The 143,090-nt window shown below is 46.5% G+C and overlaps 2 protein-coding genes and 1 non-coding gene across 5 annotated transcripts; 2 read left to right on the forward strand and 1 right to left on the reverse strand.

Moving 5' to 3' along the window:
* The first annotated feature begins 601 nt into the window (after positions 1-601).
* On the forward strand, positions 602-91,467 carry KANK4 (KN motif and ankyrin repeat domains 4). The gene is made up of 10 exons (XM_007978519.3): positions 602-930; positions 43,227-43,313; positions 50,107-51,984; positions 53,611-53,722; positions 56,646-56,864; positions 58,816-58,903; positions 63,586-63,805; positions 74,569-74,711; positions 80,569-80,769; positions 89,220-91,467. The coding sequence occupies exons 2-10, from the start codon at positions 43,298-43,300 to the stop codon at positions 89,322-89,324; spliced, it is 2,982 nt and encodes a 993-aa protein (XP_007976710.3). The 5' UTR covers positions 602-930; positions 43,227-43,297; the 3' UTR covers positions 89,325-91,467.
* LOC119626278 (U6 spliceosomal RNA) lies at positions 22,884-22,988 on the forward strand. The gene has a single exon (XR_005242468.2). It is a non-coding gene; the product is annotated as a U6 spliceosomal RNA (small nuclear RNA).
* Positions 91,468-121,207: 29,740 nt separating the features above from the next.
* L1TD1 (LINE1 type transposase domain containing 1) lies at positions 121,208-138,991 on the reverse strand. 3 transcript variants are annotated; one of them, XM_073007243.1, is made up of 4 exons: positions 137,689-138,991; positions 136,149-136,244; positions 125,254-126,375; positions 121,208-123,114 (listed from the first exon to the last, which is right to left on the reverse strand). In XM_073007243.1, the coding sequence occupies exons 3-4, from the start codon at positions 126,265-126,267 to the stop codon at positions 121,474-121,476; spliced, it is 2,655 nt and encodes an 884-aa protein (XP_072863344.1). In that variant the 5' UTR covers positions 126,268-126,375; positions 136,149-136,244; positions 137,689-138,991; the 3' UTR covers positions 121,208-121,473. The 3 variants fall into 3 exon arrangements, with proteins under 3 accessions (XP_072863344.1, XP_072863346.1, XP_072863345.1); XM_073007245.1 differs by lacking the exon at positions 136,149-136,244; XM_073007244.1 differs by lacking the exon at positions 137,689-138,991 and having other exon boundaries at positions 136,149-136,355.
* Positions 138,992-143,090: the final 4,099 nt, after the last annotated feature.

Genomic DNA, 143,090 nt, shown 5'->3' on the forward strand with positions numbered 1-143,090 from the left:
TGAAACCCCGTCTCTACTGGAAATACAAAAAAATTAGCCGGGCGTGGTGGCGGGCCCCTGCAGTCCCAGCTTCTAGGGAGGCTGAGGCAGGAGAAAGGCGTGAACCCGGGAGGCGGCGGAGCTTGCAGTGAGCGGAGATCGCGCCACTGCACTCCAGCCTGGGCGACAGAGCGAGACTCTATGTCAGGGAAAAAAAAAAAAAAAAAAAAAAAGATCTGTTACTAGGACCCTAGCCCTCACTGGCCCACGTCCGCTGGCGAGCACCTCACTTACTGCACCCAGCTTCCCAGTGGCCAGACCTGAGTTCCAGTCCTGGCTGGAGCAAGTCATTACCTTGTCTGGTGCTGTTTCTGCACCTATCAAAAGAGGATGGAAATGTCTAAATGACCCGAGATAAACGCATATGAAAGCACTTTGGGAATCTGAAAAGCGCTATGAACAGGTTAGGAGTTTTTGTCTCTTTTCAAAAAGTTTTTCTTGTAAGCTCATGTTTATCAAGGGCTTTTGAGTTTATCGAGGCTAAGACCCTCCCCTCGGTTTCACAATTCTGTCCCTTCCTACACACCAAAGCCCGCGCCGCGTCAGGAGTCTTTTTTTTTCTCCCCTAGCGAAGGCGGGGACTCGGGCGCTGTTGGCAGCTGGCGACGCGGGGCGAAGCCGCGGCTGGCGGCGCCTGGCCAGTCCCGCATCCGCCGCGGTGGGTGTGCCCACAGAGGTGCGCCGGGGCCAGAGCCGAGCCAGCCGGCCAGAGGGCGCCTGGAGGGTGTGCGCGCCGCGGACGACCAGGGTGCGCCAGCCCCGGGGTGCGCGCCTGGGACGCGGACTGTGCACCCGGAGGCTGCGTGCGCCCCTAAGCCGGGGTGTGCGCCTAGCTGCCCCGGCCGGGTGCACCGCGGGCCGCCTCGCGCACGACTTCCGCAGCTCGCCAAGGTAAGGGACTCTGCGACCCCAGTCCCCGGCAGTGCGCCGGGGTGTCCAACACTCGCCCTGCGCGACCCGGGTGTTGGCCCCCGCGCTCGACCACTCTCCTCTCACCTCCGCCACCCACCTCGCCCCCTCCCCAGCGCCGCGTCCTCCGCTGCCTTTAAGGCAGTGGCTGCAGCAGCTTGGGCCGACCTGGCGCCCCCGCCTCCCAGCCTGGGGTCTGCGACAGAAAAGGAGGGGGGCTGCTTGGGCTGCCCAAGGGTGGACGCCGCTCCCTTTCCAGCCCGGATTGGCTCTCCGCGCCCGGATTCTAGGGATGGAGAACACTGATGAGTAGGGGGAGGCCGTGCTGTCCTTGTGGCTCAGGTGGTGCAGCCCCCGCCCAGCTTTTCCGAGCTGGGCGCTGCGGTCGGGGATGCAGCCTGCAGGACTGGGCGCTTGCCTCGGGTTCTCACTACTACCTGGAATCGAGTTCTTAGTCCCTCTCCTGTCGCAAAACTCTCCCCGTAGTGCAAACCCTGGCACTCCTCGGCCTCTGGCTGAACTTTAGAGGGCTCCCTTTGGGCCGCGACCTTGGGTGGAGGCAGTGGGGCAGCTCCGAGTGCTCTAGACGCCGCCGAGGGCGCTTTGCCCAGCCGGCATGCCTCCTGTGAGCTCCTCCTTTCCCTTCTGCCTCTCCGGTAAGGTGACTCTGGGTACTCTGTCCCCGCAGACTGACCAGAACTGGGAGTTGAAAAGTCCAACCCATAGCCGCCAAGCTGGGTCTGAACCTAACTCTTGCCCTGGGCATCCTTCGGGGCTGCCCCACGCAAGTCTTAGTTCCTAAGCGCCCTGGGGTGCAAGCCTTTAGGGCAAAGAGGGAGTATTTTCCAGGAGAGGGAGGAGGAGATTCCAGGAGAGGAAGGAGGACCCCCTGAGGCCTGGGCAAAGTCCTATCCACCAAATAGGGCCAGAGGAGGATCAGATGCAGCCAGTGACCCGGCTGAGGCCTGGGGAGAAAGCATCTTGAGTTAAACACGATTCCCAAGGACCTTCCGAGGTAAATCAAGCCCAGGTTGCTTAGAGCTTCTCAAACTGTGACACAGGAAAGCTACACTGGAAATAAAGGCACAGTCTGTTCTAATATTGCCTTTTCAAACCCAGCCTTCCCACCTCACTGGACCATAACGTGACCTGGGGAAAGTGAGTTTTGGGGAATGGCTGGGGAATCAGACCAGACTGATTCAATCAACAAATGCTCTGTGCCAGGCACTGGTCAACGTAGTGAGGTACAGAAGTGAACAAAACTGGCACTTTCTGACCTCATGGAGCTTGCATTCCAGTGGCCAACACCAACAGGAATCAAATCACTCACATAAATAGAGAATTCTCCAGCGCTGAGTTCTTTGAAAAGACTAGATACCCTGAGAACCTGATAAGTCCAGTAGTCAGTCAGTCTGCAGAATGACAGGAGAGAGTGGAATGAGCCTTCTAAGCATAAGGAGCCACATGTGAGACAGCCTCAGGTGAGTAGCAGAGTGGGTTAGAGGAACTGAAAGCTTTCCTTGGCTAAGTTACTACCAGGGGCCCAAATGGGCAGTCCCTTAGTTGTGCATCCCATTGAGCGCCTTCCTTTCTCAACTGTAGTAATGAGCAGTTGGAAGCCCCCTGGCTAGATCACAGTGTGGGGAGAAGGAGAGAGAGAGACCAACAGCAGCTTGCTAGACTCACTGCCTCACGTGTGCACCTTGGTCAGACAGCCCATGCCACTCGTGGTGCCAAGAGCAGCGGTTCATTCCCTAGTGTCCATTCAGCTCACAGTGAACCAAAGCCTCTGCCCAACATTTAGAGAGATTTGTCCTGGGAGTGGTGGCTCACCCTAGACTTTTAAAACTAGAAAGAAGTTGTCGACAGTGTAAAACTCCTTAGGGTGGCATACATGGCATTTCCTCGTCTGGGCCCTACCTACCTTCCCAGCCTCATTTCTGGCTCTAACACTTCCCCAGCCCCTTGCAATGAGCACCCTCAATATGTTCAGCACAACTATGCTTCAGGTGGTTCCTGGGCCACGCGTTGCCTTTGCACATACTACTACCCTTGGTCTAAAATATTCTTCTTGTCCACCCAGTGAATGCACTCTTAGCTTTTAACTTCAGCATTAAACGTATGGTTTTTTCCTCTGTAGAAGGCCCTTCCTGACAAGATAGAAGCAAATGCTGCCTTCTCTTTGTTCCTAAAGTTCCCTGGACATGCTTCTGTCACAGCAAACATCAGCTACACTGAGCATCTTAAAAGCAGGGCTCTCCAAGTAGCTAGCACAGAGCAGGGCACATAGAAGGTGTTCAAAAAATGCTTGTTGGATGGAAACCGTCCAGTATTTCTTAACTTTTTTAATGTGGGGAAGGGATGGTGGTTATTGCATACCTCTTTGAGATTCTGATGAAAATTATGGATACTCTCCTCCAACTGCATAAAACCTAAAATATCTTGCATACAATATTACATGATTCACAGCTCCCTGCTCCATTAACCCATTTCCAAAACTTTGGACTTCAATTTTACAGAAAATGGATGCTCAGTGAGGTGCGGTGACTGCCTAAGTACCCACAGCTGGCTATGAGTAGGGATTCCCAAGCTCCTGACTTGCAGTTTAAAGCTCCTTCCAGCTCTGTCTGCTTCTCTTAGCCAACAACCTCTTTTCGTCCCTGGTACTTTATGAAGGCCACGGATCATGGCTGGAAGATAGATATCTTGGTTTTGCTTCAGTTCAGTAGCAGCCTAAGGTGTGACAGGGAGAAAAATCTTATTATGGGCAGAGTTGACAATTAGGAAGACAGATGGGCCCTCTCCCTGGCCTGTTCGCCACCCCTTGCCTGCAATGTTATTACATCTGTTTTAGCTGGAGGAGGGTCACGTGTGCTTCACAGTTACCTCCTGGGTCCTGGATTGGGCCGTGTGGGCCAGACTGGGAGACACCCTTGATGGACCATTGAGATCAGAGGCCCAGCTATTGACCTTGTCAAAGGTTTCTTCCTGCAGAACATGCTAAGGAGAGAACGGGGTTCTTGCTTGCTGCTACCAGAGCTCTTGCCTGCCTGGCCCCTGCTTTCTGCAACAAGACACCTGCTTCAGGCTATTCCATTCTTAGCAGATTGGGATTTTCATTCATTCAGTAATTCACCCATTCTTTGAAACTGCATTGAGCCTCTGCTCTGTGCCAGGACCCGTGCTGATTCCAGGTTACAGGAAAGGGCCATGGAGTATGTGTTTGTGCACTTGTGGCTCTGCTCTGCAGGGGGAAGGGAAGAGGCAACTTTTACTCCTAGTTCAACCTGTACTTCTGTAGGTATGGTGGGGAGGATATGTAGGACTTCTTAGTGCTGAGAATATGCTTACTTTATTTTTGAGAAAGGATCTCATTCTGTTACCCAGGCTGGAGTGCAATGTCATGAACAGGGCTCACTGCAGCCTCTACCTATCTACTTACTTTTAAAACTCTGATGTTGTGCAAGTTATGTCAACTCTGGGGGGGACTCAATGTTCCTATCTGCACAATGGGTTTGAGAACAATCCTTTCTTGCCAATTTCTGGATGGTGGCGTGGATGCAGTTATCACAGATCCACTCGATTGTGTGTGAAACAGGAGCAGTACAATATCATAATGTACATGTGTGTCGATCCCTGGCATAGTCAAGCCTCACCCTAATCCTAGAGTTAGTTACTGCCGTAATCCCCAATGTATAGGTAAGGAAATCGAGGCTCAGAGAGGTTAAGTGACTTGCCCAGGGTCATGCTCCATATTAAATGACCATAAAACTGGAATTTCACAGAGCCCTCTGTCTTTGGAGATCAGATGGCTAACCACTTTGTGCTACCCTGTAGTAGAGTTTGTGGGGGAGGCATGGGTTTGGAGGTCAGTGTATTCTGGGATTGGAGCCTAGATTCACCACTAAGCAGCTGTGTGATTTACAGCTGGTCCCTAACCTCTCTGTGCCTCAGAACACCAATCTCCCAGACCAAGTTTGGACTAAGAGGCTTCTAATGGGCCTTTCTGTGAACAGCCTCCAGTCTACACAGAAAATATTTCAAAGTAGGATTAAAGGAGAGAAAAGGGGTCCTCCAGCTAAAAATAGGGCTGTCACAGTTTCCAGGATAAAATAAATGCTGCCCTAAGATTTAAAGTACGTAGATGGTGAATATGATACATGGGCAGTTATAGATTGGTGGCATCTGAAGAAGCTGGCCAAGCATTCCTTCTCCAAGAGAAAGAAACCCTGTTTTCAAAGGATCGCCTCACTGTCTTGCCCAGGCCCTGGGCTCTGCCCCCTCAAATAGCTTTCTGGAGACACAGGCATTGTGGGAGAAAACACAAATCCCAGCTCCATCACTCTCTTCATTTTTTCCCCAAAAGTAAATAAAACTTGTTGGTTGGATAGATTATTTTTTTTTATTGTGGTTGTGGCTTTTTCCCCTTTGTGTGGAAGGATCCTTTGTGTCTGCAGAGTTTCCTTTGGTATGTATTTCTAATTTGTGGCTCTGACGTCAAGTGACAAGGGGGGAGAGAAATGTAGCATCAGGAGAATTTGCTCCACACAAGGATAAAAGAGCAGCCTTTGGTGCCGAGTCCCCTCCACAGCCCGGTTTCTGCCCAGCAGGCGAGAGACCCCAGCCCTTGGTGCCATCGGTTTGGATATTCCTAGCAGGGCACCAGGCAGCAGGGCTGAGTGTTTTCAGGCACTGCGCTCAGTTCATCCGCGATTCCCACCCTGCTCTCCCTTCTGCCTTGGAAAATGTAGCCATCCTACTCCTGGGGAAAGGTTTAAAAGACAGAATGGAGGCTGGCCGCAGTGGCTCAAACCTGTAATCCCAGCACTTTGGGAGGCTGAGGCAGGCCGATGGTCTGAGGTCTGGAGTTCAAGACCAGCCTGGCCAACATGGTGAAACCCCATCTCTACTAAAAATGCAAAAATTAGCTGGGCATGGTGGTGGGCGCCTGTAATCCCAGCTACTCGGGAGGCTGAGGCAGGAGAATCGCTTGAACCCGGGACGCGGAGGTTGCAGTGAGCCCAGATCGTGCCACTGCACTCCAGCCTGGGTGGCAAGAGCAAGACTTTGTCTCAAAAACAAAACAAATCAAAACAAAATGAAACAAAAAGACAGACTGACAAGTTCGGTAGCGGCTGAATATAATAGTGTGGTCAGGGTCTACAGTTATTAGGTACAATGTTGAGTGTGAATGGGGAGGGCATTTTATCAATGTTTAAATTAGAAAAAAATTTTTATTTTACTTTTAGTCGGGGATACAGGTGTAGAATATGCAGGTTTGTTATGTAGATATACATGTGCCATGGTGGTTTGCTGCACCTACCAACCCGTCATCTAGGTTTGAAGCCCCACATGCATCAGGTATTTGTCCTAATGCTCTCCCTCCCCTTGCCCCTCACCCCCCAGCAGGCCTTGGTGTGTGACGTTCGCCTCCCTGCGTCCATGTGTTCTCATTGTTCAATTCCTACTTGTGAATGGGAACATGCAGTGTAATGTTTGAATTTTTAAGAGATTATTTTCATGGATCATTTGTGTGATTTGAAATAAAAAATAATAATAAAAGGCGTTACCCACCTGCCCCTCCATAATAGGGTGTTTGGGAATGAGAGGGAAAGAAAGGGAAAATGGCTTCACCGTTTATTATCCCCGTGAGCCTGAGAAAATTATTCAAGTTTACTAAACTTCAGCTTCTTCGTCTATATTAATAAAATGGTGCTGACCTGGGGCTCTTGTGACACAGAAAACAGAGACTCCCTTGAGTTGTGGTTATAGGAAGAGAGTGAGAAGCCATATAATGCAGTACAGTAGTACCCTTTTCCCCATGGGAGATACGTTCCAGGACCCTCCGTGGATGCCTAAAACCATGGATAGTACTGAATCCTACATATACTATGATTTTTCCTATGCGTACATACCTATGATAAAGTTTAATTTATAAATTAGCAAAGTAAGAGATTAACAACAATGACAAAAGACAATAATTATAGCAATAATACTGTAATAAAAACTATGTGAATAAGTCTCTTTCTCTCTCTCTCTCTCTCAAAATATCTTAATATTTTTGGACCTTGACTAACCATAGGTAACTGAAACTTCAGAAAGCGAAGCTGCAGATAACAGGGGTTTGCGGGGACCACTGTATTGATGTCTAAGCACAGGTCTGGAAGGAGGCCAAGCATTCTTGAGGCAGTTGATGCTGTGGAGAGAATTTTGAGTTCAAGGTCATTCCATCAGTACAGCTGGCCACTGGCCTACACTGTAAGTGCCGTGGATTAACACAGCACCTGCCAACCCACCCCTTGCCCTGCGATTGCATGAAGCTCTCTTTTTTGCTGGCTTCAAGTTCCAGAGAGCATCCTTATGTCTGAGCTGGTTCTCTGGAAGTGAGGCTTTCTCTCCAGGCTGTGTCTTGGCAGATGCCAGGCAACCAGGGCATGGGATGCCATTGAGGCGGGGGTCCTCCCTGGGCCAGTTGGACGAGAGGGATGGGCAGAAGAGAGTCCTATGTGAAGAACTTTTGAGGCAGAAAGGGTGTGGGTGGAGATTCTTCAAGAAGGAGATAAGGGTGAGCTGGAACTCAGAAATATGCCCAGTACAAATACTTACTGAGCCATAAAGGATATAACAGAGTTTCTTAACTTAGGGTCAAGAGCCCCAAGAGGTTCATGTATAGAATTCAGAGGATTCTGTAAACTTGGGTAGGGAAAAAAAAGAGCATCTTTATTTAGGATTTTCTTGTATTATGAATGTAGGCAACAATCCACAGTGTATTTGCAGTCCTTGTGACATTGTCACCAATAGAAATTACAGATATTTTCATGTTACATTTTAGCTGCTACAGATACCTTGAAATATTATTTATGTCCCTGATGGCTCTGTATTTATAGTAGTTACTAAACCCACTGCCAGAGCTAGTTATTTAATGCATTAATAAAGAAGAATATATTACATTACACAATTTAAAAAATTTTTATAATTATATTTCAATCTTATTGGTTTTCTTTGTAGTTAAGCTATGCATTTTATATTACGCATTTTTAGATGTTTAGATGTTCTGAGAAAGAGTCCATAGGCTTCACCAGTCTGCCAAAGGGATGAAGGCATAAAAAAGGTTAAGACCCCCTGACAGGAAGTCAGTAAGCTTTATCCCCAATTTCCTACCCTCCCTCACCCTGACTTTTTATATACTCATCTATCACTGTCTAATTAGTGAAGACATTGTTGAGCAGTAGTAAATTTTATTTAATTGTTGGCAAATTTGCAAAAGCACAGAATTTGTGGTTTGGGTAGAAGGCTTTGATGTTATCTAGAGGTCAATTTACAAATTGCAGGCACACACGGGTGACTCGTCAGGTAATTCTATCAGCCCACAAACCCATCAGCCCCTGAGCTGATTGCTTGGTTAATCCCATGCAAAGCAATCTACTGGAACAACCACCTAGCTCACAATGATGATCCTGAGAGGTTAAGGAGTTTGTTGAATCCCTTGATCCGGTGCAAACTAGAATCCTAGGAAGGAGATGAAGCCGGTGAAGAAGTAGCTTTGAAGTGGGTTCTGAAATGGAGGGTATGCAAAGGAGGAGAAGGGAGGATGTGGTGGACTGGCCCCATGTTGATTTTGAGGAGGAAGCCAGGAAACAGGAGAGTCTACTGGAGCAATATTTATTAGAGTAGTGGTTGTGTTTTTTTGCTACCTTTTATCGAACTTGTGCCAGACACTGTGCCAAGACCTTTGAATATAGCAGTTGTTTCATCTTTACCCACTACTCAATAAGCTATGACTGTTATCATTCCCGTTGTATTGGTGAGCAAAGTGAAGCTCTAAGAGGTTAAACATTTGCTCCAGGGTACCCAAGATATCAAGTGGTGGAACCAGGAGCTCAGCCTGGATCTGCCTGATTCTAGAAACTTGTTCTTGAAACCTACTACAGGCAACCGGGAAGAGTGTGTTTGGGAAAGCTCTGGCTGCCATATTGTTTTGGTAGGAAAGTGCCTGCTATCCATCCTCATCTTCCCTAATCCATCTCTCTGGCCTTTGCCTATTCTCATGCCACTTCCCTTCCCCTCCCACCCTTAACCCACTCATAGGCACACAGTCTGCAGGAGTGATGACAGAATAGAAATTACAAGCAAAAGCTGTGGAGTCAGGTAGAATGGGTTCTAATGCCAGCTCTGCTACCTGGCTGTGACTATGCTGAACCTCAGTTTTCATATTTGTGAAATGGAGATAATGATGCTTCCCTAAATTTACCTATTCTCCCACTAGTGCTTCAGCACCATTTTGGATAGTTCTTTCCATTTGGGTGGGAGGAACTAGACTTAGACTGGGTGAAATCGCCCCCATCTTCTCAGGTGAGCTCCTGTAGGAAGACTTCCCTGATTTCTCTCCAACGTGAGCAGCAGGCACTACTCATCATAGTACCTGGCTCTGGCCTTGTGAAAAGCTCACTGCTGTTGCTGTGTGTGGCTGTCCCTCTGGATAGAAGCTCCCTCTCTCCTTCCCAGTGCCCAGTGCCGCATCTGTCATGGAGTCCTTCTCAGTAGAACTTTGATAAAAGCAAATTAATTGTTTCCTTCATTCCCCGTTTCAGGGACCCTTTGCCCATTCCTGGCACCCCAATCCCCCAGACCCCTATTCTGGGCTCCATCACCTAGAGCTTGTCTCTCACCTTTCCTTGGCCCCTGCTGCTTTCTCCCTCTCTCTCCAGTCCTCCCTGATTCTCACCTTGGCCATTAATGCTGCTGCTCCAAGTGCCAGATGCACTAGGCTCCTATGCAGATTTGCATTAGTTGAAGGTGGAAGAAACCTTACCGCTTACCCAGATTGTCCCCCTTGTCTTACAACTGAGGAGCGAACCAGCGAGGGCAAGTGGCAGGCCCTGGATTGCAAGGGGATTGAGTGACTGAGCTGAACGAGGACTTTTGCTCCAGTTTGCTACCCTACCCTGGAACTCATGATTCCACATTGTTAAGTGGCTGATATTTGGGGCAAGAGGACAGGGGAGAAGCACATTCTTCTTCAGGTGCTTGCTTGCCTTGCTCTTGTGCCTGCCATGGGACTGGCCTTCCCTGGGGCTGACCCTCCCTGACCTAATCCTCTTCTCCTTCATTCTACCCCCATGTGCCTTGGCTTTGCTGACTGCTGAATGGAGCCCTGTGTCAGCCAGGCCCGTGGGTGGCCGCCTTCGGGTGATGCCTGGTGGTGCCAAAAGGCTCCTGCCTTGAGCACTCTGCCCACTGGCAGAGAAATTCCCGGCTTTTGAGCCATTGCTTTGGACTACTTTGTCTTCTCCAGGCAGCTCTTGTTAAAATGCAGGTGTGTTAACTGGAAGGAGAACCTGTTAGCCCATCGCGGTGCGGTCTGTGGAAGAGTGGAATTCCCTGGGCCTTGGCTAAGTCACATCGCTGCCCTATCCTCAGCTTCCTATCTGTAAAATGGGAACAAAAAAGATTGTATTATAGGGTTACCCAAGGATGAAATGAGATAGTGCACTTAAAGCCCTTGGCACATAATAACTAGTTAATAAAATTAGCTTTTTTTTCCCCCCTGAGATTCCCTAGCTGAAGTCCTGGTTCTTATTGGTTTTTATTATTATTATTATTATTATTAACTTTTTAAAAAAATTTAAGTAATGTAGTCTTCTTTCAGTTGAAGATTTCTTTTTCCTTTCTAATTATAAAGTGAATTTGAAGTTAACTTTCTTGCCTTTAAAATAGGTTAAAAGATCCTACCTCACTGGCGTGTCAAGGATTTACTGAGCTAAAGTGCCTATGGATGCTGCCAGGCCTGCCCTGGGCTCTCAATGAGAGCCTGGTGCTGTGGTCTGAAAGCTGGTGTCCTCCCAGAATTCATATGTTGATGTCCTAATCCCCAATGTGATGGTATTAGGACATGGAATCTTCGGGAGGTAATTTAGGTCATTAAGGTAGAGCCTTCACAAATGGGATAGTGCCCTTATAAGAGAGAGCTCTGTCAACCCTTCTGCACATAAAGACACTCTAGATGCCAGCAGTCTGCAAGCTGGAAGAGGGACCCCCCACAGAACCCAGCCATGCTGGCATACTGATGGTGTTCTCCCAGCCTCCAGAATGGTGAGACATATACATATCTGTTGTTGGGAAGCCACCCACCCTGTGGTAGTTTGTGATAGCAGCTCAGACAGGCTAAACACCTGGTATTCTTCGTGTTATCCTGGAGGTGAGGATTGAAAGCCCCTGGGAGCCCCAAGGGAGGTTCTGGGAGGGTCCCTAAGGGAGGAGATGGAGGAAAAAGATGCAGGAGAATTGGAAGTCAGAGGCCCCTGCTCCTCCACCCCAGCTGCTTAGATTCCAAGTCTGGGTGGGAGGGGACTTAGGAATCTGCTTTGCGCTGGGAGGGGTTGGGCCCTGTGACCTTTTTCCCAGGTCATTGCCTTCTAGATAAGTTACCTGAGGTGCTGAGTTCCCTGGGGAGAGGTGCCCTCGGTGTTCCCTCCCGGGCTTGACTTTGGTAGTGGTGGTTGTGGTGGTGGTAGGAGGAAATCAGAGTTTTCCTTAACCCTCCGTTCTTGGGGTGAGTGTTAGTGGGTGCTGGAAATTGCTCCTTTGAGAGGGCGGCTGGGCTTTTGAGAATGTCAGCCTGGCTAGATTCCCTGTGATTCCTCCTGAGACCAGGATAGTTCTCTCCAGGCTGGATCAGGAGAGAGACCAGGAGCAGGAGCTCCTGGCCCAGGCTCCTGGCTGGTGAGTGAGGAGGGGCGGGGGGTGCAGCTGCTCAGGAGTTTTCTAGCAACCAGAACAGCCTCACTTCAGGGCTCTCTAGAGGATCCTCCCACCCCTGCCTTTGTCCTGACTGCAGAAGGTGCATTTTCTGGCCAGGCAGTGTCCCTGGGCAATAGCAGTGTCATCAGGCCCTTCTCCAGGCAGGCGCCTGTGTGAGCCTCTCCAGCTGGCTTTCCTGTTAGCCCCTGGGGAGGGCGGGTCCTCACTGTCATCCATCATAACTGTAGTTATCCTTCCAAAGCAGAGCCTGAATCATGCAGAAAACACTTTTCCCTGGGGCGCTAGAGACCAGGAGCAAAGGGCAGGCAGAGGTGAATGCTGGTTGCTGGGGCGCAGAGGCCAAGCTGCAACCTGCCACCTGCCAGTCTGATAGAGAAGACAAAAAAGGGCATCCTACAGGGTAGGTACGTGGTGAGCAAAGGCACAGGGGTGTTAAGGCAGGCGGTGGGGTGTGAGTGGCATTTGTGAGGGGCAGAGGAATTGGAGATGAGGCTAGAGAGGTAGGCTGAGACGGCCTTCAGGGCCTAGCTGGCAGGCACATGGGTGGCATTTGGCTTGCATTTGGGTTTTGTTTGACTTGCATAGCATTTTTTAAAAAAGAAGAATTCAGTCAACATTTAAAAATCAGATTTTACATAAATCCACATGTCTAGCTTCTTTTGAAAAAAAAAAATCAGGTCTGGCAACACTAGCCTTGAGTCATTCCCACCATGGCCACACCTGGCTGGAAGGTGAGCAGTGGACCTTCAGGTGATGGCTGAGGTCCCACAGCCAATTGGCTTGTCCAAAATCTCTGCCATAAGCTTACTGTGGAGTTATTACAATGTTCTCAGAATGTTAATGCGTTACAGGGGAGGAGAAAGGAAATTCTAAACTATTCACATTATAGTCCCTTTATCAGATTAGGAAATGAATTTTAACTACTCGTCAGGAATTTTTTTTTTTTTTTGCAGAGTCTCTTTTTGTCACCCAGGCTGGAGTGCAGTGCTGTGATCTCAGCTCACTGCAACCCCTGCCTCTCGGATTCAAGCCATTCTCCTACCTCAGCCTCCCTCCCAAGTAGCTGGGACTGCGGGTGTGCACCACGACGTCTGGCTAATTTTTGTATTTTTAGTGGGACAGGGTTTCACCATGTTGGCCAGGCTGGTCTGGAACTCCTGACCTTGTGATCTACCTGTCTCAGCCTCCCAAAGTGCTGAGATTACAGGTGTGAGCCACCGTGCCCTGCTCCTCAGGAAAATTTTGATTGTGGGTTGAGAAGCAGTTAGGTGGGGCAAATGGGATGCTTCCTGCATGATGGCCTGGGAAGGAACCTGGAGGAAGTGAAGGTGAGGCCAGGACATCTGGAAGGATGGAATGACGGGTGGGCCCGTTTGCTCTCAGCTACGGTGTCTGGCATCTCTACTGGGGATGACGCCAGAACACCCATCCTTGGCAAATATTTATTGCACTGTGAGATGTTTACTACCTTACTCTATTAACCTTTTAAACTTAAAAAAAGGACAGGGTGAAATGTGTGTATGTGTTCGTGTGTTTAATTGCTACAGAAACTAATAGAAAGAGAATTTTTAGGAATAATTTGGAAAAGGAGGAGAGGAAAAGGAAGTATTATTATGTTATATTATATTATATTACTATTCCTCCAAATGATGTGTATATTGGAGGGGGTGGCCTTTACAATTTGAAAGGCTCTGTGAACACTATTGGGAAATTTTTTATTAAAAATCATTATAAATATCATACTAGTTAGCAGCAAACATTGAGAAATATGTAGAGGCAATGAGCTATGATCATGCCACTGCACCTCTGCCTGGGCAACAGGGATAGAGACCCTGTCTAAAAAATAATGATAATAAAAATAAAATAATATGGAAGCAGATAAAGGCAAAAACTATAAACTGTCAAGAACTGGTGGTTAGAGCATATGGACCAGTTTGGAGGAAATTGATCTAGTTTGGCACTCTCTCTCTCTATATATATATATATGATATATAACTACATATTCTTACGTAGAGCTAGATACATATCCAGATATATTTGGATAGAAAGTTTTTAAAACAAATATGGAGCTTACCAATTGTCCTGCTGTTTTTTCCCCTCATACTCCATCTTGAACATATTGCAAGTCATTATATTATGTCTGGGTCTGAGTAAAGAAAATCTGTGGTCTGGGTGCAGTGACTGACGCCTGTAATCCCAGTGCTTTCAGAGGCTGAGGCAGGAGGATCGCTTGAGGCCAGCAGTTTGAAACCAGCCTGGGCAACATAGTGAAACCCCTGTCTCTACAAAACATTAAAATAAAAATTAGCCAGGCATGGTGGCACATGCCTGTAGTCCCAGCTACTTAGGAGGCTGAGCCAGAAGGATTGCTTGAGGCCGGGAGTTTGAGGCCACAGTGAGCCATGATGGCACCATTGCACTCCAGCCTGGGCGGCAGAATGGGACCTTGTCTTAAAAAAAGAGGGAGAGAGAGTCTGTAATGGGAAACACTATCAGATAGAAAGAGCTAGTCCTGAATCCCCACTGGGCCCCTCCAAACCTCACCTGCCAATTCTATTAAGTGGAGATAATAATTCTTTCCTTCAAAGGTTCTGCTGAGGGTTGAACAAAATGTGAATGTGTCCAAAGCAGCTTTTCGGGTACTGGGTTATCAGAGCCCATTGCAGCGTCAAGAGAAATCAACCCCTGCTTAACACCTTCCATTCTTTGGATTGCGCATTTTCCTTCCTTCACCGCGTTGCAGGAGGGTTCAGAGGGCCTGTGAACCTTAGATGAGTTGTAACTTTCACAATGGAGTTTAAAATACTCCTTTCAATGCTGTGTAACATTAAAATCTCAAGCAGGGCCGGGCACGGTGGCTCACACCTGTACGCCCAGCACTTTGGGAGGCTGAGGCAGGTCACCACCTTAAGTCAGGAGTTCAAGACCGGCCTGGCCTACATGGCAAAACCCCGTCTCTACTAAAAATACAAAAAAAAATTAGCCGGGCGTGGTGGCAGGTGCCTGTAATCCCAGCTACTTGGGAGGCTGAAGCAGGAGAATTGCTTGAACCCAGGAGGCAGAGGTTGCAGTGAGCCGAGATCATGCCATTTCACTTCAGCCTGGATGACAAAGCGGGACTCTGTCTCAAAAAAGAAAAAAAAAAAATCTCAAGCAGTTCCTTAACAGCTGCATTCAGGTTTTGTTTAGGACATTTTCCCTGGAATCACTTTTATTTATTCAGCTGCAGAAAAATTCCTGAAGCCAGGTATGTGGTGTTGTCTGATAGGAAGGCTTTGGCCTGTGCTGGCTCTTGGGGAGGTGGGGGTGCCCTGCTGCCGTAGCAAAGGTCAGTCCCTCTTAGCACAGCAGAGGGGATTCACACCTTGTCTTTGCAAGTGACATCTCCTTCCTGCACCCTCCTTTTCCTTTTTCACATCTCTTCTCCTACTTCCCTCTCTAGATTACAATATTCCCTTTCATTTGGGTATCACTTCTTTAGCAAAGCTCTTGTACTCCCATTATCTCATTGAACCCTCTGGCAAGTCTGTAGACTTAGGACAGTATTAGTAGGTAGCAGATAAGCAGCTGAGGCCCAGAGAAGTTGTGATACGCCTTAAGCTCACACAGTATAAATTGGACAAAGCTGAGTGAGGATCTGGATTTCCTGGCTCACAAGCCACACTGGTCACGCTGTATCATATTGCCTCCTTTCTTAATTGTTGGCAGGGATCTCCTGAAAGAGGAAGCTGTTGGCAAAGGGGTGGGTAATCGGCCCCAGTGTTGGCTGGTTGGGAAAGGCTTTTTGGAATGCCTGAGGTTGTTGGGCTTAGTGTCTTAAAGAGACTGGTGGGAGGGAGCAAATGAAGAAGATGGGGTGGGGCGAGGTGGTTTGGAGGTCACCTGAGGTCAGTGGAGGGAGCAGACAGGAGCAGGGGAACGTAAGGCCCAGTGCAGAGCTAGAACACTGAAGGGGAGAATCCTGGCTTGGAAGCAGGTCCAGGGTCGTACTTGTTATCAGTGGAAGGCTTGTGGGCTTTGTTGACATTTGGTCTCATTTTGGATGTTTGGCCCTTTTCTTGCCCCAGTCAGTGGCACATCATAAAAATTTGCTTCTGGTACCCCAGTGAGGACCTCTTTCTTAATTCAGCTCACAACTCCCTGGCACTCCATTCCCATGTCCAACAAATCAAAACTTATCAGTTCTGTTGCTATTCAGATTAACTCCTTTGGTTAAATGGGCCTAAAACATTCATTTAGCCCAAATTTGGTATACGGACCAGCTCTTGACAATAGAAATAGAATCTGAAGGTTCGGGCGCAGTGGCTCCTGCCTGTAATCCCAGCACTTTGGGAGACCAAGGTGGGCAGATCACTTGAGGTCAGGAGATCAAGACCAGCCTGGCCAACATGCTGAAACCCTGTCTCTACCAAAAAATACAAAAATTAGCAAGACGTGGTGGTGTGTGCCTGTAGTCCCAGCTACTTGGGAGGCTGAGGCTGGAGAATCACTTGAACCTGGGAGGCAGAGGTTACAGTGAGCTGGGATCGCGCCATTGCCCTCCAGCCTGAGCGACAGAATGAAAGCCTGTCTCAAAAAAAAAGAAAAAAAGAAAAAGAATTTGAGATACATTTTAACTTTTCTAGGAGTACATTAAAGAAAATAAAAAGAAAACAGGTGAAATTAATTTTAATATATTTTATTTAACCCAATATATCCAAAATATTATCATTTTGCCATGTGATCCGTACCAAAAAAAGAGAAATTTTACATTCGTTTTTTCATATTCAGTCTTTGAAATTCAAGTGTACTTTACACTTATAGCGCATTTTAATTCAGACTAGCTACATTTCAAGTGCTCAGCAGTTAACTAACATGTAGTTAGTGGCTACGGTATTGGGCAGCAGAGTTATGAGCCAAGAAGACTTAGTTTGGGATGGGCAGTGGGTGCTTTTGGGCACCTTTGTAATTAGGTGTCTTTGGGTCGGGGGCTGGTCAGCAAACCTCAGCTATAACATATCATGGCCGCTCGCCCTGTCCTCACCTTTGCACTTGTTGGTATGGATGACATAATGTTGAAAATACCGTCCCTCCCTATTATGCCAACTATCATGCCCTTCTTTGTGCCCTACAATCTCCCTCTCTCAACTCCTTTGACCTTTGTCAGCCCCATTTCTCTGACCCTGCCTTGGGACTGCTGGATCCATTAAATCCGTGCCCTTTGACTTCAGCTGCTACTTGGCATCCTCTATGTGTGTCAGCTGCCTCTCATCCCAGTATCCTCACTGAATTGCAAACCTCATCTACACTTCTCAAGCTCCCAAGCTCATTCACACAGCCCTCAGTCTCAGCTCTCGGCCTCTTCCTACCTGAGAAGATGGAGATCATGTGGCTTAAACTTCCTCGTTCCCACCTTGCTGTTTTTCTCCATCTCTGCTCTCCTCTGCCTCGCCAAAGCCAAACCTTGAAAGCCTTCCCTTCCCACCTCCAGAAACTCTAGCAAACTGGCCATTTGGGTAAAAGCCTTGGACTCTTAAGCCAGAGCTCTTGGCTTCAAATCTCAGATTCTCCTACTGCTAACCTGGGTAAACTATTTCACCTCTGTCTTAGTCCATTTGGGCCGCTATTAGAAACTACCATAGACTGGGTGGCTCATAAATTTTAATACATTTTATTTCCCACAGTTCTGGAGCCTGGAAGTCCTGGGTCAAAGTGCTGGCAGATTCCACATCTGGGGGAGAACCCTTTCACTGGTTCATAGACTGTCATCTTCTTCGGGTTCCTCACTTGGTGGAAGAGGCCAGAGAGCACTCTGGGGACTTTTTAAATAAGGACATTAGCCCCATTCATTTGGTTTATCTGCCCAAAGCAATACCATCACATTGGGGGTTAGGATTTCAACATAAGAATTTAGAGGGGGCTCAGTCTATAGGCACCTTCTCTTTGCCTAGTCTTCTCGTTGTAAAGTATGACATAAAATAATAAAAGCACCTAGCTCCAAAGGAGTGGTAATGAGTAAATTCAACATGTGTTGCATCTTTTATTTAGCACAGTGCCTGGAGTAAATGTCGACTCCTATGCCACCTCCTCTTTTTTGCATCTAGAAGTCCATCCTTCTCCCTCCGATTCTTCCCTTAGGCCTGCAAACATGCTCGCCTTTCTCAGAGCTCACCTTGTCCCTCCCTGGAGCTACTGTCCCTTTCTCTCCTGAATTGCACTGGAAAACAGCCAAAGGGTAGCCCATCTGCTGCTTCAACCATCTTGTCAACCCTTGACGCCTGCCTCTTGCTCTGTTGAAACTAAGCCCGAGCCTCACACGGTCTTCAAGTTCCATAGCATCTGACACCATAGAACAATCTTCTCAAAACTGACCCCCTTTGGGTTTCTGAGCTGCACCCCACCCTGGCTCTTCCTTCTTATCTGCTCCCCATGCATGACTGTCTTCAGGGGTGCTCCTCAGACTCCTCTGCTGGCTCTTGCTTCTCACCAACCCCCATCCCCAACCATGTGGTGATCACACAGAAATGGATGGTTCTTGAATCTACATCTCTAAGCTTCAGCTTTCTCCCTTATCCCAGGTCTACCTTTCCAACTATCTGTTGGACCACTGTCTCTGAATGAACCCCTTTTTATGGGTGAACCCCTCCTTGAGCACACTCAATGTGCCACAAGGCTGAAAGCTCCGTCATCCTACTCTGAAATGTCTTGTCTCTCCTGGTTTTTTTTTAAACTTCATTGTTGTCCCTGTCACTCTCTAGTTACCCAGGCTTGAAACCCTGGAGTTATCGACACCTCCCTCTCCTTCCTTTTTTTTTTTGAGACGGAGTCTCGCTCTGTCGCCCAGGCTGGAGTGCAGTGGCACGATCTCAGCTCACTGCAAGCTCCGCCTCCCGGGTTCACGCCATTCTTCTGCCTCAGCCTCCTGAGTAGCTGGGACTACAGGTGCCCGCCACCACGCCCGGATAATTTTTCGTATTTTTAGTAGAGACGGGGTTTCATTGTGTTAGCCAGGATGGTCTCAGTCTCCTGACCTCGTGATCTGCCTGCCTCGGCCTCCCAAAGTGCTGGGATTACAGGCGTGAGCCACTGGGCCCAGCCCCCTCTCCTTCCTATCCAATGCCTGGTCTAAGGTAAGTGCTCAGGAGGTTGCAATGAGCCGAGATCACACCACTGGACTCCAGCCTGGGCAACAGAGTGAGACCTCTTTTCAAAAGATAAATAAACAGGCCGGGCGTGATGGCTCACACCTGTAATCCCAGCACTTTGGGAGGCCAAGGCAGGCAGATCACTTGAGGTCAGGAGTTCGAAACCAGCCTGACCAACGTGGAGAAACCCCATCTCTAATAAAAATACAAAATTAGCCAGGCACGGTGGTATATGCCTGTAATCCCAGCTACTTGGTAGGCTGAGGCAGGAGAATCACTTGAACCCGGGAGGCGGAGATTGCGGTGAGCTGAGATCATGCCATTGCTCTCTAGCCTGGGCAACAAGAACAAAACTCTGTCTGAAAAAAATAAAATAAAATAAATAAATTAAATAAATAAAGTAAGTGCTCAGTAACCGAAGGTTGGAGGATCAGTGAATCCTATCAGGTGCCAAGTGCTTTCTTCCTTGCTTTCTCTCTGGTTAGTCACCTTTCAATCCCCACTGCAGGCACTGTGATAAGCATTTTACATGCCCCATCCCAATTCATCTGTGTAATCCTATAGGGAGGAAACTTTTTTTTTCTTGTGTTATCTATTTGGACACTGGGCTGGCTGGCGGTAGAGGTGGTGGGCACAGTTAGGGAACCTAAACACACACTAGTAAGTGGCAGAGCTGGGATTCAGACCCAGATCCACACACTCCAAAGCCCACACTCTTAATCTTTGTGCTTTCCTGCCTCTGTCTGGTCTAGTCTCAGGCTATGCTTTTTTCATAATTTAATAAGCAGTGGGTGCTGAATACCACTCATGTATGTGAGACATTCTTCTGTGCCTGTGTTGTTGGTGTGTTGGTGTTCTATTTACCCTGCTGTTAGCCAGGTTCGTCACTGGTTAATTTCAGTCTGTGTCTGGATCTTTGGTGTTTGCACCTGAAAATCTTGACTGAGCCCAGGTCCCTGCTGTGAAATGCAAGAGCCCAGTAGTAGGAACGTGCACGCATTTCCACATAGTGCATATATTTCTCTTTCTCCCAGTCTCCCCATCAGGGAAATGAGAGAGTTGAACTCAGTAATTGCAGGAGCCTGTCCAGCTCTTGTGCTCCTTGAGTCTGTTTCATGTTCTGCTTACCTGGAGCCTACTGTGTTCCCAGCACATGATAGATGCTTTTGCTTTTGGGCAATACTGAGAGAGCACAAAAGGCATTGCCCCAGCTGTCAAGGAGCTGAAAGTCAGTCAGGAAGACAAAGCCAACACTCATGAAACTGCCAACCATATAAGACATTATGGAATTATGCCTGCAATTGCAGATTATATACATTTGTAATGGTTCAGTACAGGAGAAGAAAAGCTTCTGTTCTCTTATAAGAAAATAAATAAATAAAAGGGGCATTTAGGGAAAGGTATTAAGTCTGGCCAGACTGCTTACCAGACTTGCTATTTCCCTCTTGAAATCAGTTGTTCATTCTGTAAATATTTATTGAATGTCTACTAATAGGCCGGTATCTGGGGACAGACGCCCCTCATTGCAGTCAGAGTTGTATCCAAAACCCAGCTTTCATCTTGTTCCTCCCTGCTTAAGAACCTTTGATGGTTTCCTATTCTAGAAAATAAAATGAGCTGACTTCCAGCCCCTGTCTTCCCCCATCCACTTCCCTGACCCTGCACTCTAGACCAGGATTGCTGGTCATTCTTCAAGCCCACCATACATGTTTTCATCTCTCGCTAGAGAACTGCTTCTCCCATCTGCCTGCTGAACTTTCACTCATCCTTCAACGGCAGCTCAAAAATATCACATCTGTGTTGCTTTTCTGATCCTCTGAGATGCTCCAGCCATGCCTCTCTCACACTACATGGGTCTTTGTTTAGGTATCTGCCTCCCATTTTGGACTGTGAGTTCCTTAAAGAAAAGAACCCTGTCTTATTCGTCCATGAGTCCACAGAACCTAGCCCCGTGCCTGAACAAGAATTTCTGATAAATGGATGATTGCACACAATCTGTTGAGGCTGGTCTTTGAACAGAAGAGGGTCCCTTTTCTTCTTTCCTCAAGTTACTGGGCTATTGAACTTCACGCCTCGTGGCCAGTGAAGGGGACTCGATGGTTGAGAAAGCATTGCGGTCTCTTTCTCTGAGCAGTAGTGGAGGGACTGGAGCCACCGGAGCCTCACTTTCGCCCTGGAGGGGGACTCTCAGCAGCAGCAGCAGCTGAACCCACACACGCCAGAGGACTGTGGTGAAGGAGGCATTTGTGTTGGGCTTGGCAGGTGGGAGGCCTTTGTGCCCCAGAGCACAAGTGGGTAAGTATGTCAGACAGGCTGCAGGCTGCACACACATGCCGAGGGGCTGGGCCCAAAAATGCCTTCTGACCTGGGAAGAAAAGGAGGCATTGTGTGCACTGGCAGCACTCCAAGGGAAATATTCCAGTTGTTCTTCTATTTTGAACAGCTCACTCTTTTAAAAAAGAAAAGTCCAGAGGTGAACATCTCTCTCCCACTCCAAAACATCCTGCCTACCAATTTCAAATCAGTTACTACCCTCAAAATATGAATTAATCCATTATTTCAATAATTCATTAATTCAACTGCTACATCTTTATGAGGCAGCACTGTGGTCAGCATTGTACTAAGCACTGGGAAACAGAAGCAAAGAAGACGCTGTCCTCATCACTTTAGGCTCTATTCCTGATTGCTTGCTGGATGTCTAAATCCTTTTGGAACCTGGTCCTGTGCCTTCTCTTGGGCCTGATTTTTCTCTGCTCCTTGGCAATCCTTCCTGGAGGCTTCTGTCTGCCGCTGCTCGTTCTCTACCTCTGCGCCCCCTGGTCCTGTACTGTGCCATGTGGCGGGGTCATCAGGTACCAGCTCACCACCTTTCCTAGACTCAGGTGGACATGGACAGAAGCAGGCTTCAGTCTGGGCCATTAAGAGCTTGAGCAGTTGTCCAGGTATATCGCTCATGCCTGTAATCTCAACACTTTAGGAGGCTGTGGTGGGAGAATCACTTGAGCCAGGAGTTTGAGACCAGCCTGGGGAACATAATGAGAGCCTGTGTTTGTAAAAGATTTTTTAAAAATTAGCCAGGCGTCATGGCATGCACCTGTGGCCCCAGCTACTCTGGAGGCTGAGGCAGGAGGATCACTTGGACTTAGGAGGTGGAGGCTAGATTGAGCTGTAGTTTTAACCACTGTAATCCAGCACTCTGGCCTGGGCAACAGAGCAAGCCCCTGTCTTAAAAAAAAAAAAAAAAAAAAAAAAAATCTTGGGCAGGAACACCTAAATTCATCCCTAGCTCTGCCTTTTACTATCTTTGTGACTATGACCAAGTTACTAAACCTCTCTGAGCTTAGGCTTCCTAATCTGTTAAACAGAAGAAATAATACGTAGAGACATAGAGTCTTTGAGAAGAGTAAATAATAATAGTGTAAGATTTGGCACAGTGCCTAATATACCACACAGCAACTCTCTATAAATAATAACAAAACAACTGACCATTATTAAGCACTTACTAGTTTCTTCCTTCCCTCAAAAACAACAGCAACCACAGCTTATATTTCAGTGTCTTCTACATGCCAAGTACTGTATAAAGTATAGGCATGTAGCCATCAGAACAGCCTTATGAAGTGGAGAGTGTTACTTCGTACCCTTTTATAGCTGAGGAAGCTGGCTTCAAGGGCTAGAGTGACTTACCCAAGGTCACACAGTTTTAAGTTCTGGTGCTAGGAATCAGGATTAGGGCTGTTGAGCTCCTTCCCATTCCTCCCCAACCAGACAAATACACTGACCACACACTTTGCTACTTGGTGCTGGGACCAGCAGATCAGTATCTCTTGAGAGCTTGTTGGAAATGCCAACTATCAGGCCCCATTCCAGACCCACCGAATCAGCATCTGCATGTTAACAAGATCTTCAGGTTATAGGTGTACTACAGTTTAAGAAACACTGAATTACAGTTTACCAAAGATTTTAAAAAGTAGGCTAGAACAGTACTTCTCAAACTACTGTGTGCATAAAAATTACCTGGGCGGCTGGCTGGTTAGAACAGGGATTCCTGTGTTGACTTCAGCAGCAAATATACCAAAATTGGAAGGAAACAGAGACGATCAGCATGGCCTCTGCACAAGGAATGACACGAAAATTCAAGAAGCATGTCATATTTAAAAAAGAAAAAGGCCCACGGATTCCTACCGCAGTGGTTCTGATTTTGTATCCATTGCTTATTATTGACAAGGAGGACCATCGTGCTCCTGAGTTAACAAGGAAAGAGCTGTGGATGTCTGCATCAGCCATTCCACCCTCCCCTTGCCCTGCCTAGAGAACAACAGAGAAACGAAATTAATTTGTAACCTAAAACCCTTGTGTCTGCCCTGAAAATATGTCTTTCTAATGGAAAATTTGACAGAGTGTTCCATCTGCAAAGAGCATTTTATATGAAATAGATACCTGTGTAACTCAACTGCTGCTATCTGGTTAAATAGCAATTAAACACCTCAAGACTCCTTGGAACTTTCAAAGATTATTTGAAAAGTAATTGTGTTTTATTGATTAAATCATTTGCAGTGGATTAGAAAGTCACTGGATTTTTTAGCTATTCCTTCACAAGTAAATTGGTCTTATTTAGAGACCTAGCATGTTCCCCAACCATGTTTATATTTTAATAATCACCTGATGTCTAATAGCATGGCTGGTGGTGGAATTTAATGCTAGATTCGTTCCTTTGCTAAATCCTTCTATCTGGTTCCTTCTCTTTCTATTTAGACTTCCAAAAGCTACTTGCTTCATAGATGGCTGCAGAAATAGGACCCAAAGGCAAGGAACACTGTCATTAAGAGCTCGGTCTCTGGAGTCAGACAAACCTCAATTTGAATTCCAACCCTGCCACTTACTAGATTTGTGCCCCTGAACCTGTGATCTGTGAAAAGGATATAATAGCACCTACCTAGTATGGTCATCGTGAAATTAAATAAGTTAGCATTTGTACAATATAGGACAGTATCTAGCTGGTAATAATAATAATTATTATTATAACAGTATAAGTATTTACTAGTTTTTTTTTTTTTTTTTTTTTTGAGATGGAGTCTCACTCTGTCACCTAGGCTAGAGTGCAATGGTGCAATCTCGGCTCGGTGCAACTTCAGCTCACTGTAACCTCCATCTCCCGGGTTCAAGCTATTTTTCTGCCTCAACCCCCCGAGTAACTGGGACTATGTGTGTGCATCACTACACCCAGCTAACTTTTGTATTTTTAGTAGAGACAGGGTTTCACCATGTTGTCCAGGCTGTTCTCAAACTCCTGACCTCAGGTGATCCACCTGCCTCGGCCTTCCAAAGTGCTGGGATTACAGGCATGAGCCATTGAGCCTGGCCTGGTACTAGTATTATTAAACCCCAGTTTTCTAATCTATAAATTGAGTGTACAAGGAATAAAACCATCAACATATGAGTATTAAAAACCTCTTTGTAGCCAGACGTGGTGGCTCATGCCTATAATCCTAACACTTTGGGAGGCCAAGGCAGGCAGATCACTTGAGCCTAGGAGTTCAAGACCAGCCTGGACAACATGCCAAAACACCGTTTCAAAAATTAGCTGGGCGTGGTGGTGTGCACCTGTAGTCCCAGCTACTCGGAAAACCGAGGCAGAAGGCTCACCTGAGCCCGGGAGATTGAGGCTGCAGTGACCTGTGATCATGCCACTGCACTCCAGACTTGGTCAGAGCGAGACCCTGTCTCAAAAAAAAAAAAAAAAAAAAAAAACGAAAAGCAAAAACAAAAAAAAAATCTGTGCTTTTGGAGCCTTCTAAGTAATTTCCTCATAAGGACACTTCTGGCAGAGCCTGCTTGGCTGTTCTCCCTCCATTATTATGCAGATTGAGGTCATTCAGTGATGAAAAAGCTGTGGACAAATGGAGCCAATGTTGGAATTCCCAATGAAGAGGCCAGAGAGAGGCTGGCAGAGGAGGGATGGGTAGATGCCAGAGGCGAGGGAGGTGCGGGAGTGAAGAACCAGGTGGGAGGATTCGCATACGGATGTTGGGGAACGGCACACACTGCTGCTGGGGCAGTTGCTCTGCTGGAAATAGACACCTAGAACAGCAGAGATGGGAAAGAAAAAATTTAAGACTTTTGCTTTGTGCTAAGAATGCACTTCCCGTTTGGTATTTTCTCTAGAGACTGCAGTGAAGGTTTGGATTGCTTCCAATTAACTTTTTTCTACTTAACTGCTGATTCTTTGAACACAGCCCTGAACTCAGGCTGGGCCATGAGGCAGCATCTTTTTCTGGTTTACAGGGGAGACATGCCCATGCTGTCCCAGGCGCTGAGTAAGGATGGGTCAAGGACTTACCCAGGACAGAGTCAGTACTTAATTGATGTTGGCAACTATTTTTATTGTTATGCGTTATACTTTCCCTGTAGCCACAGGCAGCAAGCAAAGATCACCAACAGAAGTACGAGCAGTTCTCTGGCACCCTTTACCACAATAAAAACTCCATTATTCCACATTTAAACTAGGGACACCGGCCACATTGTTTTTAAAGAAACCATCAATTTCATGTCTTCCAGTATCACACTGAGGACCAGTACATGAAATTTGTAAAGGAAAGCACTGGGTTAGGAGTCTCAAAAGCAGACTCTGACCTTGGCCCTGCTGTATGGGGTGGTATGGATGCAAATGTTGTCTAAGACCCTGTTTTATATTTCTCTTCTCCCAACAGTAGATAATCAGTGGACTGGTTCCCAACAGTAGATAACAGTGGATTACCACCTGCAGGGCCCTGGACTGGTGCCATAAAGGATACCCAGGAGCACAAAAGGGGAACCTTGACTTGAAAGAGCCCATAATCTGGCTGGAAGAAAAGATGTGAGCAAGGCCAGGTGCAGTGGCTCACTCCTGTAATCCCAGCACTATGGGAGGCCAAGACAGGTGGGTTGCCTGAGTTCAGGAGACCAGCCAGGATTGCCTGAGACCAGCCTGGGCAACATGGCGAAACCCCATCTCTACTAAAAATACAAAACATTAGCTGGGTGTGGTGGCGAGCGCCTATAGTCCCTGTAGCTACTTGGGAGGCTGAGGCAGGAGAATAGCTTGAACCTGGGAGGTGAAGGTTGCAGTGAGCCAAGATGGTGTCACTGCACTGCAGCCTGGGCGACGGAGCAAAACTCCATCTCAAAAAAAAAAAGAAAAGATATGAGCAGAGTCACCAATAAAAGTCTGCCTATGCTATGCTCCAAATGCCCAACCATTCTGTGACACCTTTGAGCTGCTCCATGGGGTGATATAAACCTGGGATGTCAATTTTGGCAACACCTTTTCTTAGTAACTTTGCCCACATTAAAGCAAAACAAAATCCAGGCCACAACAATATATAACCTTTCTTTGTATTACCAGATGGTACACTGAAGGAATCCCATCTCTTTCAAGGGAAAGTTGAAGTTGAGAGAAGTTCCTGGTGCTCCTCTTCTCTCCTCGAGTCTTTCTGGTTCATCTCTGACGATACCTGCCCTTCCTCTGGCTGGCATGCTGCTGAGGCTGGGTGGTCACCATCTTTGTTGGACCCACATCACACATGTCCGCTTCTTGTCAGACTGAACTTGCCAGAGGGCTAGGTGGGACATTGTGAAATAATAACAGCTTTCCTGCCCGAAAAATCTGGAAACATCGCTTTCTCCACCCAGGTGTCTGGGGATCACTTAGCCTCAGTTTGGTTTAAACTGATTTTCCTGAATGTGCAGGCTGTGCATATTTGAGCCAACAAAAACCTTCCTCCCAACCCAGAAGGCATTTGCCACAGCCCACGCCAGCTCTAAACTGTCGGCACCTGCAACTCGAGCTGTGGTGCCCAGCTGATACCTGCAGAGGCATCTGCTGAATTCTGACTAGGGATGATGCTGCTGGAATGGGAGCTGCCCAAAGAGATTGGGTGTAGGGGTACCCCCCTGTGGAGTATCTGTGCCTCCCCTTGAGATGCTTTCACTGAAGTGACCCAGGAGGGAGGAAGTGGAGCTGAATTCCTAGGAAACATTTACTCTGAGTTGTGGTTTCCAAGCCCTTTGGACTGTGGCCCAATTCAGGGGAGCAAAAGACTTTGTGGCCCACTGAGTCCCTTCACTCCTACTTTGCAGTGGGAAAGAATTTGGTAGTAACAAAGGATTAAAGGAGAAGAGAAAACTAACCAAAGTGGTAATGCAGCAAATACTCAGCACAACAATCAACAGAAACTCCTAAAAGTAATTTTGTAAGTAATGTAAATTAACAGAATAGAAGCAGTTTAAAACCAAGAGAGTGCCGACGCTGCATTGCAGCCACCAAGGGTCATGGTTGCAAACACCAGAACCTGCTCTAGCAGGCTTGTCTACAATAGAAGAGGAATTTATTAAGGGATATGAAGTAGCTGAACATCACTCCACCATCTCCCCATAATCAATTGCTGTAAATTCCAGTTTCAATCTTGGGGAGGTGGGTCTTCTGAGAAGGAAATAACCAAGCATAGGAAGGGTGTTCACAAAGTCTGGGTAGCTGAAAAAAAGCACACAACAAATGTCTTCTGCACTAATAACAAAACGCCCTTCCTGAGAATTGGAATTCCAGCTCTTAGCCTGGGTGCATACACAGGAGTTTTGCTGTATTGTTTGGTGATGGATAATGGTCACCCTTCTTTACAGAATAGAAAATGAATATTCTCAGTAAACTCTTCTAATGCACTAATTTTATTAATGCCAAGGTTTATTAACCCTCAATAACTCACATATTATGTTCCTAGTTCCTTATAAAAATGAATTCCCATGTAATACACTTGCCTGTAAGAACTGAAGAGAATATACATATTTTTGATGCATTTTTCATTCTTTTAGAAACCCTTACTCTCTATCACTGGGCCAGGGACTCTGCTTTGAGAATTGTAGATTTAAAGAATTGAGGCCGGACATGGTGGCTCACACCTGTAATCCCAGCACTTTGGGAAGCCGAGGCAGGTAGATCATCTGAGGTCAGGAGTTCGAGACCAGCCTGGCCAACATGCCAAAACCCCATCTTTACTAAAAATACAAAACAAAATTAGCAGGGTGTGGTGGTGCATGCCTGTAATCCCAGCTACTTAGGAGGCTGAGGCAGGAGAATCACTTGAACCTGGGAGGCAGAGGTTACAGTGAGCTGAGATTGTGCCATTGCACTCCAGCCTGGGCAACAGAGCGACACTCTGTCTCTCACACACACAGAAAGAATTGAGACCCATAATAGCAGGGGCATTTCTAGGGCCCTATTAAAAGATCTCTGGGAACTGTGAAAGACCCAGAAGAAGGCGGCTTGATTCTTGCCATCAGGGAGCTTTCAGTCCAGCAAGAAGCATTAGGCAATTATCCAGCGACAAAGGTGGATGGCAGGACAAGATAGGGGCCATGAGACAAGTTAGTTAACTTGTCTGAGGTCTCAATATATAGGAAAAGCAGCATTTGAACCCCGGTCTGTTGGATTCCAAAGCTGACTTTTGCCACTACTCTGTCCAGCAGGCTGACAAATCAGTGATCAGCTGATTTCCTTGTGTAGAAGAGGTGATCCAAAACATGTCCAGATATATCAAACTGAGATTTCTGAAGTCTTTCAGTGTTCACCTCCCATTAAAGTAGAGATTTGTCATTCTCAACTGGAGGAAGGCTTTTATAGTTAGAAATTGGATTCCTAATCCCATGTGGCCTCACATGGATTAAAGAGTAATTATTTACTATAGGATTTCAGAAAATAGAGAAGTATACCCAAATAGGCTCTCCAGATGGCTTCCTGAGGGAGGTGGGGTCTGGTGAGAGGAAAGGGTAAGATTTGAACAATAGGTAACATGGGGAAATAGTGGTCTAGTCAAGTGGCACCATGTAAGGCCAGACATAAAACCTTGAAGGAGAGGCTTAGAGTGCAGTTCTCACTGAGAACTTGCCATACCTCCTGTGTGTTGACATGTTTCTAGGGTCATGGTTATTAAGGAAGAAAACACAGAATGGACCCTTGTATGGATTCTATTACCAAGGTACTGTGTGATATTGAAAACAGGGTTAGATTAGGTGACCTGAAAAAATCCTTTTTAGCTCTTGTGAACCTTGAAAACATCATGTTAAGTGAAAGAAGCTAGTCACAAAAGATCACAGTGTTATATGATTCCGTTTATAGGCAATGTCCATAATTGGCAAATCTATACAGACAGAAAGTAAATTCATGGTTTCCAGGGCGTGGGAGGGAATGGGAAGTGGAGTGAAGGGAATAGGGAATAACTGCTAATGAGTAGGGCATTTCTTTTTGGGGTGGTGAAATGTTCTGAAAATAGATGGTGATCTTTTCAACAAATGCTGGTGGGAAAACTGAATATTCACACACACAAAAAATAAAGTTGTCTGGGTATGGTAGCTCACGCCTATAATCCCAGCACTTTGAGAAGCCAAAGTGGGAGGATTGCTTGAGGTCTGGAGTTTGAAACCAGCCTGGGCAACATAGCAAGCCCCCATCTCTACAAAAATTTAAAAATTAGGTGGGGCTGGGCATGGTGGCTCATGCCTGTAATCCCAGCACTTTGGGAGGCCAGGGTGGGTGAATCACTTGAGGTCAGTAGTTCCAAACCAGCCTGACCGACATAGTGAAATCCCATCTCTACTAAAAATACAAGATTAGCCAGGCGTGGTGGTACACAGCTACTTGGGAGGCTGAGGCAGGAGATCACTTGATTCCGGGAGGTGGAGGTTGCAGTGAGCCGAGATCACACCATTGCACTGCAGCCTAGGTGACAGGGAGAGACTGTGTCTCAATAACCAAAAAAAATTAGGTGGACATGGTAGTACGCACCTGTAGTGCCAGCTACTCAGAAGACTGAGGTGAGAGAATTGCAGAGCCCAGGAGTTTGAGCCTGTGGTGAGCTATGATTGCACCACTGCACTCCAGCCTGGGCAACAGAGTGAGACCCTATCTAAAAAAATTAATTAATTAGTTAAATTATACAAAAGAATGAAGCTGGAAGCTTATCTTATACCATATACAAGATTTTTTTTTTTTTTTTTTTTTTTTTTTTTTTTTTTTGAGACGGAGTCTTGCTCTGTCGCCCAGGCTGGAGTGCAGTGGCCAGATCTCGGCTCACTGCAAGCTCCGCCTCCCGGGTTCACGCCATTCTCCTGCCTCAGCCTCCCGAGTAGCTGGGACTACAGGCACCCGCCACCTCGCCCGGCTAGTTTTTTGTAATATTTAGTAGAGACGGGGTTTCACCGTGTTAGCCAGGATGGTCTCGATCTCCTGACCTCGTGATCCACCCGTCTCCGCCTCCCAAAGTGCTGGGATTACAGGCTTGAGCCACCGCGCCCGGCCCATATACAAGATTATTGCAAAATATATCAAGAAGAAATTTTTTGCAAATCATATGTCTGATAAGAGGTTAATATCTTAAATATGTAAGAACTTGCACAACACAACAACAAACAAACAAGCCAATTCAAAAATGGGTAAAGAACTTGAATAGACATTTCTCCAAAGAAGATATACAAAAACCAATAAGCACATGAAAAAGATAGTCAACACAATTAGTCATTAGGGAAATGCAAATCAAAACCACAGTGAGATACCAATTCATACCTACTACACCTACTAGGATAGCTATAATTTAAAGCAAACAAACATAAACCAGGTGTTGGTGAGACCATGGAGAGATTGGAATGGCCAGGCATGGTGGCTCTTGCCCGTAATCCTAGCACTTTGGGAGGCCGATGTGGGCAGATCACTTGAGGTCAGGAGTTCGAGACCAGGCTGGCCAACATGATGAAACCCCATATTTACCAAAAAATAGAAAAATTAGCTGGGCATGGTAGCACGTGCCTGTAGTCTCAGCTACTGAGGAGGCTGAGGTGGGAGAATCACTCAAACCCAGGAGGCGGAGGTTGCAGTGAGCTGAGATCGAGCCACTGCACTCCAGCCTGGGCAACAGAGTGAGACTCCATCTCAAATAAATAAATAAATAAATAAATTGGAACCCTCATGCATCGCTGGTGGGAATGTAAAACAGTGCAACTGCTGTGGGAAACAGTTTGGTGGTTTCTCAAAAAGTTAAACATAGAATTATGGTATGACCCAGCAATTCCACTCCTTGGTATATATCCAAGAGAACTGAAAACAGGGACTAGAATAGATATTGGTACACCAAGACCCATGGTAGCATTATTCACAATAGCCAAAAGGTGGAAGTGACCCTGTGCCATCATGGATGAATGGATAAACAAAATGTGGCATCTACAGACAATGGAATATTAATCAGCCTTAAAAATGGAGGAAATTTTGATATATGCTACAACTTGAAAGAATCTTTAATATATAAGTGAAATAAGCCAGATCCAGAAGGACAAATATTAGATGACTCCACTTATATGAGCTACCTAGAATAGGCAGATTCATAGGGCTAGAAAGTAGAAAAGGAGTTAGCAGGGGCGGGGGGTGGGAGAGAATGGGGAGTCATTATTTAATGGGTACAGAGTTCAGGTTGGAGATAATGAAAAAATTTTGGGTATAGATCATGATGATTGGCCGGGTGCAGTGGCTCACACCTGTAATCCCAGCACTTTGGGAGGCTGAGGTGGGCAGATCACTTGAGGTCAGGAGTTCGAGACCAGCCTGGCCAACTTGGTGAAACCCCGTGTCTACGAAATATACAAAAAATTAGCCAGGCATGGTGGCACATGCCTGTAATCTCAGCTACTCAGGAGGCTGAGGCATGAGAATTGCTCAAACCCAGGAAGCAGAGGTTGCAATGAGCTGAGATCACACTGCTGTACTCCAGCCTGGGCAACAGAGTGAGACTCTGTCTCACATACCAAAAAAAATTTGATAGTGATGATGATGATGGTTACACAACACTGTGAATGCATTTAATGTCACTAAATTGTACATTCAGTGGTTAAAATAATAAATATTGTGTCATGCATATTTTACCACAATTTTAAAAAATTAGATTGTGGTGATGTTTGTTCAACCCTAAATATTCTACAACTATTGGATAGTACAATTTATATGGGTAAATTATGTGGTATGTAGATTATATTTCAATAAAGTTGTTTAAAAAATCCTTTCCAGCCAGGCGCGCTGCTAACGCCTGTGATCCCAGCACTCTGGGAAGCTGAGACAGGTGGATCACGAGGTCAGGAGATCGAGACCATCTTGGCTAACACAGTGAAACCCCGTCTCTACTAAAAATACAAAAAAAAAAAAAATTAGCCAGGCATGGTGGCAGGTGCCTGTAGTCCCAGCTACTCGGGAGACTGAGGCAGGAGAATGGTGTGAACCCAGGAGGCGGAGCTTGCAGTGAGCCGAGATCGCGCCACTGCACTCCAGCCTGGGCGACAGAGTGAGACTCCATCTCAAAAAACGAAGGAAAAAAAAATCCTTTCCAGCTTTGACAGTCTCTGATCCATCCACCCATCTATCCATCCATTTATGTATTTGATTCAATACATTTTTATTGAGTTCCCATCATTGTAAGTGTTAAAAATGGGGTGAGAAAGAAAACAAACATGATCCTTGCCCTTTCCTTGCTTTACATTGTGGTTTTAAAAAGTAATCGTAGCCAAATGTATTGAGTGTTTATTATATCCTGGGCACCCGCACAAGCACTTTGCATACCTCATCCCCTGCGGTCTTCACACGGTGTACTGAGCTGTGCTCTTTTTGAATAAGGACATTTGCTCAGGGTCACGCAGCCAGGATTTGAACCTGGCCTGTCTTACCTCAAAACCCGTGCAGCTGAGATCCAGCCACCTGGAAATGGGGTCTTCCCAGGAGACCTGAGTGAGGACCGTCTGTCAGGCTGGCTGCTGTGGCAGCATTGAAGGGAGAATTAAACAGGAGGTGGCATGACCCCCTCTAGGGAGGGGTTTGGAAAATAAGGTGTAAGTCAATGAAGGTTTGTATAGCCATTTATAGTAATCATTACAAAGCAGGTAAAACTATACTTTTAAAAATGGTTATATAATAGAATTTTGAATACAAAATTGGATTTGTAATTGAATTTATAATTGAATTTCTACTATTATATTAAAAATAACTAATGTATTTACTCATTGAACAGGACTGTGTACTGGACTCTGTTCCAAGTGCTTTGCATATATTGTCATCCTATTTAATCTTCCTGACAGCTCCATGACTTATAGGAAATACTACTAGTCCTGTTTCACAAGCAAGGCAACTGAGGCACAAGGAGGTTCAGTAATTTGAGCAAGGTTATACAGTCAGTCAGTGGCAGAGCTGGGATTTCAGGCTATAAGCCAGGCTATAAGTCTACTATAGAACTTGCCCTTCAATTATGTTAAATATGCAAAATAGGTGAACATGAAAATTGCGGTAGCCAGGTGGCAGAATTGTGTTGACTTCCCATCTCTTTCCCCCCAAATAATTTATTTTCTATTTCCCAAGGATACATCATAATAGTTATGATTCCTAGACCACCAAGGAAAGAAATCACATGTGACTATGACCTTTTTTGGTCTTCTTCTCTCTTTACCATTGTATTTTGCTGTATTTGATTTTGAATTCCCCTATGCACATGCACAAACTGGACAGTGCCATTGGACATGCAGGCAGTGTACTGGGAGATACTCGTGGTGTGCTTGGAGGCATTGCCACGACCTGAAGTTCCTCTCTTGACTGCAGCTGCCCCCACTCTGCTGCAATCTTCTGGGGAGGGCGTGTCCCGTCCTCATCAACACTGAGGCTCTTTCTTTGAAAAAACGTTTTTCTAACTCATAAAAGAGTCTGTTGTACCATGGTTAAGAGTAGCATATTAGCATCAGAAAAACATGGATGCGAATCTTGGCTCTGATGGTCTCGATACCTGGGCAACTGCTTTAGGCCTCTGCTTTGACTTTGGACAATAGAAGTAACAGCATGCAGGGGTGTCCAAGGGAGAGAATGCGTTCTTAGTTTCTGTTTCTGGTTGGGCCAGTAAAGACCTTTCCTCATCCCTCTTTTCCGCTTATCACTAGAGACAGAAACTAAAACCCATGGCTTCAGGTGCTAAAAGCCTAAAACAAAACAAAACAGAACAACAACAACAAAATAAGGTAGGTTGGACAAGCTTGGCAGAGCTTTTTTGGGAATAGGATGCTGTTTGGATTGGACCAGAGTACCTGGCTCATTGTAGGGTATGGCATGTCAAGATTTATCTGACATCTTTTTTATTATTAATTCGTGAGGTTATACATTTCTCAAATATTAACCATTTGTATTTCTTCTTTGATGAATTATCTGCCCATACAGCTTCCTCATTTGGCAGTTGGCAGTTTGATTTTACAGTATGTTTAAGTCAAGGGCCAAGAGCATTTTGGAAGCGTCTAAATGAAAAAAAGAGATGCAGAGTGGAGGTCTTTTTCCCTGCAAATCTAACGTCTTTTTTCCCTCCAAGGAGCATTTTTCATTGGTTAGTGCAGCCTCCTCTCTCCCTACAACTGACCTGGTTTCTTCCCTCAGAAAATTACATCTGCTTTGTAGAGTCAATCTTTAGAATAGCTGATTTCCCTCCTGGATGGCTGCACCCACAGGTCTCACATGCATAATTTCTTTCTCTGCCTATTTAAGTTGCATACTGTGGGAATGACTGTGGCTGTGACCAGTCTGCTCAGAGAGGCTCTATTTGAGTGCATGAATACCTAACAAGCGTGCCCTTCTCAGCCCTGTGCAATCACACAACCCACCAAAGCGCTGACCTTTCTGAGTAAAGCGCAAAAGCCTAAGGGATTGCTTAGATAAAAGGCACATTCTTCAGATAGCTGAACCTCTTTTCCCCTCTGGCCTAGCCCCCATCTTGCTGGACTTGGACAGTTCATCTTTTTTTCCATCATGGGGCAGAAAGGACCTGGGCCATAGAAGTTGAGCATTTCTAAATTGCAAAAGGAGCCAAACCTCCCTCCAGTCCTGTGATTCTTGTCAGGAAAGTTCTTGCAGATAAACGTGTTTGGTTCAGGAGATGGTCTGTGTGGCTTGGTGGGAGCATGAAGCTGGCTGCTGGTCTTAAGACATATGTCTGAGGCGGGGATGCTGGTATCCCAGACATGGCAAAACCATGGGGAGAATTCCCCCCGAAAAAGCACAGACTCCTCTAGAGAAAGTGGCTGTGGCTTCTCATGAAGACCTTCCCTCAAGGTGAGGCCACCGTGTGCCTGGACAGCACCAGCATTGAAGTTTGTGTCCTGCTATTTTTGTGTCCTCTGAATTCGCCTGCATGCCTGGTTCAGAATGTGTGGTTTAGCAGAAAGAGTATTGGCCTGGGAGACAGACTATATGGGTTTGAGGTGAGGCTTTGCCCTTTTTTTCTTTTTCTCTTTTTTTAGCTCTGTAACCTTGGTAACAGGTTGTTTCTTCATTTGGAGAATAGAGGATAACATTCCCTGTTCTGCTCACCTCCCTACTTGACCATGAATTCAAATGAGTGTCCTGGGTAAGTTATCAAGACAGAAGAATTTCTTCTCCCCTTAGAGACATAGACAGTGGGCACAGTGCCTGTCCCAGCACCTCATGCTAAGCCCAATAACTGAGCCTGTGTTAGTCCATTTTGCATCGTTACAAAGAAATACCTGAGACTTGGGTAATTTATAAAGAAAAGAGGTTTATTTTGGCTCACAGTTCTTCAGGCTGTGCAAGATGCATAGTGCTGGCACCTGCTTCTGGTGAAGCCTCAGGAAGCTTCCATCATGGTGGAAAGCAAACAGGGAAAAGACTGAGAGTGAGAACTCATTACCATGGGGAGGGCACCAAGCCATTCATGAAGGATCCACCTGCAGATCTCCCGAGGTCTAAAATAAAAAGGATCCAGCTCATAACCCAAACACCTCCCACTAGGCCCACTTCGAACACTGGAGGTCACATTTCAACATGAGATTTTGGAGGGAACAAACCATGCAAGCCTTTCCCCAGAAGGAGGAGGTCTGGATAAGTCAAGGGAATGTGATGAGGGAGTGTGGATGTGTGGATGGGTGCGTCTTTTGTGTGCATGTGTGTGTGTGTGTGTGTGGCATCAGATCCAAGCTGATTGGTGGCACTGTTGCAGGGACTACTATAGGTAAACTAACTTGAAAATCTGAAATCTAAAATGCCTCAAAATCTGAAATTTTTTGAGCACTGACATGACACCATGGGTAGGAAATTCCATACTAGACCTCTTGTGACAGGTCACAGTCAAAGTGCAGTCAAAAGTTCGTTGCATGCACAAAATTATTTCAAATATTATGTTTAAAATTACCTTGAGGCAGTGTGATATGGCATATATGAAACGGATAAATTTCCTTTTTAGATTTGGGTCCCATTCCCAAGATATCTTATTATGTATATGTAAATATTCCAAAATCCAGAACAATTCAAAATCCAAAAAACTTCTGGTCTTGAGCATTTCGGATAAAAGATACTCAACGCGTATTACCTTCCCTCATTCTGTAGTCTTTTCAAATCTGATAAGAGGCCTGGAGGCTGTGGGAATAGCAGAGTGCTCCCTTGACATGTAAGAAAGTGGCTGAAGAGGTCGCCTACGTTCAGAGCTGCAGGGATTGTAGATAAGTTCAGTTCACAAACTTTACAGAGCAGTCAGCCTGTGATGCTGGCCAGGAGACAGATGCAGAAGCAGCAATTAGAATATTATGCCACACGCTGCAATAGCAGGCAGACAGGGACAGTGGCAGCTGGAAAGATGGTCACTGCACTTGGGGCTGTCTGAGTGGAGGAACTGGACAGGCAGAGAAAGTGAACAGCATTCCAGGTAGAACGTGGGGTCTTGCAGGCAAGGCATTGCTCTGGAGGAAAACATCTCACCTCCCTGTCCTGGATAAGGAAGAATTTATCCCAGGAGAGGGAAAGAGAGTGCTTATCTTGCTCACATAGATAGACCAGAGGGGAAGGGTGGGTGGCTGGAAAGGCATCGGACCTGGTAACATGGAGGGCTTTTCTTCCGCCTGCATCTTAGAGAAATGCTGTGTGTCTCCAGCTGTTCTCTGGCCAGTTTAGAAGGACGGTCAATGATCATGTGAAGTGTATCAGAGAAGCAGCTTGCTCCGCAGTATATTTTTCAATACCCTTAGAGTTCAAGGTATACTTTGGATTCTTTTTTATTCTGATGATGGGTCTGCGTACTCAGTTAACTGGAAAAATACTTTTACCAGCTGAGAAAAGCAATGTTGGTATTCCATAGACTTGCCTACCACCAAGTCATCCTGTGTACTTTGCAAAGTCTCCTAACCTCCATTTTGAGCAAGAGTCTCTAGAATCTTCCAAGAAAAGTAAGGAACTTGATCCAGGGCAATGGGAAGAACACAGAACTTTACCCCAGGACTCTTTGCTCCTGGATGACCCAAGGGAAACCACTTAGACTGTCTCTCATTTTCTTCACCTTTACAATGGGGAGATTCGTCCCTGGTCTGGCTGCTTCAAGCATTGATGCAAGGATAAATGGGACACAGGACGGAAAGTGCTTTGCAAGTGCACCAGGCTCGATGCAGGCAGTGTTTCAGGGTGACACTCCTTGCCAGCATCTATTTCAGCATGGGTTAGACAGGAACCTGCTCTGTCTTGGAAGGCACATCCAGACAGTCAGTGTCAGTGAAGGTCAGGGCTGCATCTGATGTGTCTCACTGTGAGGCTTCATTTCCCAGCACAGCCTCACTTGGTTAGAGCACCAGGAGGTGAAGGAACAAGGTCCCTCTAATCCTTTTACTGAGTCTGCATAAAGGAACCCAGGTCTGTCCTGAAGGAACCCTGGTCTGTCCTGGACCACCCCCGTTCCTTCAGGTCCGGGAGCAGCACAGGGTTTGGAGAGCGTGGAGTCTGGTGCCTGCACCTCACACCTGTCTCTGCTCCTAAGAACTGCAGCAGCTTTGGGCTGTAGGAAGATCCTCCACTGTGCTTGCCCGGGACACTCTGAAACCTTGCTCCTCTGGCAGCTGCCTGCTCCCTGGCTCCTGCACCCTGCCTCTCGGAGTCTCTGGTCTGCGCTGCAGTTAGAAACCCTGCCTGGAGCTGGATCCACTGAACAGTAATTTGGTCGTCACAGCAGGTACTTCCTTGCTTTTTCCTTCCTGCCAGAATTGGGTGTGTTTTGGTGCTCTAGGGCAGCAGATTGGTAGAGCAGCAGGAATAAGGAGCTACCAGTCCAGCCCCAGGAATTTACCGGTCATTGTTTCTGTCTCGGCTCTGCCCCGACAGACTTCCGTTTGTTTAATGATCAGAGGCTTCATGTGGTCCGGGGACCCCAGGAGGGGGTAGGGAAGGATGTTTCTAAAGCAGAGCCAGGAAGAAAGTGATGCACTACTGAAGGGTTTCAACTCTAAGAAGGCTACGTCCTCATTAGGAACAAATTCATTAATGACCCACATCAGCTGCAGGGAGGAAGAAGGAGCTCATAATTAATTATAGCTGCTCAGATGAGCTGCCAGATTCGGAGGAGTCAAGAAGCAAGATTGTATGTTGTTTGGATGTCTTTAGATGCCAAGAAGGAAGATTGTGTGTTGTTTGGATGTCTTTAGATGTGTTCCTCCGAAGCGATGGCAGCTCTGGGAACTAACTTTCCAGTTGAAGGATGTGAGAGTTCTTCCTCTTTCTGCAAGATCCAATCTCAGCTTATTGAGCAGTGAATTCCTTTCTGATCTCACTTACCTATTCCCGAGAGCAAAAAGGAAGTCAGTATTTGCTTTTCCAGCAAGGTCACGGATCACCTGACGAAGTCCTTTAACAGCTGCAAAACATTCGCGGCTGTGCTGAAGGCACGAGCTATCAGCTCCGGCCCTGCAGCCCAAACCTGGCTTTCTGGGAAGGAGATGAGTCCTCCCTGCTGTGGGCTATGCAGCGGGAGGATGCAAGGGAAGGTAATGTGGGCACAGTGTTCCTCCCGACTGTTTTCTCTTCTTCGTGAAGCTCCAGATTCAGCTGCTGCAATGCAGGCGAAAATGACAGACACTTGCAAAAAACGTGGGAATGGAGTTAATGAGATTGTGTTAATGTGTCATTTGTTGAGCAGGAGTTATCTCTTTGTTTCCCGGGTCGGCAGGAAGTGAGCCCGCTGGAGAACTCGGTTGGCAGAATCTTTCTCAGTGCTTCTCACCTCCCCTGGTGTCCAGGCTTCGGCCCTCTCAATGTTTAGAAGCAGTGGTCAGATGCCTCCTGCTTCTTGGCACAGGGAATATTTACACTTGAAAGGCTGGGGTCCTGGGATGGGGAAACAGGAAGCTCTCATCATCTTGGCATGATCAGTCTGAGGTACGGGTGATTTTTTTTTTTTTTTTCTTTTGGAAGCAGTGCTTTGTCTTTGCAAGGGGTCATGCAGGGATTGGCAGGGTTGCTGTTTGGTGAACTACCTTGCTAAATACTTGACTTTGTAAGGTTGAATTCTCCAAGAATTCTCATGGCAGTGAGGCTGAGACTTGAGCCAAGCTGTCTTTTCAAGGAAATCCAAGGTGCTATTTATTTTGGCATGCAGCCTGCTCTGGGATGAAATACCACATTTTTATTGTTGCAGAATAAAAAGAGGTTTGAAGAGAACAAAAGTACAGAACCAAGTTTGTTTCAAGACTAAGTAAGGGAAGGTCTCTTTATATTTGGATTTGAGGTTAGAAATGAGCTTGAAAATGGCATCGTAAAAGGAGTAAGCATGGAGAGGAGAGGGTGCGGATAAATGCTACAGGAGTTGGGCTGACCTGGGGAAACCCGTGCTCCTGGGCACTGAGGGTGGATCCGGCTGGAACGGTTTCCAGTCTGGCCTGGTAGCTGCACGTGGACTATCATCGCTGTCTGCCAAGTGACTTGCTTCTTTGCTGGATTTTGAATGGTCAGCCTTGGTCCTCACTTCCTTACTACCCCCCTGCCCCATAGGCTTGGAAAGGAACTGTGGAATGATAGAGTCACACAAGCTATCCTGCTCCTAATTAACTGGGTAACTTTGAATTGGCCACATGGACTCTTTGTGCCTTAGTTTCCTCGTTTGTAACTTGGACATGTTCCTGTTTCCTAGGATTGCTTGTATAAGGGTGAAATGAGAAATTATACTCAGTAGCTGATTCCCAGTGTAAGTGCTTAGCTCCTCTTAGTTTCTGTCCATGGGTTCCCTTTGAAGACAGATAATTTTGCTCCTTTCATTTTGTTCATTTGGGAACCATGGACTGAGTGTCTGCCATGAGTTAGACATAAGGAGTTGGGGGTGACACGGGAACAAGACGTGCAAGAATTCTGATCTTCACAAGCTTACAGATTAGTAGGGGAGAAGAGCTAGAGAGAAAGCAAGCTGTGTATGCCCAAAACATCTAGAATATAATGAGCTATGGAGAGAGGTTGGGCCCTAACTCTGGATCCTCGACCCTGGCATTGGACAAAAACAAATGGAAAATAACATAATAACACCAGGTATTTAAAGGTTCTGAACACTGGGGATACAACTTAACAGAATGGGTAAGAAATGGCTTTATGGTAGGGTGCAGTGGCTCACTCCTGTAATTCCAGCACTTTGGGAGGCCAAGGTGGGTGAATCACCTGAGGTCAGGAGTTCAAGACCAGCCTGGCCAACATAGCGAAACCCCATCTCTACTAAAAACACAAAACTCAGCCGGGCATGGTAGCTTGTGACTGTAATCCCAGTTATTCAGGAGGCTGAGGCAGGAGAATGGCTTGAACCCAGGAGGCGGAGATTGCAGTGAGCTGAGATCAAAAGAAATGGCTTTATGTCAAAGCTTTAAATGCTCCAGAGAGTTGCAAAATTCCGTTTTAAAGGGGAACTGTGTCCCATAAAGCTATTTTCATATTCTGTTTTATTGCGAACGAGGTAGTATGCATGTGTTGATGTGGCAGTTATTTTTACCTAACCTAACTACATTGAGCATCTGCCCATGGGAAGGAAACTCCCTTAGCTAAACTCTACGATGTCTGTTGTGAGGACCACAGAGGAAAGTGGAGAAGGTTGGGGGTGGGAGTCGGGGCTGGAAGTGGTGACTTGTGCACATGACAGATCTCTCCTTCCTTCCTGTATTATGAGCCCTTTAGAGTAAAAGTTGCCGAGCCCCCTCCTTTGAGAGTTGAGTGTTAGCTCCACTTCATTTCTGTAGCCTTGAAATGATTAATTTTAGTGAAATCCAAGTCTAAGAGAAATCTTAGAGGTCTCTACAGAGTTATTTTTAATGAAATTTGACCTAATGTGTGCTGAATAATTCTTTAAAGTCATATGATCTGATACACGACCGGCTGAATTCCTAATTCTAACCAAAGGCTAAGTGTGTGATTGAAAAGTCCCTGGGCTGATGGTGAGAGTTTGTGTAGCCAAAAGTTCAGCTGTACCCAGGTGGCCCCCTTCTCTGCAGTAGGAGCTCTCCAGCCTTGGAGAAGCAGAGCTCTCCTTTGGCCCAGGAGGCTTTACAAGAGAGCAGTTCTCCTCTAAGTCCAGAGGCTTTTTGTGTGTACTGTGGGAGAGGCAGAGAAGCACCAGTCAGAAGCATTTCCCCTCACAAGGGGAACTAGAGATCAGTCACAGTGTCAGGGAACTGGGCTGACTTACGGGGTGGACAAAGGTTTACAAATCACTTTTGTTCCCAACCCAGGTTTGGAGTTGGCTAGACTTGAGGGCAGATCCTGCTGCAACACTTGCTTGTTAAGTGACGTGGATCAGCCCTATCAACTCTTTCAGCCTCAGTCTCCCTCCCTGGAAAATGGGAATAATAATAATCCTCTTTGGGTGATGGTGTAAAGATTGCATGAGATAATTCATGAATGTCAAGTACTCCCAGCTCTACCTGTTGCTTAGTAATGTTACAGGGGTGGGAGGGAGAGGGGAGCAGGAGCAGGAGAGGCTGCAATGGTGGAGATGAAGGGCCAAGCTTAGGGTTTGCCACTTCAGTCTCTTCTTCTGCAGGCTTCACCTGCCACTGCCTCCTGCATGCCAGCATCACCTGCTGGAGGCTGCAGAGCTGGGGTGGTGAGAGAGGCAGTGGTATTCTCTGCCTGGGAGCTTTCTCTTTATAACAAGGGCAAGCCTGCCTCACCCCAGGTTAGAACCTTCCACACCTCTCCACCGTCTGCCTCCTTGGTGGCCACTCTCAGCCTCTGCAAGACCACCTACACTCTCAGCTCCGTTGTCCCTAACTTCTCTAGCTCTTAGTTTTCAACAAACCAGGATGTGCTGCTGCACTGCTTGCTGCCTCAGAGGTAAGCAAAGTACTCAGTGTGTCAATCCTTCTGCAATGAGTGTCTCTGCTTCTAGAACACATGCCTGCCCTTTGGGGCCCCATCCACCTGGATAGAGCAAGGCCTCTCTGGCAGCTGCTTGGCAAATGGGCTGGAGGAGATGAGGCAGAAGCAGCACTCGCAGGAAGAAGTGGTGCTAAACTTTCTGGTGGCAAACTTCGGCATTTCTCTCTGATTTGACAGGCCTCATATTTTCCAGCCCTCTTCTCTAGTTACTTGTTTGTCCCCCTTTTTCCATCCTTGGTTTCTGGGGGCCACCCATCATCCTTTTCTTTCACTCTCAGTTTCTCCCAATCCTTCCCTCATCACTGGTTCACTTTCCTGGTCTGGAGTTCATTGTCAAGTACATTGGAATTCCTAAAACAACCCTGCTTCCACTGCTGTGGTGTCACAGATAATTCATTATTCTGATGGATGTGGAGTTACAATCATAAAAAGCCAATTTCCTGGGTGATTTATTGTAATGGGGGCAGGAGCTAGGATGTTTACCATTTGAAGAAAGAGTCCTGGAAATGGATTAAAACTTTGGGGAGAATTTATGGTCAAACCTCAAGGCACCCTAATTCAGGGCCAGGGCAATATTCTGCTTGAATAGTTACCCATGTCTTCGGGCCACCCAGGTTGAACTTCCCCTTGTTCTGCCCATGGCTAGAAATCACCTCTAAGTATCAGCTCCCTGTCAGTACTTGCAATTATCTCATCTCTATCTTCTGTTTGATTGACATGTCACACATCATTTATAGGTACTCTGATTCCAGCTTTTTCACAAAGTGGATTATAAGTCTCTTCCAAGGATGGGGACAGGTAGATTTCAACTCTTGAGATTACGGAAAGCGCCCTGTGCTGGTATCAGAAGCCTAGGTCTGATACTAGCACCTTCACAAATATTCTGAGACACCTTAGAGCAATTAACTCCTCAGCCTCAGTTTCCTCATCTGCCAAGCAAGATGGCTGGACCAAATACTTCCACTTCTTTTCATTTCAACTATTGCTAATATTCCATGAAGAAACATTCAGAATTGGACTGTAGAAATGTGTACAGGTTTTTAATCTTCCTCCTTGGAGGACTGTGAGGTCATGGGCACCCTGGGAGAAAGGCAGGGGTGGGTGTTACTTTCTTTAGTGCTATGTTTCCCCAGTACTTATTCAAACTCTAATGAGACTCACCAATTCTGTATCCTCCTTTCTTTCAGAACTCTCCAACAAGTTTTACAGACTCATCTGATGAAGAGTGCCTGAGACACTGAGGGTCAGCGCTCCAAAGATGGAGAAGACAGATGGTAGGCAGGCTGCTTTGTAGGGCCTGTTTTAAGATAAGCACTTGGGCTGGGACAGAATTGTTGCCACAAATCCTGGAAATAGCCTAGGAAAGGCTTACAGGAGATACCCCCAAACAGGCAGTGCTGGTAGGCTTAAGCATGTATTTCAGATTTTGTGTATCTCCAGCCCTAGCCAAGGAAAGAGGCACAATATGGTGAAAGAGCCTCCATTCATACCTAAGTGATTCTACAAGTCATTTAATGTCTTTGATCCTTAATCCTCACATGTATCAGTTAGCTTTGCTGTGTAACAAACAGCCCAACAATTTAGTGACTTAAAGACATTAATTATTTCTCAAAAGATTCTGTGGGTTAGCAGGGCCATTATTCTGGTCTGGGCTGGCATGGTTGATCTTTTCTGGGTTCATTCACATGTCCATGGGCTTCTGGGTGACTTGGCTGGGGCTGGATGACTTAGAATGGCCACACTCACATATCTGGGATATCAGTAGTGACTTGGCCATGTGTCTCTCATCATCCAGGAGGTTGGCTAGGGCTTGTTCACATGGTGGCAGAAGAGTTGAAGCACAACACAAGAACAGACTGACTCCAATGTGCAGATAATGTTCCAATCTCTGCATATGTCATATTGCTGTTGACCCACTGCCCAACACAGTCATAAGGCCACATCTAGTGTCAGTGTGGTAGGGGAGTACCCCAAGGGTTGGATATTATTGTGACTATCTTTGCAAACAGTTGACCACACCTTGTCTATAAACAGGTATTAATACTATTTCATAGGGTTAGTAAAGAACTAAATTACACAATGCATGGAAAGTTGTCGAGTAACAACTACCTAGCATAATGAATGTTGGAATGTTCCCCTCTTCCTGTCCCCAGGAAACTTGCAGAAGGCCACAGTCTAGACCCCAATATCCTGACTTCTAATGAATGTTTTTCTAGATCACCAAATATCAGGAAACAGAGAGCCTCTAATTCCCCTTGAATCACATGGGCCTTCACCAGTGCAGGACTTAGGGACCTGACATCAGCTCCTGCCCTGCCTCTTCTTCCAAATGCAGTTCCCATATATTTCAATATTTCAATAGTTGCTTTTCTCCCCAGAGAGCTGCCTTTTCAGTACATCCCTGGCAGTGGTCCCACAGAACACCCACTCATTCCCTCAAAAGCCCCAGGGGCCTGTCAGCCCAGCTGCCTCTAAGTCCCTTGTCAGCACACTGGGGAGGTCTGCTGTCCACGTGATCGCTCATATGAGCTCAAGAAAGACTCCCTCCTTTCAGCCATGGGCCTCCCAGAACAGGGACAAGCCTTCCCAGAGGGGAAGGCTTCCTTCCCTGTCTTGGCCTTTGGAAGAGTTTCGTTTTACTCCCCTTCTTTATGGCTTTATTTTCAGCCACTTTCTCTCTAGTTTCTGTTTTTCCCATTTACTTCAGAGACTGAATATAGGCTTTTGAACTTCTCTTTAAACGCTTTAAATGCCTCTAGTTGGTTCACACTTTAAACGCCTCTAGTTGGTTCACTTACCTGCTTTACTTCACTTGTCCCTTCAGATAATTACTCCTTACCTTGTCCCCTTCAAGTCCCCTTTTCTCCTGTCTGTGTGTAACTCTGAAGCTGACTGTGTTTGTAGGTCCTATATAAGGGTCTAGTGATCTGTTGCACTCTTAAGCAAGACTCCATAGGGAATTCCAGGTAGCTCTGAGCCTCCTCTATCTTTCTTTTTTCTTCTCCCCAGACTCATTTGCCCACTTTCTCCAGAAATATTTTCTTGGACTCTCATTCCCTCTTGAGCTGTAGGGAGACAGCACATGCTCAGTGAATCCTCCTCGGCCGCATTCAGAACCTGCCCACCCTTGCTGTTAGGGTCCTTCAGTGAGTGTCTACTCTGGGCTGTGTTCTCTAGTGCATTCATGCTAATAATGACAACAACTCTGTAAGTTAGGCGTTGTTATCTCCACTTTACAAATGGAGAAATTGAGGCAGAGGGAAATGAAATAATTTGCCCAGAATCACACAAGTGGGAGATGACAGCCAGGATTCAAATCCAGCCAGGTTGGCCATGTGTTGGTTTATTTCATCTGAATTTCATTTTGAGCAGAGTCAGGTCCTTCTAACTGATTCCCACCCTGGCCCAGTGCCTGGAATTCTGAGCTCTCGCATACCTGCCACCAGGTAGAATGAACAGGAGCAGAGCTGCTTGTGAGGGCAGTCTTTCAGCCTATCAGCTCAAGCTCCCTCATCAAAGCCCAGCATTCCTCTTGTGCTGGGAGAAAGAGAAGGAATGCAGAGTGGCAGGTGGCAGGAGGGCAACATGATGGATCACTCTGTGTGTGTGTGTGTGTGTGTGTGTGCGCGCGCGCTAGCTTAGGAAAGCACCTATTAAACCTGCTATTAAACCTGTCATCCTTGGTAGCTGCTCAACCTCACTTGCCCTCCTCTCCCTTGTGGAAGATTCTGCCTTTAAATCTGCTGTTTCTTATTTGATGCTATGATTGTATTTGTGCTCTGGATCTGTGCCCAGAAGCCGTTGGGCAAATCGGTGCATTTCTAGTGAATTGAGGCAATAAGCAGATAAATAATGCAGCCTCTCCTTTAGGAGAGCTCTTTGCCTTCTAGGTCATAAATCTGCTCTCTACTTAACTTTCGATAAATATCTCTTCTCTGTTTGGCCTGTCCTTGTAATCCGGGGGGCTGTTGAGCAGACCAGTAGGTCTAAGAGTATAGCCAGTGCAACTTGGAAAACTAATGGAGAGCAATACAAGATATTGTTCTCATTTACTAAAATTGCCAGTGTGTTTCTTTGTGGGGGTACGGGAAGGTCGGGGAGCAAGTTGGTTTAAAAAATTGTGTGAGTCGGCTGGGCATGGTGGCTCATGCCTGTAATCCCAGCACTTTGGGAGGCTGAGGCAGGCGGATCACCTCAGGTCAGGAGTTCAAGACCAGCCTGGCCAACATGGTGAAACCTCGTTTCTACTAAAAATACAAAAAAAAAAAAAAAAGCCAGGTGTGGTGGCACGCACCTGTAATCCCAGCTACTCGGGAGGCTGAGGCAGGAGAATCACTTGAACCTGGAAGGCAGAGGTTGCAATGAGCCAAGACTGCGCCGTTGCACTCCAGCCTGGGCAACAAGAGGGAAATTCTGTAAGAAAGAAAGAAAAGAAAGAAAGAAAGAAAGAAAGAAAGAAAGAAAGAAAGAAAGAAAGAAAGAAAGAAAGAAAGAAAGAAAGAAAGAAAGAAAGAAAGAAAGAAAGAGAGAGAAAGAGAAAGAAAGAGAGAGGGAGGGAGGGAGGGAGGGAGGGAGCAAGGAAGGAAGGAAGGAAGGAAGAGAGAGAGAGAGAGAGAGAGAAAGAGAGAAAGAGAGAAAGAAAGAAGGAAAGAAAGAAAGAAAGAAAGAAAGAAAGAAAGAAAGAAAGAAAGAAAGAAAGAAAGAAGGAAAGAAAGAAGGAAGGAGGGAGGGAGGGAAGGAGGGAGGAAGGAAAATGTGCCCCAGGAAATGCCACCATTTGCAGCTTTTTTAAACCTGTCCCTTTCCCTCCATTACCTTGAGCTCCTCTCACCTTAATCATGTCAGCAGCCTCCCAGCTGATCTGGGGGCTCTGGTTTGCCTTTCTGTTAATCCTTGGCAAGATGCTCTTTTTGAAATCACATTCAACCAAGTCACTCCCTTGTTTAAAACACTTCGGTGATTCCCATCACCTAAAGCGTAAAGTCAAAACTTGTTCACGTGCATACAAGTTGCTCCATGATCTGGCTGTGGCTGTCCTTTCCAATTTTATCTTTCTCTACCACGTTTTAAGTACTGGCCATATCAGCTGCATTTATAGAACTTTGAAATACTGTGTGATTTCACCCTCCATCCCTTTGCACGTTCTCTATGGAGAGCTAGATTTTCTGTCTTGGCTATCTATTGCTGCATAACAAGTCATCCCAAAACTTGGTGGCTTAATACAGTAATTTATTATTAACACAGGCTCAGTTCAGTGATTCTCACTTGGGGTCCCTCCTGTAGTTGAAGTCAGATGATGGCTGAAGACTTTTTTACTCATGCGTGGCATCTGGGCTAGGATGACTGGAACTGCTTGGGGCTGGCTGGGCATTTCCTTCCCTTTCTCCACTTGACCTTTCTGTGGGGCTGTTTGAGCTTCCTCGCAACATAGCAGTCTCGGGGAAGGCGGACTTCTTACATGGCAGCTGGCTTCCCAATGAGTGTGCATTCTAAGAGAGCCAGGTGGAAGCTATGGGGCTTCTTATGACCTAGCCTTCAAGATCTCTGAGCATCAGCCATATTCTTTCGGTTAAAGCAGTCACAGGCCAGCCCAGATTCAAAGGCCTGGAAAGGTAGACTCCACCTTTAAATATAAAATTAGCTTGCTTGTCCAAAGGGGGTAGGAATTGGTGGTGGTCACCTTGAAGATAAATTGCTACAATGTCTTTTACTCTCTTGTTCTCCTGGTAAGTCCCTATTTGTTCATTTATCACCCAGTTGTATGTCACTTTTGTGTAAAGTCATCCCTCTCCTACCTAGGAAAAATTGGTCTCCAAGTCCAAAAAAAAATAATTCTGCAGAAACTAGAAAAATAAGTCAGGGAAGAAGCCTGTACCATGAGCATGCAACTGTTACTCTCCTTATCTCACTGCATTGTATGTGTTCGTGTCTCTCCTGCCTCACCATAAATCCTTTGAAGGCAGAGGCTGAACCTGATTCATCTTGGTGTCCTTAGGATCTAGCTTAGCACATAGGTGCTCAATAAATGGGTGGTTGAGGTAAGTGAATTGAATCACAGCTATTTTATAATTTTAACCTAGTGCCTACTACCCTTAAAACCAAGCAATCAACCAGTCACAACATGTTTGTGGAGACCAGCAGTGAGTCACATAAGTCAGTTTTCATTATGGGGCTTCCATTGTCTATATTTTGGGATTCCACAAAGATAAACTGAATGTTTATCATCTGTGAGGCATCGTCCCAAGTACTTTATTATTAATTAACTAGTCCTCACAATAATCTTTTTTTTTTTTTTTTTGAGATGGAATTTTGCTATTGTTGCCTAAGCTGGAGTACAATGGTGCAATCTCGGCTCACCACAACCTTCGCCTCCTGGGTTCAAGCAATTCTCCTGCCTCAGCCTCCTGAGTAGCTGGGATTAGAGGCACCTGCCACCATGCCCGGCTAACTTTTTGTATTTTTAGTAGAGATGGGGTTTCACCATGTTGGCCAGGCTGGTCTCAAACTCCTGACCTCAAGTGATCCACCCACCTCGGCCTTCCAAGGAGCTGAGATTACAGGCGTGAGCCACCGCACCCAACTGTCCTCACAATAATCTTATTTTACCTGTTATTATTCCCACTTTACAGATGATGAAACATAGGAAGGCTAAGTAACTTCCCCAAGGTCATACAGCAGAGATCTAGACCAGGCTCCAGAATCTGTATTCTGAACCTCTGTACTCTCCACTAATGTTCTCTCCTGAGCTCAATATTTTCAGAGACTGTTTAGCAGGATGTCACAGAGGTAATTAGGCATGTCACATGAGGAACATCAAAGAAACAAAGACTATTTAACCTGAAGAAGAAGCTGCTTGGCAACAGGCCCCTATGGATGCAGATAATTGAGGGACTGGCTTGTTTCCAGTGTCCTCTGTTGCGGTCAACAGGTGGATGCCGCAAGGAGATCCTGGAACCTTGGTGTAATGGAGAACTTCCTCATCATGATGATTCCCCAGGGTATGGGTTGCCCTGGAAAGTCAAGTCCCATTCTTCTTGGAGGATGGATACCAATGTCCCTTTTTACATTAACTGGCCCTTTTACCACATTTTATCCAGTGTGTGAAAAATGCGGTTTCTTTCTTTCTCTCTTCTTCCCTTCCCCTTCCCTTTCCCCTTCCCCTTCCTCTTGCCCTTCTCCTTCCTTCCTTCCTCCCTGCGTCCCTCCCTCTCTCCCACTCCCTTCCTTCCTTCCTTCCTTCCTTCCTTCCTTCCTTCCTTCCTTCCTTCCTTCCTTCCTTCCTTCCTTCCTTCCTTCCCTCCTTCCTTCCTTCCTCTCTTCACTGAGTTCCTGACCAAAGGAGGTGTTTTCTTACTTGGCATGGGTTTATGAAAGTGAATTTCATGTTTGTTAAGCACTAGGCAATTTTCAGATGCAAAGAGCGTAGGCCGTGCATGATTACTTGTTCCAGTTCTCTCTGATCTGTGCATACCTGAGGCGCAGGCATCTGCACAAGCTTAAATAATGTAAAAGGCATAACTCATTGATACCTCCGGCTTTAGCAAGATTTACTCCTACCAATTTGAGTCATGCAAGTTAGGGTGTTTTTTTTTTTTGCAGATTTCTTTTTTACTGCTGAACTACTTGTGTATCTTATCCTTCAAAATCTTCCATATCTGTAATTGCCAATTAGTACCCTGATTTGGCAAATTCCTAGGCACTTCAGTTCAGCAATTATATGATTCAAACCCAGAAAAGCAGTTTGAGACCATTTTGTTTTGCTGGTCTGCAGGCAGATTCCCTAGTAGTAATCCAGATGTTGTGCTGCAAACTGGAAACCATTCTCTCCCCATTTCCTTGCAGACATTGGCTAAGTACACATTGATTTAATAAGATGATTTCCCAATACAGCCAAAAAGACTGAGCATCTCGGCATAATTTAGAGGCTATAACATTTAGGAGAAGTCTCATGTGATAGTGTTAAGTTAAAATCAGAGATATTAGGCCTCATCGCCCTGTAATGCTTAATTAACTTTGTGCTTTTTTTTTTTGCTTTTTTTTTTTTTTAACTTGTCTTATGTCTCCCAGCCAAAGACCAGTCCTGTCAGGGGGATGAAGAGAAAGACCCTCCGAAGAGGCACCCTTACTCTGTGGAGACCCCATATGGCTTTCATTTAGACCTGGACTTCCTCAAGTATGTGGATGACATCGAGAAGGGGAACACCATCAAAAGAATTCCTATCCACAGAAGGGCCAAGCAGGCCAAGTTTAGCACTCTGCCCCGAAACTTCAGCCTTCCTGACAGTGGGGCTCGCCCCCCTGCAGCCCCGCCGCCCCAAAACTGGTCCCCAGTGGTGCCAAGGAAGGCATCGCTTGGGACACAGGAGCAAACCCAGTCACTGCCGCTTGGTAATGCCTCCCAGGCCTCAACCAGCGCGAGTGAGGTGAGCTACCACAGGAGGGCCCTGTTGGCAGAGGCCACCAGGCAGTTGGAAGCTGCTGAACCAGAGGATGCCGAGGTCACCCTTGGGAGTGGACGGCCCCAGCTATTGAGAGCATCCAGCATGCCTGCCACGCTGCTGCACAGCAGGGCTTCTGAGGAGCCAGGCCTCAGCCCGGGGCCTCCTGCCCCTCCTGCCCTCCCTCCCCTTCAGGGTGAAGGCAGCGTCTGCGATGGCACCTTTGGCCCTGCAGAAGGATTGGCAGGTTTCCACAGCTCCAGCCCACAAGCATCAACTCGGATTCCGGAGCTGGTCCAGGAGGGAGCTGAGCCTCCAGAGGGCACGGTGAAGGCTCCAAATCACCTCCCTCTCCCAGGCCCTCCTTCCTCATTCCAGAATGTGCTTGTAGTTCTAGAGGACAAGGAAGATGAACACAAAGCCAGAAAAGCAGAGGTGGTGTTCACCCCCGGCTCCCCCACACCAAGCCCTCCTCCTCTGCCATCACCCATCCCTGAGAATGAGCTCCTCCTGGAAGAAATCGAGCTCAACATCAGTGAGATTCCACCCCCGCCACCTGTAGAGGTGGACGTGAGAAGCATTGGCATCAGAGTAACGGAGGAAAGCCTGGGCCTTGCCAGGGTGGATCCAGGCAGCATCTCCAGCCTGAAACAGCAGGTCTCGGCCCTGGAGGGAGAGTTGTCTGGAAGAACCGAGGAACTGGTGCAGGTCAGAGCTGCCCTCCAGCAGCAGAAAGAGGAAATCAAGGCTAGGGAGCAAAGAATTCGAGAGCTGGAGTTCACTGTAGCCCAACTGGAAGGACAGCTTCACCAAGAGAACACCAAAGACACTCAGGGCCAGACGGACGCCATGGTGAACACTGACCCTGTCCATGGACTCTTGACCAGGGAGTCGTGTGACAAGGGCATTGAGGTCAACCTTCTAGGCAGCATGGAGTCTGAAAGCTGGGGACACCGAGGAGAGGAAAATGGCCTCCTATGGGGGCCAGATGGTCATAAACAAGGGGATCAGAGCCCAGCAGAACATGTGCCCCAGCTGTCACTGCCACAGGGACCCGAGCAAGTCCTTACCCCCTCTGTACATAGCTTCCTCTCCACTGAACTCAGGATTGAAGAAGCAGGCACTGAACAGGAAGGAGGCCCTCAGGGAGGAACCAGGGGAGCAGGAGGCTTTCTGTGGGGCAGCGACAGAAAGACTCCCCCAGCAGGGAGAGAGGAGGCCAATTCCGATCTCCCAGGGAAGGAGCGCCAGGGAAGGCCACCGAGCTCGCCAACAGATGCCACTATTGGGCAGTACGTGAAGAAGATCCAGGAGCTCCTGCAGGAGCAGTGGAACTGCCTGGAGCACGGGTACCCAGAGCTGGCCAGTGCCATCAAGCAGCCGGCCTCCAAGCTCAGCAGCATCCAGAGCCAGTTGCTGAGCTCCCTCAACCTGCTGCTGTCAGCCTACTCGGCCCAGGCTCCCCCACCCAAGGAGCCGCCGGCCTCCTCCTCCTCCCCGCCGATGGGTAAATACCGTCAATACAGGGGCCTGAGACAGGGAGCCCTTTCTCCTTCACATGATGAGGCAGAGAGAACAAGGTTTTCATTATATTAATGTGCTTTTAAAAAGATTTTAGCAGCTGGGAGCAGTGGCTCAGGCCTGTAATCCCAGCGCTTTGGGAGGCCAAGGTGGGCAGATCACCTGAGATCAGGAGTTCAAGACCAGCCTGGTCAACATGGCGAAACCCCATCTCTACCAAAAATACAAAAATTAGCCGGGCATGGTGGTGGGCGCCCTGTAATCCCAGCTACTTGGAAGGCTGAGGCAGGAGAATCGCTTGAACCTCGGAGGCAGAGGTTGCAGTGAGCTGAGATCACACCATTGCACTCCAGCCTGGGTGACAGAGCGAGACTCCATCTCAAAAAAAAAAAAAGAAAGAAAGAAAAAAGAATAAAAGATTTTAGTACTTCCAGAAACCCAGTGGAATAAAAACTAATGTGTATGACAGTGGAGGCTCGGGACCTCTACTCTTGCCTTTGCTCTAAGGTTGGGTCTGACTGTGAGGCCACTGCCTACAGCTGTATGGATAGCACAGGGCACAAAGATGGCAGCCAGGGAGGGCAAATGAAAGTTGAAAGCCAGCCTACACTCCATTTGCCAAGCCTTGCACTGCAGCACCGCATCCACCCAGAGGGGGCTGTTCTCATTTGCATTGTGCAAAGGCAGTGTCTGGGGCCAACAATGGCCCTGCTGCGTGGACTCCAAACCTCTTCCTGGGCTTTTGCATTCCTGTGTTCCTCTCTGGTTCTTGCACAGTGGAAGTTTTCTATAGCCTGGTTTTGGAGGAACATTATATTGATATCTGGTATAGTTCACTGAATATTTTCTCTGCATGCATGTGTGTGTGTACGTGCTTGTGTGTGTACAGGGGCAGGAGATTGAGTGCTGCTCACATATGGAACTGGGCCCTTCGGCTGAGCAGCACTTCCTCTTGTAACAGATCAAACCCTCTTCACTGTTGGGTAAAGTGGAACCACATTTTGCTTTGCTGGGCAGCATGCAAGTCTGCTTCCTACCACAAATCACGATTTGGCTGCTTTCTCGTTGTTTCGGTGCTAGTTCTAGCCTTGCCGGTTGGGAACCGCCTCCTGTCCTGTGGAGCACAATGCAAGATCTGTGTCCTTGCTCATGTGTCTACTGTGAGCACGGTGTCATCACCACTCCCACAACCCTAGTGTCAACATGCATTTGTGAGCCAGGAAGGACCACTGAGATGCCCTTGAGCAGAAGTGGGTGCTGGACCATGAGTCCAGAGGCCTAAGTTCTTCTCCTGCACTGCCATTCACTGAGCAAGTCTGGGCCTCAGATTTCCCAGCCGTAAGACAAGGACAGCAATGACACCTACGCCACATTGTTCTTCATCCACACCTAGAGGGGCATCGTTAACAGAGACAGTTCTCCCGACATTGAGCAGAAAGCAAGGCTCCCCCAAGAGGTCCCCAAAACACTGATTTACATGATCTGGTTCCCTGTCCTTCCCTTACCTCTCCACACACCGGCAATCCTTGTCCCCTCAAAGTAATATCCTGGTTTTGATACATTGCCATGCGTCCCCAAGATCATTCTAACCTGTGATGTTGTGTCTGCCTAGAGATCTCCCCGTCGACCAGCCTTAAATCCATAATGAAAAAGAAAGACTATGGCTTCCGTGCAGGAGGTAATGGAACCAAAAAGAACCTTCAGTTTGTTGGGGTTAACGGTGGGTAAGCATCGCTTGTGAAGCTCAGACTGCCTTTCTTGCTACCTCTCCGGCTATGGTCCTTCACACTCTCTTTTCCTAGGGGGAGGCATCTGGTTTTCATTCCTCTTCAAGGGAATTAATTTCAATGGCCCTTTACAACTCCATCTCGGGTTTGCATGTGTTTGGCTTCCTGCCAGCTGTGGTGGTCTGTTGGAACCTCTGCTTTTAATATGTCTTGGCTTTGGTCTTCCCCAGGGCCAGGACTCCAGGTGGCTTCTGGGAGTTTTGGGGGTATACAGGCCCTTAGAGGAAGGCATTTAACTTGAACCATAAAACTGAAACTAGTAACAAACTTTGTTAATTCATGGAACTTCAAATTTCATCCATTTAATTTTTTTCTTCCTTTAACTTCCTGCAAGTCAAGCCCAAGTGTTTGGGGATGAAGAAAAACGACTAGACTATTGACGTAGAACATGAACAAAACCTTATAAATTCTAGAGAATTGAATGTTCAACGAACACTTATTAAATGCCAACAGTACGCTCGGTCGTGGAGATTGAAAAGTCAAATAAATAAAGGTCCCAGCCTTTAGCTCACAGATAACAGAAGTAAAGATGAAATACTGATGTGCTGAGATAGGTTCTGTTAGGCAAGGAAGCCCAAACCCTGAAGGCTGCCCAGAGAGCTCAGGATCCCTGCTAATTTGAGTCACACCAGAAGGGAAGACATTAAACGCCAACAAGGGGAAATGTCAGAAATGAACTGGGGCCGGGTGCGGTGGCTCATGCCTGTAATCCCAGCGCTTTGGAAGGCTGAGGTGGACAGATCACCTGAGGCCAGGATTTCAAGATCAGCCTGACCAACATGGTGAAACCCCATCTCTACTGAAAATACAAAATTAGCTGGGTGTGGGGGCACACATCTGGTAGTCCCAGCTACACAGGAGACTGAGGCAGGAGAGTCGCTTGAATCCAGGAGGCAGAGGTTGCAGTGAGTTGCCAAGATTGTGTCACTGCATTCCATCCTGGGCGACAGAGCAAGACTCAGTCTCAAAAAAAAAGAAAAGAAAAAGAAATGATAAACTGGGTGTCACAGGCGAGTTGCTGTTCCCACTTCCACTAACATCTGACACGGGATTGTGTGCTTTCACAGTTCATGTACAGAAAAGGAGAATCAGCCTAATCTCAAAGCCTAGTGTAGATCACGTCTCTCCCCAGCTTAAACAACCCCAGCGGTCCCCACTCTGCATCCAAACCTGGAAGAACCAAATCATGGCTCTGCTCAGCCTTAGTCCCTGCCACTGCCGTTCCTTCCCTCCCTCCAATGGGCTGAGCTCAGGCCCATCTCAGGGCCCTGGCACTTGCCGTTGCCCTGCTAAAGGCCTCCTCTCCTGGACATTCAGCATTTGTTACTCCAGTGCAGTGATTCTCAGCCTTGGTTGCACGCTGGAAACACCAGGGGAGCTTTTAAAACATCCCAGTGTCTGGGTCCTTTCCCTGAACACTCTGGTTTAATCAGTCTGGGTGCAGTCCACATACTGGGAATTCTAAACATCCTCAAATGATTCTAATGTACCACTAATGTTAGGAACTTCTGCGCTAATTAAAGTAGCCACTCCTCTTATCCTTCTATCCCATGGCTCTTTTTTTTATTTTATTCATTTTTTTGTCACCACCTGAATGTAATATTTGTTTACATGTTCATTTTCTGACTCTCCCTACTAGAATATAAGCTCCACTAGGGCAGGCAGGGACTTTGGTATAGGATTTAGAACTGCCCCGGCACATAGTAGGTGCTCAATACATTCCTGTTGAATGAATAAGTGAACTTCCAGGCAAAGTTTTTATGGAAGCAGTTCCAAGATGAGTACTGTTTGGGAAATGTAATATGCCCTCCACTCTGTTAATCACAAACGTGAAAGGTTGTTCCTGCATAATAGAGGAAGAAATATCTAGGGTTTAAGTGAGACAGAATATAAGCATACCAGGGAGTAGACTGGGTTTGCAAATCCATTGAGCACAGGGGTTTTATGTAGAGGCCACCATTCAGAGAAGGGTCCTTAGGGGGTTCAGTGGAAGCCATGGCCACCTTTCCCTGTGGCTGTGTCCAGTGGCCCAAGAATGTGAAATCATCTTACCACCAGCATTCTCCATCAGGGATCTCCTGTTGAATATCAGTAGAGGAGTCAATAAATCTTCCAGGACTTTCCTCCATGGCCTCTGGCCTCTGGCCTCTGGTCTGCCAACTCAACAGAGTCACTTATAATTGAACATAAGGGTCACTACCAGGAAAGAGGACCATGAGTCACGTGGCCTGTGCTCTCCCTGTTTTTGCTCCAAGCAATAGTTCAAACAGGTTGCAGTGAAGGCAGGCAGATGTTGTGTTGGGGTATCCCACGGAGCGCTGGATGTAGGTGTGGAGGAGTTCATGCCCTGCCACGTGCAAGCTGGGCTGGCACAGGCTGAAGGGAGGACTCGCTCTCACCCAGAGATGTGAAGATTTGCAGGCAACTTGGCGAACTCAGGGTGGAGGTGGGGATGTTTGCCTGGAGTTGGGCCCCTCTCCGGACCTAACATTAGGATTCCACAAGCAAACGCTTTCATGAGAACGTTGTGATGGCCTGTCCGGATCACCAAATGCATCAACCAATGAGGGGACAGGCTACTGGTGGGTTTGCTGCAGTGAGCACAGTTAATTATTTTGACAATGAGCACAGTTAATTGAGTCTCCCCAAATAGCCTCCCTGCACCATGCAGTCAGAAAGACTGCAGTCTTTCCGACACTAAGATTCCTGGGAGCCTGTCACCCTGCCGGCAGGTGTAGAGAGTCGGGGAGGAGGTTAGCAAGCTGCGGAGTGTGACCCGAGGCCTGCCCAGCTCTCACTGGTGTTGACATGGGCACTGGGCAGGAAAGACAGGACGAGTGACCTTTGTTTCCTACCCCAGGTATGAGACCACCTCGAGTGAGGAGACCAGCGGTGAGGACAGCTCCCCAGAGGACTTGTCTGACAGTGAGGCTGAGAAGAAGTGTGATGGCCCAGACCACAGGCATGTCAAAGACGCCCACCTCACCTTCGAGGCTGGGCAGGGCATCCCCGAGGGCGCCTGCCATGCTGCCCAGGAAAGTGGGGCTGAGGAAGAAGTCCCCCACTCCAAGGCTGAGAGGTGAGTAAATGGACACAAACGCAGGCACTTATTCCTCTGAAAAAGGGCAAGGGCATATATCCACCCGCTCATGCGATCATTTGTTCATTCGTGTACCCATCCACTCGCCAGTGTTGTTTAAGTCTCTGTTTCATGCCCACACTGTGCACTGATTAAATGAGGCAGATATATAGCTCCTGCTTTCGTGGAATGTACTGTCACAGCCGGTGTCTATGTATAAAGTCAACATTTACCTAGCGCTAAACTGTGAAGGACTTTACAAGTATCCTTTCAACAGTCCTGCAGGGTAGAAGTTATTGTGACCACCACACTGTACAGATGTGGAAACAGAGACTTAGGGAAGTGCAGGGATGCAGCCAGCAGAGCAGGGACCCCAGCCCCAGTCCTTCTGACTGTTACCCATAAGCTTTTCTGCCTGTCCTGTTGACCATGCTGGCTTTTAAAGTGATGTGTCTTTTTTTTTTTTTTTTTTTTTGAGACAGAGTCTTGCACTGTCACCCGGGCTGGAGTGAAGTGGCACAATATCGGCTCACTGCAACCTCTGCCTCCCGGGTTCAAGTGATTCTGCTGCTTCAGCCTCCCCAGTAGCTGGGACTACAGGCGCCCACCACCATGCCCAGCTTTTTTTTTTTGTATTTTTTAGTAGAAATGGGGTTTCACTATGTTGGCCAGGCTGATCTTGAACGCCTGACCTTGTGATCCACCCGCTTCAGCCTCCCGAAGTGCTGGGATTACAGGTGTGCGCTACAAGTGCCTGGCCAGTGATGTGTCTTTTAAAGTGATGGGAGCAGCCAGGCACCATGGCTCACAGCTGTAATCCCAGCACTTTGGGAAGCTGAGGTGGGAGGATCCCTTGAGGTTAGGAGTTCGAGACTAGCCTGGGCAACGGAGTGAGACTCTGTCTCTATTTTAATTATAATATTTAATTTTTTAAGAAAAAATAATAGAAGTAAAGTGATGGAAGGTCATATGGGAGGAAAAGAAGAGCATTGCCTTTGGAGTCAGGCATACCTGGACTCAATTCCTGCCTCTGCCACGGTGTTACTTTAGGCAAAGTCCTTGAGCTGTGGTTGCCTCAGTTTCCTCATCTGTCAAATGTGCATAATAGCAACTTGATAGGTTTGATCGAGAACTACATGAGAAAAAGCAAGTAAATGCTTGGCACAGCACCTCCCACATACTAGGCTCTCAGTAAATGGTAGAAACAAGACGGTTTTTACCATTATCATCACTATCACCATCTCCAGCCTGGCTGCCAGAGGAGTGGTGAACAGTGAACGGGAGCCGATTGTCACCCAGGTCAGGGCTGCTCCAACGTGGCAGCAAGATAAGGACAGGCCAAGTGAGTCGGCTTCTTTGTGTCCAGTGTCTTTAAGCCTCACCTGAGGCCTCATGGTGCTGAACCTTCCTTCAGACTAATACGGGAAGAGTGCTTGTCACTGTGGACACCCCAGCTTCAACGAGTCTCATATTACTGACTCTTTTAGTACTTATGATGTCCTCCATGGAAGAATAACCCAAAGAAATTTTCTGGTATGGATTGGATTCTTTGATTTTTTTTTTCCAGCCTCCCAGGCAGAAAATATGTGGTCCAAAGTCAGAAAGACAGCCCTCCCCTTCCCAGCATGCCAGGAAATGCAGCTGGGCCTGTCCACCACCCCCTACCACAACCCCCCACCTAAATGCTTTGGTTATCGGCCCCAGCCCCTGACAAAAGCAGGATTAAATGGGCGACACACTTGGCTCATCTTCAGAAGCGTTCAGAAGCCAAGTCACATCGGCACACACCATGGTCACTCTGAATTTCTGAAGCACGCCCCCTCCTAGGGCAGTTGCCCAGGTTGGATTTTTGAGCTGCTGAGATGTGAAAGAGGAGGAGAGTGAAAGTCTTGTTTATCAACATGAAGAATTATTATGTAAATATGTGTGTATATATATTTGTTTTCTTTAGATATAAACCCTCAGAAGAATTTCTTAATGCATGCCAGGCACTGAGCCAGCATCTGCCAGAAACTGGGACCACCACGGACCAGCTCTTGGTACTGTAATTTTTCATTGTCATGTAAAGATTTCCCTTCTGTTTAAGACATTAACTCTGCCAGGGTGACTTTAGTCCCTTGCAGTGGTGTAAGTGTGCAGTTTACAGTGTGAGGCAGTAGTGTGGGCGTGCAGTGATGTGAATGGTGTGAGTGTGCAGTGTGAGGCAGCAGTGAGAGTGTGCAGTGGTGTGAGTATACAATGCACAGTGTGAGGCAGTGGTGTGAGTGTGCAGTGGTGTGAGTGTGCGGTGCACAGTGTGAGGCAGTGGTGTGAGTGTGCAGTGTGAGGCAGTGGTGTGAGTGTGCAGTGCACAGTGTGAGGCAGTGGTGTGAGTGTGCAGTGTGAGGCAGTGGTGTGAGTGTACAGTGGTGTGAGTGTGCAGTGTGAGGCAGTGGTGTGAGTGTGCAGTGGTGTGAGCATAAAGTGCACAGTGTGAGGCAGTGGTATGAGTGTTTAGTGGTGTGAGTGTGCAGTGTGAGGCAGTGGTGTGAGTGTGCAGTGTGAGTCAGTGGTGTGAGTGTGCAGTGGTGTGAGTGGTGTGAGTGTGCAGTGTGAGGCAGTGGTGAGAGTGTGCAGTGGTGTGAGTATACAATGCACAGTGTGAGGCAGTGGTGTGAGTGTACAGTGGTGTAGTGTACAGTGTGAGGCAGTGGTGTGAATGTGCAATGGTGTGTTGTGGGTGTGCTGTGTGAGGCAGTGGTGTGAGTGTGCAGTGGTTCAAGTGGTGTGAGTATACAGTGCACAGTGTGAGGCAGTGGTGGGAGTGTGTAGTGGTGTGAATGGTGTGAATGTGCAGTGCACAGTATGAGGCAGTGGTGTGAGTGTACAGTAGTGTGAGTGTTGTGAGTTTGCAGTGTGAGGCAGTGGTGTGAACGTGCAGTGGTGTGAGTGTTGTGAGCACACACTGTGAGGCAGTGGTATGAGTGTGCAATGGTGCAAGTGGTGTGTGTGTGCAGTGTGAGTCAGTGGTGTTAATGTGCAGTGGTATGAGTTGTGAGTGCACAGTGTAAGGCACTGGTGTGATTGTGCAGTGTGAGGCAGTGGTGTGAGTGTGCAGTGTGAGTCAGTGGTGTGAGTGTGCAATGGTGTGAGTGTGCAGTGTGAGTCAGTGGTGTGAGTGCAGTGGTGTGAGTGTGCAGTGCACAGTGTGAGGCAGTGGTGTGAGTGTGCAGGGGTGAGTGTGCAGTGTGAGGCAGTGGTGTGAGTGCAGTGGTGTGAGTGTGCAGGGGTGTGAGTGCACAGTGTAAAGCAGTGGTGTGAGTGTGCAGTGGTGTGAGTGTGCAGTGCACAGTGTAAGGCAGTGGTGTGAGTGTGCAGTGGTGTGAGTGTGCAGTGTGAGGCAGTGGTGTGAGTGTGCAGTGGTGTGAGTGTGCAGTGTGAGGCAGTGGTGTGAGTGCAGTGGTGTGAGTGTGCAGCGTGAGGCAGTGGTGTGAGTGTGCAGTGGTGTGAGTGTGCAGTGTGAGTCAGTGGTGTGAGTGTGCAGTGGTGTGAGTGTGCAGTGTGAGTCAGTGGTGTGAGTGTTTAGTGGTGTGAGTGTGCAGTGTGAGTCAGTGGTGTGAGTGTGCAGTGGTGTGAGTGTGCAGTGTGAGGCAGTGGTGTGAGTGTGCAGGGGTGTGAGTGATGTGAGTGTACAGTGCATAGTGTGAGGCAGTGGTGTGAGTGTACAGTGCACAGTGTGAGGCAGTGGTGTGAGTGTGCAGGCCAGGGCCCCTTTCCTCTGGGTGTTCTCTCCTTTACCCAAGCACTGCTGCCTGAAGTGATGAGTCACACTGAGGAAGTGGAGCCCGTGGATATGCACAAGAATGCAGGCCGGGGGCTCAGAGGCACTTCCCACACATCATTAAGCAATGCACCATGAGTGGCTGTCATCAGACTCTGTGACTTAGGCTCACGATGCCCCTGTGGTTTGAGAGGACTTTAGGCAGAGTGTGAAAAGCATGTAGAATGGGAATTGAAGGTTCTATTCCCAGGACCCTCGTCTGTGAAATATTGGGCAAGTCAGTTTGATGCTCAGGGCCTCTGTTTCTTCATCAATAAAATGAAGGTGGTGGATGGCATGTTTCCATTCGTCTCGAGCCCTGACGTTTAATTCTATAGTCATTACTGTTTTCCTTGAAGTGTACCTCTGGGTCAAGAGACCGAAAACAAGAAAATACGCATTTGCTCCTTCACACCTTCATGGTTTACAGAGATTTAAATACATAGTGACTCTACTTTTAATCAAGGGATATTGGCACAGGCACATTTTCCCAAGTTATGAGAGAGGCTGTAAGACCCGTGGTGGAACAACCCGTAAGCATTTTTCAAAGCCATTTTACTCTCCTTTGCAAAAGAGCCCTAGAAGTAAAAACAATCAATGCATCAGTGTTTATTTCTTACCCAACTCGTTTCTGTTATTTTATCTTTAGCTGATCTGACAAATAGTTGTTCCCTAAAGAACCAATATGTAGGGCCAGGGCCAGTGTCTCACGCCTGTAATCCCAGTACTTTGGGAGGCCGAGGCAGGTGGATCACTTGAGCCCAGGAGTTTGAGACCAGCCTGGGCAATATGGCAAAACCCTGTGTCTACGAAAAAATACAAAAAATTAGCCTGGCGTGGTGGCACGTGCCTGTAGTCCCAGCTACTCAGTGGCTGAGGTGGGAGAATCACCTGAGCCCCAGAGGTTGAGGCTGCAGTGAGCTGTGATTGCACCACTGCACTCCAGCCTCAGCACTGGAGTGAGATCCTGTCGCAAACACAGGAAAAAAATAAAAAGAACCAATATGTGGATGTTGATCAAAACTCCTGTCACTTATTCTTAATTGAATTAATGAACTAAGGTCTTTCTCAGCCCTTCATTCAAAACCCACCACTCGGCTGGGCGCAGTGGCTCACACCTGTAATCCCAGCACTTTGGGAGGCCGAGATGGACGGATCACCTGAGGTCAAGAGTTCAAGACCAGGCTGGCCAACACGGCAAAACCCTGTCTCTACTAAAAATACAAAAATTAGCTAGGCATGGTGGCCCGCGCCTGTAATCCCAGCTACTTGGGAGGCTGAGGCAGGAGAATTGCTTGAACCCAGGAGGTGGAGGTTGTGGCAAGCTGAGATCATGCAACTACACTCCAGCCTGGGCCACAGGCTGGCCCACTCTGTCTCAAAAGAAACCAACCAACCAAACAAAAACAAAAAACAAAATCCACCCCTCTGTTCCTTAATATTAGGATCTTTCTCCAGATTTTCTTGAAGATCTCACAGGCAAAGGAGATACTCTGATTTATAAAAGTGTTTTAGCCACAAAAGATTCCACTGATTCTGCTCTAGAAAAGTGATCAGAGGATATGCAAGCCTGGCACCACACCCATGTTAGGATCAAAGCAATGGATACCGTCTCCCTTGCCCCCACCTTAGAGGAAGAAGCAGGTGTGTAAGGACCTCACTCTGTAGAACCATGAAGGTAAGGGGCCAGTCCCCTTTTACTCCCATTTTATAATAGAACAAGTAAGGATCAAAAAGGTTATATGACTTCCAAGGTCCCACAGCTAAGCCAGGGATTTTATTTATTTATTTATTTTTATTTCTATTATATTATTTTTTTAATCTGAGACGGAGTTTTGCTCTTGTTGCCTAGGCTGGAGTGCAATGGTGCACTCACACACAACCTCCACCTCCCGGGTTTCAAGCGGTTCTCCTGCCTCAGCCTCCTGAGTAGCTGGGATTACAGGCATGCGCCACCATGCCTTGCTAATTTTGTATTTTTAGTAGAGACAGGGTTTCTCCATGTTGGTCAGGCTGGTCTCAAACTCCCGACCTCAGGTGATCCCCTCGTCTCGGCCTCCCAAAGTGTTGGGATTATAGGCGTGAGCCACTGCGCCCAGCCAAGCCAGGGATTAAACTGTGTCACATCGATTTAGTGACTCCAAGTCCAGGACTCTTCCTGGCGTGAGTATGAAATCATTTATCATAATCACTTCTCAATAGCTTCTCCTCCCCATTAGGTACATACTCTTTAAACACTGAGGTCATGTCACACACAGAGTTGATGTCATTGGCTCTGGCACTCTTCTCGTTCATGGTCCCAGAGCAGCTGAATGCTGCAGATAGCAGGGCCCTGCCGTGGGTTGTTAAACCATTTACTCTCAAGGTCCTTGCAAAGCTTAAAAGCCAAACATGTCAAGCACACCTGTTTGGGTTTTATTTCAAGCATAAATTGGGGATGTTGTTTGTCTTCGCATGCATGTTTCCCATTAGTAAGATGATGCGAGTTTCCAGCTATGCCTATTAAACACACGCAGGAGTCCTGGTAGAGTCTGGGGCAAGGTCAGTATGGGCTGGCTGTGTGAGGGGGAAGGAGAGGGCCTTTGTCATTGTGAGCATACCAGGGGTGTGAGCTAAACTTCTTACTGAGGGTGTCAGCTAAACTTCCCGCAGACTCAAACTTTCTCCAGTTAAGTGCCTTGTTACTGGTTACTAGGCTGTCCTCCCAGTTCTCCTTTCCACTCCCAGAGGGGGCTGATCGCACAAGTACAAAGTATGTTGCTGCATTCCTAACCCCACCAGCTCTGAGCCCTTCAGGAATAAATCACATGGCAAACTGGAGGGAGCTGAAGGGACAGAGGCCAAAGCTGGCTTTCCTTGTGTAAGGGAGGAACTCTTGCTGGCCAGGGAACCTCTTGGAATTGGTCTCTTTTGGGGTTTCAGAGGCAAAGCTTGAACACCATCAGTCAAGAGTGGTTCCGCGTCTCCAGCCGGAAGTCGTCTAGCCCCGCTGTGGTGGCCTCCTACCTCTGCGAGGTCCAGCCTCACTCCCCACACTTCCTGAAGCTGCTTGTCAACTTGGCCGATCGCAACGGGAACACAGCCCTTCACTACAGTGTGTCCCACTCCAATTTCTCCATCGCGAAGCTGCTGCTGGAGACAGGTCAGAAGTGGTTGCATTTATACAGTCTGGGTCCGTCCTTGAAGGACATGGCAATTTTTTAAATTTTTTTCAAAAATTTCAATAGCTTTGGAAGTACAAGTGGTTTTTGGTTACGTGGATGAATTGTACAGTGGTGAAGTCTGGTCTTGTAGTATACCTATCACACAAATAGTGTACATGGTACCCCATAGGTAGCTTTTCCTCACTGCCTTCTGCCCTCCCCTCTTCTGACTCTCTGGTATAATTGTCCTTTATGCCACTCTGTATGTCTTCATGTACCTGTGGCTTAGCTCCAACTTATAATGAGAACACGCAGTATTTGGTTTTCCATTCTTGAGTTACTTCACTTAGGATAATGGCCTCCAGTTCCATCCAGGTTGCTGCAAAAGACATTGTTTTGTTCTTTTTTGTGGCTGAGTAGTATTCCATGGAATGTATGTATGTGTGTGCATATATGTACAAATAACATTTTATTATATGTATATGTATGTATATATTATATATTTTATATATATGTATATATAACATTTTCTTTATCCACTCATCAGTTGATGGGCATTTAGGTTGATTCCATGTCTTTGCAATTGTGAATTGTGCTGTGATAGCATACAAACGCGGGTGTCTTTTTGATAGAATGACTTGAAGGGCAATTCTTGTACACATTTCTTTCTGGTGAGGAAATGCTTCATTGTCGAAAGTTCCCTCTGGGCTGGCTGGGAGCGGTGGCTCACGCCTGTAATCCCAGCACATTGGGAGGCCGAGGCGGGCAGATCACGAGGTCAGGAGATCGAGACCATCCTGGCTAACAGGGTGAGACCCTGTCTCTACTAAAAATACAAAAAATTATCTGGGTGTGGTGGCGGGCGCCTGTAGTCCCAGCTACTCGGGAGGCTGAGGCAGGAGAATGGCGTGAACCCGGGAGGCGGAGCTTGTAGTGAGCCGAGATCACACCACTGCACTCCAGCCTGGGCGACAGAGCAAGGCCCTGTCTCAAAAAAAAAAAAAAAAAAAAAAAAGAAAGTTCCTTCTGTGTTCCAGAAACTGGACCAGACCATGTTGCCTCTGTTTGCCTCATTTGTTCTTCACAGCATTCCTGTGATGTGGGTATTGTTCTCATGTTACAGCTAAGGAAACTCAGGCTCAAGAGTTATAAAACTTGCTCAGGTTACAGCACTGGTCAAGGGTAGAGTCAGGTTTTGTACTCAGTTTGTCCACCTCCACAGCTATAACTGTACTGCCTCTGGGGAAAATGGCATTTTCTCATCTTCAGAAGATACTTTTTAACAAAGGTCGTGGCTCCATTTGACCAATTTGACTCAACTTGATTCATTCGTCTTTCATCAGATATTTATTGACTACACATGAGGTCCATACTGGCTACTACCAGGGATGCAAAGGTGAGCCAGGTTAGCCCTCTGCTTCCTGGGAGCTAACAGTCTAGCAATTGGGATGGAGCTGGATGGTGGCTCATGAAAGAGAGATAGAGAAAGCGATTTAGGAACTGAAATGAGAGCATGTCTAGTGCAGGGAGTGGCAAAGGTGCACTGGAGCAGGCAGGACTCCAGCAGGCAGTGTTCCAGGCAGAAGGAACTCCATGGAGGTTAGATAGGGAAAATGCCTGAAGACCAGAAAGCTTGTAGTTTGGATGGGATGGGAATTAAGGTTGGAAGGGTGAGTTGGAGCCACCACATGGAGAAATGGAGGACCTGGAATGCCAGGCTGAACCCTGCTTGGAAGGTCCCAGGAAGTCAGTGCAGGTTTTTTTGTAGGAAACTCCATAACCAGGGTAATTCTCTAAAAGAGTCATTTGACAGTAGGGGTGGGTTAGTGAAGGCAGCAGGAGAAGTGGTGGCAGGGCAGACAGGAGGCCATTACAGAGGTCCACAGAGAGGTAGTGAGGGCTTATAATAGGTGAGGATGGTAGGAACTGAATAGCAAAAAGCCATTGGGAGGTCAGGCATTATGGCTCATGCCTGTAATCCCAGCACTTTGGGAAGCCGAGGTGGGCAGATCACTTGAGGTCAGGAGTTCAAGACCAGCCTGGTCAACATGGCAAAACCTTGTCTCTACTAAAAACACACAAAAAAATTAGCCGGGCATGGTGGCATGCACCTGTAATCTCAGCTACTATGGATGCTGAGGCAGGAGAATTGCTTGAACCCAGGAGGCGGAGGTTGCAGTGAGCCGAGTTCACACCACTGCACTCCAGCCTCCAGAGCAACAAAGCTCCAGCAACAGAGCAAAACTCTATCTCAAAATATAAAAAAAAAAAAAGACTGGGCACAGTGGCTCATGCATGCAATCCCAACACTTTGGGAGGCTGAGGCAGGCAGATCATTTGAGGTTCAAGACCAGCCTGGCCAACATGGTGAAACACTGTCTCTATTAAAAATACAAAAATTAGCTGGGTGGTAGTGACGCATGCCTGTAATCCCAGCTACTTGGGAGGCCAAGGCAGGAGAATCGCTTGAGCCTGGGGTGGGTGGAGGTTTTGGTGAGCCGAGATAGTGCCACCGCACTCCAGTCTGGGTGACAGAGTGAGACCCTATCTCAAAAAAAAAAAAAGTCATTGGGAAGGTAGTGCCCGACTGGTGAGGTGAGTTGGAGCTCTCTGTCAAGCCTGGATGGTTGAGAAGACAGTGGGCTGCAGGAGGAGAAGGACTAAATGTGGAGGAAGCAGAAAGGATAATTCAGTTTGGGGCAGATTTTTAGTTTCTGGAGACGTGCAAAGGCTATTGAGAATTCCAGATGCAAAATGAAAAGGCAACAGAGCTTTGGGTGAGGCCGGCCAGAGCACGTGCAATGAGGCCTTTAGGAGAGGAGGCCTCTCTTGCTCTTGGTTATCCTGTGCAGAGAGAGAGAGAGCACGCCAGTGAAGGAGACCTAGGCAGAGTCATGTGATAACTAGAAGAAATAAGAGGATTGTGGCTGATGGGGAAGGACAGCCCATGAAAAACAAAGAGTGTCAACTGCATCAGATTCTGCAGGGTCCCTGAAGGATGATGCCTGGGTTTGGCAGATGGAGGGGACGGGGGGTGCCACTAGTGACTTTGGAGACAGCTGCTTTGGGGCATGTTGGGAGGAAACCAGCTAGAAGAGGGGAAGGAGCAAAGCGCCAGGCTTGGGGAAGGCAGTGATGGAGTGTCTTGGCTGAAGGAGGCAGGAGAGCCTACGGAGAGTTCGTTGTGTGTTTGTCTGGGGAGAGGAGATCTGAACATATTTTTTGACTGAGAAGAAGAATCCAAGAAAGAAGAGGAACAGGTAAGCTGGGGAACAGAGACAGAGAATGAGAGACAGACAAAGAGAGACATGGAGAGGAAGAGAATGAGAGACAGAGACAGACAGAAAAAGAAAGAGAGAGAGACAGGGAGAGAAAAAGGAAGAGAGATAGAGACTGACAGAGAATCAGAGACAGAGAAAGAGAGAGGTGAAAGATACAAAAGAGAGAAGCCACTTGGCGAAGCAAGGTCTAGGAGGAGCTGGGAAAGCCTGGGCCCCACAGCAGAGGCAGGTGAGGGCAGCCGAGGCAAGACGCTGGGCCATTCGTTTCTCTGAGATGGAAGCGAAAAAAGGAGAAAGTGGGTAACAGTGCAGAGAGACGTTGAGGAGAGCAGGGAGGTGGAGGCCACTGGCCTCAGATGGCCTCGATCTTCTCAGGAAAGTGAGAGTAGAATCAGGGTTACAGATTGGAAAGGGGTAGTTAACAGTCAACCAAAGACAGGTGTGTGATGAGGCTGAGCTAAAGCTCATGGGCCTCCGTCAAATGTCATCTATGAGTTTAAGAAGGCTGTATGGGGCTGTCTAGGAGAGTCCGTACAAGAGGTATAAAACCCCAAATGATCCCCACAGATGTGGCCTTCTGCTAAGTATTTAGCATCTGTTAAATATAACTTAAATGTATTATGAATTATATTATATTTGTAAATTATGTTATAAATTATATTGTATTTATAATTATAAATATAAGTTATAGAATAATGAATATAATTATTTCATTTAATAATAAAATTTTATTGTTAGAATAGGATGATTATCCCTCTTTATAGACCATGAAAGTGACATTCAGAAAAGTCAGCAAACTTACCCTAGATCACCCAATAACTAAGTGTGCTACTAGGATTTAAAGTCAATACTGGGCCAGGCGAGGTGGCTCATGCCTATAATCCCAGCACTTTGGGAGGCTGAGGCGGGGGGATCACTTAAGCTCAGACGTTCAAGACCAGCCTGAGCAACAGGGTGAAACCCTATCTCCACCAAAAATACGAAGATTAGCCAGATGTGGTGGTACACGCCTGTGGTCCCAGCTACTCGGGAGGCTGAGGTGGGAGGATCGCTTGAACCCAGGAAGTTGAGGCTGCAGTGAGCCGTGATCGCACCACTGCACTCCAGTGTGGGTGACAGAGTGAGACCTGGACTTAAAAAAAAAAAAAAAAAGAAGAAGAAAAAGAAAAATTGGTCCCATTGCTCTTTTCATTTCTGACACCTAGGAGGTAGAGCATAACTCTTCCTTTAGGAGCCCTGAGGTAGGAATTTAAATGAACATCAAAAGTCTGAATTTAGGACCCAACGGCTTTCCCCAACTTGGGTCCTGTCTGGCTAAAATCCCTCTTGTGGCTTCCTATTGCTCTTAGTGTGAGAGGCGGCTTCTTCAACCTGTCCTTCAGGACCCTGCCTGCCCTGGCTCCCACCTGCTTGGGCCGTCTCTGCTGCCGCCATGCTCTCCTCCTTCCCTCCACTCTAGCCACGCTGGCCTCACTCACCAAGGTCATTCCCTCCTGGGATTTTTGTATTTGCCTTCTACCTGGACTCTTCCCCCTGAGGCTCTTCTTGTGACTGGCTCTTTCTCGTCATTCAAGTCACAGTCCAAATGTCATCTCCTCAGAAGTCTTCCTGGTGCTTCTGTCTAAAGTGGCTGACCCCACCTCTCTCTAGGGGAGCACCCTCTTTCTTTCTTGAGACACTTTTTGCTTTTCATTTCTACTCAACAGAATGTTCATTCACTCAAAAGGGGCTCCTGTCTGTCTTGTTCCTGTCTGTTTCCCTAACACCTAGACCAGTTCCTGGTTCCTAGTAGGTGTCGAGTGAAAACGTCTGTTAAATGAATGAGCGATGGATGACTCTTGGGAGCTAGGTTAAATTCCAGTAAACTTCCATGTCTTCAAAACTCTGCTAAGCAGCTTTGAGTGTCTTCAGCTGAACGGGAAAGGCAGTGTACATAATGACAGCCTGAAGTTGTTTCTGATTTTCACATCATCAAAAGAAGATTAAATTATAGCTAACAGTGAGCTGATGTTATTGATTTCAGTTCTTCATGGATGCATGGATACCATCAAAATGGTAGATCAAATGAAAAAGGCACATAATTAAATGGAGCATGGCTCTGTGTTCTGTTACTGTATTCAATGTTAGGGGCCATCAGTGTAGAATGTGAATAAAGCAGCTACTGGTTTTTCAGTGTCGTCCTCATCCCAGACACTGGACTTAGTGTGATATACATACACACTGTCATGTACAATCCTTGCAGAATTGTGAAGCAGATCTTAATTGCCTTTTCCAAGTGAGAAAACTGAGGCTCAGAGATGTCAGGTAATGCGGTCAAGGTCACAGAGCCTGTAAGAAGCTAATCCAGAATTCAAACCAAGATGGGTCAGCCTCCTAATCTGGGCTTTTTCTACTACCTTATCTGTGCTTCTGGGACACTGAGACTTTGGGAACATCCATTATGTGCATGAAGAATCCAAAGACCAGTAACATATGGCCCTTGTCTTTAAGTGTTCACAGTCTTGTAGCCTGTTAGAAGTTTCTGGGTGAGCCAGGCCAGGACAGAGAAGAGACAACTGAAATTTGGGTGGTATAAATATCTGCTGATGCTAAGAATTCACTTAATACTCATCAACTTTAAAGTAGTTTGGAAACTTTTCCCTTTAACACAGTGAAATAGCTAAATAGCCATAAAGGTAAAGTAAGAAGGGGGTTGGGGAGAATGGGTTGAGAGAGTTGTTACTTTCTCTCATCTGTAGAAGGGATGTTGAGGATGACAGATCTGTCACACTCCCAAACCTGGGATGTCCTTACAGGCAGTTGTTAAGCATCCAGAAAAAAAAAATTTACAAACTATAAAGGGCTGTACAGAAGTGATTCATTATTATTGAGAATAGAGCCAGAGTGCACCTCTGCCAGCTCAACCCCAAGTGATCCGTCCTTTATTTTGCCAAATGCCCTTGCAGGGCGTATTGAGTCAGAGGATGCTCTGTCGAGAGCCTTGCTCCTCTGTCACCTCCAGGGAGAGTTGGCTTTGCTGCCTGATGGCTACTCTGAAGCATCTTCTGTAAAGTCCTGGGTCCTGGCAGGGTGCAGTGGCTCACGCCTGTAATTCTAGTACTTGGAGAAGCCAAGGCAGGCAGATTACCTGAGGTTAGGAGTTCAAGACCATCCTGGCCAACATGGCGAAACCCCATCTCTACTAAAAATACAAAAATTAGCTGGGCATGGTGGTGCATGCCTGTAATCCCAGCTACTCAGGAGGCTGAGGCAGGAGAATCGCTTGAACCCAGGAGGCAGAGGTTACAGTGAGCCGAGATCACACCAGTGCACTCCAACGTGGGTGACAGAGTGAGACTCCATCTCAAAAATAATAAATAAATAAATAAAGTCCTGGGTCCTTAGCCCCTCCTAGTCCCTTTCCTGAGCCTGTGGGCAGGTGTCAGACCTCATTCTACTGAGCTAGAAACCAGGTTTCTGAAGAGATAAAAGAGAACTGATAACCTGAGGCTCGTTTACACATCTTAAAAGCAAACTTAAAATAATCAAGGGGTAGAAATAAAATAGTTATTAACAAGGCAGTGCAAATGTTCACTTCGGTATCAGGACAGAGCTATGAGGCGATGCACGGAGTTGTTACTTAGCTTTCATCACCTGCCAGCTCATGGCAGTGGTCCAAGGAGCTTGAGGGAAAACTGCTGATAAATGAGGTAGACTCATGCCTCTGTTTCCACTGACAGCCTGGTATTATCATGGCACACTTCTGAAAAATTGTTTGAAAAATTATGGGGTAGCCAGGCGCGGTGGCTGATGCCTGTAATCCCAGCACTTTGGGAGGCTGAGGTGGGCGGATCCAACATAGGGAAACCCCGTCTCTACTAAAACTACAAAAATTAGTCGGGCGTGGTGGCTCATGCCTGTAATCCCAGCTACTCGGGAGGCTGAGGCAGGAAAATCGCTTAAACTCGTGAGGCAGAGATTGCAGTGAGCTGAGATCATACGATTGCACTCCAGCCCAGGCCACAAGAGTGAAATGCCATCTAGAAAAAAAAAAGAAGAAAGAAAAATTGGGGGTTGGAGGGAATATCAAACAAATGTTGCTTTTTTCCACTTGCACAGAACTTGCAAATAGCCCTAATTGACATTTTTTCATAAACCATATTTTTACAATGAATACCTAAACCTTATGGGAATATCATTCTGGACAATAATAGTAATAACAGTGAACTCTCACTGAGTGTTTCCTGTGTACTAGGCATGGTTCTAAGTCAGGGGTGTCCAGTCTTTGGCCTCCCTGGACCACACTGGAAGAAGAACTGTCTTGGGGCACACATAACATACACTAACACTGATGATAGCCAATGAGCTAAAAATAATGCTTTAAGAAACTATGAATTTGTGTTGGGCCGCATTCAAAGCTGTCCTGGGCCATAAGTGGCCCATGAGCCACGGGTTGGACAAGCTTGTTCTAAGTCCTTTAAATATATTAGACTGGGCACAGTGACTCACACCTGTAATCTTAGCACTTTGGGAGGCCACAGTGGGTGGATGGCTTGAGCCCAGGAGTTCAAGACCAGTCTGGGCAACATAGTGAAAAACCCTGTTTCTATAAAAAACACAAAGAATTAGCCAGGCATGGTGACATGCACCTGTAGTCCTAGCTACTCAGGAGGCTGAGGTGGGAGGATCACTTGAGCCCTGGAGGCAGAACTTATAGTGAGGTCATGCCACTGCACTCATCCTCAGGCTGGGCAACAGAGCCAAACCCTGTCTTAATAAATAAATAGATAAATAAACTCAATAAATTTCACTTATGAGGTAGGTTGTGTTGTTATCCCCGTTTTATAGAGGAGGAAATGCTAAGAAAGGCTAAGTGACTTGATTTAGTGTAATTGTTTTCCTATTGCCCAAAGGAGCTACGTAAGGGAGGACTGCTTGAACCCAGGAGGTTGAGGCTGCAGTGAGCCATGATCACACCACTGCACACCAGCCTGGGCAACAGAGCGAGACCCTATCTCAAAAAAAAAAAAAAAAAAAAGCAACATAATTTTTTCAGATAAGCAACAGTACAAAGACGTTTGGTTTTCCCATCACCCTTGAGAGGTGGGGTCATTTACATAACAGGTATCAGTCTAGGCCTGATGATCCCCTACCTTTCCTTAGGTGGGGAGGAATACGGATACATATCCCCAGGGCTACGAAGCAGGACTTTCTTTAGAATTCTCATTTACTACTTAGTCTTAAAAATATGCCACGTTTGGCCGGGCACGGTGGCTCATGCCTGTAATCCCAGCCCTTTGGGAGGCCGACGTGAGTGGATCATGAGGTCAGGAGTTCAAGACCAGCCTGACCAACATAGCGAAACCCAATCTCTACTAAAATATACAAAAATTAGCCAGGTGTGGTGGCATACGCCTGTAATTCCAGCTACTCAGGAGGCTGAGGCAGGAGAATCATTTGAACCCGGGAGGTGGAGGTTGTAGTGAACCAAGATCATGCCACTGCACTCCAGGCTGGTGACAGAACGAAACTCCATCTAAAACAAACAAACAAAAAAGCCAGGTTTGGTCAAGCACAGTGGCTTATGCCTGTAATAATCCCAACACTTTGGGAGCCCGAAGTGAACAGATTGCTTGAGGTCAAGAGTTTGAGACCAGCCTGACTAACATGGTGAAACCCAATCTCTACTAAAAATACATTTAAAAAATAAAAAATCCCAGCACTTTGGGAGGCCAAGGCGGGTGGATCACGAGGTCAGGAGATCGAGACCATCCTGGCTAACACAGTGAAACCCCATCTCTACTAAAAATACAAAAAATTAGCCGGGTGTGGTGGCGGGCACCTGTAGTCCCAGCTACTCAAGAGGCTGGGGCAGGAGAATGGTGTGAACCCAGGAGGCAGAGCTTGCAGTGAGCCCAGATCGTGCCATTGCTCTCCAACCTGGACGACAGAGCGAGACTCCATCTCAAAAAATAAAATAAAATAAAATAAAATAAAATAAAATAAAATAAAATAAAATAAAATAAAAAATTAGCTGGGCATGGTGATGCATGCCTGTAGCCCTAGCTACTCAGGAGGCTGAGGCAGGAGAATCGCTTGAACCGGGAGGCGGAGGTTGCAGTGAGCAGAGATCGTACCACTGCACTCCAGCCTGAGCAACAGAGAGAGACTGTCTGAAAACAAACAAACAAACAAATGCCAGGTTTTTGGCTAGGTACATTGGCTCACACCTGTAATCCCAGCACTTTGGGAGGCCGAGGCGGGGGATCACTTGAAGTCAGTAGTTCGAGACCACACTGGCCAATGCAGTGAAACCCTGTCTCTACTAAAAATACAAAAATTAGCCAGGTGTGGTGGCGTGCACTTACAGGCTACTCAGGAGGCTGAGGCAGGAAAATCACTTAAACCTGGGAGGCAGAGGTTGCAGTGAGCTGAGATCGTACCACTGCACTCCAGCTTGGGTGACAGAGTGAGACCTTGTCTCAAGAAAAATAAATAGATAAACAAATAATGCCAGGTTTTCATTGTATTGTGAAATGTAATTCTTAGTTGTTTTAATATAAAATTGTGGAGTTTTTTTCTCCCTCCATTTTTCAAGGGAGATGGTTGTTCCTGGAAGATTTCCCACGTTTATCCCATGATGTTGTTCACCCTCCTGGTACGTGGCACAGTAGACCCCTGGGCCCTTGGAAAGGACCTGCAAACACAGCCATCAGTTTAAGAGTCACACACAAATGTGAGCTAGTGAGTGTGAAACCTAAAATGCACAGCCATGGTGGCATTCCAGGCATAGGGGCAGGTGAGGGATGAGCTCCAGAACCAGACAGACCTGAGTGTTCCCAACCCACTTCGCCTTCACATGAGTGGACAATGTAACTTCTCTGGCTCTCAGTGTCCTCATCTGTACAATAGGAATAACATCTTGTGCTCCGGTTTAGGAAATGAAGTCATGGCCACTAGCCCTTTGGCCATCTCTGGCTTTGTTGTGGGCCTCCCTTGCTGGGTATCCTCAGAAAACTTGTCAAGAAAAGTAACCAGCTAGCCAGGTGCAGTGGCTCATGCCTGTAGTCTCAGCACTTTGGGAGGCCAAGGAGGGTGGATCACAAGGTCAGGAGTTCAGGACCAGCCTGACCAACATGGTGAAACCCCATCTCTACTAAAAATACAAAAAAATTAGCCAGGTGTGGTGGTGCATGTCTGTAATCCCAGCTACTCAGGAGGCGGAGGCGGGAGAATTGCTTGAACCCAGGAGGTGGAGGTTGCAGTGAGCTGAGATCAAGCCACTATCCAGCCTGGGTGACAGAGCAAGACTCCATCTCACAAAAAAAAAAGAAAAAGAAAAGTAACCAGCTTTAAAGGCTGCTGCAAATGTAAACCACTGGAAAGCATTGCTCTAGTCCATGGCTTTCTAATCAGCAAGCAGTGTCCTTTTGAAACGGCTGAAGTGGAGTCTGGCTCCCGGTCCCTCAGGAGCCCTTCAGCACCCATTGCTTCTCTTGCAGGCGTCTGCAACGTGGACCATCAGAACAAAGCTGGCTACACTGCCGTAATGATCACTCCCTTGGCTTCCGCAGAGACCAATGAAGACATGGCTGTTGTCTGGAAGCTCTTAAGAGAAGGAAATGTGAACATTCAAGCTACTCAGGTGGGTGTAATGAACATGATCTCTTCAGTAGATGCAGGGGCACCTCTCACCTTTATTCTGCTAGTGGGGAGAGAAATTCCATGCAGATCCATGAAGTTTTTAATCCAAGTGAGGCTGGGACCTCCAAATGGCATCAGGCAAAGCCTGAATATTCAGTTTTCCTTATAGGTTCCCGAGACCCAGTCAGGCTTGCACAGAGGTCAGTGAGCTTCTAATATAAGCCCCAGTCTGAAACTGAGCAAATTCCATCTGGGTGCAACCTCCCATTCTCAGTTGCCATCTTGAGAAGGCATTTGCTAGTTGGCTGCTCTAAGAAAGCCCTTACAGGTGACCCACCTTGATCATGGCCCACAGCATCTAACTAGGCTCTTTGGAGGTCCGGTCCTTTAAAGAAGTTCTCACCTCTATCACTCCAAAGCCTTTTAACAAGGTCATAGTCCTCAGACTGAGGGAAACTGTGGATAGCCAGGGCAGACAGAAGCATTGGCTCATCATTCCTAGGGGCGTGAGGAGTTCCACTTTCCAGGCTTATATCAGCTTAGCTCAGAGGCTTATTAGAGAGTTCTGCAGGTCATTATCAATCAACCTGGCATGCTGCCTCCGCCCTTGAAATAACCAGATCCCAAAACACTCCTGTCTGCCTTACCTTTGCACCAACAAGTGTGAGTGGCATTATTCCAGACACACAAATCATGCCCCAGTCCCCAGGAGCAGTGCCATGGGCCAGGCTGGGAACAGCAGTTGCTGCGAAGAGCCAGTGGAGCCCTACACAAATGTAGTAGCCAGGGATTCAGGACAGGTGGGCTCCACGAATTCCTTGGGTCACTTGTGCCCTAGGTCAGAAGAGCCCTTAAAGGTCACCTAGGTCTACCCCTTATTATTTTGCAAAATCCTACAAGGTGGTCTCCAGCTCCAGGACCTCCACTGTCAGGAAACTCACGCTCTACCAAAGCAGCCCATTTGGTACTCTAGACAGCTCTGATAACTTTCTATACTGAGCCAAAACTGGGTACTCTGAATCTTTCTTTTTTTTGAAACAGAGTCTCGCTCTGTCACCCAGGCTGGAGTGCAATGGCGTGATCTCGGCACGCTGCAACCTCCACCTCCCGGTTCAAGTGATTCTTCTGCCTCAGCCCCCCAAGTAGCTGAGACTACAGGCACCCGCCATCATACCTAGCTAATTTTTGTATTTTTTAGCGATGGGGTTTCACTGTGTTGGCCAGACTGGTCTTGAACTCCTGACCTCAGATGATCCACGTGGCTTGGCCTTTCAAAGTGCTGGGATTACAGGCGTGAGCCACCGTGCCTGGCCTCTGAATCTTTCATGGAGTGATTAGAAGTTGAGTGGGGTTCACTCCAAAAAACGATCTTAAGACAGCAAAGGCAGCGCAGAGGGTTGGAATGTCTCTATTCATCTTCTGGGGCCCTCTGCTTGAGAACACAGGGTGGGGGTGTGGTCCTTACCCAGAAGGGCTTTGAGTTAGACAAGGCTCCACATAGAACAACAGGGACTCCTCAAAAGGTCATTTGCCCATTTTTTGAACCTACAGGAATGAATGGAGTATGTTTAACTCTCCTTTCCCCTGGAGTGATCACAGATGATAAGGTAACTGTTGAGAGCTGTGAAGAGGCTGGGCTTTTACCCCATGTTAAAGCCAACAAGGTGGCCTGCTACAGTTTTGTGGATGCTGGCAGAAGACATGAGACTTCTGTGCCCGAGACAAAGGACCATGTATTACCCACAGCCGAAGCAGTAGCCACAGTATCAGCATTGCCCAAATCCCAGCTCCCACGGGGCAGTGTGAGGAGGGCCAGAAAGCTGAGCCTGGAGTGGGTTGTGTGACAGGACAGGACCCCTGAGCACAGGGAAACTGAAGCTTTGATAAGGGACAGTAAGCCTGCCTGCCCTTTTCTCCAAAGAAGACACAAGGCTGTTCACTATATAAACATCCTTAAAAAGATAGTCTAGAACAAAAGGGCAGATTGTGGTGTGCTTTACTCACAGGATGTGCAGAAAAGCAAGAGACTTATGGAAAATGGACTCCTAACAATATATTAAGCACCACTGTCCCATACTCCCCCAGAGTGATTGCAGATAGTAACCCAACCTGATGGCAAAGTGATCGTTGCATACTAACAGCAACCCTAGTGATGGCCAGAAACCAGTATTTGTAGATTGCTTTCTGGTTTTCAAGGTGTTCTACTCACCTACAACTCCTGTTCCATAAGACTCAATACAGCTCATATTTCATTTTTAACTAATGTTTCCCATAAATATGTTAATTATTTTCTAAATTGTCCCTCTTGTAAGAGGGGATGCTTGCAAGAGGATCAAAATCAACCCCTTATTTGTACAGAGAAGAAACTGATGCTGTAGGAGGACAAGGGACTCATTCCAGGTGACCACAGGAGGGGTGAGAATGCGTAGCTGCAGCCATTCCCTTTAGCTCCCCCTGGGCCTTCACATGTGAAGAGAGGTGGAGGTACCAGATTCAATGGGAATGCGCTGGGAGTCTCCTAGGAACAAGCTGCTTCTCTCTGGATCTCCAGGGCAGTACAGCAGCATATAGTAGCTCTCTGTAAATGCTCATTGAATTAAATTATATTGAAAGGGACCAGGAGAACGATGAGGAAGGAAGGGGTCCTGCATCAGGCAGAGGGGCAGATGTGAGGACCATCTACATATGTCAAATGGCTTTAATAACAGTTGGGGGCTGGGCGCGGTGGCTCACACCTATATTCCCAGCACTTTGGGAGGCCAAGGCGGGCTGATCACTTGAGGCTGGGAGTTTGAGGCTAGCCTGGCCAACACAGTGAAACTCCATCTCCACTAAAAATACAAAAAAAAAAAAAACTTAACTGGGCATGGTGGTGGGCGCCTGTAATCCCAGCTACACGGGAGACTGAGGCAGGAGAATTGCTTGAACCTGGGAAGCAGAGGTTGCAGTGAGCCAAGACTGTGCCATTGCACTCCAACCTGGGTGACAGAGCAAGACTCCGTCTCAAAAATAATAATAATAAAACAGTTGGAAAGAGGGGTCTGGAAACTTTGTGGTCTGGACAGTTCAATAAACAACCGTACATATGTATGTATATACATGTATATGTATGTATCAACCTGGCATGCTGCCTCAGCCCTTGAAATAACCAGATCCCAAAACACTCCTATCTGCCTTATCTCTGCACCAGCAAGTGTGAGTGGTATTATTTCAGACACACAAATCATGCCCTAGTCCCCAGGAGCCATACATATATATGTATGTATATATACGTATATGTGTGTATATATACACACACACACACACAAACACACACATATAATACATACAAGGTCTGGAAACCTTGTGGTCTGAATAGTTCAGCGACAAGGTTTCACCATGTTGGCTAGGCTGGTCTTGAACTCCTGACCTCAAGTGAACTCCTGACCTCGCCCACCTCAGCTTCCCAAAGTGCTGAGATTACAGCCATGAGCCACCGCACCCGGCCCTATGTATATCTCTACAGTCCTCTCATCCAACTTTGTTATATTTTGCCCTCATGGTTTTCCTGGGTTCCAGGCAGGTCTCTCTGATGGGACATCAGGCTTTGTAAGGTTGAAGAATAAGGCAAGAACTGTTTTCTCTCCTTTTGGATCCCCTGAGGCCCTGAAAGCACTATCTTACATGTAAAAACTGCTGAGGGCGGCTGAGCGTGGTGGTTCACACCTGTAATCCCAGCACTTTGGGAGGCTGAGGTGGGAGGATCACCTGAGGTCAAGATTTCGAGACCAGCCCGACCAACATGGTGAAACTCCATCTCTACTAAAAATACAAAAATTAGCCGGGCGTAGTGACGGGCACTTGTAATCCCAGCTACTTGGGAGGCTGAGGCAGGAGAATGGCTTGAATCTGGGAGGTGGAGGTTGCAGTGAGCCAAGATTGCACCATTGCACTCCAGCCTGGGCAACAGAGCAAGACTCCATCTCAAAAAACAAACAAACAAACAAACAAACATTGGCCAGATGGAGTGGCATACGCCTATGGTCACAGCTACTCAGGAGGCTGAGGTAGGAGGATCACTTGAGCCCGGGAGGCAGAGTTTGCCGTGAGTCGTGCTCATGCTACTCCACTCCAGTCTGGGTGATAGAGTGAGATTCTGTCTCAAAAAAAAAATATATATATACACACACACACACACACACACACATATAGTATATATAAGAAAATCTATGGGAAATGGGAAATGATGGTCAATTTGTAATCAGAAAAATTACTACTGTACATTATTATATTTACATCCTTTATCTCATTTGATTCCCAAAAAAGCCCTGTGAGGTACACAGGACAAATCATTGTTTTATATATATATATATATATATATTTTTTTTTTTTTTGAGACAGATCTTGTTCTGTTGCCCAAGCTGGAGTGCAGTAGCACAATCTCAGCTTGCTGTAACCTCTGCCTCCCTGGTTCAAGCGATTCTCCTGCCTCAGCCTCCCGAGTAGCAGGTGCCCGCCACCATGCCTAGCTAATTTTTGTATTTTTTCTTTTTTAGTAGAGACAGTTTCACCATGTTGGCCAGGCTGGTCTTGAACTCCTGACCTCAGGTGATCTGCCCGCCTTGGCCTCCCAAAGTGCAGGGATTACAGGCATGAGCCACTGCACCCGGCCCCAATTGTTATATTAATTCTTAAGAGAAGGAAAACCAGCTGGGCACAGTGACTCACACCTGTAATCCCAGCACGTTGGGAGGCCAAGGAGGGCGGCTCACCTGAGGTCAGGAGTTCAAGACCAGCCTGGTCAACATGGGGAAACCCTGTCTCTACTAAAAATACAAAAATTAGCTGGGCATGCTGGCAGGTGCCTGTAACCCCAGCTACTTGGGAGGCTGAGGCAGGAGAATGGCTTGAACCCAGGAGGCGGAGGTTGCAGTGAGCCAAGATCGTGCCATTGCACTCCAGCCTGGGCGACAAGAATGAGACTTCATCTCAAAAAAAAAAAAAACTAGCCGGATGTAGTGAGTGGCACATGCCTGTGAGCCCATCTACTTGGGAGGCTAAGGTGGGAGAATCACTTGATCCCAAAAGATTGATGCTGAAGTGAGCTGTGATTGTGCCACTGCACTCCAGCCTGGGTAACACAGCAAGACCCCATATTTAAAAAAAAAAAAAAAAAGAAAAACCAAGAATCAAGAAGACAGTGACGTGACCTGAATCATGCATTAGGAAACAGCAGAACTAGAGCTTGAACTTGCTTTCTGATTCCAGCTCATTGCTACGTCCACCTATGATTACAGAGATGCCCAACATTACTGTCAATGTCTATAGATTAGAAATGACCACGGGACATGCAACCAGAGATCATGTTGAGAGAGGAGGGTTCTGGGTATCCTTCAACGGAGAATTTCAGAGGCATTGAGCAGAGAAGGCTTCATGGGGAAAGTCAGGCTGGGGCAGGCAGTAAGAAGCCATGATGCTCAAGCACTCAACCTTCATCTGTTCCATCATTCCACATTTATCAGCATGTTCTTGGTGCTGGACACTGGGGAGACAGGGACAAAAACACTTAGTCCCTGCTGTCAATAATGTCACATCCATGCGAAAGAGCAGTTGACAAGTTGCAATACTAAGTGGTGAGTGCTGTGTTAGGAATCCCGTGCCTGGGGAGTGAGAGAAGGCTTTAGCGAGGATGTAGCGTTTCACTAATCTTAAAAGAGTAGAAGTTTGCCAAGCAGAGAAGGTTATGTCCCATATCAAGGGCAGGAGACTCAGATCAGTGGTTGTGTTCTTGGAAGTCTCTGACGAGCACACCCAGGCTGGAGAGGCGGTCCTTCCCCACTGGCAGCAACCTCATCACATCCCTGTGGCTCTGCATGCAGGGAGGCCAGACTGCACTGATGCTGGGAGTCAGCCACGACAGGGAGGACATGGTTCAAGCGCTGCTTAGCTGCCAGGCAGATGTCAATCTGCAGGACCACGATGGATCCTCGGCCCTCATGCTGGCCTGTCACCATGGCAACGTGGACCTGGTGCGGCTGCTCCTGGCACACCCGGCCTGCGACAGCAGTCTGACTGACAAGGTGAGACTTACAGACAATTAACAAGTAGCTGTTGCTGGGCAGGGTGGCTCATGCCTGTAATCCCAGCACTTTGGGAGGCTGAGGTGGGAGGATCACTTGAGACCAGGAGTTCAAGACCAGCCTGGGCAACATAGGGAGACCCCATCTCTTTAAAAAATATATATATATAGCTGTTTAATTTCCCCTCCTGAAGAGTGCCTTGCCAGCCAGCAAAATTCAAGGAACCCTATGGCAGTGCAACAAAATCAGCCTTCTAAAGCTGTTGTGGGATTTTTTTTTTTTTTTTTTTTTTTTTTTTTTTTTTTTTTTTTTTGAGATGGAGTCTGCCTCTGTCGCCCAGACTAGAGTGCAGTGGCGCAATCTGGGCTCACTGCAAGCTCCGCCTCCCAGGTTCACACCATTCTCCTGCCTCAGCCTCCGGAGTTACTGGGACTACAGGCGCCCGCCAACACGCCTGGCTAAGTTTTTGTATTTTTAGTAGAGATGGGGTTTCACCGTGTTAGATAGGATAGTCTTGATCTCCTGACCTCGTGATCCACCCGCCTCGGCCTCCCGAAGTGCTGGGATTACAGGCATGAGCCACCGTGCCTGGCCTTGTGGGATTTAAATAAGAGGCTCAGCACAGTGGCTCATGTCTGTAATCCCAGCACTTTCAGAGGCCAAAGCAGGAGGATTGCTTGAGACCAAGAGTTCAATACCAGCCTGGGCAGCACAGTGAAACCCCATCTCTACTAAAAATACAAAAATTAGCTGGGCGTGGTGGTGGGAACCTGTAATTCCAGTTACTCTGGAGGCTGAGGCAGGAGGATCACTTGAACGTGCGAGGTGGAGGTTGCAGTGAGCTGAGATCGCACCACTGCACCACAACCTAGGCAGCAAGAGTGAAACTCTGTCTCAAACAAAAAACAAAACAAAACAAAAAATTAACCAGGTGTGGTGTTGCACGCCTATAATCCCAGCTGCTCAGCAGGCTGAGGCAGGAGGATTGATTGAGCCCAGAAAGTTGAGGTTGCAGTGAGCCACGATCAGGCCACTGTACTCCATCCTGGGTGACAGAGTGAGATCCTGTCTCTAAAAAATTTAAAAAATAAATAAATAAATGAGATGATTCATGGTAAATGTTTGGAGTCTTAGAGCTGCAAAACCCACAATCCTAGCTTTTCACAACACCATCTTGTGCGAATATACCCAGGTCTGGGTATATTTAGCCTCATTTGGTCATGGCAATAACAACATGTGGGCTTTGAGGCAGTAGCTTAGATGGGGAAGCTCTACTGTCCAATAGGGACTCAAAAGCCTTCAGAAGGAATCAACCTTACAGAGTCATCTCTGTAGTCATTTAACTGAAAGTGCCTCTTGGACACAGATCCACTTTATGAAGCAGCCCATTCCATCAAGCCAGCCTACTTGAAGTTGCACTGTTAGTCACAGGCTTCTTAAATAAACTTCCTCATAAGGTGATGGCAATGATGATGATGACAATAGTAACTAATCAGTAACAATAGTAACCAACACATATGGAGGGCTTACTCTGTGTCAGGTACTGTACTAAGCATTTGTCATGGACCGTTTCATTTAAACCCCACAACAATCTTGTGAGATTGTCTTCCTACTGCCCCACTTTGCTCAAGGAGACAGAGGCATCAAATGGTTAGGTTACATACCCAGGATTACTCAGCTAGTGGAACCTGGCTCCATTAAACTCCTGGGCCCATACCCTTAACTGTTCCATCATCATCAGTGTTTCACATTGAAGCATCCATGTCTCTGGCTCCCTGCTGAATCCCCCACACCTAGTAGAGTGCCTGCCACATTTAATTGAATCAATCAACAAATGAGTGAGTGAACCCCTAAACTTTGGAAGTAAGTCAACAGTAAGTGACCTTATTCCTGATAATTACGGTAGGTATAATAATAGTTCTAGAGTGCTCCTGGGAAGTAAACCTTTCCCATGCATTATGTCTAATCCTCTCCCTCTCAGTAATCCAGTGACATAGATACTGATGTCCACTTTTTACTGATGAGAAAACAGGCCTGGAGATGTTACGTAACTGTCCTAAGAGTTACAGCCTACTGATTCTCAGAGCAGAGATTCAAGCCTAGGTCTGACTCCAGTATCCTTAATATTGGCACTGTAATGTAATGATTTAAGCAGCTGTTTTATGCTTTCTTAACAGCCACAGTTCAAAGGGAACAAAAACCTGGCGAGGGGAAGAGAGTCCTCGCCCTGCCCAGGGGCAGCACCTCTTACTGGGCCACGTTTAAACTACCCAGAGATTGACTCATCAGCAATTTAAGCTGCTGTGTCCCTCAGTCACACCCAGACAGCAGGCACCCATCCAGTGACTCTAGGTCCTGTGAACCCTACCTTCACCCCAAAGCCATTTCTGAGATCATTAGAGAGCACAGACCTTCTTGACATTCATTTGGGAACAGGGGTGGACTACTAGAAACCAGAGCCTCCTCTTCCAAACATTATATGGTCAGACAAAGGATCTGTGCTAATGAGCTCCCTGCTGGGTTGTCCTGGGGGAGAAGGAGGCAGCCCTAATCTGGAACAGGCCTGTACATCAAAGGCTCCTGGCCCTCTAAGGCATAGCCACTGCTGATGCCCAAAGAGGCCTGAGATGGGGGGCCTGTGGGACAGGCAGGCAGGCATGAGCTTTGGAAGTCCCTGGCTAGCTGAGATAATCAGGCAGTGGATCTGAGAGCTCTCCTGGGTATCTCTGGAGGTCTGTCACAGGTATGAGAGAGCTTAGTGGCTGCTTTCTGGTGGTGGAAGAGTTGTGGGATCTGTTGCATTTCAGACAACTCAAGCATGATTGTTAGAAGCATGGACTTTAAACACTCACGAGACCAGGTGCAGTGGCTCATGCCTGTAATCCGAACACTTTGGGAGGCCAGGTGGGGAGGATTGCTTGAGCCCAGGAGTTTGAGACCAGTCTCAGCAACAAAGTGAGACCCCCTGTATTAGTCCGTTTTCACACTGCTGATAAAGACATACCTGAGACTGGGCAATTTACAAAAGAAAGAGGTTTAATTGGATTTACAGTTTCACATGGCTGGGAAAGTCTCACAATCATGGCAGAAGGCAAGGAGGAGCAAATCACATCTTACACAGATAGCAGCAGGCAAAGAGAGAGCTTGTGCAGGAAAACTACCCCTTATAATAACCATCAGATCTCATGAGACTTACTCACTATCATGAGAACAGCACAGGAAAGACCTGCCCCCATGATTCAATTACCTCACACAGGTCCCTCCCACAACATGTGGGAATTCAAGATGAGATTTGGGTGAGGACACAGCCAAACCATATCACCCCCTCTCTACAGAAAATAGAAAAAGATTAGCCAAGTGTGGTGGCTTGCACCTGTAGTCCCAGCTACTCAGGAGGCTGAGGCAGGAAGATTGCCTGAGCCCGGGAAGTTGAAGCTACAGTGAGCCGTGATCATACCAGGGAACGCCTGTCTGGGTGACAGAGTGAGACCCTGTCTCAAAAAAAATAAAAATAAAAATAAATTAAATGCTCATGAGTTCGAATCTAGGTTCAGTGACTTTGGGTAGGTGACCTAACTATTCTGGGCCTCTAGATGCTCATCTGTAAAATGGGGACAGCAGTAGACTCTACCTAAATACTGTAATGTTTATAAAGGCTGAAGCTGACATCTAGGAGTACACAGGGGATGGTAACTGTTTTAATTATGAATAGATGAATAGTGGTAGCTAAAACAAAAAAATACCACATCAACTAGCAGGGACCATGGCATTTACAGATAGTGTCTGGAGGGAGCAGAGAGAACAAAGGTCTGGAATTAGGGGAACCAATCAGAGTAGAGCGACCGACCCCTGAAGGGAGAAGCCACTGACAGACTTGGTTCAATCTAGTGGTTCTCAGCCAGGGGTGATTTTACCCTCTGGGGGAGATTTGGCAATGTCTGGGGACATTTTTAGTCACAAATGGGTGAGCAAATGCTCCTGACATCTAGTAGGTAGAGGCCAGGGATACAGCTAAACATCCTACAATACACAGGAACAGCAAAGAATTAACACTTATCCATCCAGGCCCGGTGGCTCATGCCTGTAATCCCAGCACTTTGGGAGGCCGAGGTGGGCGGATCACTTGAGGTCACGAGTTCAAGACCAGCCTGGCCAACATTTTGAAACCCTGTCTCTGCTAAAAACACAAAAATTAGGCGTGGTGGCACACGCCTGTAATCCCAGCTACTCGGGAGGCTGAGACAGGAGAATCGCTTGAACCTGGGAGGTGGAGGTTGTAGTGAGCTGAGATCGTGCCACTGTACTCCAGCCTAGGTGAAAGAGCAAGACTCTGTCTCAAAAAAAAAAAAAAAAATTATCTGGTCAAAATATCAATAGTGCTGCAATTGAGAACGCCTGGTCTAGGCAAACACCGAAATCCAGCTGGGTTTAGGTAACCAATCCTGTTGAAGTGCTGGATCAGGGAGAGCCAGGCCAGGCTGAGGACCGGGCAGGCTGGAGTTCAGGTAGGCTGTAAGCCTGGAAGGGAGGGACTGGAGTGCTAATCAGGAGATGGAGGAGGAAATCTATCATGGCAGAAGCTGGAGCAACTTAGGGAAAGCCCAGCCAGCACAGTGGTGCCCAGGTAGTGCAGGTAATGGGCCCACAGGTAAGGCGGGTTCCAGACCCCACTCATGGATGGGTCACGTGCTGCCCACCTGGGTCAGGTTTGATTCACATGCAGATTCCTGAGGGTGACTTTGGGGAGCACAGCGTCTCCAACCGCAGGGTGAGACATTTCAGTGGGAAAAGGGAGCTTTTGACAAGGCTCTACCAAGTACCAAGGCTTGTACTTGGTGCTTCACATTTAGGGGGAAAGTCTGGCCCTTATCATACCCACCATATCATTTCCATATTCATCTTTCCTATGGAGGCTTAGGTGTTAACAGCAGAGCTCATTTGGGAATGTCTATGGAAAACTGGGAGAGAATTCATGTCCTGAAATTGGTTTATTTCATCAACATTTAAAGTTCGGTATAAATGCAGAACTCCCAGAACCGCTGGCCAGGCCCTTTCCCTAGATTTAAAGACAATTTGAGGAAATCCGTCACCCAGCCTCTTCTGGGTCTCAGAGCCCACCCTTTAATTTGTCAGCTTCTTTAAAGCACCCATCAGATTGAAAACTTCTTGAAGGCAGAGATTATGCCTTGCTCATCTTTGGGTGATACATAGTGGGCTTGTGATGAATTCAAAGACACCCCCTCCAACACATGGATACACACACGGTTGTACAGTTGTGCCAGCTGCCTGCACACTTCTCTTTTTCTTTCCTTCTTTTTTTTTTAAAAAATAGGGTCTCACCCTGTCGCCCAGGCTGGAATGCAGTGGCACAATCATGGCTTATTGCAACCTTGACCTCCTGGGTTCAAGTGATCCTCTTACCTCAGCCTCCCAAAGTGTTGGGATTACAAGCATGAGCCAGTGCGCCTGGCCAAGTGCAGATTTTTGAAACCCCGAAGTTACACGCAACTTTTGCACCATATCTGGCTAGTCCCCCATCTCTTCAGTCAGGATCTCCTAGAGCAGCTCTGGAGTGTTGTCAAGCAGGGGCTCACCATACCTGGCTCCCACGGGAGCTGCATGGCATGGGCTTGTTCCCAGGGTTCTGGCAGAGGCATCTGAGGAACACTAACCCTCGCCAAGTTGTCTCTGTGGCCACACCTCCTGAGCTGAATGGGGTCCTCTGCTCTCCATGTCAGCAGTCGAGAAGTCCACAGCTGCAGGCTGTCCTCCAGATGGACCCTGTTAAAAGGTGCGCCTCCCCTGGGACTGGCCTGGGGCTCTTCTGCATAAACACTGTCTGCACATACTCTGTGTTTACATAGAGCCTCAGGATTGACAAGGCACAGCGGATGGAGATCAGGAGCAGGAACTCCAGCCTAAGTAAACCCAGGCCCCTCCTTTAGGAGGCTTTTACAGGACTCCCTGCTTAAAAGCTTTGCTTTGTTCCAGTACTTTCCAGTGTAGGAACCCATTCACTAGGATTTAGATTCCATCAGCTTGAATGAATACCATTAGGTTCTCGTGCAGCATTCTCTCTTTCAACAATGCTTGTTGAGGGCTGACCAAACGCCAGGCTCTGGGCCAGGTGCCAGCATGCAGCAGTGAACAGGCCAGATCAGGTTCTTGACCTTGTGGAGACCGAAATTTATCAAATAACTCCACAAATACCAGCATATAGCAAGTGGTGAAAGAAAAGTCTAGGGAGTCATGAGGGCTTTTCAGGGAAAGAACTTTGTATGTTTTGAGAAGCCCATGTGCCATCTTTGGGGGTCCTACTGAAACGCCACTTCCTTCCTCTGCCTCCCCCAGCCATCTTCTACCCCGCCCTGGCACACAGTGGCCGTCCTCTCCCCTGAGCTCACTCTGTTCCTGTCTTCTGACTCGTTTAGTGCTTTGCCATGCTTTATAGTTATTTGCATGCATGGGAGCCCTGATGGCCACTGGATTCCATCCCTGTGCATGGGGAAAAGCCTGAAGTGTTAAGCTGGGTGTTAACACTTCCTACCTGCTTCTGTGAAAGAACTGTCCACATTTTAGGAAGTAACTCTGTGCCTATGCAGTAGAGAACAATCTAATGGGGTCTTGGGTGTCCCTACCCGTCAAACCCTTTACAGCAGCAAAATGTCAAAATATTCACAGTAGGCCAACAGCCTCAGGTCAGATTTCAGCTCCCAAGAAGTTACCTAAAGAGTGTGGTTTTCAGAGCTGTTGAGAGTTCAGAATTCTGGATGTGAGACTGAGCTCATTCGTAAGAGACTGCGGCTGCTCAGTCAGGCTGGTGGTGCCTGATGAGAGCCTTCTGGGTGCAGCTTCTTTAGACAGTGGGACTGCCAGCTTCCTGCATTGCGTGTCAATGTAAAGAGTGCTGTGGCATCACAGATCAGGAGGTAAAAATGTGCATGTCCTTCAATGCTCTGAGCTCACTTCTTTTTATTTTATTTTATTTATTTACTTATTTATTTAGAGACGGAGTTTCACTCTTGTTGCCCAGGCTGGAGTGCAATGGCGCGATCTCGGCTCACCTTAACCTCCGCCTCCCAGGTTCAAGCGATTCCCATGCCTCAGCCTCCCGAGTAGCTGGGATTACAGACATGCGCCACCACGCCAGGCTAATTTTGTATTTTTAGTAGAGAGGGGGTTTCTCCATGTTGGTCAGGCTGGTCTTGAACTCCTGACCTCAGGTGATCCACTGGCCTTGGCCTCCCAAAGTGCTGAGATTACAGGTGTGAGCCACCGCACCCGGCCTCTGAGCCCACTTCTAAGAGTCAGTCCTTAGGAAATAATTAAAAATAGGAAAATGCTTTTTGCACTAAGATTACGATGGCAGGGACTTGGAAACAACATAAATTTCCATTGAAAGGAAGTTATGGAATATTTCCATAATTAGTAAAAATTAGTAAATTATGGAATATTACACAGCCAAAAAGAAAAATCATGCATTATAATGGCTATGTAAGAATAAAGAAAAATCTTATAGCATATCATGGTAAATTAAGAATTAAAGCAAATTCAAAGTTGATATGCAATATCATTCCTTTATTTAAAAACCAACAACAGGACAAGTGCAGGACGGGACAGGATTACAAATTCACGCCTGTAATCCTAAAACTTTGGGAAGCCAATGTGGGAGGGTCACTTGAGCCCAGGAGTTCAAGACCAGCCTGGGCAACATAGGGAGACCCGGTCTCTACAAAAAATTAAAAAAAAAAAAAAAAGAACTAACAACAAATTTGCACCGGAGAAAAGATTGGAGGAAAACACACCAGAATGCTAACTTTCACTTAGATACATGTAATAGAATAGCAGCAGTTATTTTATTTCCTGTTTTCCAATTTAAAGTAGAAAAAAGTGGGGCTGGGCTCAGTAGCTCACACCTATAATCCCAGCAGTTTGGGAGGCCAAGGTGGGCAGACCACTTCAGCCCAGGAGTTTGAGACCAGCCTGGGCAACTTGGTGACACCCCATCTCTACAAAAAATACAAAAATTAGCCAGGCATGGTGGTGTGTACCTGTAATCCCAGCTACTTGGCAGGCTGAAGGTGGAAGATCACCTGAGCCCAGGAGACGAAGGTTGCAGTGAGTTGTGATTGCGCCACTGCACTCCACCCTGGATGATAGAATGAGACTCCATCTCAAAAAAAAAAAAAAAAAAAAAAAAGCATTAAAAACCAGATGCCCCTTCTTTATTTCTATGTCACAGATTTCCCAGGAGTTACTGTTGTTTCTGTGGAAGGGACCGCATTTCTGGTGATCCTCATGCCATTTGAATCTTCTCCTCTACGGAGGTCTCTGGAAGCCTTCATAGACACCTGTGTCCCAGTCATACCCCTACTCCCAACTTGCCGTTCCCCACTGGGCAGGAGGCAGATTGGATGATATTTATTTCTCCTTTCCTTTTTCTCCTATAGGCTGGCCGTACAGCTTTGTCCATCGCTCTGAAGTCACCCACCCATATGGAAATTGCTGGGCTTCTGAGAGCCCACGCGGAGCAGGGCAGGTCCCTGGGGCTGTAGGGGCTGCAGAAGAACTGGTGGTGGGGAACAAAAGCCTTCTTCTCTGGACTCCTCCCTCGCCCTTGAAAAAGGCAGAGGTCACAGGCCAGAGAGCCACCCCTCTAGAGAAGAAACTATGTCAAATATGCACATACATTCCTGTTGTATAATTCTGCTCATTAGGATGCTTTGTAGTTTTTGCCTTAGGCCAAGCCCCAAAACTACACGGACTTCAGAGCAGGGTTCAAGGTGCAAGGTGAGGGGTACATCAGTGTCATCCAAACATCCAAAACATCTTCAGCCTTGAATTCCTCATGACTCTACCCTCTGTAGCATCGTGTAGCAAGAAGGCAGGCAGGAGCACATTCGCACATTAGGAAAAGCAATACTTTTTACATGGAATTTTAAAGTGCACTATCTTTGTTTTTTAAGCAAGTGTATACAAATATGTCCCATTGATATGCATGTCTAGAGATGGGAGGGGATTTAAGCCAACCCCCGGCAAGCATTCTGTAGAGGACCCTAGAAGAATCACCATGCAGACTGGTGAAACTGAACAAGGACCATTTGGGAGATTTGTTTTGATGGGGTTGACAAAGAAATCTTAAATTCAGACAAGGTAGGAAAAAGCACATTGGCGTCAATGCTGGATGTACAGTCTTGACTATTTCTGAGTCATCTAGTGACTCCAATGTGCTCCAGGGAAATTGGAATTAACTGAGAAATTTATTATCTAGTAGGTTAGTATGTAATAAATAAAAAAAGGAAATTCAATCCAATGACACACACCACATGTATTTGGGCAGAGTCAGATTCTTTCAGCTATTTTGAGTCTGTAAAAGAAACAAAAAAAAAGCTTCCTCCTGAGGATGGGTTATTGTCATCAAGAAGCCATCACATTTCCTGCATAGCTGTACCCATTACCTATGGTAATTCCCGGTGCTTTCCCCTCATATCCCCTAGAAGCAAATATCTGTTCTGAGGTTCTCTGGGACTTGTGGCTGCAGAGCCTTCAAGCCTGGAAAGCAGCAGAAGCAAGGGAGCCAGGCAGGGCAGGGCAATCCTTTCCGAAGCTTCCATATTCCCTGGGGCCAGCACATGCGAGGTTTGTATGGTCAGTAGCTCACGTGAGGTCATCTGAATACGCTCTTTCTTTAAATCTCCTATGGAAAAAAAAAAAACAAAAAAACTCCCTTATATTAAAAGAAGTAGTGTCAAAGTTTGATGAGCTTTACATTGGAAACGCAAAAGCTTGCACTCTCATTTTGGCTGGGATGCCGATTTGCTGGGTGCTGCTGCGGTGAGTCATGAAACCTCCTTGGGCCCCAATTTCATCATCTCTAAAAACGGAAATTATCATACAACCTACCTCCTGGGGGGTGCTGCACAAGAAGCAGCTGATGGAAGTTTTGAAATCCAATTTGTGGCCGGGCGTGGTGGCTCATACCTGTAATCCCAGCACTTTGGGAGGCTGAGGTGGGTGGATCTCCTGGGGTCGAGAGTTCGAGACCAGCCTGACATACATGGAGAAACTCCGTCTCTACTAAAAATGTAAAAATTAGCTGGGCGTGGTGGCAGGCGCCTGTAATCCCAGCTGCTTGGGAGGAGGCAGGAAAATCACTTGAACCTGGGAGGCGGAGGTTGCAGTGAGCTGAGATCATGCCATTGCACTCCAGCCTGGGTAACAAGAGCGAAACTCTGTCTAACAAATAAAAGTTAAAAAAAAAAAAATCCAATCTGTAACCCATTAAGGCCATCTATAGAAATGGTACAGCAAACTTCTTTATGCTGTTGTGATTCATAAGAGAGGCTCAAAGTCCCAGAACACACGACATGTGATGATGCAACTCAGAGGTGGAGAGAATGGAGCAAATAATGAGCAAAAAAAAAAAGCTTTAAATGGGTTTATTTTGACCTCAAAATACATTGTAAGAGCAACATCCTACGTTAATAAATGTTCTAGCCCGGTGCTTCGCGAACATTTATCTGCATACAAATCACCTGGGATCTTGTTAGAAGGCGGTAGGTCTGGGGTGGGGCCTGAGAGTCTGCATTTCTAACCAGGTCCCAGGAGATGCTGATGCTATCGAGCCACAACCACACTTTGAGTAGCAAGCCTCTGGCCTATCCTTATTGTTTGTTATATTAAAATGCTGCCTCCCAATCTTCTGTCTCAAAATTTCTTTGCATTTCTCTGCTCTTGGTTCTTGGGAATTTGTAGCGTGGGTCTTATTTGCCATTGTCTTCAGTATAGAGTCTGTGTCCTGTGTTGCCTGTTTAGGATTTATTTCTGCATCTCATATTCGGTGGCAACTTTCATTGGATCACTTTAAAAAAATGAAATCATATTAAAAACAACTTATTTACCAGGAAAAGCAAACTGGGTTTCCTAGGGCTTGAAGACTACTTACTCATCACTATCAAAAGACTGTCCATCCTTTCTGAGGTTTTTAATAATTTTATTTTAATCTCAAGTTTTGGACATGAGCATATGATCTCATCCTTTATAACCATTTCTTTCCTTTGGAATATCTGAGCTCAGAATATGGTGAGATGAACAAGCACAGCCTGCCTTCCTGTCACTGTCCCTCAGCTCTAAAATTCATTTAAAAATATCTATTGATTGGGGTGCTGAGGCGGGCAGATCACTTAAGGTCAGGAGTTAGAGACCAGCCTGGACAACATGGTGAAACCCTGTCTCTACCAAAAATATTTAAAAATTAGCCAGGTGTGGTGGTGTGTTCCTGTAATCCCAGCTACTCAGGAGGCTAAGGCTGGAGAGTTGCTTGAACCCGGGAGGCAGAGGTTGCGGTGAGCCAAGATCACGCCACTGAACTCCAACCTAGCCAACACAGCGAGACTGTTTCAAATATATATATGTGTGTGTGCGTGTGTGTGTGTGTGTGTGTGTGTGTATACCGGCCAGGTGCCCGGCACTGTTCCCAGCACTAGAGACATCACAGTGAGTCCAGTTCGGTCTCCTGCCTCACCATCCCCTAGGGAAAACACATAGAAGGTCAAAGGAAACCCAGAGGGGTACCACTAAAGGGAACCAGAGCTGGCCTTAGGAAGTCAAGGGAGGCTTCCTGGAGGAAGGGCCACTGAACTTAAAGATTACTGGATGTTAGGCAGAAAAGGAAGCGGAGTGAGAGGTGAGTGTGCCAGGCAGAAGAGTACTACTGTAACTGCCCAGTGAGTTCACCTTGCCTGTTGCCTAGACAGAGCTGATTTATCAAGACTGGGGAATTGCAATAGAGAAAGAGTAATTCACGCAGAGCTGGCTGTGCAGAAGAACAGAGTTTTGTTATTACTCAAATAAGTCTCCCCAAGCATTCGGGGAGCAGAGTTTTAAGGACAACTTGGGGGCTGGGAGGAAGCCAGTGAGCCGGGAGTGCTGATTGGTCAGGTCGGAGATGAACTCAGAGAGAGTTGAAGCTGTCTTCTTGTGCTGAGTCAGTTGCTGGGTGGGGGCCGCAAGATCAGAAGAGCCAGTTTATAGATCTGGGTGGTGCCAGCCGATCCATCAAGTGCAGGGTCTGCAAAATGTCTCAAGCACTGATCTTTGGAGCAGTTTAGGGAGGGTCAGAACCTGGTAGTCTCCAGCTGCATGACTCCTAAACCATAATTTCTAATCTTGTGGCTAATTTCTTGTCCTGCAAAGGCAGTCTAGTCCCCAGGGAAGAAGGAGGTTTTGGAAAAGGGCTCTTACCGTCTTTGTTTTAAACTATAAACTTCCTCCCAAAGTCAGTTCAGCCTGTGCCCAGGAATGAACAAGGACAGCTTGGAGGTTAGAAGCAAGATGGAGTTGGTTAGGTCAGATCTCTTTCACTGTCTGTTATAAGTGTGCAATGGCAGTTTCACTGTGGAGGCTGAAAGAAGGGAGAGCAGGCATTTGGGGGCCTTCATTCAGTTCAATGTGGCTGCCATGTTTGAGTGGGACACTGAAATCAAAGGGTGTATTTTTAAGAGACGAGACTGAAAATACATGGAGACCACATCAGAAAGTGCTGTAAAAGCTGTGGTAAGGCTTTATTCCAAAGGCAACAGAAAGCTATTGAAATCAAGATTTAAAATGGCGAAATCCATTCCTCTAACCCACATTTAACACATATTTATCAGGTACCTCTTCCCTTCCAAGTGCTGTGCTTGAGGCTGGACCTATGCCAGCGGGCGAGTTAGGCACAGCGTACACTGCACATGAACAGGGAAGAAAGACAAATGAGCCACCGCCTTGCAGTGAGAGCCATGTCGCAACTGGGCGAGCAGAGGGTGCTGGGGGGTGCCTAGATGGGGCCCTCAGCCTAGTCCCCCCTTCACCTAGAATTGGGGAGGGGTTCTAGGAAGGTTTCCTGAGGGATATTTTAGCTATCTGAAGGATGCGTAGGAGCTAGCCAGGCAAAAAGGAGCAGGAGAACGTTCCAGGCAGAGGAAGAAGCATGAATAAAGCTCCAAAACAAGAGAGAATATTGATTTGGGCCATTCAAAGAATGTTAGCGTGCCTACGCCGGGCACAGTGGCCCATGCCTGTAATCCCAGCACTTTGGGAGGCCAAGATGGGTGGATCATTTGAGGTCAGGAGTTCGAGATCAGCCTGACCAACATGGTAAAATCCCATCTCTACTAAAAATACAAAAATTAGCTGGGTGTGGTGGCATGTGCCTGTAATCCCAGCTACTTGGGAGGCTGAGGCAGGAGAATCACTGGAACTGGGGAGGCAGAGGCTGCAGTGAGCTGATACCTCACCACTGCATTCAAGTCTGGGTTACAGCCAGACACCATTCCCCACTACTCCCAAAAAAGGAAGCAAAGCTTAGATTCACATGTTAAAAACAGCACTCCAGTTTTTTTTTTAGCATGGGTGACATTTATTCAATAAACATTTGTGGAGTGTCCGTTCAGAGTCCTGGGCTCCAGAGTTAAGGGCTTGTTGGAGGGGGCAGATGTAAGCTAATGACAATGGTGAAATGTGACAAGTGTTGGAAGCCTGAGTCAAGCTGCAGAGACTGACTTGGACAAGGGGAGTCAAGGAAGCCTCCCAGAGGAGTGACTTTTCAGCTAAGCCATATGAAGCCTAGGAGTTTAGACATAACAGCAGGTGGATGGAAGATGTCGCATGTGAAAAAGCGTGACCTGAGCCGGGCACGCTGGCTCACGCCTGTAGTCCCAGCTATGCGGGTGGCGGAGGCACGAGAGTCGCTTGAACGTGGGAGGTGGAGGTTGCAGTGAGCCGAGATCCCACCACTGCACTCCAGCCTGGGCGACAGAGCGAGACTCCATCTTGAAAAAAAAAAAGGAGAAAAAAAAGAAAAAGTGTGACCTGTTGGGCAATGGAGACAATTTCAAAATGACTTTAGTTTCAGTTACGCGGGAGACGTGACTAAACAGGAGATGTGAGAGAGAGGTCAGGAAACATACTGCACTGGTACATTGATACTTGGAATTTGGACTTGTGCCTGTAATTTGACGGGAATAACAGGCCCCTTTGAAAATGCAAAGGCCTCAGCAGAAAAAGTTTGGGAGGCCAAGGCAAAAGGATTGCTTGAGGCCAGGAGTTTAAGACCAGCCTGGGCAACATAGCAAGACTGCATCGCTACAAAAAAACATTTTTTTTTAAATAGCCAGGCATGGTGACACATGCTTGTAATAATCCTAGTTACTTAGGAGACTCAGGTAGGAGGATTGCTTGAGTCCAGTGAGTTACTTTCGCACCACTGCACTCCAGCCTGGGTGACAGATTGAGACCCCATCTCTACAAAAAAAAGAAAGAAAAAGTAAAAGGGCCAGGCGCGGTGGCGCATGCCTGTAATTCCAGCACTTTGGGAGGCCAAGGTGGGCTGATCCATTGAGGTCAGCAGTTCCAGACCAGCCTGGCCAATATGGTGAAACCCCTATCTCTACTAAAAAATACAAAACTTAGTAGGGCATGTTGGTGCATGCCTGTAATCCCAGGTACTCGGGAGGCTGAGGCATGAGAATCGCTTGAACCCAGGAGGCAGAGGTTGCAATGAGCCAAGATTGCGCCACTGCAACCCAGCCTGGGTGAGCAGTGAGCCAAGATTGCGCCACTGCAACCCAGCCTGGGTGAGCAGTGAGCCAAGATTGCGCCACTGCAACCCAGCCTAGGTGACAGAGCAAGTGAGACTCCATCTCAAAAAAAAAAAAAGGCAAAATTTGCACGTAACTTCAGGAATTCAAAAATCTGCACCTAGCTGAATGCAGTTGCTCACACCTGTAATCCCAACACTTTGAGAGGCTGAAGCAGGAGGATCACTTGAGCCCAGGAGTTAAAGACCAGCCTGAGCAACATAGTGACACCCCATCTCTACAAAAAAAATTAAAAACTAGCCAGGCATGGTGATGTGTGTCCGTAGCCCCAGCTACCTGGGAGGCTAAAGTTAGCCCAGGAGGTCAAGGCTGCAATGACTGTGATCTCACCACTACACTCCAGGCTAGGTGACAGAATGAGACTCTGTCTCAAAAAAAAAAAAAACAAACAAAAAAGACTCAAAATCTTACTGCTATGGGCAGTGGGGAGCCATTGATTTCTAAACAATAGGGGCATATGATCAGATTTGCTATTTATTGATAGAAGGATCACAGAAGGTGACTGAAAGCAAAGAGATGAGCTAGGATGTTCTAATGAGACACTGGGCATAAAGCAGGAAGGGCCCGGTGCATGGTGGTATTGGCGGGGATGAAGAATAGAGCCCTGTAGGAAAGGCATCAGGAACGGGATGTGCCAGCATGTGGTGACAGACCGGATAGTGAGTGGAGAGCCGTCAAAAATGATGACAGGAGAATGGTGGGATATGCTTTCTTCTCTTCCTCCTTAATATCAGAGTTCTCAACTTTTAGCTCGGCACATGACCACCCAGCATAGACTTCATTTGCCAGCTCTTCTTGCAGCTTGATGCGACTGTAACTACATTCTGGCTAGTGAGGTATGAGTGAAGTGAGGTGTGTGAACTCTGGCTCCTGCATTTAAAGGAAAAGGAAATGCATTTCCCCCTTCCCGCTGGCTGGAATGTGGTAGTGATCCATCTTGATCCAAGGAGATGAGGCCACCATCCCAGGGATGACAGAATAGCAAGTCAGAAGGAGTGTAGGTCCCCAACACCATAAAGCTGTCATCTCCTCTCTGGACTGCTTATTCTGCATTTGATATCTGAGCAAGAAATAATCTTCCCACATGTGTAAGCCATTGTACACTTGGATCTCTGTGGCAGTAGGAGTTAGACAAATGCACTTAGCACCACAGGGCAGTGTCAACAGTCAAATGCTATGGTTAGTGGATTTCAGGGGGAAATGCTGGGAAAGGCCTTTCAGAAGGAGTATCCTTTTAATGCCTAGGCATAAGGAATGTCTCCTTGTGACACCGGTCCGTGTTCCATGCCCACAGTGGAGTCATCCAGCCCACAGCCTTGCAGAAGGTACAGCCATGTGTTGCTCTAGCAGATTCCTGAATACAGGCTGTGCACCCTGAGGCAGCCAGTCCTTCAGTGAGTCATTGCCTGTGAAGTGGCCTGGCGTGTGGAATTATGGGTGGAACCATTGAATTATCTGAGAAATCTGAATGAGGAAACGTGGCATTTCAGGCAGTCACAGTGGGGTGCGATTAGGGAGAAGAGAGTGAAGCTGTGAGATGGAGTGAGGCATAAAGGGAAAGGTAACATTTGCATGAGTAGAGGTCAAAATAGGCTGAAAGGGCTGGGCACAGTGGCTCATGCCTGTAATCGCAGCACTTTGGGAGACCAAGGTGGGTGGATTACCGGAGGTCAGGAGGTCAAGAGCAGCCTGGACAACATGGTGAAACCCCGTCTCTACTAAAAATACAAAAATTAACCAGGTGTGGTGGCACACACCTGTAATCCCAGGTACCTGGGAGGCTGAGGCAGGAGAATCACTTGAACCTGGGAGGTGGAGGCTGCAGTGACCCAAGTTCATGCCACTGCACTCCAGCCTGGGTGACAGAGCGAGACCCTGTCTCAAAAAGAAAGAAAGAAAGAAAGAAAAGGACAGACTGAAAGTGTGAGAAAGAAGGATCTATGAGGTAGACAAAAGATCAAGCGGAAAGAGAAGAACGCGCTTACGGAGTAGACACCAACCCTCCTTGCCTGGGAACTTCTCCTCAGCCCTATCCAGGATCCCCAACTGCAGCAGGAGCTGTCACACTCCTACAGGAAAACTTGACCCCTGGCCATTGCAGGACAGACACCAGACACTGCCTGGGCCCATGAAGCCCTCTCTTGGGAATTTTAGAACTGAGATTTAGGAGACAGATTCAGTCGCCTTCTGGTGTCTGGACTGTACCATGTAGATCTCAGCTGCTGATGACCAGGGTCAGCCTTGTGGAGGTAAGAGGCTGAAGGGACTCTTCAGTCATAAAGCCTAAAGGAGGTGGTCAGAGTAAAGCAGAGATAAGAACTTCTGGCTTCTCTGGAGCAACACTTGTTCCTTCATGAAGACCCCAGTAGATACCCACTCTTGAATTCTGTAACTTGTTTCTCTTTTCCCAATCTCCTATCTGGGTTAGGCAGCCAGTGGGAAGCGAGGAAGGGCTGGAATCTGGAGTCAGATATCTCACGTGTTGAATTCCAGCTGGACCACTTGGCCACTAGGTTTTTGATCTGTAAAATGGGGGATAATTGTTCCTCGTTCTTCCTCTGCTTTTTTTTTTTTTTTTTTTTTTTTTTTGGTGAGACAGGATCTCCCTCTGTCACCCAGGCTGGAGACCAGGGACGCAATCTCAGCTCACCGCAACCTCCACCTCCCAGGCTCAAGTTACCCTCCCACCTCACCCTGCCCCCCAGTACCTGGAACTACAGGCAGGCGCCACCACACCCAGCTAAATTTTGTATCTTTTGTAGAGATGGGGGTCTCACTTTATTGCCCAGGCTGGTCTCGAACAATCCAGCCTCCTAAGGTCTGGGATTACAGGCATGAACCACCACACCCAGCCCCCTCCTCTGTTTTTATGTGTTTAGCTAAAATGGTCCCTATGATAGAACTTAACATACAGTAGAGAGCATCCCCTTTCCCCTGGATGTTTGATTCTTTTTCCCTAGACCTGGGCCCATAAAAATAGCAGCTCGCCTTCACTGAGTACTTAGAAATGCCCAGGCATCAGTATGAAGTTATTTACGTCTCATCATAACCCAGTGAGCTAGATATTATCCCTGTTTCACATATGCAGAAACTGAAGCACAGAGAGATTAAGTAACTCACCTAAGGCCACACAGCCTAGTAAGCAAAAGATCTGAGATTTCAAGCCGGATCAGGCTCTGTGACTACACTCCACTGCCTGCTGTGAGCCCAGAACTCTACTTGCTCCCTTGCCAGTTACCCAGGCTAGGGCAGAGAGGTGCCTGGCTGCAGGCGGTGGACACTGCTGAGAGAACAAAACTGCTTCGGGCACCTGACACGAAGTCAGCAGCTAACATGCAGCTCCTACCGGGTGGCTCAGGACAAAGGGGACAAACAGGCAGAGCGTTTGGGACTGAAGGAGTTGAGGTATCAGGATGCCCATGTGCTTGGCATTCCTGGGGAAGAAAGAGGCCTCTGTCCAGGGCCCAGATGATCTGAACTCCGCATTACCTCCACTGCCCCTAAGGAAGAAGCTTTTGACAGTTCCAAATCCGTTCCTTCACCCCCTCTCCCGTTTCAGTGATAGCGGGGCCTGGAACAGAGGAAGCCCAGCTGCTGTCTGAGGGGGTCCCACCTGACTTCCCCCCTGAGCCCCACCCAGCCCTCGGTCCATTTCCATGCTTGGGAGAGGTCTGGAAAGGCCTGCGGGGCCTCTTCTCTGAAGCAAGCAGAACAATTCTGTTGCTGCTTTAGATTTGAGAGTACATTCTCCAATCTCATGTTGCCTTTGAGATGAGATTTCCACTCTTCTCCCCGGAAGGGAAAACTATGGGAGAAAACTGTCCTTTGTCCCTCTCCCTTAGTCCCAGTGGTCAGATCCGGGGCAGGAGCGGAGGGAAGCTCAGGCCTCGTCCCCACAAAGAGGAAGCGGCTGCTGTTCTCTCCACCCCTTGTGGGCTTAGCAGGGCTGGTCCAGCCCAGTGTGGGACCGTGTGACTCTGCACACGAGTGTTAGGATGGTCACTGTAAATCCACGCCACGCCCTTCTTTTGAGCTTTAGTCAGGAATAAAGTTGATGTCTGTCTATGGTATCTTATCTTTCAGTTGGTTCCCAGCCTGGGAAATGAGAAAAGTGATGTTATTTATTGTCCCCATGTCCCCAAGCCCCACACACTCCCTGGTCAGCATACTGGGCTCGTAGATGACGCCTAGCTTGGTCCAGCTAGGAGAAGTAGGATGGAAAAAGAGGGCCAGGGTGACAGGGCACGTGAAGTGGGGCACTGCCAGACCCAAAGGATGTCTGAGCCCACAGTTGACATGGCCCTGTCGAGGGTTCACTTGCCATTGCACGACTCAAGGGGGTGCCACCATTGTGTCTAGTGAATGGTACCTTCTGGAGTTGTGCTCCAGAAGCTGCCATTCACAGAAGACACAATGGTGCTCCCTGGAGTTGTACAACAGAGTACCCTAGGTCCCAATGTGAGGTAGGACAGGGCCTCACGGGGGGGAGACGGGGCATCCAGGCTTCGAAGTTCGGAGGTCTGCTCAGGTAGACAAAGTGACAGAGAGGCAGGCAAGACTATACCAGGAGCCAGGGTTTGCCACCCAGGAGCCTGTCCAGGAGTCAGAGGAAGTCAGTGGTCCCAGGTGGGGCTCGGTCCAAGTAGCAAAGAGGGCAATAATTCAGGACAGCAACAATTATGGAGCCACCTGGGTGCCAACCCCAATCAGATCCGATCTGGGTTTGAACACACTCACATTCGAGGCTGGGCGCAGTGGTTCACTCCTCACTCCTGTAATCCCAACACTTTGGGGGGCCTAGGTGGGCGGATCACCTGAGGTCAGGAATTCAAGACCAGCCTAACCAACATAGTGAAATCCTGTCTCTACTAAAAAAAAAAAAAAATTAGCCAGGTGTGGTGGCACATGCTTGTAGTCCCAGCTACTGGGGTGGCTGAGGCAGGAGAATCACTTGAACCCGGGAGGTGGAAGTTGCAGTGAGCTGAGATTGTGCCACTGCACTCCAGCCTAGGCAACAAGACTGAAACTTTGTCTCAAAAAACCCAAACAACAACAACAACAAAAACCACTCACATTCTAGGCTGGGTGTGGTGGCTCACGCCTATAAGCCCAACACTTTGGGAGGCTGAGGCGGGAGTATCACTTGAGGCCATCACTAAAAATAGAAAAAAAAATTAGTCAGGCATGGTGGCAGGTGCCTGTGGTCCCAGCTACTGGGAGGCTGAGGCATGAAAATTGCTTGAGTCCAGGAGGCAGAGGTTGCAGTGAGCCAAGATTGCATCACTGCACTCCAGCCTGGGCAACAGAGCAAGACTCTCTCTCAAAGAAGCATAAAAAATAAATAAAATAAAATAAAACACTCATATTCAAATCTAAATGGACATAAGAAAAACAAAATATAAAAATACTCACAGCCCAGCAGGAAACAGACATGGGAACCCAGGGGTCAGCTGAGCTAGAACTGAGCTGGGTCTTGAAGCATGAATAGGAAGGAGTTCACTCCGCAGAGATGTAGGGTGAGCATCCCAGGCTAGGAGTCCAGGCAGGAAAGAGCACCAGGATGTCCTCTGATATACGGCAGTGGGTGGCTACCTGGGGCTGAAGTACTTGGGGGATTACAATAATCTTAAAAGCGATTGTTGATTGATAACTCACTACCTTCATGTGCTCAACGTAGATGCCAAGTTTGTTGAAGAGTGAATTTCATAGGCTTCAAGACCATAGCATGCCATGCTGGACCATAACTTCAGAATCACCCCATCTTCCTTGGATTCCTCTAGGGTTCCCTTAGGTAAGATGGAGGAGAAGGCAGGGAAGGTGGATGCGGAGGTCACTGGTGCTCTGGTCCTCTTAGAAGTCCTCAGGTTGTGCCAGTTGGCTCTCTTTACAATGTGGTCCAGCAGGTGGGGCACGGTGGCTCACACCTGTAATCCCAGCACTTTGGGAGGCTGAGGCAGGTGGATCATTTCAGGTCAGGCATTCGAGACCAGCCTGGCCAATATGGTGAAACCCCATATCTACAAAAAAAAAAAAAAAAAAAAAATTAGCTGGGCATGATGGCTGGGCTTGTACACCTGTAATCCCAGCTACTTGGGTGGCTGAGGCACGAGAATCACTTGAACCCAGGTGGCAGAGGTTGTAGTGAGCCGAGATCATGCCACTACACTCCAGCCTGGGAGACAAGAGCCAAACTCCAACCCAAAAAAATCCCTCGTGTAATACCAGCACTTTGGGAGACTGAGATGAGAGGATTGCTTGAGCCCAGGAGTTTGAGACCAGCCTGGGCAACATAGCAACATAGCAAGACCCCTCTTGCAAGGCACAAAAAAATTTAAAAATTAGGCAGGCTGGTGGTATGTGCCTATGGCCCCAGCTACTCAGGAGGTTGAGACGGGAGGATTGCTTGAGGTTTAGCTTTGACTCCATTATGGGCTGGAATAGATATCCAGGATCTGGGTGGACTTTCCCTTTAATTTCTTAGAGCCCACCACGAGGCACGGTGGCTCATGCCTGTAATCCCAGCACTTTGGGAGGCCGAGGCGGGTAGATCACCTGAGGTCGGGAGTTCGAGACCAGCCTGACCAACATGGAGAAACCCTGTCTCTACTAAAAATGCCCTGCAGTTCCAAAGTGATTATCCTGTAGCAAACATCAGGCAAAATAAGCAGGTGGGATGGGGATGTGGAGGAGATGCTGATGCGATTGGAAAGGTTAAGAATGCTGCCCAGCGCCCAGCACCCAGCCTCTGTTTGGAAGAGACTTGGACATGTCTGACCCCAGATGAAAAGGCCTAAACTATTGCTTTTTTCTTTTCTTTTTTTGAGACAGAGGAGTCTCGCTCTGTCTCCCAGGCTGGAGTGCAGTGGCACAATCTCGGCTCACTGCAACCTCCGCCTCCCGGGTTCAAGCAATTCTCCTGTCTCCATCTCCCAAGTAGCTGGGATTACAGGTGCGTGCCACCACACCCGGCTGATTTTTGTATTTTTAGTACAGACGGGGTTACATCATGTTGGCCAGGCTGGTCTTAAACTCCTGACCACAGGCGATCCACCTACCTCAGCCTCCCAAGTGCTGGGATTACAGGCGTGATCTTACCAACCGGCCAAACTAATCTTAACTTCTAAGCAGGAAGAACTTAACTCCTGGGATGGAACACCAGGCCTGATTTACCTTGGAACTCTGGGTATGGGAGATCGGGGAAGGACTGACTTCTATTGAGGTTCTACAAGATATTTTTCTATATCATTTCATGGAAAAGTTTAGTATATCCACAATCTTTGTAAATTGAATAATACTTTGAATACCCTTGGAGAGGCTTCCATATAAAGGAAACTTGTAGCAAATCACTGAAATGAAGGAAATATTCCTCATTTTTTTCCCCTCTAGTTGACCTCTCTTTAACAAAATCTATTTTCCAAAAGAAAGTAGTTGTCGGCCGGGCGCGGTGGCTCAAGCCTGTAATCCCAGCACTTTGGGAGGCCGAGACGGGCGGATCACGAGGTCAGGAGATCGAGACCATCCTGGCTAACCCGGTGAAACCCCGTCTCTACTAAAAAAATACAAAAAACTAGCCGGGCGAGGTGGCGGGCGCCTGTAGTCCCAGCTACTCGGGAGGCTGAGGCAGGAGAATGGCGTGAACCCGGGAGGCGGAGCTTGCAGTGAGCAGAGATCCGGCCACTGCACTCCAGCCTGGGCGACAGAGCAAGACTCCGTCTCAAAAAAAAAAAAAAAAAAAAAAAAAAAAAAAAGAAAGTAGTTGTCACTGGCTGGGTGCAGTGGCTCACGCCCATAATCCTAGCACTTTGGGAGGGTGAGGCAGAAGGATCGCTTTAGCCCAGGAGTTCGAGACCAGCAATGTGAGACCCCATCTCAAAAAAAAAAAAAAAAAAAAGAGCTGGACATAGTGGTGTGCACCTGTAGCCCCAGCTACTCAGGAAGCTGAGGCAGGAGTATAGCTTGAGCCAAAGGGGTAGAGGCTGCAGTGAGTCATGATTGTACCACTGCACTCTAGCCTGGGTGAGAGTGAGATCCTGCCTTTAAAAAAAAAAAAAAAGAAGAAGAAGAAACAGCTGGCGCGGTGGTTCACGCCTGTAATCCCAACACTTTGGGAGGCTGAGGCGGGCAGATCACCTGAGGTCAGGAGTTCGAGACCAGCCTGACCAACATGGGGAAACCCCATCTCTACTAAAAATACAAAATTAGCCGGATGTGGTGGTGCATGCCTGTAATCTCAGCTACTCGGGAGGCTGAGGCAGGAGAATCACTTGGGAGGCAGAGGTTGTAGTGAGCCGAGATCATGCCACTGCACTCCAGCCTGGGCAACAAGAGTGAAATTCTGTCTCAAATAAAAGAATTAAATAAAAAAAAAAAGAAAGAAAGAAAAGAAAAGAAAAGAAAAAGTGCTAGTCAGTATTTTCCACTGAGTACCTCCTACCCAGGTGGGTAAGGTAGGTAAAGTGAAAATGAACCTTCCAATACCAAAACAACAACTCTCTAATAATTTATCTGTTAATTGTGAATAATGTGAAAATCTATAGGGGTGAACCACCATTCTTTCAAGAACCTACCTCTCATCAATGCTTCCACTCAATTACTCATTTAGTATTAGGAATGAGGGAGGCTTCTAAAAGGAGGAGTCGTCACCAACATTCTCACTTCCTCGCTTTTCTTCATTCCTTCACCACAGATAGCTTTTTATTTGTTTTGTCTGTTTGTTTAAATAGAGATGGTTGTGTTGCTATGTTGGCTAGGATGGTCTTGAACTCTTGACCTCAAGCAGTCCTCTTGCCTCGATCTCCCAAGGTGCTGGGATTACAGGCATGAGCCACCACAGCCAGCCCACATGTCGCTTTGACCTGCGATTTCCTGTAGCCCAGTTCACTCTTTCCCTCAGCTTCTGCAGTAATGCTCCCTAGTCTTCCTCCTCCAGGGCTCTACCTTAGGCGCCTCTCTGAATCACTGTAAGAGGTTCCATCTGGCCGACAGCGGTGGCTCAGCCCTGTAATCCCAGCACTTTGGGAGGCCAAGGCAGGCAGATCACGAGGTCAGGAGATCGAGACCATCCTGGCTAACATGGTGAAACCCTGTCTCTACTAAAAATACAACAAATTAGCCGGGCATGGTGGCGGACACCTGTAGTCTCAGCTACTCGGGAGGCTGAGGCAGGAGAATGGCGTGAACCCGGCAGGCGGAGCTTGCAGTGAGCCAAGATCACGCCACTGCACTCCAGCCTGGGCGACAGAGCAAGACTCCATCTCAAAAAAAAAGAGGCTCCATCCTATTTTCTTCTTTTCTTCTCTTCCCTCCTCTCCCTTAGGACCCCCAGGACTACTTTCATCCGAACAACTTCCACACCCACACCTCTGCCCTGACTTCTGCAGAGCTCCAGTTCATCTCCCCTGACCCAGTACTGATCTTTTTGTTTTTTGTGTGTGTGTTTTCTTTTTTCTTTTTTTTTGTGAGACAGAGTCTTGCTCTGTTGCCCAGGCTGCAGTGCAGTGGCACAATCTGGGCTCACTGCAACCTCCGCCTCCTAGGTTCAAGCAATTCTCCCACCTCAGCCTCCTGAGTTTGTATTTTAGTAGAGACAGAGTTTTTGCCCAGACTGGTCTCCAACTCCTGAGCTCAGGCAATCCGCCCCGCTTGGCCTCCCAAAGTGCTAGGATTACGGGCTTAAGCCACTGCGCCCCGGCCTGTTTAGCTTTGTTTTTTGAGAAAGAGTCTTGGTTTGTTGCCCAGGCTGGAGTCCAGTGGCACAATCTTGGCTCACTGCAACCTCCACATCCCGAGTTCAAGCAAATCTCGTGCCTCAGTCTCCAGAGCAGCTAGGGTTACAGGCATCCACCACCACGGCCGGGTAATTTTTGTATTTTTAGTAGAGATGAGGTTTCGCCATGTTGGCCAGGCTGGTTTCGAACTCCTGGCCTCAAGTCATCCGCCTGCCTCGACCTCCCAAAGTGCTGGGATTACCGACGTGAGCCACCCCACTGGGCCAGTACTGATCTTGCAGGAGTACCCTGCTCAACGCATCTGACCCCATGGTGCTGGCATCTGCTGAATCCCTTCTGAGGTCATGGCATCCTGCCTTAAATAAAACTCATCCTTAGTTCCCACCTCCTACAGAAACTCTCTAAACTGCAGCTTTGGCTTCAAGATGCCGTGTGGTCTGGCTTCCCTCCCAGCTTCCAAAAATCCACCACCATCCTACTATCATACCCTCCAGCTAGACGACACCGAATTTTTCCCAACCTCCAAGAATTTGCTTGCGTTGCAGCCTCTACCTACTGTGATCTTTTCATACCCAATGTCCGCATGCGCAGATCTCACTCAGAGTTCTTCTCCAGTCCTTTCAATTTAAGGTGCTAAAATACCTTGAAGAACAAGTCCCAAAAGGCCAATTCCAATGGGTGTGATATCCTAGAAAGTCAGCAGGTGGCGCAGTGGAGCGCAACGATCTCAGGAAAATTAACTGCCTCTATAGAAAAAAAAAAAACCGGGGCTGGGCACCGTGGCTCACAGCTGTAATCCCAGCATTTTGGGAGGCCGAGGCGGGAGGATCGCGAGGTCAGTTGATCGAGACCATCCTGGCTAACACGGTGAAATTCTGTCTCTACTAAAAATACAAAAATACGTCTCTACTAAAAATACAAAAAATTGGCCGGGCGTGGCGGCATGCACCTGTAATCCCAGCTACTAGGGAGGCTTCCCAGCTACTCGGGAGGCTGAGGCAGGAGAACTGCTTGAAAGGCTGCAGTGAGCCGAGACTGCGCCACTGCACTCCAGCCTGGGCAACAGAGCGGGACTCCATCTCAAAACAAAACAAAACAAAACACATGGGCTGTGTGTGGTGGCTCAAGCCTATAATCCTAATCCCAGCACTCTGGGAGGCTGAGGCGGGTGGATCACCTGAGGTCAGGAGTTCAAGACCAGCCTGATCAACATGGAGAAACCCCATCTCTACTAAAAATACAAAAATTAGCTGGACATGGTGGTGCGCGCCTGTAATTCCAGCTGCTACTCGGGAATCGCTTGAATCGGGGAGGTGGGGGTTGCGGTGAGCCGAGATAGCACCATTGCCCTCCAGCCTGGGCAACAAGAGCGAAACTCTGTCTCAAAAAAGAAAAGAAAAGAAAAAAACACATGAAAACTCATCTCTTTCAAGTTAAAAAAAAAATCAATAAAATAGAATCAAAGAAACTAGAAGAAATAAGGCTAAAATCAGAACTGAATGACTAAAAAAGCACAAAAATTGAATATATAAATCTAAAAACTGGATTACTAAACAGTATGGGTGTCAGCAGCTAAACTAAACAAGAGAAAAAAGGAGAAAATACAAAAAAAATTAGAAATGATAAAGGGAAACTTGCTCAATATATATAGAAAATATAGATAAGGCCGGGCACAGTGGCTCAGGCCTGTAATCCCAGCACTTTGAAAGGCCGAGGCGGGAGGACTGCCTGAGGTCAGGAGTTCGAGACCAGCCTGGTCAACACGGTGAAACCCCCGTCTCTAGCAAAAATACAAAAATTAGCCAGGTGCGGTGGTGCACACCTGTAATCCCAGCTACTTGGGGGGCTGAGGCAGGAGAATTGCTTCAACCTGGAAGGTGGAGGTTGCAGTGAACCGAGATCCCATATTCGTCAGGCTAGTATCAAACTCCTGACCTCAGGTAATCTGCCCACCTTGACCTCCCAAAGTGCTGGGATTACAGGTGTGAGCCACTGTGCCTGGCCTGTGTATTATTCTTTTAATATATTGCTAGTTCAATTTGATATATATACTTTATATGTGGTTTGTATTGATAACCAAAATGAGAAATTGAGGCATTCGTCTCAAATCATTGAGGTTTACTGAACCAGCTTGAGAGTGCACCTGTGAAAAACTTGAGTCACAGAAGCATATGTGGCTGTTTTTAACAAAGAGGTTTCTCAGGAGGTTTAGTATTTTTTTTTTTTTTTTTTTTTTTAGATGGAGTCTCGCTCTGTCGCCCAGGCTGGAGTGCGGTGGCGTGATCTCGACTCACTGCAAGCTCCGCCTCCCGGGTTCAGGCCATTCTCCTGCCTCAGCCTCCCGAGTAGCTGGGACTACAGGCGCCCGCCACTACGCCCGGCTAATTTTTTTGTATTTTTAGTAGAGACGGGGTTTCACCGGGTTAGCCAGGATAGTCTCCATCTCCTGACCTCGTGATCCGCCCGTCTCGGCCTCCCAAAGTGCTGGGATTACAGGCGTGAGCCACCGCGCCCGGCTAGGAGGTTTAGTATTTATATATTTTCCTTAAAGGTGGGGAGGGCCGGCAGTGAGACAAATGATTACATATTTGTGAGACTTTAATGAGTCCCCAGTAAATCTATATTTTACATAAGGTGAACTTTTGAAGAAAAAGGGAACAGAGGAAGCAGACATCTCAGGTAGGGTGAAGGAACCATCAGTCTCATCTTATCTCAGGAATGGATGGAGAAGCGATTATTTCATCTTGTCTTTGTTCTGTACCTGGGCAGATAAGCTAGTAGTCTCATGAAAGGGCTAGTTTCTGTTTAGCCCTCAGGCAAGAAAATGTAATGACTTTCAGCGAGGGGAGGGGTATGGGTCATGAAGTGAGTCCAATCTCCCATTTTATCATGGCTGTGAATTCAGCTTCCAAGGTTTCTGCGGGGATATTCTTGGTCAACAGGGGGTCCATTCAGTCAGTTAAGGGTTTGGAATTTTATTTTTATTTCTCAGTATATATGTATATATTTCTTCTTTTTTTTCCAAACCTTTTTCTCCTTTTTATCATCTTTTTCTTTTCACAAGTAAAATTGTTCTGCAGTTTTGTTTTTATTAGCTTCTTAGGTTAGTGATTTCTTTGATTTTGTAAAATGAGTTATTTCCTTTATTTCTCTATTCTCTTGAACAGTTTAAACAGCATAAAAAACATCTGTCGTTTCAGTATTTGAAGGAGTCATATGTGAAATTGTAATCACCCAACAGGTTCTTCCTGCCCACTACACAGACAAAACTAATTCACTGAGACTGTGGTATAGGAGTACACAAAGAGTTTAATTAATGCAAGGCCAGCCACATGGAAGAACTGGGGTCATCACTCAAATCAGTTGCCAAAAATATTCAGAGGTTAGGGTTTCTCAAGGATAGTTTAGAGGGCAGGAGACAAAGGAATGAGTGCTGCTGACTGGTTGGGGATGCAATCATAGAGGGACAAAAAATCATGTTCATATACTCTGAGTCCCCTTCTGGGTGGGGGGCCACATGACTGGTTGAGTCATTAATCACAAGGTGGAATCAATCAATTGCGAGAATGTGAAAGTCTGCAAAAACATCTCAAAAGACCAATCTAGGTTATACAATAGTGATGTTATCTATAGGAACAATTGGGGAAATCACATATTTTGTGACCTTTGGCCACATGACTCCTAAGCAGTAAGAGAGGAGAGAAACTGGCTGGGTGTGGTGGCTCACGTCTGTGATCCAAGCATTTTGGGAGGCTGAGGCAGGTGGATCACCTGAGGTCAGGAGTTCAAGACCATGCCTGTAATCCCAGCTATTTGGGAGGCTGAGGCAGGAGAATTGCTTGAACCTGGGAGATGGAGTTTGCAGTGAGCCAAGATCGCGCCACTGCACTCCAGCCTGGGTGACAGTGCAAGACTCTGTCTCAAAAAAAAGAAAAAAAAAGTAAAGGAAATACATTTCAATAAAATTTCTATACCCATTCCTAGTAAACTTCTATCTTAGTCACCTCAGGCTGCTTTAAGAATGTATCATAGACTGGGTGGCTTAAACAACAGGCAGTTATCTTCTCACCGTTCTGCAGGCTGGAAGTCTGAAATCAGGATGCCAACATGGTGAGGTTCTGGTGGGGCCCTCTTCTTGACTTGCAGACAGCTGACATCTCACTGTATGGTCACATGGCCTTTCTTTGATGTGTGCTCATGAAGACGGAACTCTCTGTCCTTCCTCTTATAAGGAAACTAATCCATTGTGAGGCCTCCAGGATCATGGCCTGATCTAAACCTAAGTACTTCTTAAAGGCCCCACCTCCAAATACCATCACATTGGAGGTTAGGGCTACAGCATATGAATTTTGAGGGGACACAAACATTGAGTCCATAACAATCTCTTAACACATATTTACGGGTAGTTCTTTATCTTGCTCCTTTATATTTATTTTTTTAAATAGAGACAGAGTCTCACTATGTTGCGCAGGCAAGTCTCAAACTCCTGGGGTCAAGTAATCTCCCCACATTGGCCTCCCAAAGTGCTGGGATTACAGGCGTGAGCCACTGTGCCTGGCCACTTTTATTCTCTTTTTACCTCTAACTAAAAGTAAATAAAAGTAGCTGGGCGCAGTGGCTCATGCCTGTAATCCCAGCACTTTGGGAGGCCAAGGCAAGTGAATCCCTTGAACCCAGGAGTTCAAGACCAGCCTGGGCAACATGACAAAACCTCATCTCTACAAAAAGTACAAAAATTACCTGGGCATGATGGCACACGCCTGTAGTCTCAGCTATTTGGGAGGCTGAGGCAGGAGGAGGCTTAAGCATGGGGAGGCGGAGGTTGTTGTGAGCCAAGATTGCGCCACTGCACTCCAGCCTAGGTGACAGAGCCAGACTTTGTCTCAACAAAAAAATAAAAATAAAAATTAAATAAATAAATAAATGTTAAAAGAATTTGTTTGTATTTTGTGCTTAATTAAAGATAAAAGGGACTGGTTTGTATCTTTTTCATGGAGTCTTATTTTTCCCCGTAAATTTTAACCATCATCATCTTGTCTGATGTTTGCCTTCTCATTTAATTCCATTTTTATAACTTTTAAAAATAAATGAGGCTGGGCACAGTGGCTCACGCCTGTAATCCCAGCACTTTGGGAGGCTTGCCTGAAGTCAGGAGCTTGAGACCAGTCTGACCAACATAGTGAAACACTGTCTCTACTAAAAATTAAAAAAAAATGAGCTGGGCATGGTGGTGGGCGCCTGTAATCCCAGCTATTTAGGAGGCTGAGGCAGGAGAAGTGCTTGAACCTGGGAGGCAGAGGTTGCAGTGAGCCGAGATCATGCCACTGTACTCCAGCCTGGGTGACAGAGTGAGACTCCGTCTCCAAAAAGAAAAAAAAAGAAACTCCAAGCAGATATAATAAAGGACACTTCATACAAATGAATAAAAAATGAATTAAAGCCAATGAAAGAAAAAGTTGAAAACATGAAATTAGAGGGAATAAAAGATATGGTAGGTGAAATAGGCCCAGTTCTTTAGCACTGTAAAAAAATAAGATAAATCACATTTTTTTAAGTGGTTTTTTTTTTTTTTTTTGGAGTTGGAGTTGGAGTCTTACTCTGTTGCCCAGGCTGGAGAGCAGTGGCGTAATCCCAGCTCACTGCGACCTCTGCCTCCCAGATTCAAGCGATTCTCCTGCCTCAGCCTGAGTAGCTAGGATAACAAGTGTGCATCACCATACCCAGCTAATTTTGTATATTTAGTAGAGACAGGGTTTCACCATGTTAGCCAGACTGATCTCAAACTCCCGACCTCAGGTGATCTGTCTGCCTCGGTCTCCCAAACTGTTGGGATTACAGGCGTGAGCCACCATGCCTGGCCTTATTTTTCTTTTTTTGAGACAGGGTGCACTTCATCACCCAGGCTGTAGTTCAGTGGTTTGATCACAGCTCACTGCAGCCTCGACCTCCCAGGCTCATACAATCCTCCTACCTCAGCCTCTCGAGTAGCTAGGACTACAGGCGCACACCACCACACCTGGCCAAATTTTGTAATTATTGTGGAGATAGGGTCTCACTATGTTGCCTAGGCTGGTCTTAAACTCCGAAGCTCAAGCAGTCCTCCTGCTTCAGCCTCCCAAAGTGCTGGGATTATAAGCGTGAGCCACTACGCCCAGCATAAAGCACATTTAAGGATACAAAATTTGGCCAGGCACGGTGGCTCACGCCTGTAATCCCAGCACTTTGGGAGTCGAAGGCGGGTAGATCACTTAAGGCCAGGAGTTTGAGACCAGCCTGGCCAACATGGTGAAACCCGTCTCTACTAAAAATGCAAAAATTAGCCGGGTGAGGTGGTGGGCGCCTGTAATCCCAGCTACTCAAGAGGCTGAGGCAGGAGAATCGTTTGAACCCAGGAGGCAGAGGCTGCAGTGAGATTGTGCCATTGCACACCAGCCTGGGGGACAAGAGTGAAACTCCTTCTCAAAAAAAAAAAAAGATACAAAATTAAAAGCCCAATCTGCATGTAGATGAGTGCAGTACGATGGAAGAAATACAAACAGAGGTGTTCTAATCACACTAGAAGTCAACATTGAGCATCACAAGGTACCATTTTTTCTCCATTAAAATGTATTTTAAAGTATGCCCTTTGTTGGCAGGGAGAGGCAAAAAGCCAGCTCTCTCAGTTGAGACAGTATAAATCACTAACTCTGATTTTGAAAGCAATATGGATAATATTTAGCACAAGTCATAAATGAGCAGACTCTTTGGCCTATTAATTCCAGACTTGCTAGCCTGTCCTATCATAAGGTTGGGGTGGGTAAGGAGGGTAGGACTAAATAAAGGAAATCCTATTCATAGAAATTTGTATTTGTATATATGGTGATTAGAAACAAAATAACTGCAATGTCCAATGGTTATTTTAGAGGAAAGATTTAATGTAAAAATTTGCCAGGCACAGTGACTCACACCTGTAATCCCAACACTTTGGGAGGCCAAGTTTTGGATGGATCACCTGGGGTCAGGAGTTGGAAACCTGCTTGCCAACATGGCAAAACCCCATCTCTACTAAAAATACAAAAAAAATTATCCAGTGCCTGTAATCCCAGTTACTAGGGAGGCTGAGGCCCAAGAATTGCTTGAACCCAGGAGGTGAAGTTTGCAAGAGCCGAGATCACACCATTGAATTCCAGCCTGGACAACAGAACGAGACTGTCTCAAAACATAAATAAATAAATAAATAAATAAATAAATAAATAAATAAATGACTTTTAGTAGCTTGAATTGCTTATTATTATTATTATTATCATCATTATTTGAGACGGAGTCTCACTCTGTCATCCAGGCTGGAGTGCAGTGGCACGATGTTGGCTCACTGCCATCTCCACCTCCCGGTTTCAAGTGATTCTCCTGCCTCAGCTTCCCAAGTAGCTGGGATTATAGGCATGCACTACCATACCCAGCTAATTTTGTATTTTTAGTAGAGACAGGCTTTCTCCATGTTGGTCAGTCTTGTCATGAACTCCCGACCTCAGGTGATCCACTTGCCTCGGCCTCCCACAGTGCTGGGACTACAGGTGTGAGCCACCATGCCCAGACTACTTTTCATATTCTTATGCAAGTTAAGCAAATAATTGAAGTATCCGTATTTGTTTATAGACTTGGGTGTGGCTATTGTATAATAACATCTCTAGACTTCTTCAATGTCTCATCTGAAGTGTGAGGCTCCTCAGTCCTTTCCCAGGTTTTCAGAGAACACAGTATTGCCCCTTTCATATAACTCATAAGCCTTAACATTCTTTAATGTCTGGTTTTCCCACTAAGACCATAAACTCTATCAAGTCAAGGAAAGTCTCTCTTGGCATAAAAGCATTCGGGCCACGGGTATTGAGTTCACATCCTCCATGGTTGCCGTGAAAAGAGAAATTGATATCACAATCCCTACAGCCTGGAGTTTTGCTGCCGTTTTTACACTACCATACAAAAAAACTTGAATATCTGCATACCGTCATTTAAAAACTAATAATAGAGAAGTCAAAAATACGAATTTTTAAATATCTCTAAGCCCCAGCCATACTAAAGGAGAAATAATTCTCTGCATGAGTCAAATCCTCTCTCTGGCCGGGCACAGTGGCTCACACGTGCAATCCTAGCACTTTGGAAGGCTGAGGCAGATAGATCACGTTAGGTCAGGAGTTTGAGACTAGACTGGCCAACATGATGAAACTCCCTCTCTACTAAAAATACAAAAATTAACTGGTGTAGTGGCACATGCCTGTAATCCCAGCCACTCAGGAGGCTGAGGCAGCAGAATTGCTTGAACCTGGAGGGGGTGGGGAGGGTGTAGGTTGCAGTGAGCCAAGATCGTGCCACTTCAGCTTGTGTGAAAGAGTGAAACTCCATCTAAAAAAAAAAAAAAAAAAAAAGTCCTCTTTCCTCTAGGTTTTTTCAGGCTATTCTTTCTCTTTTTTTTTTTTTTTTTTTGAGACAGAGTCTTACTCTGTCACCCTGGCTGAAGTGCAGTGATGTGATCTCAGCTCACTACAACCTCTGCCTCCCGGGTTCAAGCAGTTCTCCTGCCTCAGCCTGCCAGGTAGCTGGGACTACAGGCACTAGCCACGATACCTGGCTAATTTTTGCATTTTTAGTAGAGACGGGGTTTCACCATGTTGGTCAAGCTGATCTTTAACTCCTGACTTCTTGATCCGCCCGCCTCGGCCTCCCAAAGTGCTGGGATTATGGGCGTGAGTCACCGTGCGCTGCAGGCTATTCTTTCTACCTGGAAGCCCTTATTCCTGCCCTTGTTGAGGTAGCTCCTAGGATCCTTCAGGGCTTGACTCAGTTAACACCACCCTTAAGTCGTCTCCTTTCAGGCCAGGCGTGGTGGCTGCAAAGAATTTGGTGATCTACAGGTACCCTCTAACTCTCTTCCTATGCTGTCTGTAAAGACAAGGTCACGGCCGGGTGCAGTGGCTCACGCCTGTAATCCTAGCGCTTTGGAAGGCCAAGGCAGGCGGATCACTTGAGGTCAGGAGTTCGAAACCAGCCTGACCAACATGGTGAAATCCCATCTCTAGTAAAAATACAAAAATTAGCCGGGCAATATGGCATATGCCTGTAGTCCCAGTTACTGGGGAGGCTGGGGCAGGAGAATCCCTTGAACCTGGGAGGAGGAAGTTGCAGTGAGCCAAGAATGTGCCATTGCACTCCAGCCTGGGCAACAGAGCCGGACTCCATTTCAAGAAAAAAAAAAAAAAAAAAAAGACAAGGACACATGCAGGCTGGGAGCTTCTAAGTCCCTAGGATGTTTATATTTCTTTACAAACCTGGTAGCAGATGGGAATGTAAAATGGTGTGGCTGCTGTGAAAAACCATAAGGAAGTTCCTCAAAAACTAAAAATAGGCTGGATGCAGTGGCTCATGCCTGAAATCCCAGTACCTTGGGAAGCTGAGGTGGGAGGATTACTTGAGCCCAGGAGGCCAAGGCTGCAGTGAGCTGTGATCATGCTACTATACTCCAGCCTTGGTGACAAAGCAATACCCAGTCTCAAAAGAAAAAAAAAAAATTAAAAGTAGAATCACCATATGATCTGGGCCGGGCAGGGTGGCTTATGACTGTAAAATCCTGGCACTTTGGGAAGCCGAGGCGGGTGGGTTGCCTGAGGTCACGAGTTCAAGACCAGCCTGACCAACATAGTGAAACCCCATCTCTACTAAAAATACAAAAAAATTAGCTGGGCATGGTGGCAGGTGCCTGTAATCCCAGCTACTTGGGAGGCTGAGGCAGGAGAATCGCTTGAACCTGGGAGGCAGAGGTTGCAGTGAGCTGAGATCCCCATTGCACTCCAGTCTGGGCAACAAGAGTGAAACTCTGTCTCAAAAAATAAACAAAACAAAACCATATGATCCAGCAATTCCTTTTTTGGGCAAGAGTTCAAAAAGATATTAACACATCCATGTTCATTACAGCATTATTCAAAATATCCAAGAGGTGAAAACCACAAAAAAATCCATCTAAGGGTGAGTACATAAAGATGTGGTAAAAACATACAATGGAATATTATGCAGACTTTTTAAAGGAAGATTCTTTCACATGCTACAAGACGGCTGAAGCTCGAGGACGTCATACTGAGTGAAATAAGCCAGTCACACAAGGACAAATACTGTATCTGTTCATTCATATCAGGTATCTGGAATAGTTAAAAAATCACAGAAACAGGCCGGGTATGGTGGCTTACACCTATAATCCCAGCACTTTGGGAGGCTGAGGCAGGCGGATCATTGGAGGTCAGGAGTTCAAGACCAGCCTGGCCAACATGGTGAAACCCCGTCTCTACTAAAAATATAAAAATTAGCTGGGCAGTAGCGGCACGAGGCTGTAATTCCCTACTACTCAGGAGGCTGAGGCAGGAGAATCGCTTGAACCCAGGAGACAGAAGTTGTGCTGAGCCGAGATCATGCCAGTGCACTCCAGTCTGGGCGACGGAGTGAGACCCTGTCCCAAAAAAAAAAAAAAAAATCAAAGAAACAAAGTAAAAAGGTGATTGCTAGAAGTAGGGGGAAGGAGGAATTAGTGCTTAATGGGCATAGAGTTTCGGTTTTGCAAGATGAAAAAGTTGTAGAGATTTGTTGCACAATAATATGAATATACTTAGCACACTACTAAACTATACACGTAAAATGTTTAAGATGTTGGCCGGGTGTGGTGGCTCACACCTGTAATCCCAGCACCTTGGAAGGCCGAGGCGGTGGGTCATGAGGTCAGGAGATCCAGACCATCCTGGCTAACATGGTGAAACCCTGTCTCTACTAAAATACAAAAAATTAGCCGGGCGTGGTGGCAGGTGCCTGTAGTCCCAGCTACTCGGGAGGCTAAGGCAGGAGAATGGCGTGAACATGGGAGGCGGAGCTTGCAGTGAGCCAAGATCTCACCCCTGCACTCCAGCCTGGGCGACAGAGCAAGACTCCATCCCAAAAAAAAAAAAAAAAAAAGTTTAGGATGTCAAGTTAAATCTTCTGTCATTGCAACCACAATTACAAATAAAAATTTTTTAAAAACACCTGAAGGCAGTACACGAAAATACAAATAAATTCAGTTTGCAAAACACAGATGAACCATTTGGAATTTAAGATCATTGACCGGGGCCTGGCGCGGTGATTCACGCCTGTAATCCCAGCACTTTGGGAGACTGAGGTGGGTGTCTCACCACCGCTGGAGTTTGAGACCTTCCTGGCCAACATGGTGAAACCCCATCTCTACTAAAAATACAAAAAATGAGCCGGGCATGGTGGCACAAGCCTGTAGTCCCAGCTACTCAGGAGGCTGAGGCAGCAGAATCGCTTGAACCTGACAGGCGGAGGTTGCAGTGAGCCTAGATAGCGCCACTGCACTCCAGCCTGGCAACAGAGCAAGACTCTGTTTCAAAAAAAAAAACAAAAGATAATTGATCTCAGTGGCTCACACATCTAATCACAGCACTTTGGGAGGCCAAGGCGGGTGGATCACAAGGTCAGGAGTTCGAGATCAGCCTGGCTAACATGGTGAATCTCTACTAAATACACAAAAGTCAGTCGGGCCTGATGACACACGCCTGTAATCCCAGCTACTCAGGAGGCTGAGGCAGGAGAATTGCTTGAACTGAGGAGGTGGAGGTTGCAGTGAACCGAGATCCCACCACTGCATCCTAGCCTGGGCAACAGAGCGAGATTCCGTCTCAGAAATAAAGAAAGATAAAATAAAAACAATAAAAACAATATGGGATTACTACCCAGATATAAGAGGAACTTCTGCAAACTAGCAATAAAAAGAGGTGTTTGTTTGTTTAATTGATGAAAGAACATTGATGGTGGCTCATGCCTATAATCCCAGCACTTTGGGAGACAAAGGTGGGCAGATCACCTGAGGTCAGGAGTTTGAGACCAGCCTGGCCAACATGGCAAAACGCCGTCCCTACTAAAAATACAAAAATTATCCGGGCATGGTGGCACGTGCCTATAATCCCAGCAACTAGGGGGGTTGAGGCAGGAGGATCGCTTGAAACCAGGAGGCAGAGGTTGTGTAAGCCGAGATCGTGCCACTGCACTCCAGCCTGGGCAACAGAGCCAGACTCTGTCTCAAAAAACAAAAAAAAAAATGAGCTGGTCATGGTTGCAGGCGCCTGTAATCCCAGCTACTAGGAAGGCTGAGGCAGTAGAATTGCATGAACCCAGGAGGTGGAGGCTGCGGTGAGCCAAGGTCATGCCACTGCACTCCAGCCTGGGCGACAGCATAAGACTCCATCTCAAAAACAAACAAACAAACCAAAAAAGATACTAATCAGCAATTCACAAAAAACAAACTCTAAATGGCTGAAAAATATATGGAGAGATTCTTAACTTCACTAATCAGAGAAATGCAAATTAAAACAAAGGGATACGGTTTTGTGAAGGTAAAAATGAGAATGCAAGGGAGGATACAGGGAAATACGAATTTCATCCTAGGCCTTCAGGTGGAAGAGACTGAATATACAAACAGACAATGGTCAAAGCATACAATAGAACTCTAACCAACAACTTCTGCAGCCATCACTAGGGGAGCCAAACCACAACCTTTGCAGCAATTGGCCCAGAACGGTCAGAGTTTCAGCGACAGCCAATTTCCCTATTTTTGCTCCAAACTCAGGACCAAGCAGAAAAAAAACAGATATGCTCCTCAAAGCCATCACATAAGAAGTCCTGCTTCTAGTTAGCCTCTCCATGCCAACAACTTCCAGAGGACACACATAACTGAGGCCATCCCTTTTTATTTCACTATGAAGCTTTTTTGCTCCCTCCGACTACCTCTGCCTCTGAGTCTTTGTCAAACACTAGTGATGGTGGCTCCTCCTTTGCCGGAGCAAGGTCTGAACTATTTGTTTTTGTTTGTTTTTAAGACAGAGTTTCGCTCTTGTTGCCCAGGCTGGAATGCAATGGCTTGATCTCAGCTCACTGCAAACTCTGCCTCCTGGGTTCAAGCGATTCTCCTGACAGCCTCCCAAGCAGCTGGGATTACAGGCATATACCACCATGCCCGGCTAATTTTGTATTTTTTAGTATACAGGGTTTCTCCATGTTGATCAGGCTGGTCTCGAACTCCTGACCTCAGGTGATCCACATGCCTCAGCCTCCCAAAGTGCTGGGATTACAGGTGTGAGCCACCACACTCGGCCATTTGTTTTTGAGACCAAGTGTCACTCTATCGCCCAGGCTGAAGTGCAGTGGCACAATCTTGGCTCACTGAAACTTCCACTTCCTGGGTTCAAGCAATTCTCGTGCCTCAGCCTCCTGAGAAGCTGGGATTACAGGTGCACACCACCACGCCTGGCTAATTTTTGTATTTTTAGGAAAAATGGGGTTTCACCATGTTGGCCAGGCTGGACTCAAACTCCTGGCTTCCAATGATCCACCCTTCTCAGCCTCCCAAATTGCGGGGATTACAGGTGTGAGTCACCGTGCCCAGCGGAGCAAGGTCTGAATATATAGCCTAAGTTTCTCCCCATTTGCATGGTCTTCATTTACTGCCACAGTACTACACTCACATCAATTAAGAATACACTCACAAAATGATGTATTTTAGAAGAAACGCATGTCTCCAAGGATTTACATGACACATAGAGTAGTGAACACTGGGAGGCAGGGGAAGAATGAGTGAGGACTGAGGATAAAGGGGAAAATCAATAGAGGGACCCTGCCTAGCGTTGATTGAGTAGCAGGGACAGAAGATTCTCAATTTTATCTACTTTCTGCACTGGAATTCTCTTTTCCTTTCCCTCAGCTTTGGAAAAAGGTAGCTTAATTACTATATTCAAATAAATCCCACAAGAAAAGACAAGTCTTGACTTTGTATAAATATTTCAAAGTGGTCAGGCAAGGTGGCTCACGCCTATAATCCCAGCACTTGGGGACGTTGAGGTGGGCTGATCACTTGCGCCCAGGAGTTCGAGACCAGCCTGGGCAACATGGAGAAACTCCGTCTCTACAAAAAACACCAAAAAATTAGCTGGGCATGGTGGTGTGTGCCTGTGATTCCAGCTATTTGGGAGGCTGACGCAGGAGGATCACTTGAGCCTGGGAGGTTGACGCTGCAGTGAGCCCTGATGATTGTGCCACTGCACTCCAACCTGGGTGAGAGTGAGATCTTGTCTCAAAAATAAATGTCAATGTAAGCATCCAGGTTGAGGCTACTGCAGAGGTTCAGGCTTCTCTGTCTCTCAAACTGGCTGCTGCAAATAAATCAGTCAGCAGATTCCTGTGGTTTTGCCTCTTAAAATCTTCCAGCTACCAATATCTCTGCAGCAACTGGCTATGAGTCTAGGGGACAACAGTGTTTAGGAGGTGAATTGGGGTCATGACTATTGCATTTGTTTTGTAGGCTTGCCATCACAAAGTGACTTAAAATAAGAATGTGGCTGGGCGCGGTTGCTCACACCTGTAATTCCAGCACTTTGGGAGGCTGAGGCAGGCAGATCACGAGGTTAGGAGATGGAGACCATCTTGGCTAACAAGGTGAAACCTTGTCTCTACTAAAAATACAAAAAATTAGCCAGGCGTGGTGGCGGGCGCCTGTAGTCCCAGCTACTCGGGAAGCTGAGGCAGGAGGATGGTGTGAACCCAGGAGTCGGAGCGTGCAGTGAGCCGAGATCGTGCCACTGCACTCCAGCCTGGGTGACAGAGTAACACTCCGTCTCAAAAGAAACAAAAAAACAAGAATGTATTCCCTGTGGTTCTGGAGGCTAGACATCCGAGATCAAGCTATTGGCAGGCTCATGCTCACACCAGATCTAGGTTAAGATTCCTTCCTTACCTCCTTTAGCTTCTAGTTGCTGAGAACACATGGTGTTCCTTGGCTTGTAGAAGCATCACTCCTCCAATCTCTGCCTCATCTTTGCAGACGGGTATTATGGAATTATGGCCCATCATGCCTGGCCTGATTTTTTTTTTTTTTTTGGTGAGATGAGTTTCACTTATTCTGTCTCCCAGGCTGGAGTACAGTGGCACAATTTTGGTTCACTGCAGCCTCCACTTCCCAGGTTCAAGCGGTTATCATGCCTCAGCCTCCCAAGTAGCTGGGATTACAGGTCCCCACCACCACACTCAAGTAATTTTTGTATTTTTAGTAGAGATGGGTTTTTACCATGTTGGCCAGGCTAGTCTCGAACTCCTGACCTCAGGTGATCTGCCCACCTCGGCCTCCCAAAATACTGGGATTACAGGTGTGAGCCAGCTCACCCAGCCCGATTTTTATACCAGTTATGCCAAGATGCTACTGTTTGGGGGAGGGGGGAAAAACAGGAATATACTAAATTAGTCCTAGTAGCAGTCTAAATGACAAGATCACTCCCTCTCCTTAATTTCTTCACTAATCATCCATTGCAAATTTTTTTTTTTTGGAGACGGAGTGTCGCTGTCACCAGGATGGAGTGCAGTGGTGCAAACTCCGCCTCCCAGGTTCAAGGGATTCTCCTGCCTCAGCCTCTCAAGTAGCTGGGACTACAGGCAAGCACCATCACACCCAGCTAACTTTGTATTTTTAGTAGAGACATGGTTTCACCATGTTGCCCATGATGGTCTTGTTCTCGAGATGTGCCTACCTCAGCCTCCCTAAGTGCTTGGGTTACAGGTGCGAGCCACAGCACCCTGCCCATTCATTTCATTCTTAAATAAACTGAAAACCTAATAGTGTCACGCTAGGGAAGATATTTCATCTCTCCAGGAATGGGTTTACACAATAAAATGTAAAGGCTATTTATGTATGACAAAGTACTTCAGAAAATGTGTAATCGAAAATTTTTAAATAGGCAAACATAGCATACAGTATTCAAAAGATTTAAAATAAAGATTCAAATATCACATCATGACAAATGATACAAATTTGTGAAGTATCATTTCTTCCCTTTTTTTGTAGTTTCACCACATTGCCCAGGAGGCCTTGAACTCCTGTGCTTTTGTTACTGTCCCCTCCTGTTTTCCTACTACATTGATGGGTTGTCTTGACAGGTGTGGCCCTCCCCCGATAGTATAGGAAGTTTACTCTTAGAAAAGCTAGGACAATGTAAGTTCTAAAAAGACTAGTCAACTGCAGTAGAGAGGTGGGTGGGGGAGGTAGAACAAAGGATTCTATCTGACTGAACAATCAACTGAAATAACTCTACATTCAGACCAGCCTTTTTTAAACACACCCTTTATTAACATCTAGGTGAATCTGTAATATTCCTTGCTCCTCCATCCCCAAGTATGCTATTAGCTGTCCATCCTTCCGGATAGAAGTGTATTTTCCAGTTTTACTTGATTTTTGGATGTGTGCTGGGGGAGGAAAGCATATTGTTTCTAGCCACCCTAGAGTGCTAAAGCACATCATCTTCCAGTAATTCTCTCAAGGTAGGCATATGCGAAACATAATCTCTAAACTCTTCAACATCAAGAAATACCTTTGTTTTACCCCTAAAATCAAATGCCATTTTGGCTGGATATAGGATTCTAGGATTAAAGCCTTTTGCCAGCAGAACTTTAAAGACATTGCTCCATTTACTTCTAGCATCCAGCGTGTCCAGTGATAGGTCTGCCGTCAACCTGATTCTTGTTCCTTGGTAGGTTATTTCTCTTCTCTCTCTAGAAGCCCTTATTATTTTCTCTTTATCATTAGAATTCCAAAATTTTACCAAGATGTGTCTAGGAGTCAGTCTCTTTTCATCAATCTTACTAGGCACTCGGCACGCACTGACAATCTCAAGACTTGAACCTTTCTTTAGTTCTGCAAAGTTTTCATCAATGATTTCCTTAATTATGTCCTCTGCCCCATTCTCATTATTCTCTTTTTCTGGAATTCCTATCAAACGAATATTGCAACTTCTGGATCTATCCTCTATATCTCTTTGCCTTTCTTTATTAATCATCTGTTTGGTCATTTGCACTGTATCCTTAGAGAATTCTTCAATTTGATCTTCTAGACTATCTATTCTTTCTTCAAGTATGTCCATTCTGCTACTTAGATCATCTACTGAATTTTTAATTTCCAAGACACCTGAATGGGAACTTTTCAGATTTCCAATCTCCTCTTTTATCTCTCTGATGCTATTAATCACACTACTTCTCAAGTTTTCTTCTGTTTCCTGTGTTAAGTCTGCTTCTTTAGATGTTAGTTCTTCTGTGTGCAGAGTTCTGTGTTTCTTTTCTTCTGTTTTCTTAAGTTTGGTGACTCCTGTTGAAATACTCAAATTTGTATGTGAATGCTTTTTATGCTCATCATAACCTATCTCTAGTGACTCTGAGGGAGAGGCCAAACATAAGGTCAGACAGGGTGTGCCAGTTCCTTGACTCGTGGGCACAGCTGCTTCCTCTTCCTCCTGGGTTTGGTGTACCGCCTGGTGTTTCACCAACTTTTTCTTCCCAGAGTCCCCAACCAAATAACTAAAGGGAATTTCTTTTTGTCTACATGAGGCTTCTTTTTTCTCAGGCAGGGAGGTAGTCTTTACCTTTCCTATTTCAGAGTCCTTTCCTTCCTCTTCCTCCTCTGGCTCAGAATCCTCTATGCAGTCAATGAAAATAGTTTCCATGCCATCACTGATTATCTCAACTTCATGCTTTGTATCTACCAAAGTATGACCCTGAAAGGTTGAGTCCTGTTCTGAAGTCTGTTCCTCCTCCTCCTCTGAGGCTTCTTCCTCCTCCAGCCCTGAGGCCTCTTCTTCTTCTTCCTCCTCCAGCCCTGAGGCCTCTTCCTCCTCCTCTTCCCTCCCTGAGGCCTCTTCCTCCTCTATCCTTGAGACCTCTTCCTCTTCCTCCAGCCCTGAGGTATCTTCTCTATCATCCTCCATCCCTGAGGCCTCTTCATCCAGCTCCTCTAGCTCAGAAAACTCTTCCTCTTGAGTCTCTAAGTTGTTCATCTCCTCTGGCTTAGCAACTTTCACTTCTCTAAGAAATAGAAAGCTCAATCCATCACTGGTCATTTCTCCAGCTCTATGCTTTGAGTCTATTAGGGTTTTACCCTAAAGTTAAAGAAAAAGAAGAGTTATTTATTTAAATCATTTATTTTAAAGAATTAAAACTTCAATTCACTAATTTTAATACGGCTTCCATTCTGACAATGGGAACATATCTGAAAAATTGCTTGAATATTAATTGTTCTTGAAGGCCTAGGTCGCTAAACAAGTCAAGTTTCCCTAAGATCATCTCAAGATATTTGTCATTTCTTGTGTAATCTCGGAACAAATTATATGAGGTCGTAACGTCTACTTTCTTCCTTCTAGATCCCGCAACATTTACTGCTGTGTATGTGACTGATTCTCAGTAATTACCTGTTTTAATAAATTGTCTGCTTATTACATATGAGTCCTATGGTAAATAGGCATTGTAATCGGGCTAAAGTTTACAATCTGCTTTAGGAAGATGATAAGCACACACAAACAAAAACGCCAAGCTCACATTTACCTTTCCCCACAGATAACAACAAATTTAATTTAAAAATTTTAAAAAAAGACCTCAATTACAGTTTACACTATAGCCTTATGACTTTAAAGACAAGCAGGCTTTGGTTAGGAATACAACAGGCTCAGTTCAAAACTATTCAAACCCTGGCCCAATTGCCACATTTGCTACTAGTGCCTCACTTTTCCTTATAAAGCAGGGTCTAATGACAGCACCACCCCAGGATTGTTGTAATATAAAGTAAGCAAGATACTGAGCTTCTGATGATGCCTGCAATATAAATGTTGGCTCCTAATATTCCTTGAAGCCCTTAGTCTGCCATTGAGCTTTTCAGTCTTCCCAAACCCACCAGGATAGGTTAGGTGCCTCATCTGTGTAAACACTAGAAGCAGCTAATTTCTGGAATTAAATACTGATTTTTAAATAATTTGTTGATTCAAGTGTACCTTCTCCTTCTGGCTTCTCACTTTGCAGAGGTTACACTTGGAAATGTGGGAAAGGCAGAGGAGAAGCGTTCATTTGGAAACATGTAAAAAATATTGGCTTACAAATCTAGACCTTGGCTGGGCACGGTGGCTCACACCTGTAATTCCAGCACTTTGGGAGGTCAAGGCATGTAGACTGCTTGAGCCCAGGAGTTTGAGACCAGCATGGGCAACGTGGCAAAACCTTGCCTCTACAAAAAGTACAAAAATTAGGTGGGCGTGGTGGTGCATGCACATGGTCCCAGCTATCGGGAGGCTGGAGTAGGAGGCTCACTTGAGCCTGGGAGGTGTAGGGTGCAGTGACCCCAGATTGAGCCACCGCTCCCCCACCAGGGAAACAGAACAAGACTTCATCTCCAAAAAAAAAAGCACCTTCCAGCACAGCAGCCATTGGAGAACAGCAGCCACAACGCTGTGTGACCCCAAGGCTTTGGGCCTCAGCAAGGGCAACAAGGTGATCAAGAACATGACCAAAAGCCCAGGTACAGCTGCTGCTCCAGCCATCTGACCAAACACACCAAGTTAGTGTGGGACATGATCTGAGAGGCGTGCTGCTTCGCCAGGTAGGAACATCACACCATCCATGGTGTGATGGTGAGGGCCTGATGAAAGAGGCCCTCATGTTCATGAAGAAAAGGCTGAGGTCACACATCCACACCAAGAGGGAGAGGAGCTGAGCACCATCTTGGCCACCATGATTAAACCAGCTGCCAAGAACGACTGAGGCCCCCTTGCCCTCGGCACATAATAAAACCTTCACAGAAAAAAAAAGTGCCCTTTCAATCATTACTTTTAGTATTATGCTTCTACTTTTAAGGAATCATTTTTCTTTAATTGATTTATCTGGCCGGGCGCAGTGGCTCACACCTGTAATTCCAGCACGTCGGGTGGCCAACGTGGGTGAATCACCTGACGTCAGGAGTTTGGTTTGAGACCAGCCTCACCAACATGGAGAAACCTGTCTCTACTGAAAATACAAAATTATCTGGGTATGGTGGCACAAGCCTGTAATCCCAGCTACTCGGGAGGCTGAGACAGGAGAATCACTTGAACTTGGGAGGTGGGTTTGTGGTGAGCCAAGATCGGGCCATTGCACTCCTGCCTGGCCAACAAGAGTGAAACTCCATCTCAAGAAAAAAAAAATTGATTTATCTTTCAAAATAACCATGCCAACTATTACATTTATACATAAGCTTTATCTATTTGTATGCTTACCCTTTTTTCTTGAGTTCCATATCTTCTTCCTCCTCCACTTATTTCTTCCTTTTGTGGGAGTACATGTTTCAGTAATTCTTTCATAGAAGATTTTTGGCTGGCAAATTTTCTAAGGCTTTGCAGATCTGAAAATGTCTTTATTTCACCATCACATTTAAATGCCAATTTAACTTCACACAGAAATTTAGGTTCAAAATCATGTTCTCTCAGAATGTTGAAGACATCACTCCATTGCTTACTAATATTCAGCGTTGCTGATGAAAGGTTGGCAGCCAGGGTAAGTACTGCTCCTTCATCCATCAACACTTTTTCTTCTCTGGAGGCTTTTAAAATGTCCTCTTTATTCTTGAATTTCTGAAATTTTTTTCCCTCTCCCATGTCTTTGACAAATTCATCCTCTCCATCCTTCCTACTCTCTCCTTCTGTAATGTCTAAATGGACATTGTGATTTCCATGTCTGTCATCTACATTGCATAAGGTTTCTTCCATACTTCCCAGGACTTCGTAACTTTGTGATTCATTCTGGGGTAATTTCTTACCTTCCTTACTATTGTATTCATCAGCGTTGTCTAATTTACTGCTCAGCTCATTTACTTCTTTGACTTTAAAGGTTAAATTCTCAATATCATCACCTACTTTAGAGTTTTCTCCTTCCGTTTTCCCTACCATCCCTGTTTTTTGTAATGCTAAATTGATTATTTGTTGAAACTCTGTCCTACTACTGGAGTTCTCTGAATTCTTTACCTCAGGTATTATAGTTTTTCCTCCTAAAATTGCCTTTAGGTCACTTTTAAGAGTTTCCCTCATCTCCTCAAACATCAGGTCTTGAATTTCCATTAAGACCTTAAACTTATTCATAACAATTGCTGATACGTCCTTGCAGTTTACATCTAATACTGGAGCTATGTCCTTTTCAGTTTCTGTTAACTGCTTTCTTTTCATATAGGCGGTATTTTCCTGTTTCTTTGCAAGTCTAGCAAATTTTGACTGTACACTACTAGATACATCAGACATTATGGATGTGTTGTCAAGACTGGATTCTGTTTTTAATTCCTGCAGAATGATTTTGTTCTTACAGGTCGGCTAGACTTCAGAAATTAAAAAATCTTAAAATACGTCAATCTGAAATACAAAGAAATGAAAAATTACTTACTGAAGAATTCTCTTGAAAAACTTTGTAAGAATATGAGCTTAGTTAAGAAAACTATACTGGGTGCACTCCATAATAAATTAATAAAAGGTTCACTAACAAAATGGGTATCTGTAAACTAAGACCAGAAAAAAATTAGAATTCATAATTTATAGATTATCATGAAAACTCCCTTTACATAAAGATTTGAATGCAATAAATTAACCAAAGAGCAGATAACTAAGAATGAAGCTGTCTGATTTGCCATACTATTAGCTTTGTTGTCTATGTTCTGTATAATGAGATTAATTACAAGAAAATAGGTGTTATTCTTTAAAAAATCAACGTATGTATCATACCAAATCATCCAAGTCTCAGCTAACTTGAATGGAATCTTACAGAAAATTGAGAAACAGGTGTCCCTTTTGAATTGCAGAGATTATTAAGACTTTTTCTGAAAACCAGTTATCAAGTCAATTCAAAATTACTTTCTTGGCCAAGCATGGTGGTTCATGGGTGTAATCCCAGCACTTTTATAGAAGCTGAGGTGGGAGGATCACTTGACCCAAGGAATTCAAGACCAGCCTGGGCAACATAGGGAGGCCTTCTTTACAAAAAATATAAAAATTAGTTGGGCATAGTGACACACGCCTGTGGTCCCAACTACTTCAAAGGCTCAAGAGTTTCACCATGTTGGCCAGGCTGGCCTCAAACTCCTGACCTCGTGATCCGCCTCCCTCGGCCTCCCAAAGTGCTGGGATTACAAGCGTGAGCCACCGTGCCCAGCCAAGAATATTGTTTTTTTAGAGTACAGGGCAATCTAGAAAGGCTTCCTTGGTGAAGGCAGGTGAATCACTTGAGCTTAAGAGATTGAGACCTGCCTAGATAACATGGTGAAACTCTGTCTCTACAAAAATATAAAAAAATTAGCCTGGTGTGGTGGTGTGCACCTGTAGTCCCAGCAATAACTGAGGCTGAGGTAAGAGGATCACTTGAGCCTGAGGGAGGCAGAGGATGCAGTGAGCTGACATTGCGCCACTGCACTCCAGCCTGGGTGACAGTGTGAGACCCTGTCCCCTCCCCTTCAAAATAAGAATCATATAAGCAGCTAAAATGTCATTCATGTCAGGGCAAAAGATATATGCTGAGCACCCAACCAAGAATTTCAAGCAGGGCACGATGTCACACTTGTAATCCTAGCACTCTGGGAGGTTGAGGTGGAGTGATTACTTGAGCCCAGAAGTTCAACATCGGCCGGGCGCGGTGGCTCAAGCCTGTAATCCCAGCACTTTGGGAGGCCGAGACGGGCGGATCACGAGGTCAGGAGATCGAGACCATCCTGGCTAACATGGTGAAACCCCATCTCTACTAAAAATACAAAAAATTAGCCGGGCGTGGTGGCGGCGCCTGTAGTCCCAGCTACTCGGGAGGCTGAGGCAGGAGAATGGCGTAAACCCGGGAGGCGGAGCTTGCAGTGAGCTGAGATCCGGCCACTGCACTCCAGCCTGGGCGACAGAGCCAGACTCCGTCTCAAAAAAAAAAAAAAAAAAAAAAAAAGAAGTTCAACATCAGCCTGCACAACATAGTGAGACCCTGTTTCTAAAAAATAATTTCAGAAATTTTTCATTGCAATAAAAACTGAATCAGGAAAAATAATGATAGCATAAAATTAAAAGATAAATTAAATTTAAAACTTCTATGTTTAATGTTTAAATACTAAAGGTTAAAGTTATTTAAATTTTAAAATGACTAATCAGTCAAACTAATGGAGAAACTTAAAATACTAAATCAAAATGATAATTACCTATCAAAACTTGGGGAATGTAGCTGAAGTGGTGCTTTGAGAAAAATGTATCGACTTAAAATGTTAGAATTTTCTAGAAAAGAATAAAAATTAAAGTTAAATTACCAGATTAAGGGCAAAGTCTACCCAAGAAACCAAGAGATGTGCACAAATCAAAGAAATGAAAAACAGAAATTTATAGAGAATTAACAAAACCAAAATACAAATAAGGAACACTATGAACAAAAAGGCGGCACAACTACAGATAAAGCATGGTTGAAAAATGGGAGCACCATTCAACTTTCATAATTAAATCAGAAAATTTAGAAGCAACTATTATCATAGTTGTGCCCAAACTCTTCTAGAGAATAGTGAAAAAAGGTCAGGTACAGCAGCTCACATCTAGGATCCCAGCACTTTGGGAGGCCAAGGCAGGTGGATCACCTGAAGTCAGGACTTCGAGACCAGCCTGGCCGACATGGCGAAACCTCACCTCTACTAAAAATACAAAAATTAGCAGAGGCTAGGCACCATGGCTTATGCCTGTAATCCCAACACTCTGGGAGGCTGAGGCAGGCAGATCACAAGGTCAGAAGATAGAGACCATCCTGGCTAATACGGTGAAACCCCATCTTTACTAAAAATATAAACAAAAAATTAGCTGGGCGTGGTGGCGGGCACTTGTAGTCCCAGCTACTTGGGAGGCTGAGGCAGGAGAACGGCATTAACCTGGGAGGCAGAGCTTGCAGTGAGCCTAGATCGTGCCACTCCATTCAGGCCTGAGCGTCAGAGCGAGACTCCATCTCAAAAGAAAAAACAAAAACAAAAACAAAAATTAGCCGGACTTGGTGGCACGCACCTGTAGTCCCAGCTACTCAGGAGGCTGAGGCATAAGAACTGCTTGAACCTGGGAGTTGGAGGTTGCAGTGAGCCAAGATCACGCCACCGTACTGTGCGATAGAGTGAGACCCTGTCTCAAAAAAAAGAGAGTAGAATGATGGTTACCAGAGGCTGGGCAGGGTAGTAGGTGGATGGGTGCAGGGAATACGGATGGTTAATGGGTACAAAAATGATCTAGTATTTGGTAGCACAACAGGGTACCTACACTCAACAATAGCTTATTGTATGCGTAAAGAGAATAATTGGAATGTTTTTAACAAGAAGAAATGATAAATGTTTGAGGCGGTGGATAGGATACCCCCATTTACCCTGATGTGATTATTACACATTGCGTGTCTGTATGAAAATAAATACATCTACTATGTAACCATAAAAATTTAAAACAGGCCAAGCGCAGTAGCTCACACCTGTAATCCCAGCACTTTGGGTGGCCGAGGTGATTGCTTGAGCCCAGGAGTTTGAGACCAGCCTCAGCAATATAGTGAGACCTCATCTCTAGTTTTTTTTTTTTTTTTTTTTTTTTGAGACGGAGTCTCGCTCTGTCACCCAGGCTGGAGTGCAGTGGCCGGATCTCAGCTCACTGCAAGCTCTGCCTCCTAGGTTCACCCCATTCTCCTGCCTCAGCCTCCCGAGTAGCTGGGACTACAGGCGCCCGCCACCTTGCCCGGCTAGTTTTTTGTATTTTTTAGTAGAGACAGGGTTTCACCGGGTTAGCCAGGATGGTCTCGATCTCCTGACCTTGTGATCCGCCTGTCTCGGCCTCCCAAAGTGCTGGGATTACAGGCTTGAGTCACCGCGCCCGGCCATCTCTAGTTTTTTTAAAAAAAAACAAATTATGCCAGGTGAGGTGGCTCATGCCTGTAATCCCAGCACTTTGGGAGGCTGAGGTGGGCGGATCACCTGAGGTCAGCAGTTCGTGACTAGCCTGGCCAACACGGTGAAACCCCATCTCTACTAAAAATACAAATTTAGCTGAGCGTGGTGGTGGGTTCCTGTAGTCCCAGCTGCTTGGGAAGCTGAGGCAGGGGAATCAGTTGAAGCCAGGAGGTGGAGGTTGCAGTGAGCTGAGATTGTGCGGTTGCTCTTCAGCCTGTGTGACAAGAGCAAGAGACCAAGACACTGTCTCAAAAAATAAAAAAAAAATTCAACCCAGGATGTGGAAGTTGCAATGAGCCCAGCTCATGCCTCTGGGCTACATACAGAGTGAGCCTCTGTCTCAAAAAAAATAAAAAATAAAAAATTATAAATGAACAGCTAAAAAAAAAGAAAAAGAAAAAAAGCATGATAGTTATAAAAAATTGTTTTAAAAACATGGCACTTATCTATCACACAATAACTTCCAAAATATGAGCAACAGGAGGTAAGGGGGACAAATGTATACAGAATATCTTGATTACACCAGAGAAAAGGTTAAAAGAAGAAACATGCAAATGATTACTAAAAAAGAGAAAGAATCAGTATTAGTTACACACTTAATCCCCTTTTTTTTTGAGATGAAGTTTCACTCTTGTTGCCCAGGCTAGAGTGCAGTGGCGTGATCTTGGCTCACTGCAACCTCCGCCTCCCAGGTTCAAGATTCTCGTGCCTCAGCCTCCCAAGTAGCTGGGATTACAGGCATGCGCCACCACGCCCGGCTAATTTTGTACTTTCAGTAGAGACGAGGTTTCTCCATGTTGGTTAGGCTGGTCTCAAACTCCCGACCTCAGGTGATCCACCCACCTAGGCCTCCCAAAGTGCTGGGATTACAGGTGTGAGCCACCTCACCCAGCCTCATCCTCTTAATTAAGTAAATTTAAAAAACCAAGCAACAGTAGTATCAATCTAATCAAGGACTTAGAAAGCAACCGAGTAGTCCACAGGACAGGTCTGTAGGAACTTATACAGGACTTCAACAGGAATAAAGGGGCCCACTCTCATTCAGAAGACTAAGGGAGTTCACTAGATGCAGTGTATGCTCCCCCTATTTTGGATCTCTATTTGAATGAATCAACTGTAAAATGCAGGGAGTACTGAATATGGACTGATTATTAAATGATATTGAGAAATATATTTTATTAACTGTAACAATACTGTATTTAGTTAAGAAAGTGTCCTTATTTTATAAAAACTACATACTGAAGTTTTTACAGGTGAAATGGTATGATGTCTGGGATTTACTTTAAAACACAACAAACAAATAAATAAGAAAAAAGGGAGATTAAGCAAATGGGGAAAAATATTTGTTTTTGAATCTGGATGATCAGTTCTTCCACTGATGTTTGAAAATGCTACTGGCCGGGCGTGGTGGCTCACGCCTGTAATCCCAGCACTTTGGGAGGCCGAGGTGGGTGGAACACGAGGTCGGGAGATCGAGATCATCCTGGCTAACATGGTGAAACCCCCTCTCCACTAAAAAAAACACAAAAAATTAATTAGCTGGGCGCGGTGGCGGGCGCCTGTAGTCCCAGCTACTTGGGAGGCTGAGGCAGGAGAATGGCATGAACCTGGGAGGTGGAGCTTGCAGTGAGCCCAGATGTCGCCACTGCACTCCAGCCTGGGTGACAGAGCCAAAAAAAAAAAAAAAAAAAAAGAAAGAAAATGCTCCAATACTTTTTTTTTTTTTTTTTTTTTTTTTTGACGCAGGGTCTCACTCGCTGAGGTTGGAATGCAGTGGCACCTGATAATGCTTCTAAATTTTTTTTCAAACTGAAAATCCTTAAGGAAAAATCACTGAGCTCTCCCTGGTGAAACAGACTTCTACTTGACTTGCCAAGATGAAACAGAAAGCTGAAAACAAGGGTAACATGTTCACATGCAGACAAATTCTTTTGATAACAATTGTGCCTTTATTGTGTCCAATAAACGCTACAATAAGTGAACTTGAGGCCGGTTGCGGTGGCTTATGCCTGTAATCCCAACACTTTGGGAGGTTGAGGAGGGCAGATCACCTGAGGTCAGGAGTTCCAGACCAGCCTGGCCAACATGGTGACTAGCCTGGCCAACACGGTGAAACCCTGTCTCTACTAAGAATACAAAAATTAGCTGGGCATGATGGCGAGCGTCTGTAATCCCAGCTACTCCAGAGGCTGAGACAGGAGAATCACTCGACCCTGGGAGGCGGAGGTTGAATTAGGGTTAATGCCACTGCACTACGGCCTAGGCAACAGAGCGAGCAAGACTCCATCTCAAAAAAAACCTAAAACTAAAACTAAAATAAAACTGATAAACTAAAACAAATTAGAAAACAATGTCCTTAAAAGAGAAGGATTGAACAAATGATGGTTCATGTACACAATGCGATTATATATAATAGATATATAAGTACACATAACACATTAATTTATAAAATATACATTATAATATACATTACAGCCAGGCACAGTGGCTCACATGTTAATTCTAGCACTTTGGGAGGCCAAGGTGGGTGGATCACCTGAGGTCAGGAGTTCGAGACCAGCCTGGCCAAAATGAAATCCCGTCTCCACTAAAAATACAAAAATTAGCCAGGGGTGGTGGTGGGCGCCTGTCATCCCAGCTACTCGGGAGGTTGAGGCAGGACAATTGCTTGAATGCCGGAGGTGGAGGTTGCAGTGAGCTGAGACCACGCCATTGCACTCCAGCCTGGGCAACAAGCGTGAAACTCCATTTCAAATAATAATAATATACATTATGTTATATATACACACCATATGTTATGATATATATACTCTATATGGTGCATACAATATGTTTAATGTACGTATAAAAATTATACTTTACATAATAGAGTATATTAGAATCATACACATTGGTTAAGGATGTCTTTGGTACGTTAGAAGGAAAAAAACGGTGCAGAAAATATACAGAGTACAATCCCATTCTTAAACACATATACAAAAACCGTATGTACAGTAAACACAAAAAGACTGGTCAATTATATTAGTCAGGAGAATGCATATCGAAACACATTCCAGTGTTTGAACATCCTGATTACAGCCAGTGCAGGGGCAAATATCCACTCTAGTCACATTCATAGTGACCCTGGGGGATTTTTAGACCTTTTCAGTAATTAATCTGGCCAGTGCCCTATTATGTAACACTACCTTTTTTGGGTAATGTGTTTTCCAAGAGTCACTCTATAGTACATGATAGGTGCAATGAGAAACTGGAAATTAATTAACTTTTTAAAAAGAGACAGGGTCTTGCCATGTTGCCCAGGCTACACTAAAACTCCTTTCTCAGCCTCCTGAGTAGCTGGGAATACAAGCACACACCACCATGCCTGGCTTAAAACAGAAAATTACAGCCCGGTGCAGTGGGATTTATTACTTGTCATTAACTGTATCAAATGCTACTTTTTTTTTTTCCGTTTTTTTGAGACAGAGTCTCACTCTGTCGACTAGGCTGGAGTGCAGTGGCACAATCTCTGCTTACTGCAAACCCTACCTCCTGGGTTCAAGCGATTCTTCCACCGCAGACTCCTGGGTTGAGGACTACAGGCACACACCAGCATGCCCAGCTAAGTTCTGTATTTTTAGTAGAGACGGGGTTTCACCGTGTTGGCCAGGCTGGTTTCAAACTCCTGACCTCAGGAGATCCACCCGCCTAGGCCTCCCTAAGTGCTGAGATTACAAGCATTACTGCTCCTGGCCTCAAATGCTGAAGGCTAAATTATAATTAGCGTTTAATGACAATAAATATACGTGACCTTTTTCACATCCAAGATATCACATACTCTGAATTCTAGCCAGGCACTACCCAGGCACTCTGGGTTCAGAATCCCTGATCAAGAAGAAAGCAGAGGCTGGTACAAATTTAGCAAATTTTGCCTCAGGGCTGGATGGTAGCCATCAAAAGGGCTCCGGGACCAGGCGTCCTGGCTTCTGCCTGCAGTCTGAGCTACTTGGGGGGCTGAGGTGGGGGGATTACTTGAGCCCAGGAGTTCAAGGTTACTGTGAGCTAGGATTGCATCACTGCACTCCAGCTTGGGAGGCAGAGCAAGACCCTGTCAGAAAAAAAAAAAAAGAAAAAGAAAGTGATTAGGGAGACTTGGGAGATTTTCATCAGTGTACTCACAAGTTCTGCTTTATTAAGGAGGTTACTCCAAAAGTATGCAATATAGGAGAACACCGGTTGGGAAGGCAAAAAATGTTTAGCACTTCCCTCAAGGGACTGGGGGTTGGGAGGGAGAATAAACTTTTCCTTTAATTTTAGGGATGGAAAAAAGCTTGTTGATTTGCATTGCCTTGGCTTGTGACTGCCATCTTTTCATATGTTTATCTGCTTGCATTTCCTTTGTGGTGAATTACCTTTTCAACACTGGCAGCCTGTTACTGGGGGTTGGTGTGTGTTTTTCTGAATTTGCTGGGGGATTATGGACTTCTCTTTTACTTTTTCTTTCTTTTATATAAGAAAAATTCATATTCCCTCACCTCAGTCTCTATAATCTGACCTCTGAGGCCACCCAAAGTTTGGTGTGGTATCTCTCACAATGTACAGGTGACTTTTCTTTTGTGTTTTTGCTTTTTTTTTTTTTTTGAGGTCTCACTCTCACCCAGCGTGACAAGCAGTGGCATGATCACTGTTCGCTGCAGTCACAAACTCCTGGGACCAAGTGATCCTCTCACCTCAGTCTTATCCTAAGGAGCTGGTATTACAGGTATGCCACCATACCAAGCTAAAGTGCCTGATTTTTATGGGTGCATAGAACAATAAAGGAGAATGCCAACTTCGAATTCTAGTTGGTATGTCTCTTTCCTTAGGTCAGGGGACATTTAATTTTTTTTTAATAGCTTTATACTTTTAACATTATTTTTCTTTTTCAATAGGCCATTTGTAATGTTCCAGTTACATGTGCACACCTCACTTTTCTACGTGTGACATGCCATATTTTGAACATATTGAACATATTTTGGTTCAGTAATTCCCTCAGCAGTGGGCATTCAAGTAATTTACAGGGTTTTGTTTTGTTTTTGAGATGGAGTCTCAGTGTCACCCAGGCTGGAGTGCAGTGGCACAATCTCAGCTCACTGCAACCCCCGCTTCCCAGGTTCAAGCGATTCTCCTGCCTCAGCCTCCCAAGTAGCTGGGACTACAGGAGCGTGCCACCACGCCCGGCTAATTTTTGTATTTTTTAGTAGAGATGGGGTTTCGCCATGTTGGCCAGACTGGTCTCCAACTCCAGACCTTAAGTGATCTGCCCTCCTCAACCTCCCAAAGTGCTGGGATTTCAGGTGTGAGCCACCACGCCGGTCCTACCCTTTAATCTTGAAGTAGTGAGTGCAAAACTTGCAACAACTGTTACGTGAAATAAAACGTGGTTTCTAGTGATTACGAAACTGTGGGTTCTGCTAATAGCACCAGACTGCAAAAGGGTCCTAACCCACACTATAGTTAGGACTCATTTCTTTATCAGACCCAAGATCACTTCCCCTGTTTCACTCTAAAATACCCCTCCCCAGTCCAGGCGTGGTGGCTCACGCCTGTAATCCCATCACTTGGTGAGATGGAGGTGGAAGGATCACCTGAGGTCAAGAGCTCGAGACCACACTGGCTGAAATGGCGAAACCCCGTCTCTACTAAAAACACAAAAATTAGCCGGGCATAGTGGCAGGCGCCTGTAATCCCAGCTACTTGGGAGGCTGAGGGAGGAGAATCGCTTGAACCCAGGAGGCGGAGGTTGCAGTGAGCGGAGATGGCACCATTGCACTCCAGCCTGGGAGACAAGAGCGAAACTCCGTCTCAAAAAATAAAATACCCCACCGGTTGGCCGGGCGCGGTGGCTCACGCCTGTAATTCCAGCACTTTGGGAGGCGGAGACGGGCAGATCACGAGGTCGGGAAATCGAGACCACCCTGGCTAACACGGTGAAACCCCGTCTCTACTAAAAATACAAAAATTAGCCGGGCACGGCGGCGGGCGCCTGTAGTCCCGGCTGCTCGGGAGGCGGAGGCAGGAGAATGGCGTGAACCCGGGAGGCGGAGCTTGCAGTGAGCGAAGACCACGCCACTGCACTCCAGCCTGGGTGCCAGGGCGAAACTCCGTCTCAAAAAAACAAAAACCAAAAAACCCCACCGGCACACATACCCGCCACTAATCCTGCCCCTAATCCACTAAACTACCTACCAAGTCTCAGCAATTCATCCACCTCTGTACCTTCGCAGGGAAGACGAACTCTCTGCAAAGCAGGACTTGGGTCTACTGGAAGCTGTGCCTTGGTGCCTAGAATTCAAGTTCATAACACCAAATTTTAAGGTTTATTTAATGTAGAAAATCACCTCATATTATAGACAGGAAAAAAAAAAGCACTTCTCTATGCATGTATTTGCTTAAAAAGGCACACAAGTCATTAGCAGAGTCTGGGGTGCAAGTCGGGAGAGGGCTGCAGGGAAGGGGAGGAACCAGAGGTGAATCTGAGGAGGACAGGGAGGGGCTGGAGAGAATAGTTTCTTCTTTGTGAGAGTTGGGGGTCCATTATGGAAGACACGCTTTTCTTTTGCAATTTGAACAAGAATGAAATTTGCTTAACAATTGGAGGAAATTGAAGAAAATGCAGAAGTTATTACTTCCAAATCAATTTTTCCAGTCACATAATAAAACACTTTTTTTTTTTTTGAGACGGAGTTTCGCTCTGCTGCCCAGGCTGCAGTGCAGTGGCCCGATCTCGGCTCACTACAACCTCCTCCTCCCCGGTTCAAGCGATTCTCCTGCCTCAGCCTCCCGAGTAGCTGGGAATGTTACAGGCGCGAGCCACCATACCCGGCTAATTTTTTATTTTTAGTAGAGATGGGGTTTCCCCATGTTGGCCAGGATGGTCTCGATCTCCTGACCTCGTGATTCGCCCGCCTCGGCCTCCCAAAGTGTTGGAATAACAGGCGTGAGCCACTGCGCCCGGCTCTCCATCTTTTTTTTTTTTTTTTTTTTTTTGAGACGGAGTTTCGCCCTTGTTGCCCAGGCTGGAGTGCAATGGCGCGATCTTGGCTCAGTGCAACCTCCGCCTCTTGGGTTCAAGCGATTCTCTTCCCTCAGTCTCCCGGGTAGCTGGAATTAAGGCATGCGCCATCACGCTCGGCTAATTTTGTATTTTTAGTAGAGACGGGGTTCTCCATGTTGGTTAGGCTGGTCTCGAACTCCCGACCGCCGCCTGCCTCGGCCTCCCAAAGTGCTGGGATTACAGGCGTGAGCCACCGCTTCCGCCCCCTCCATCCTTTTTTTTTAAAACTAGGACTTGTCAAACACCACCTCATTTTCTTGACTTCATTTTTCTTCACAGAACTACTTTAATATTTCCAATTTGGGGGTAAAGAAGTCTTAGGATACTTTTTTCCTCACTTCCCCATGGAAGGTAAGGGAAAGAGCAGGGAGGGAAGTGAGGCGGCCAACTGCCTGCCCTACCCCGGGCCCCACGCACCCGGGCCAGTCTTACCCGGGGCATCCCTGGACCCATGCACCCGGATCAGCCCTGCCTGGGGCACCTTGGGCCCCTCGCGCCTGAACCAGCCTTACCCGGGGCACCCCGGAGCCCACGCGCCTGGACCAGCCTTACCCAGGGCGCCCTGGATCCCACGCGCCTGGACCAGCCTTACCCAGGGCGCCCTGGACCCCACGCGCCTGGATTAGCCTTACCCGGGGCACCCCGGACCCCAAACACCCGGGCGAGCCTTACCTGGCGAAAGAGGAATCCGCCTGGACGACTGAGGAGCGAACAAAGTGAGGATAGAGGTTTTCAACTAAGGACTGAGAGGACTCAGGATCTCTCGGCTGACTCCTCCCCTCCTGGTATGTCCAACCCCCTCTGTCTACATACCCTCGCCTCCTCCCCGGAAATCGCATTCTGCCCTAAGCAATTGCTGAGTTCCATCGCTGCCTCCCGACTGAGCCCAATTCCTTCTGTCTCCACTGAGCCTTCGCTTGAATGAGCCCCACCCCTCAGACCCGACTCCAGACTCAAATCTGAATAAAGGCACCACTAAAGCGCCTCATCACTCAGGCGTGAACCCCAAGGTCACCTCATTCCTTTTCTTCAACCTTCGCAGTTAATCCATTCCTGAGCCCTTGAATTTGCCCGCTTCTCTCCATCTCCCCAGCTCCAGCCCAGTCCAAGCCCCCTTGTCTCTCACCTGAATCACTGAAAACACCTCCAACTGCTCCCTGGCGTCTCCTGCGACCCCTCTGCAATCCTCCTCCCCCTCCAATACCTTTCAGTGGCTTTCTGTTTCGGTTAAATTTCTACCTCCTCATTCTATCCTGATTGCCCCTTCAACATTGTCTTAGCAATACTCTCCTCACAACAGAAACACAGTCTCTTTCTGTTCCTCAGAAAACAGAACTTCCTGCCTCAGGGCCCTTGCACTGGCTGTTTCCTCCGCGAGTTGTTTTTTGTTTGTTTGTTTGTTTTTGAGACAGTCTTTCTCTTGTAGCCACAGCGCTGGAGTAGTGCAGTGGCACGATCTCGGCTCACTGCAACCCCCGCCTCCTGGGTTCAAGCAGTTCTCCTGCCTCAGCCTCCCGAGTGGCTGGGATTACAGGAGCACGCCACCATGCCCAGCTAATTTTTTCTTTTTTCTTTTTTTCTTTTTGAGACAGAGTCTTGCTCTGTCACCCAGGCTGGAGTGCAGTGGCGTAATCTGGGCTCACTGCAACCTCCGCCTCCTGGGTTCAAGCGATTATCTTGCCTCAGCCTCCTGAGTAGCTGGGATTACAGGCTCGAGCCACCACGCCGGGCTAATTTTTGTATTTTTAGTAGAGATGGGGTTCCAGCATGTTGACCAGGCTGGTCTGGAACTCCGACCTCGTGATCCACCTGCCTCAGCCTCCAAAGTGCTGGGATTACAGGCGTGAGCCACCGCGCCCATCCACCTCTTTGAGTTATTTTCTCAGTTCTTTCAATATGGCTTCTGTTCATCCTCAGGTCTCAGGTCCAATGTTAACTCCTCTAACAGGTCTCCCAGACTACCCTTTCTACAGGAGCCCATCTCCCCACATCCCAATACTCTTTTTTGTTTCATTTTGTTTCTTGAGACAATGTCTTGCTCTGTAATAAAGACTCAAAGTTTCTGTTGGACTCCCCAGGCCTGACTTGCCAGGTTCACATGGAACTTGACTTGCCCAACGTCATTCAGCTAATAAGCAGAGAAGCCTCAATATCCGGTAGTTCAGTCAATACACAGCACATGAATAAACAAAGAGAATTTTATCTTTTGTTTTTTATTTTTAATATATTTACTTTTTGAGACGGAGTCTTGCTCTGTCGTCCAGGCTGGAGTGCAGTGGTACAATCTCTACTCACTGCAACCTCCGCCTCCCCGGTTCAAGCAATTCAGCTGCCTCAGCCTCCCGAGTAGCTGAGACTACAGGCATGCGCCACCACACCCGGCTAATTTTTGTATTTTTAGTAGAGGTGGGGTTTCACCGTGTTGGCCAGGCTGCTCTGGAACTCCTGACCTTGTGATCTGCCCACCTCAGCCTCCCAAAGTGCAGGGATTACAGGCGTGAGCTACCACGCCCGGCCTTGTCTTTTGTTTTTAATCCCTTATTTCTTCTTACTGCCTATAATCCCAGCAGTTTGGGAGGATGAGGTGGAAGGATCACTTGTTCATAGTTTGAAACAACAACAGCCCTTTCCCAGAACAAACCCTGGGGATTTAGACTGCCTGTGCAGGACTAGCAAATTAGCCACAGGATTAGAAATTATGGTTTAGGAATCATGCAGCTGGAGGCTACAAGACTCTGACTCTCCCCAGATTGCTTCTGGGGATAAAAACACTACTGTAAAACCTAAGACCAGGGAGATATTTCACAGATATTTTGCAGATCCTGCACTTGATGGATCAGCTGGTACCACCCAGATCAATAAACTGGCTCACCTGATCTTGGTGAGTCACTGCCCCACCCAGGAATTGACTCAGCACAAGAAGACAGCTTTGACTCCCTATGATTTCATCTCTGACCTGACCAATCAGCACTCCTGGCTCACTGGCTTCTCCCCTCCCACCAAGTTGTCCTTAAAAACTCTGATCTCTGAATGCTTCGGGAGATTGATCTGAGTAATAAAACTCCGGTCTCCCACACAGCCCACTCTGTGTGAATTACTCTTTCTCTATTGCAGTTCCCCTGTCTTGATAAATGGGCTCTGTGTAGGCAGTGGGCAAGGTGAACCTATTGGGCGGTTACAATCACACCACTACACTCCAGCCTGGGTGACAGAGCAAGACCTTGTCTAAAAAAAGAAAAAAACAAAACAAAACAAACACACAAAAAAACTGGATGAGGTGGCTCAAGCCTGTAATCCCAGCACTTTAGGAGCCCAAGGCAAGACCCTCTCTCAAACAAAAACAACAGGAAAATTTGAACACTGACTGGATATTTGATGATATTAAGAATAACTGTTAATTTAAGTGTAATAAGGTTACTGTGATTAGATTTTTTAAAGGTTAAAGTCTTCTGTTACTGATCACGTGTCCTTGGGCTCTCAGTGCAATAGAAATTGACATGAGGCTGAAAGAGTGTTCCCAGACAAGGCTTGTTCCCAGACTCCGGCTCAAAAAAAAAAAAAAAAAAAAAAAGAAGGAGGTGCTGTGTCCCATTCTTACTATATCTCACTTCCAGCCCTATGCTACTAGGTTTGGGGTAAAAAGACTGGGTTCTGGGTTCCAATCGGCCAGTCAAGGCCTATGTATATGAAGAAGTGGAGCTGACCGGTGGCAAAGGGAATAGACTAGTGAGGTGGTGGTGTCCTACAGCAGAGGCCTTGACGCTGGTACATGCTGCCTCTACAGTACTTGGAGAACTTCCAGCAAATAAGTTGGCCTGAACAGTTGCTTTGTTTTGTTTTGTTTGTCCATTGAAGCATTTTATTTGTACATGTGTATTACATCCCTAGAAAAAGAATCCCAGGATTTTACCTGCTGCATGTTTTTATTTTCCTTCTTCATGGCCCATGATGTCAGGTGAAGTTGTCAGTACAATGAAACCAAACTGAGGGGAAGGGAAGAGACTATTCTGCCATTTTTCTAGATCTTTGAGTTGTATGTCGAATCTGGGCCTGATCACTCCACACTTGTGTAACCTTGCCTGAGAGGTTCTCAACAATTTTCCCAGCTCTGTGATCATCGATGACCTCAAATTTGCCAATGTTCAAATGTGAACATTTGAACACGCTTCATCATCAGAGTGCGAAACCAGATGTTGTCTTGGGAGCACAGCCTAATAAGAACCTGGCCTTTGGCTCTCTCTTCAGCATTGTTGATGCTCTTGAGAACATCTGTCAAGACATTTATGTGCACCATTATGGTGGCACGATAAAACGGCAGAAAGAGCTAGTTGTTGTTGTTTTTATTTTATTTTACTTTATTTTTTATTTTTTTATTTATTTGAGACAGAGTCTCGCTCTGTCGCCCAGGCTAGAGTACAGTGGTGTGATCTCGGCTCACTGCAAGCTCCACCTCCTGGATTCATGCCATTCTCCTGCCTCAGCCTCCTGAATAGCTGGGACTACAGGCGCCTGCCACCATGCCTGGCTAATTTTTTGTATTTTTTAGTAGAGACGGGTTTCACTGTGTTAGCCAGGATGGTCTTGATCTCCTGACCTCATGATCAGCCCGCCTCGGCCTCCCAAAGTGCTGGGATTACAGGTGTGAGCCACCACACCTGGCCTATTGTTGTTTTTAATAATAATAATTATTATTATTATTATTGAGACGGAGTTTCAATTTTGTTACCCAGGCTGGAGTGCAATAGTGCGACCTCAGCTCACTGCAACTTCCACCTCCCGGGTTCCAGCGATTCTTCTGCCTCAGCCTCCCAAGTAGCTTGGACTACAGGCATGCACCACCATACCCAGTTAATTTTTGTATTTTGGGTACAGTTGGGGTTTCACCATGTTGGCCAGGGTGGTCTTGAACTCCTGACCCAGGTGATCCACGCACTTCAGCTTCCCAAAGTGCTGGAGTTACAGGCGTGAGTCAACATGCCCGGCGTTTTTTTTTAAATATTCAGGAAGTATTGTAAAATTCTGTCCATTAGTAACTAATATTTGAGAACATTTACAATAATAATGGAACTTAAAGATAAGTTAGATGTATATTTTATTTTACATTTTAATACATCTTAATAGGAGATATTAAAATAATTAAAAATAATTACGGTCACAATTATAATGGCAAAAACATATAAATGTTTGGTGTTAGTATATCTATATACAATTCAGTTTTTGGTCTAAAGTTCTTTGGTTGCCAAAAAGAACATTAGGTTTACTTCATTAATAGGAGTATGTGTTAATGCTGGTATGGCTTCTTAGTATTTTTTTCTGCTGTTAATTTTTGGAATAGTTGCGTGTGATTTTATGAATGCAGTTGAATGGGGAGACAGATACTCATTATTTTAGTTCCAAAAAAGAGTATATAACTGGTTACTATAGTACTAAGGAGGTAGACAGGTTATACAACTGCCCAATATCTTTGAGGCCAATAATTTAAGCCTGAAGAATTTAGCCAAGATTCAGGAACTTAAGTCCATAGTAGATAAGGCATGAAGCCAAACTGGGAGTTTAAGAAAAGAACAGAGCCATATATTGCTCTTTCTGGCAATGGTAATGGTGAATTCTCCATGACTATCCTATGGCTTTAGACAATCTCAGCGCTGGGTCCTCTGTGCTAGTGATCAGGGAGCTGCAGGAGGGGGAGAGAAGAAAAATTGAGGGAAAGGTGAACATGCCATGGTGCCCCAACTCCATGCCAGTCACCCTAAGGCAACCAGTTTCCTGAGCCTCAACTTAAACATATATCTGTTTTTAAACCAATCTTCCTGAAAAGGTGACTGAGGTCTGAGAGATTCCCGTTACCTTTACCTGCCTTTTCCTCAATCTTTCTTTTCCCACTTTGTAAAATGATGACTCACATTTCTGAACTCATTTTTTTTTTTTTTGGATGGAGTTTCACTCTTGTTGCCCATACTGTAGTCCAATGGCGCAATCTTGGCTCACTGCAACCTTCGCCTCCCAGGTTCAAGTGATTCCTCTGCCTCAGCCTCCCAAGTTGCTAGGGTTATAGGTGCTCACCACCATGCCCA

Source organism: Chlorocebus sabaeus, chromosome 20 (assembly GCF_047675955.1).
Source record: "Chlorocebus sabaeus isolate Y175 chromosome 20, mChlSab1.0.hap1, whole genome shotgun sequence".
Lineage (NCBI taxonomy): Eukaryota > Metazoa > Chordata > Mammalia > Primates > Cercopithecidae > Chlorocebus > Chlorocebus sabaeus.

Excerpts from the sequence above, each read along its gene's own strand:
- KANK4 (XM_007978519.3), top strand. Across the intron at positions 58,904-63,585 it reads CCACCACGGACCAGCTCTTG|AGGCAAAGCTTGAACACCAT; the intron begins GTACTGTAATTT and ends TTGGGGTTTCAG. Across the intron at positions 63,806-74,568 it reads GAAGCTGCTGCTGGAGACAG|GCGTCTGCAACGTGGACCAT; the intron begins GTCAGAAGTGGT and ends CTTCTCTTGCAG.
- L1TD1 (XM_073007245.1), bottom strand. The coding sequence starts at position 126,267 with ATGTCTGATGTATCTAGTAGTGTACAGTCAAAATTTGCTAGACTTGCA. Across the intron at positions 123,115-125,253 it reads ATGGAACTCAAGAAAAAAGG|GGTAAAACCCTAATAGACTC; the intron begins GTAAGCATACAA and ends CTTTAACTTTAG.